This window comes from Melozone crissalis, unplaced genomic scaffold, assembly GCF_028551555.1.
Source record: "Melozone crissalis strain CALT ecotype California unplaced genomic scaffold, PUWL_Pcris_2 ptg000002l_1, whole genome shotgun sequence".
NCBI classification, from domain to species: Eukaryota; Metazoa; Chordata; class Aves; order Passeriformes; family Passerellidae; genus Melozone; species Melozone crissalis.
Window position 1 is genome coordinate 7027113 of NW_026535780.1, and position 144179 is coordinate 7171291.

The 144179-nt window shown below is 44.3% G+C and overlaps 1 protein-coding gene across 1 annotated transcript; it reads left to right on the forward strand.

Annotated features, from left to right (window-relative positions):
• Positions 1–37803: 37803 nt before the first annotated feature.
• Positions 37804–115696, forward strand: ST3GAL1 (ST3 beta-galactoside alpha-2,3-sialyltransferase 1). The gene is made up of 7 exons (XM_054296004.1): positions 37804–37823; positions 90179–90973; positions 100753–100949; positions 104185–104364; positions 109281–109326; positions 111507–111626; positions 113056–115696. The coding sequence occupies exons 2-7, from the start codon at positions 90662–90664 to the stop codon at positions 113227–113229; spliced, it is 1029 nt and encodes a 342-aa protein (XP_054151979.1). The 5' UTR covers positions 37804–37823; positions 90179–90661; the 3' UTR covers positions 113230–115696.
• Positions 115697–144179: the final 28483 nt, after the last annotated feature.

Consider the following 144179-nt stretch of genomic DNA (forward strand, 5'->3'; position numbering starts at 1 on the left):
TCCTCTTTCATACTGCATCATTGTAGTTCAGAAATCCACCTTGCTGTCTGTCTCTCCACAGATATCACCCAACAGAGTAGATCCTATAGAAAAAATGTCAGTCTGGCATTTCAGTCTAGTTGAGGAATCAATTAAAATTTGGATGACAGCTGCAAGTAGCAAAGAGCACTGCTCAAAACTGCACCTGCAAACAAGGCTGAGCTAGAGCATGCCCTAGGAGTTGTGTGGTTCATCTCAGCAAATTTAGGATGCATGAACATATTGCAGAGCAGTAAAGCCTTTAGTCCCAAATGCTACTACCAAGAAAGATGGCAACATAGTAAGGCTACAAAGAAGGAGGGAATTTCAGGATGAAGAATGGAACTACAGTGAGCTACTGCTTTCTTGCTCTTTCCCCCAAGTCAGTTAAAACCAAGCAGAAATGCCTACCTGCACAAACACCCTGGAAATTAGGTTTAGCTTTTCAGCCCACCTCTCTTATTTGCTGGATGTAGTTTCAGACACTGACAATTTCTCAGCCATGTTTGCCCTCTCCATTTGTATAATTATTCAGGCTACTAGGTGCATGTGGTGTAGATGTACCTAGTCTGGCAATTATTAAATACTTAAACATATTCTTTTCACTATTCCTTTTTTTTCTGCAAAGGGATTGACATATGGTACTTCTTGAAATTTAAATTTACAATCAGTTTAGATTCAGATGCTTTAAGATGAAAAATCTTTAATACATTGAAAATTCTGTCTTTCCATCTCTCTACAACTACAGTTATGAGGACTGTTTACTGATGGAAAGTCATCCACATGCATGCTGGAATGTGCAACAATAGAAATTAAATTACATACATCTCAAAATAGGTCATTCAGGAAGTGGCCATTATTTAATTTTAAACAGATAAACATCACTGCCCCACCAAAGGCAAGTCAACAACAACCACATCAAAAATCAAAGTACAATAACAACAAAAAACCCAAACAAATTACTAAAGTTTTGCAGATCCTAAATAGAATTCTTTGTTTCTCTGCCAGTTCAGAGTAGCTGGGTGGCAATAACCAGTGCATCCAGCTTTCTGCAGCCTACAGAACTAGATCCATTTTCTATGTGAGGGCACTGAAGGATACATCAGATTTATAGTGCTTTGAAAGCACACACAGGAGACTTTTAATTACCAAGGCCCCAGAGGAGATATAATTGGTTTCAGAATTTATGTGCAATAAATCCTTCTGCTTGGTTATTTGTTAATAAGTTCTGTTGATAATACTTTGCAGTGCCTTTAGTGCCTCTCCTGTGTCTTGTGGTGATGGAAGTCCAAGTTTTGTGTGTTGGATAGTTGGGGAATCAGTAACCCTGCAAATCTAGGTATGAAAAGGGTAATATCTCATGCTGAGGCCAGAAAATAGTTGTTGGGAGAGTCAGGAAAAGTCCTGCATCTCTGCACATTTCTGCTGTGCCATGGTCTGTACACATGGTGAGGCAAAGGATCAGGTGTTTCTTATTTTGGGAAGGCACTTGAGTAGGCAGTGCTGGAAACATTCACCTGTAGGAGGAATGGCTTGTTTTTCTGATTTGCTAGTATTTCTGCTGCCTAGCAAAGTAGATCTGTAAAACAAGTCCCATTTTTGCACCCCTATATCTGTTCTACCATTTGGTCTGCATTAACTTCTCTGAGCAAGTCCATCTCACGAGCAACAGCTCTCCATGAACTGTGGCAAGGTGAGTCCATCCCACAAGTCTCTTATCACCTTGGTGTCTCCCAGACACTGATGGAGTGTCCAAGCACACCTGTCCCCTCCCAAAGACATTCTGAACCCCAGGAGAACAAACAGTGATGTTCACATGAGCCCCCCAGGTGGGGTGAAGAGCACACAGGTCATTCTATGGCTGCTCTCTCTGTGAGGGTTAGACAGAGCCACAATCACAGAACAAAACCGTAGCAATCACAAGTAATTTCCAGGTGAAGAATGCTGTGCTTCATCACCATCATTACATCAGCAGGGAATCCCCTTGGGGATCAGACGTGAGCAGAACACAATTAGATGACAAGGAAATCCTTTACTCACAAAAGGATTTACTTTAGGGTTGGTTTAAAAAAGAAGGTGCAATGAATTCTAAGGTTACCTTCAAGAATGTTTTCCTGAAAGCTGATTCCACAGAGGTTTTGATTATTGTCAGTTACCAAATCACTTCTTATTTGTAACCTTTTATGTCTATAGTATGCCCTTGCCAAATTTAGACTGGAAGATCACTTATATTTTATAAGAAGATATGACAGGGCAGGCAAAAACTGGATTTTTATGGTCAGTTACAGCCTTTAAACATTGGAAAATAAATGGATGATAAAACCCTACCACTGCACATCTGTCACTGCCACCCAGCCTAGGAAAAGGATCTCACTGCCTTGACATTGTTCCCTGCAGCTCTCTTTCTCCAAACAGCCCTTTGTGCAACAGGAACCATACTCACTGATAAAACAGCAGGAATTTGACTTTTCAGAATCTAATTTATGGCTGCCAGTAGTGCTCTTTAACTAGTGAGTCTTTTGTTTCACTTGTGTTGGAAAGGGAAAAATAATCATCAGCTTCCTGTGCTGCTGGGGACATCTGGGAAAAAGGGAAGGGAAGGGAATCAGCAGAAATTTCATCTTTGCAGAAGGTATATTAGGGAAGTAGTCTCTCCAAACAAAACCTGTGAGACCTTCTTGGGGTATTATGAAGGACATGTCCTCTCTCGTTGCCAGCTGTGTGGGGTCCCTTAGTCTCCTTTGCCCATTCATTTTTAGAGGTGACATATGGCAGCAGTCACAGACTCTCCTTCAGTATCAAATGCTGCTTTTCCTTTGGTCCTAGAGATACATATTTTGAATTTGTTTCCCATATATAACTGAAATGATTGAAATGTCATCTGTCACTGCAGTGTGAATAGGGCTGAAAGACAGCCTTCAATCACCAGTGCCAATGAAGAGGGAAGGAGGAAGTGCAGAAGGCTCCCATTAAAAGACTCTCATACTATTCCTTGTAGTGCAACTTTGCAATACATTTGGAGGTGAGTTGGAGATGAGACAGAAGGGTCCTGACAGGATTTATCTTCAGCCCAGAGAGGAGACAGTCTCAGAGACCTATTTCTGAGCTGGTAACAAGAGAGCCTTGTGGTCATAGGTATGAACATTAGCAGTGGCAAAGGCTCACAAGGGCCTAAGCCAGCTCCAGTGATCACATTGTGCAGCAGCTGTTTGACTTCTTCAAACAAAACCTAAGCCACGTCCAATACTTGGTCAAAAGAGGGCACAGGAAGAAGATAAAATGCATCTCGCTTAAGTAGAATGTAAAGAAAACAAACCCTGAAAGTTTAGTCAAACAGAAAGAAGAGGGTCTTTTTCTGGACAGTTGTCAAATCCTGATCCTCTTTCACATCCACAGCAGCAAAGGAATTGCCAGCTGCTCTGACCTGTGCCCTGAACCACATCAGTGGGCATCACTAAGTGTGTGCCTCCAGCACCTGGACCAAGCTGATCTGCAGGAAGGTGAAGCTTAATCCTCTGTCTAATGAGCTGAGTGCTGTGAAACAGCAGAGTGCTCCATTTCCTTCAGCCATAATCCAATTTCCACATACAGAATAATCCATTTTACCTTCAGACAATAATTTCATCCATCAAGGGTGAAAGAATGAAGCAGATCATCACTCTACTGAATGAAACAACCTGTTGGTCCCTGAAAAAGCCCATGTCCACATGTGGCTCTAGCTGTTGGCTGCTAACAGAGAATGACTCTCTGTCACTGTTGCTGTCCTTTAATGCATGCCTGTATTCCTGCTCCACTGTGATGTCACTGTCACATATTTACCAGACTCCCTTTTAATCTTATTGTCAAGAAAGAAACTTGATCACAACCCCTTAAAGTAGATTCTGGCTCCTCACTCAACAGAGGTCAGGATGTTGTTTTATCTAGTTTTGCTCAAGACAACTGGCAGAATTTTGTTTACATATTGGCTAAGAAGCTCAGAACCCCCCCGGATGTCTGAGGTTAAGGATGGAGTGAGTCAGTGCTCACAACTAACAAGATTATTTTATCCACCTGCCGTTCTCAAGGTGCAGACAATGAGAAGACCAGATTGTTGTGTGTCCTAGAGTTTATCTACTTCTGTGGTAGAGAATTTGTACTGTGCATCAGAGACTGCTTAGAATAAAACTGAGGCACTCCTGCCCTCCTTTTGCAGAACAGGATAAATCACTGGGGTGTGGGGAGTGATCCAGGACTTTCCCCTTCACAGAGTGACAATAGTTTTGCAACTTCAAAGAACTGTCTCCAAGAAGCTTTGCTGCAATTGCTACAGCAATTAAGACATGGACACATTTGTGGGGTGTGCTTAAAGGTGTCCAGCGAGAACTACATCTAGGCTAGATCAGGCATTCCCTCTAGTTATCTGGATGTATACCATGGTTCTGAAATCCATACAATACTTTTCCTTTGTGTTGTGTATAACAACATGAGTGCAAGAAAGTTCACTAAACTTTGATTAAATGGGAGCATAAAACATTAAACTTGGTTTGGGGAGCTTTGGCATGAAAGTCTATCACACAGTTGTTCAGATTCTTGCACCAAGTCTCATCTGTTGATCAGAAAGTCACTGTGTTATTTTAAAACAGTTAATCTATGTCCTTTGAAGGAAGGGAATGACTCATAAGCTTGGTCTGGGCTCTGATGCTACCTACTATGAAATTTTTTATTATTGAAACAACCCATAAGTTCTAGACAGGATGGCTGGAGATATAGACTGAATCATGAACAGATATACAGAGATATGAGCTGCACATATGTACACATACTGGTATTTTTCTTCCATAATGTTCATTAGTTCATTATCAAAGCATGCATTTGCTTAGCAGCAATTCAAAGACCTGCAAGAGCTTTGAAGGAAGCAGGGAAGAGAAGATTTAAGAAACTCCATTGCTGGAGGACATGGAGAGAGCTGGTAACAGTCACCTACTTCTCACAGGAAGGAGCATGAGGAGCATCATCTGAATAATGAACCTATACAGTTTGCATTTTATATTAGTAAAATTACACTGGAGTTGGAGTAACTTAACCCTGTCCTGACCCAGTGTTGGTGTGTATAAGCAGTGTGGCACACCAACTTAAATAAAAAGTGAGAAACTTCCTCCTCACTCCATGTGCCTTTTCCTTTTCATAGAGGAACCTGGTCCACACAAAGTCAGCTGGTCCCAAAGCAGCAGTGGAGGAAACCCTGGCAAGAGTTTCAAGCTGAAGATTAGATTTAATTGAACGACATTTTGATTTGTAAAGATCACACAGATGGAGAAGCCTGATTTAAAGGAAAGCTAAAGGTCATGCACTACTTAGGCAGCAGTGGAATTTGTCCATCCTCCTAACTCTAAAAATAAACTTTTAAGAATGTAATAAAATTGGACTTAGGACTAGAGGCATTTTGTGTGTTTTGAAATGCTTATGTATGAGCCATGTGGGACAGATGTGCCTAATGAAGGGAACAGGGAATTTGCATAGCGATTAAAAACATAGACATGAGCACTGTAAGTCTGCGAGATGGAAACCACATTGCTGTCCCATGTTCACCTGTAAACTGAGAAAATTATTTCAGTGCCGCTGATTTGAGACCTCTCAGCACCAGATCAGCAGCAATGTTTGTAACCTCTGAGCAGTGAGTGCATATGATCCAATCGCTGAGACTGGGAAGAGTTGTATTAATCATCCATTGACTTCAAAGGGCTTAGGAAAAACCCTTTTCAGCTTGTGTATGATTTTTTTTCCCTAATTAAATTCCATGATAGGTAAGATTTGGGATAATGAAGAAACTCAGTCTTCCACCCCCAAAGGATGGTGTACGACCCCACATCAGTTTCAATTAGTGTTACCAGGAAAGGCAAGCCCTTCTGAAAACCTGGCTCAGGAACACTGATTTCTCTGTAATGGATAATGACCATGAAAGGGTGGGAATACAGCTGGAGAGCAGACTCAGAGCATTGCTCAGCTCGTGACTGAGGTGGATGTGCTAAGTCTAGTGAGCCACAAGCCCTGGCAAGTCAAGGCAGAACCCTGAATGAGGAAGCAAAATGTGTGCTTGGTATGCTTTGAAGAAATGTGATTGTTGCTAATTTTAGCTATAGCTGAAAAGGTATATATTGAGCTTTTAGAATCAATAAAACCGGCTTCATGCATCCAAACCATGGAGTCCATGTCTCTATCAATCACCACCATGAAAGAGCTCAGAGCTCACAAAATTAAACCAGCTCTTTTTCCAAACAGAAATATTACCAAATTTCTGCACCTTTTAAGCCATGCATGCATTGAGTGATAGTATGGATATCTCTATTTCTCATGCCTACTAATCTTGCTTGCCTCCTTCTGAGCCCCAAGATGATTACCAAAGGCACCAATGACACAAGATTTGGTGGGAGAGTTGCCTGAGATGCCTACCTCCTTGTAGGTCCTGTAGGTAATGAAAAAGGAGGAGAGCTTAAAGCAATTCTTACTGTCATGGTAAAATACAAAGCAGTCTTCACACACAGTACAAGCCTTCCTTGAAGGTTATCAATCCAATGTGATATTTTGAGAAGACCAGCTGCTACAGAGAAACCTTAGATATATTATATCATCAGAACAGACTTCCACCCTAAGGGAGGCATATTGTTACCAGTTGTTTGAGGAAAGAATAGCTTAATACAAAAATAAATACTCTTAAGGCCTTTTAATATACAAGCATGAAATGAGGCTTCATCCTACAATACTCTGAGTAAACACCAAACCATTTCCATTCCCTGTGCCCTCCAGTGAGAGCTGAGGGCCTCAATTTCCTTGAGGAGCTTAGTGTGCATACAGGGGAAGGTTGCCAGTGTGAGGATGGACATGTGCTCAAAACTGAATTTTGTTTCTCAGAAGCAGAGGGACTTTTGCTATTCAAGTAGGATTTACCCTGATCATGATTTGAAACCCAGAAAGCAAATGCCAGTGAGATAAACTGGCAAGTGCTGCCTTTCAGTGGGACTTGCACACATCACTGTGGGAAGAAGGGTGATATTTTGAGTGGCATAAAACTGCCTACAGGCCTCAAATATACTTCTTTTTCATGGCATTATAATTTGTCTAGAACTATTCAATTCAAGGAGTCACTTCACCATGCATGAGAACAGAGTGGTATAAATCAGGCTGCTTCAGGAGCAAGTCTGATGTGAAGCTATGCTTGAGATCTGGGAAACAGAAAAGATGGCTTCTTAAAGCAATTCCAAATACTTAGAAACTATCCAAAGAAAAAAAAATTACACTGGTGAGTGGGTTTGCTGCATAACCATCTTATTGCAGGTCTTTCTGTAGGGAGCCCAGGCATTCAGTGAAATGTAGATGTACCTGAAAACAACTGGGAAGAAACCTGCAGTAATCCAAGGCAGGGGATCAGCCCAGTGGGTCTTCTCTATGTCCCTGTGAGTCTGAACACACAAAGCTCCCTTTCACTGCATCTGATCTTTGCTCTGAACCTCACAAGGACATCAGTCTGGTGGCAAGCAAGAGATTGGAAGGCTTCCAGATTCAGAAATCATGGTTTTCATCCTGCCAGGAGCCAAACACAGTAAAAGCAGGCCCAAAGAAATTATAGCCAACAGGAAATTCCAATCATCCTTTGGCTATATCTATCAGTTCCTCAGGGTCATAACCCAAACCCTTGTGTGTAAGTAACAACTCTAGCTGTCATCTTCCAAATAATGAGCACAGACAGGATTTATGTGTTTTGATAATTATGGGGACTTGCATTTCACGATAAGCATTTTATAGGCTCTTAGACTTCTAACTAGCAAATTCAGAACTGAATTTAAGTTAATTCAAGACTGAAGGTTCCTTATATGGTCAAATTGGTTTAGGGTCTGTATCTGTCTGATTTTAATACAAATGACTCCCTTTGGATTTTGCTCTCAGTGAGACTTTTAGTGCCAGAATCACAACAGAGTCTAAGGAATTCAGAGGGTGAACTCCTCATTCTGTTCTGTTAAGAGTGTCCCTACAAAGACACAAAAAGGAATTTCCATTTGTAGAATGGAAAATTAAGATGCATTCCTGTATTTGTCACTCATTAGTGCTGCTTTGGGGTGAGAATAGCACCTCACTTGTGCTATGCCAGAGCAAGGTGTGAAGCAATAACCAAAAGAAAGATCTTCTTGTAAAATAGGGTCATTCCATCCCCTTGCTAACAGCTCCCCAAAAATCTCTTCCCTGAGCATATGAGCTGAGCATACTCATTGCTCAGGAGTATTTCCTGCATGCAAGCGCATCAACTGGCAACCTATTTACTTGGGACTGGCCACTCAATCCCCTTTTCCCTCTATTCTCTCACCTTTGTTCCTCTCTACACCAGTCATATCCTTCCCTTTCCCTGTCTTTGGTTTCTCCCCCAGCCTATCCCATACCAGCTCTTGTGGAATCCCCAGCTGCTCCTCCTCCCCATGCTCTCATGTGTTCCATTCCCAGGCAGGATGCCTCTGCCGGCTGTGAGGTGAGCTGGGCAGCTGTTTCCCTTGGGAAGGGTGTTACCTCCTGCCCATGAAGCTGAGGCTCTCCTGGAACAGCCCCTGCCCAGTTTAGAGCCTTGTGTCTCTGATTGGGATGTTGTGGTTCCATGGCTTGTCCTTCTGCCTGTGTGTGTGGAGATGAGCCTTCAGTCACACAACACAATAGAGTTCTTCCAAAATACATCACCTCAGATCAAAGAAGATCCTGAGGACAACCCTCTGGCTCTGCATCTGTAGGTGCAGTTTTTTTGCATGGCTTTGAATAAAGCACTTTCTCAGTCTGTACCATGGGACATAACACACTGGGTGAAGTGGAGGAGGGTGATGATGTTGGGCGCTTTTTTAATGGTTGTGAGAACCTGCCAAAGACTTGGTTGAGAAAGGGTTTAAAGAAGGGAACACAGAGGTCTGTGCTTCATCTGGACTATGTTAGAAACAAAAGGGAAAAGAGAAACACGACTGTTCTGAGAGAAGGATACTTTGTGGGCACTTGGGACATCTGTATCAATTTAAAGAGCACTGGAAAATCTTGGCTGTATGGAAGTGATCTGCGCTCTCTGCATCATGGAATAAGCCTCCTTGGGGACATGGGACAGGAGGAAACCTGAACTCTGGACCTGTGCTACCTTGGGCTATCACACATCCTTCATCCCATACTGCACAACTTCCAATGCCAGCATAGAGGGCTGTAGTCTGTCCATCTCCTTCATCTGGGGCATTAAATGCAGGTATTGATGCATGTTTCTTCTTCTCTCTTGAGGCCAAGGTAAAGCACTACTACACTTGCTGAATTCATCACTTCGTGCAAACTACATTTATATGACAGCAAATCTATAAACTTCCCTGTGTCCATTTACTCTTTTGTTCAGCTGTCAAGAAAAGGCAGCCCATCAGGTCCTTGCCAAAGGGCACAGCAGCTGCATCTTTCTCCTGGCTCAGTAGGATCCTCTGCCCTACATGAAGCCAGACACTAGAGCAGAAACCTCCTTGGAAAAAGAAAAAAAAAAAAGAAAAAAAAAACACCACCAAAAAAACCCAAAGCCCCAGATCTCTGTTCTAATAAATTGAGTTGTTTCCTCTCAGTAGTTAATCTTAACTTTTTGATAATCAGTCTGGTTCCCCTTCATATTTCCTGTTTTCCATAAGCCATAAAGATGCATAAACCAGGAAAATAAAAGGAATAGAAGAGGAAGATAAGAAGTCCCAAGAAGAGGTACCACTATGAGGGAGGGAAAATCTTGGTGTATCTGTGCCTTGTTACCAGTCATGACATGATGAAAAAATATCACTGTGAAAACAGGCTTTGAGTCTAATGTAGTCTTTATAGGGCAATGGAAATAAAAGTTGCCCCAGAAGAGAAATCTCAGATTTCCTGATAGGTTTAGATTGAAAAGAGGTCTGGTACATCTCATATTACTGAAGACACTTCTGTTCCTAGGGGATTCACAATACCCTGGAAGATTTTCTAATTTCTGTAGTTGTTGGTCACTTTGGTCTTTCCATACCACAACAGAGGAAGAATATGGTTTAGTGTTTTAAATTGAGTACAACCAGAAGAAAATAAAGAATATGCTGTTTGTATAACTGAGTTTTGTTAGAAAATGCTGATTTGAAATATCCATGGGAATGTATTCATTGCAGCAATCTTCCATTAAACTCTAAACTTGCATGGTACCTTTGAATTTGGAAGCCATAGGGGGTTCCAAGGCTCTCCCCTCCACTATTAGGTATTAGGGTCTGTAACCAAGTATCAGTTCCCAAGTAGTCCAAAATCCTTAAAAACTTCATCCTGGATTTTGGTACCACTCCCAGTTCTATCATAAAAGTGGAAATCATGGGCACCCCAGGCTGACAAGGGATTTTCAGACCTGCTGTGTTATCTGAGGTGGATGGAGGAATCTGGAAACTAAGAGACAATATTCCAATGGGAAAGATCAGCAGCAAAATCCAATTAGGCTGTAGTTGGTTAACTTGATCATTACCCTAATATTTACATTTTTTATGAGGCATAACATTGCTGGGCTCTGCATTGCTAAGTCCATCCTATGCACAGATTTGAGTTATTTGAAACAGTTAATTTTAATTAGAATTCAGTAAGCATATCTTCACAATTTTTCTAGTACCACTTTAAGGAAGATGCTGGCAGGACAGAAGATGTTTGGTTGTGGATTGAACACCAACAGATGTGACCCAGCAGGCTGATGATCCCTTTTCCCACTCCTTGTTATCTTGCCCGTGTCTCACAGCTCAGCAAAGAAATCCCACATGGATGGAATGAGGCAGAATTTTACTGGTGGCCAAATCTCTTCTTATACAGTGAAGAAGACTCACAGACAGCTTTTTAAAGTCATTTTTTTCAGTGAAAGTTTAGTATCTAAACATCCTGAAAATTAGTCTTAAACTAGTGTGAAAAATGAGCCTTAGTCAACCCAAGTGTTAACTTTGGCTTGCTGCAGCATACAAGGGAATAGTTGTAGGCTCCAGTTTTAAACAAAACAATACAGGAGTCCCCAAACTTTGGCTTTGCTCACAGTGTCCTCTTTACTCCTGGGATTCCCATTCTGCCTACTTTCATGATTAATTTTCCCCACCCACCTCACAGCAGCAGCACTGTCAGGTGTTGGGAGGAAGCACATGGGATGACAGCCCTTGTCACCTGAGACCAAGCAGGAGTGTGGAGGCTCAGTGGGTTGGGACAGTCAGATCCTTCCCTAAAGCCCTTATAATTAATGAAAAAATTTAGAAGCATGCAAGCATGTTTTTGGTATTGTTGTTGTTGTTGATGCTGGTTTTGTTTGGTTGTTTTTTAGAGGTTTTGGTTCTTTGTTCTTCATCTTGGATTTGCCATTTTGGTGACTCATGAGCAGTGCAGAACCCCCATGCTAGGACATCCTATTCTTGCCTTCTTCCATCCCCTCCTTGCAACTGCTCATCACAAAAAGCTCATCTCCACACCCACAGGAGGCACAAGGGATGTGGGGGAGTCCCAGTGCCCCAGGCAGAGGCACAAACACCAGCCAGGGCTGTCCAAAAGGAGCTTTGGCTCCCTAGATTGGCACCCCTGCTGTGGGCAGCACCTCTCTGGGTCTCTTCTTGATTGAGGAGGGTCTCATGCATGGGAACATCATCTTTGGATTGTGCAAGGCTTGTTAAGGGGTGCTGAGAGGGGTAACCAAGGCAGGGAAAAGAAAGCATTGCAAGGATTAGGGAGGAACGAGCATTGGAAAATAGATTGATATGGGATAAAGTGGTTGGTCAAGTGTAAACAGGCTGCTGGACACTACGCTTGCCTGGCCATGCTCTGTGCCTCATGAATGCTATCTGTCCTGTCTTCTCCATTTCCAACCTCATTGAAACCCCCTTTTTCTGTGTAAGAGACTCTCTGCTTGTGTATGCGGACAGCTCCGAGTGGAACAGGACCAGGAGCCATGGGATCCCCATGTCGGTGGTGCAGGGGTCGGAGTCTGTGCTCACCAGGGAAACTGGAGCTGGACCAGCCAGGGAGCAGTGACATGGCCTGGGAGCAAGGGGGTCAGAAAGCCTCTGAGGTAAAGACCAAAGGAGGCTAGAGAGACCAGAGGAGTCCCAGAGAACTTTCTGTATGAGCCATTTGTGATAACAACAGAACTGGGGCTGTGATCCCAGGGACTGGCATCTCCACTGGTGCTTACTGTGATGTCACAGACATCTTTTATGAAAAATCCTTTCTTTAAGATTTTTCCTCCTTAGAAGCTGAGAGGCCTCAGGAACAAAATGTAAACAATGGTTTGCTGCTGCTGTGGAATGCAACAGGTGGATCTGTGATTGGCCCATGTTGGTTGTTTCTAATTAATGGCCAATCACAGTCAGCTGGCTCGGACAGAGAGTCTGAGCCACAAGCCTTTGTCGTCATTCCTTCTTTTTCTATTCTTAGCTAGCCTTCTGATAAAGTCCTTTCTTCTATTCTTTTAGTACAGTTTTAATATAGTATATATCATAAAATAATAAATCAAGCCTTCTGAAACATGGAGTCATATCCTTGTCTTTTCCTTCATCCTAACACCCCTGTGAACACCATCACACTGTGTCATGTGTGCTCTCTGTATGTCTGTAACCTGGCTGTCCAGGATTTATGCATATGTGTAAATATGTGGTGTGTAGGTGAGCCCTGTGTGTGTGTGTGTGTGTGTGTGTGTGTGTGCATGGGAGTGCATGCCCAGGGATGCTGCTGGGACCTGGGGCATGGAGCTGTGCCAGTGAGACATAAACTTTAAGGAATTCAGAGGTTTTAGAGGAGCTAAGATTTTAGTTAGATACAAGCTTTATTGGAGTTAACTAAAATAAATGGGTAGGCCTTGATGAAGTTAAGAGTTAGTAGTTAACTAATAATTGATTGCTTGTCAACATAGTGTTTGGTTAGCTGGGTTTATAATGAAGAATATAGAAACTGATAAACAGCTTTTAGGAACATAAGACAATTGTAGGCCTCCTCTGTTCTGAAACCAATTGAAGACAGAGAGTAGGAGTCCTACCAAGGGTTCATTTGTCAAATTTGCATTGAAAAGGTCAGAACAAGGAAGACTTCATTTACTTCCTCCTTTTTGGACCCCTCTCCATGAAAAGGACCACTGACCCATTTCAAGGAACAAACTGTTCATGCTTAATAGTTTTTGAACTAATTACCTTATGAAGCTGGGAATGGGATGTACCAAAGTTATGAATATGTATTTGTACTTTGGGTATTCAATACTTGTATAGATAAAAGGACTCTGTAAGCACCTGTAAATTGTGGTGTGTATTTGGGAGCTATCCCACAATAAACACACACTTTCTAACTCTAAGCTGTTAGAGAGTCTTTCTCCATCACAGTTGGATATTGGTGCTAGATCAAAATCCATAATTTTTTAATAAATCACCAAACTCTCCTCCCCCTGACTGCTGGAGCCAGCCTCCTCCAGCAGCTGCCACTACCACTGCCTTGACACCTCCAGGCACAGGTGGGAAATGATTTCCAACTCTGTCAGCCCAACATTGCTGCCTTGGCAGAAAAGGCCACGGAAGGCAGGAAAAGGAGAGCACAGCTGTAAACACCAGGATGCAGTAGCAGCTGTATCCATCCTGAGTCTGTCTGATCTGTAGATTCCATAGCCCCTCTTCCCTTTCACTCTCCTCCATTTGCATCTCACCAATCTCCTCTCTTCTGAAGGGAGAATGTGTAATTACTCCTCAAATCTAGCCAATATTTTGCTGCCTCCCTCCTTCCTGCCTTCTCAAACCTAACCTGTGATCAAATCCACCCACCAAAGTCAAATGTCTTTCCAGGGATGAACTTTCACACAATCTTGGGAGCGGTTTTCTAGTTTTTGTGGTTGGTGAGAATAAAAAATTAATGTGTTTTTTTTCCGTGTAGAAGCATCAGTCACGCATTGTGTGTACACTAAATTCACAGGGTCATAGAAATTAGAGACTGGAGAGCCCAGGGGAGAGAACTGCTCCAGCTAAGGAGCTGTGAAAAATTGTACTCTGCATTGCATTAAGGCGAGGAAGGTTTTGAGCATTCCTGAACTGTCATGTCGTCCTTGTTTTCTTGTCACCTTCTTCCTGAAACACAGGTGTGGGCATTGTCTTTCCCAGAGAAAGTAGCTTATTAATTTTAATGAGCAAGGAAGATGTGTGCTGTTGAGGAACAAGCTCAAATTAAAATATTATTATTATGCAATCAAATATGGGCCTTTCACAGTGGCATTTAAAGAGCCATGTCCTTATTTTTAGTGAAAACCTGCACTAAACTGGCTTATGATCCATCAACATCCCTGTCTGAGGATCTGACCCAGGTTAGATTTATTTGATTCTATTCTCAGGCTATTATATACTCTCCTATTATGGATCGAGCCTTAATGCCAATCAAATGGCATTGGAAAACCTCCAAATGGTTTCAGCTGAGTGGGAATGGCCCTGTTCAGACCATGTGCATAAGGTCAGTGTCTGCTCTCAGGTATAAATCCAGCAGAATGTCACTGAAATCAATTGAGATATAGCTGATTTATAGAGATGGCATTGGCAGTAGCAATTGACTGCCTCCAAGAACCTGTCTGTGGCCTCAGCTCAGCCCTGAGCTCTAAGGATGCTCACACAGGTGCTGAAGTCAATGCACTAGAGGACCTGCTGTCTAGTTATCTTCTGACTCTCCTTTGAGCTCTTTTGGTTTAATTTTCTGAAAAAACAGACATTGGGTGCACTGATTCTGGGGTGGAACATCAAGATGTGATTGAAAAATTTTTGCTGTAAATTCATTTTCATATGTTTGCCTATCCCTGTGCAAGCACGAGCAACAGGAAGAAAGTTTCCTCCTCCTGCCACATCAGCTGAGGGGCAGCCAAAACATCCCCAGATTTCTATGTGGAAACCAGGACTTGCCCTGTGCTGCTCCCACCATCCCACATCCTCCTCCAGTCCCTGCAGAGATCCTGGAGATGCCCTCAGAAATTCCCTCTCTTGCATGATGCCTCCTCCAGACTTCCCAGCGTGAGGTGTGACTTTGCTGCTCACCTTGTTCATGTCCTGAACTCACCCCCACTTTGCGGATTTAAAAGTTCAGCAAAAGGGCAGCCCCATGAAAAGATTTAGAGGGTTCCTAAGATACAGCTGCAACAAATCTTTTACTCCCAATTCAAGCAGCAGAGGTCTGGACATAAGAAGAAATGCACAAGGAGGAAGAAAAAACCATTTTCATTAGCAGTGACTTGCTGACGATGTGGTTTCGCTGTCAAAACCTGTGACCTGAATTATCACTGCCTGTGCTGCTGGAGGGTTTATTGGAAAATGGATAGCTTTGCAGGGAAAAGAAATCAGGCTGGTGCACATGACATTTTTCTAAATAAAAGGAAAAAATCCCACTTCTTTACATTGCATAAAAGCAAAGAGGACATGATCAGAATACTCCTGATGATGAATCAGGCTGCAGAGTTCATCTGGTCCATGTGAATCACAGGTCAGGGATGTTCCAAACTACCTTCATGCCCTCTGCAGCCAAAGTCCCCCAAAATGCAGTCTCCAACCTGTAGTTATTTAGATGCTGCTCGAGTTTCCAGTAACCTGGAAAAAAACAACATTCAAAGGAATGTCGTGGCTGAGGGCTGTCCTCACACCCTCTCCCATTTTGTATTAACATCATTCCAGCAGAGTTCTGCAGCTAGCAGAGGTTTAAGGCTTCTGGCAGTCTGGAGCCCTCACTCAGATATGTTCCCAAGTCACTGCCAAAATCAGGGCTGGAGGAACCTCTTGGGCAGCTGTGGGCATGACAGGTGTATCCTGCCCCACCTCTGGATGAATGCACTGCCAGGACAGTGGCTCAGGTATACAATCCTTTTGGTGGTCTGAAGGACAGACTTGTGTAAGCTCCTGGACACACTCAAACACAAAAACAAGACAACACAGGGTGGTCAGCAAGGCCAAGTGCAAGGTCCTGCACGTGAGTCAAGGCAATCCCAAGCACAAACACAGGCTGGGAGAAGCATGGATTGAGAGCAGCCCTGAGGGGAAGGGCTTGGGTGTGTTGATTGTTGGAAAGCTTGGTGACCTGGCAGTGTGCTCTGGCAGCCCAGAAAACCAACTGTGCCCTGTTCTGCATTCCCAGCAGTGTGGGCAGCAGGTCAAGGGAGATGATTTTCTCCTTCTGCTCTGCTCTGGTGAGACCCCACCTGCAGTGTTGCATGCAACTCTGGGTCCCCAGCAGAAGAAGAGTGTGGACTTCTTGGAGGGGATCCTGAGGGTGAAGAGCAGGGGCTGAAGCACCTCTGCTATGGATAAAGGCTGACTAGTTGGGGCTGTTCAGCCTGGATATGAGAAGGCTCTCAAGGGACATTAAAACACCTTCCAGTAATTAAAGGAGGCCTACAAGAGAGCTGGAGAGGAACTTTTTCCATGGATAGATGGAGATAGGACAAGTAGAAATGTCTTTAAATTAAAGTAGGTTAAATTAGATATTATAAAGAAATTCTTCCCTGTGAGGATGGTAAGGCAGTGGAACAAGTTGCCCAGAGAAGTTGTGGATGCCCCATCTCTGGAACCTCTGCCATCTTCAGAATATTTATTATTTATGGCAATACTTCTGCTCATCTTCATTCTTTTCAATGTTGTGGTGGGTTGACTTTGGCTGAACACCAGGTGCCCACTGTATCACTCCTCCTTCTCAGCAGAGGGAAAATAAGATGGAAAATAACTTAGAGGTTGAGATAAGGCAATTTACAAAAGCAAAAGTTTACATGCACTGAAGCAAAGAGAAAAAAAAAATAATTGTATTCTCTACTTCCCACCAGCAAGTGATGTTCAGGCACTTCCCAGGAAGCCAGACTTCTGCATGGGTGGCAGTTTTTCCAGACTGCAAATATTATAAATAACAAAAGCACCCTATTTGTCCTCCTTTTCTTAGCTTTTACATCAGAGCTGATTTTGTATGGTATTGAATATTCCTGTGGTTAATTTGGGTCAACTGGCCTGCTTGTGTCCCTTCCTGGGACACTCCTAGCCCATTGGTGGGAGGATTCTGGGGAGACAGTGCTGATGCTGTGCCAGCTCTGCTCTGCAGAAATCAAACTCTGCTGTGCTACCAACACCTTACCAGCTATCAATGCCCAGCAGAGCACCGTGAGGGCTGCCAGGGGAAAATGAACTCAATCTCAGACAGACCCAATAAAAATGCTTTTCTTCCTTCTGACTCCAGAGTTCCTGGATTAGTCAGATTCTCCTTTTTTATTACAGTTCTGCAAATATGTGACTAAAGGGGAAGTCAACACCCTGCAGATACAGATGATATTAGGCAGAGTGGCCAACAAGCAGAGTGCTTGGCTGCTCCCCTCCCAGCCAGGCTGTCTTTAAGTCAGCTTGGATGAACCAGAACTTTGTACCTGTGTTTGCCCCTGGTGAGTATTTTTTGTTTCATTTTTTAAAGAATAATGGGTGGGGGTTTTTTGGCAACAAAATGAGGATCCTAGCCATAAGTTCTTGCTTTCCACATAAAGAACAATTCATTCCATCTTTATCAGTATGTAAAAGCTCCTAAACAAACATCACCAGTCAGAAGGGGAATACTCAAACCTGCTATTTTTTTCTATAGCAACCTCAGTTTTTGAAAATGTGTACATTTCTGCAGAAGCTTTTTCATACTTCTGGTTGGTCTACATGGTTCAGTGTTGTTCTGTGTAGATATACCCAAGTCATGTTTGAAAACACCACATCAAATACTGAAAGCAGGTTGATCATATTGATGGAATCTTCCAACCAGGCCATCAGCCCTCCTGAAAATCAGGACAAAGAAGCCAGGGAAGCCTGGCTGCCTCATTCAGGACTGTTGCAATTTCTTTGTGTGCTCCTGCACTGCTCTGCATAAATACCCCTTGACTTAAAAGCTTCATTTATTTGCTGAAATTAATGCAACAGCATGCAGTTACTATGGTGATTTGGGCTCCCTGACTATCTCAGGCTAAATCCATACCCATGTGTGAGCTGGTTCTTGCAGTGCCTGAAGTTTGCTGGCTCTGGAGCTCAACCAGACTGGAAGCCAATGTGTAGGAAAGGCTGTTGATCAGGGAATGTGGGTATCACTGACACAGGGACACTGGCTCTGCAGTAGATGTGGACTTTGGGTGTCTCCATGTCCCTGCATGCTCCATGCATGGAGGGGACAAGCACAGATGACCTTTAATCTTCATGAAGAAGGCAATGACACGGTTTGTGTCTCCCAGCCTGGTTGCTCATGTACTCTGCATGATGTTTTCCTTTTGCCAGGCTCCTGCCTTTAGAGACAGGAGATAAGGACAGTTCTGCCTTATTCTCTTGACTGCAAAAGGCAAGACTTGAAAGTAGGTGGAATTCATGCACTGACAAGGTCCTCAAAGTCTCTGAAACACCTTGAATGCTGTGACATCCTCTGTTTCCAGGGCTTCAGGGCATTTCACAGATGCACAGATCTTTCACTGGTCTTCTGCATAAAGGGCTCCATTTGTAATTACTAGAAGCAAGCAGGGAACTTCCAAGAGCTTTAACAATTTCTCTGTGGCTGGGAAAAGGGTGCACTTAATCAAAGCTGTGGTTTGCTGTGAATTACCCACTCAGCTGTGGATGGTGACTGGCTTTACCCTGCAGCTTGTTCGTGTTCCCTGGAGCCTTGGATACCTCTGTGCTGCCATGAGGATTTTATCTTGTTCAACCTTTTCTTCAGGAATAAATCTGTGTCCAGTGGTGTCTCAGTCAGCAGGTTTGTCTGCCTGGTGCAGCTCCCCATGGCACACAGAGTTGTGCTGTAGCATATTCTGGAAAAGAGCAAAGATGCTCAGATGTGCTATAACAAAGGTGGTTTCCCTGCTAGGGTGGCACAGAAATGTTTGCTCTGTTGAGAGATTAAAGAACATCTGCAGAGTTTTCTGCTGGCAGGAATGTGTCACTTCACAGCTGGCTGTTTGCAGAAGCACCCTGTCATTACCCAAGCCCCCTGCCTGCAGCTGTGAGGTGCCCAGGGAAGGAAAGAGAAGTGGGCTCATTGCACAGACTTGCTGGCAGATGACTTACCTGCTGCTTGCAGCACTAATCAGTGTCAGAACAACAGGGACTACCAGGCTGGAAACATATTTATGCGTAGATTTTGCACTGTCTGTAGATGCAGAAATTTTGGTAAAATTAGGAAAAAAAAAGAAAAGGGGGGGGGGGGACGAAGACTCAGGGATAAAGAGAATTTATTTGACTAAGAAGTTGGGAATCTTAAAGCTCCCATTTTCTTAAGTAACTTTAAAAACCACAACTGAGATTCAGGGATGTATTTGAGCTCTTTATCTATGGAGGGTTATATCTTTGGATGTTCTTTCTGTTGCCATTGAGTCTGAAGCTCTTCGGGTGGTCTCCAACACCTGATGCAGAGAGAGGAGGGGCTGTGAGCTGCAGAGATAGTTCTTCTAACCTGTGAGGCTGACAAAATGCTCATCCATGGGTATTGTGAAGAAGGAGAATGTGTGTCTCAAGCTGTTTTGATGCCTTGAGAGGCTGCCTAGAACAGAGGCTAGACAGAGTAAAGGAACAAAGTAGGTATTTATTAAAAAGGCCTTCAAAGGATACATCTTGGGCAGCACAACAGCCCAGCCAAGGCTACACCCAAGGCTACACCCAAGATGGTTGACTGGTCATGAGTTTTCACACTTTTATAAGTTTTGGTCCATTTACATATGGGGTTAATTGTCCAATTACTGCTTCAGGTTATGAGGTACATCCTCACAATTTGCTCTCCTCAATTCTCTGTTGTACTTTTTGGGCCTGAAGCTGCAATGCTGTCCTTGGTTCTCTGGCTGGAAAAGGATTGTTTTGTCTGACAAAACTGTGAAGAGAACTTGCTAACACTTTATATGAAGTTCAGAGTTCTATACTAATACAGTACGGAATCTGCAAAATATGAAAGCTGAAACTTAAGGCATCAGTTTCAAAGGTCTTTCCTGGAGATGGGAGAACCATAAGAAAGTGGAAAGACTGCAAAAAGAGAGGTTTCAACATATCAAGTTCTCTAGCAACATCAAGGCAACAACTTTAGAATAAATTTGCAGATTGTTTTAACCAGTCTACAGCAGCACAGCTATCATGCAACAAGCCCACTGGGACAGGCACTGATGCCTCTGAGCTTTCAGCTCTGTCACTCCTCTGCATTTTGAAGAGAACTGTCTCTCATGAAACCTCCCTTTGCAGAGGACAGAACTGACCCAGCTGGTTAACATGCCATGCTCCCTCACACAGACTTTCCTCTTAGCCTTCCTTGTTTTGCTTTTCTTGCAAGGAAAGAATTATTTTAATGCCATTTAAGCTGAAGGAATCTGGTTGCTGTTGCTGTGGACTGTAATTCTGCTGCCCTTCTGGCACAGCACAGCACAGCCCTTCCCTTGCCTTGGCAGCCAAAGGAAAAGGAGAGGGGAATGAGATCTGGGCAACACTGAGGTGATTATTTTAAAAAGCTCATTGAACAGATCATTTGGCAGTACAGATGTCAGCTGCCATTAAAATGGGAAAGGAATTTGCTTTTTTCTCTAGCACACAGCAATGGGTTTTGCCTCATTGAAATGTACTCCAGGTAACTGCCCCATTCAGGATGTACTTCCAACCCTGCAGTTTGGGAGTTACAGTTCTGTTTGACTCCTTAGCTGAACAAAGACAGTAAACTGTTCCCCAAAATAAATAGGAAGCAGAAGACTTGATCTCAAAGATAAAAAACTTCCTGTGTAACCACTCAATGCCTCTCCCCTTATCTCTGTATGTCCACATTGTCTTTGTGTGATGTGCACAATCACCAACACACTGAGTGGGGTAGGTGTGGTTTTTGTGCTCACTGGCCAGTTCAACTCACCCCACTTCATAGCCATGACAGCCAGCAATTAAATGGAAATGCTCCTTTTTTAAGGTGTAGGAACCAGACTACAGCTAGCAAGAAAAGTGATTAAAAACCAGTTGTAAGGCTTTCCAAGGGTGTGATGCTGGAGAAGCTAAGGCCAGAGTCAGTGAAGGCTTAGATGCTGGCAGGCATTATGTAGGCCATAGGAGAAGTGCTTCATCCCTCCAACCATTTTGTTGCCTCCTCTGGACTTGCTCCAACAGATCAATGTTCTTCCTCTGCTGGGGGCCCCAGAGCTGGAGGCAGTGCTTATGAGTGTGAATATAGGATCCCTAAGTTATTCTTAGGGTAATATAACTTCATTTGTACAGAATTTTAAAAATTTCTCTTCTATCAGAGAATCACAGAACAAGATGTCTAAGATCAAGGTCAGGAGGGTAAATAGTGGCTGTAAGGCCAGCAGGAGCCTTTGTGGTCATCTCTGCTGAACTCCTGCATGAGCCACAGCAGCGTTTCCCACATCAAGCCCAGGGCTCCTGCCTGAGCATGAATCCTTTAGAAGGGCACAGAGCCAGCCTGAACTTAGTCTGGGGTAAAGGTGTCAAGGGATGGATAACACCCCACTGCCCTCAAGGAGGAGATGTCAGAGGAAGAGCTTGGGTTTGGCCTGGAAAAATCTCTCATCCCACTGCTCTCATGTCCCAGCTAGGACTAACACCTTCTAGGCCCAAAAGTTGGCCTGGTTGCTGCCTCAGAGGGCAGAAATTGGGCCTTGAGCTTGTTCAGAAGTTGAGCTGTTAGTTGATGTCTCTTAGGCTCCACACACATCACAAACCCCAGCCCCAAGGAGCCAATCCTCCTGGAGGAGCCTGTTCCAGAGATGGTCTCCATCCCTCAGCACTGTTCCAGAGGCAGTCTCCATCTCCCAGCACTGTTCCAGAGATGGTCTCCATCCCTCAGCACTGTTCCAGAGGCAGTCTCCATCCCTCAGCACTGTTCCAGAGGCGGTCTCCATCCCCCAGCACGGTTCCAGAGGCGGTCTCCATCCCTCAGAACTGTTCCAGAGGCAGTGTCCATCCCTCAGCACTGTTCCAGAGGCAGTCTCCATCCCCCAGCACTGTTCCAGAGGCGGTCTCCATCCCCCAGCACTGTTCCAGAGGCAGTGTCCATCCCTCAGCACTGCAGAGGGGCAGCAGCTCATGGCCCCCTCTCACAACTGCAAGGAGCTGAGTGTTTGTGTGGGTCACTGTCAGCATCAAAGTTGGGACAAAACCTCCTTGGTGCTCACTTTGACCTTCTGGTGAAGCTTTGTTCTCCTTTTTCTGAAAAGCCTCCAAGTCTCACCGGGGTGAGACAGTGTTAAAATCAGCATTCAAAGATGCTTAAGCACTGAGTGAAATTTGAATCAGGACCCACCCTCTGTGCCAAAGGCAGGTTTAGCTGGCAGCACACCTCCCCTCTTTGTGCTGCTCATTCATTGGCCTTGTTGTGATGAACTTTCTCCCTACAAATGTATTTAGATTCAGTTTTCAGACACTGTCTCTCATTGGACACAGTGAACCTGGAGCTGTACATGGAAGTATAAGGCAAGTTGTAACTCCAAAATAACCCACACCTGCATAAGGAATCATGCGAAAAGGTTGGTTAAAGGTGAATTCAAGAGCTCCAAGGCAAAATCTGTTTGGGCTGCAGATGTGTGAGGCACTTGAAACCCTGTGCTTTGTCTGGTTTCTGCTTCTTGACTTCTAACTGAGCATCTGAAGCCTCTCCTTAGATCTTCAACATGCTGTGATCTGCAGGCACAGAACCCTGCCTGCTCCATGGGAACTCCCTGCAGGGCTACCAGTCAGCCTACATGGCTCCCAAATGCACTCAAGAGATCCTCTTTCTGACATTAATGCAAAATTCAAACAGGTGAATCATTCCCAAATCTCCAAATCAATGTGAAAATAGCATTTAATATTGTAATAAATTTTGGAATGTTTTGAGTTGCATTCTGGTTTCTGAACCTTCAGGGCGCATTCAGTAGATGTTCCTAGCAAAATTAGAAATAGTGTATATATAAATTAAAATACAATTTAAATACATTTACATTATATTTAAGTATTACTATATAAACATTTAAGCATATAAATGTTAATATAATTCATCAAAGCTAGAAATATTATTTAGAAATATTATTTTTCTAAATGGTAAGACATTCCCTTGCAAATTTTTTTCCTGTGATAGTGTTAATTTTCTTTATAGCAGCTCATATGGCGCTGCTGTGTTTTGGATTTGTTCTGAAAGCCAATGTTTTTATTGCTGCTGAGCAGAGCTGACACAGAGTGTGGGGCTTTTCTGCTCTTCACCTCACCCCACCACTGAGGAGGCTGGGGGGGAACAAGGAGTTGGGAAGGGACACACAGGGACAGCTGACCCCAACTGGCCCAAGGGATGTTCCAAACCATTTGGGGTCACACTCAGTGTATAAATCTGGGGAAGAAGAAGGAAAAAGGTACATTCAGGCAGGTGTTTGTCTTCCCAGGTAGGCAGATGGATCCCAGATTTCCCAGGGATGGCTGAACACCTGCCTGCCTCAAGTGGGGAATGAATTCCTTTGCTTGGGCATGCAATCTTTTCTTTACCTGTTAAACTGTTTTTAACTCAACCCACGAATGTTCTCACTTTTACCCTTCCCCTTCTCTCCCCTATCCCACATGAGGGGATGAGCTGACTATCAGGGTTAAACCACAACACCCTCAAAAAAGCTATTTCCAGAAATGGGGGATTTCAGTGAAACAGCAACACTTCTGTGCACTGTGTTTGCTCAAATAGTGACAGTGATTTTTCTCCCCTTCAGATTTTGTTAGGGATGAAGCCTTAGCACAGATCAGTTTTAGAATTGCCACACAAATATTGCTTGTTACATCCATAATTTGAATGCTAGGTATTCAGAAATGACAATTCAGCTTTCTAAAACTGAGCACTAAAAAGTAAAAGCTATTTCCAAAAGTCCATGAATAACTTGCTTATGCAATGACATCCCCAAATCCAGTGTCAGAGTTAAACTTTGAATTCCACAGACTTTAACTTGCAGAAACACACTCAGCCTCTGCATATGCTACCTTGGGAGATGAAGATCCATCTGAAAAAGTCTATAAATTTGAAAAATAACTCTCATAAAAACTAATGTGATTTATGTAAGCACATTAAAGGGAAAATACCCTGAACAGTTGGTTTAAGTGCTAGACTTCTTTAACTTAATATTTCCATATGGTTGCATTGTAATTTTAGAAATTTTTTTGTTGCTTCATACTCTTCTTTGTTAAGTTTGAGAAACAAATCAAGGTACTGGCACAAAGAAATTAAACAGCAAAGATGCCTCCAAAGAGTGCTTGATTGTTCCCATGAGAAGCAATGATTCTTTCTACAAATTCCCCTAATCCTCAAGGAAACATCATTCCAATTGTCACAGGGTTGTTTGTATAATTGTCTGTGAACAGACAATCATCAACATTTTCTGATATAAAAAGCAGAAAAATAAGTGAAAAAATGAACAAGCTACATTTATTTTTTTTAAAAAGCAGGATTACATTAGCTAAGTAAAGATTAGTTTCAAAATGCCAGACATGGTTTGAATTCTTAGTGAATTGTTTCATGTTTTTAACACTTTCACATTTATCCCACAAGATTTTCACTTTTGCCTAGACTTTACTACCCCTGCAATGATCCACCACTAAAAATACTCCGTTTATCTGGAGCTCTCAAACTGGCTTCTGTGATGTCTTTTAACTTCAGCTTCCAAAGATCTTGAAAATGATTATTTAAACCAGCACAATGCATTGTGTCAACCTTCTCAAACCAATGCAAGCCCACATTACATTGATTTAACTGAAGTTGATTCCTACCAAGTAAAACTAAATGGATACAAATCACTTTTAGAGCAATGTGGAGCTGCAGGGGAGTGGTGTGATCTCACCTGCACCTCTCAGCTCACTGACTGCAATAGTGTATAGCAAAATTCAACAAGAAAAATCCTTTTTGGGGGGAATTTCTCCTTTGCTGCAATTCATTCTGCCTGTCCCAAAAGAATGTGGTAAGAGCAAGTGATGAGACAAAGTAATAAATGACATAATGAATTTGCTTTCATTATCTGTATCAGACCAATTTACGGGTAAAGAGGAGGTTGATGTTCAGATGACAGAGCAAGTGTCAGCTGAAACTTGGCTCTAGGATGGCCTGAACATCTGTGGGGACACAGAGCTAAGTAAAAATGGCAACACTTGTCCAAAAGTTCATTTTAGACAAGGTTCATTTGTTCATTTTCCTGGAAGTATCTGCAATCAGAGCTAGTAAGTGATTGGGGGGAAGAACACAGGGATGGAGAGAGAATGGGCAAAACAGAGGGGAGAGAGAGACAGATGGGGAAAGGACTCATCTGAACTGCTCCTGCAGCTTGTGGTGGAAGGGCTCCATAAGGAACAGCAGGATTCTCTTGGGAAAACTCCTTAGTCTGAAAGTCTGGAAGATCCCCCTCAGCCCATGCAAGTGGGCAATATATAAACATATCAATCATATTTATCATGTGAGAACATTCCAACCAGCCTTTCTAACACAGAGATAAGATGCTGGGCAGGAGAAAGGCCTTTCATTACACTTCTTTCTTTCAGACACAATAAGCCACAATGGATTGATGGTCAACACCCCAACATTAAACACATTTTGTACAAATTAAGGGGAATCTGCTGAGATACGCAAATGTTTTGGCATTTGTTGTAAAGAGTATGTAATTCTTAGCATGTCTTATTAAAGTGACAGACAAAAAAAAAAAAAAAGCTATCAAGAATGGATTAATTGCTTTCTGCTTTAGAACTTGACAGATGTAAGAATTTATTTAACAATAAAACACCTGGCAGCTGTCTGGCAGGGCTAGAGGCTGTGCCTGGTACAAGTGGACTCAGCTGAATGGCTAATGTTGGAAACCAAGCTGGATGGAAGGAGCTGAAACCTGTGATGCAGCAATGCTTTTTAGTATCAGAAACAGGGGAAATAGTTGATGAACAAAAATATCAAGATCAATAGTTACATAATCTGCTCTTTTTCCAGGGGACCATAATTATTGAGGCATTTTCTCATCTGAGCCATATGCAACTCATTAAAAAGGTACAATCAATAGCAAGCACAGACTGTGGACAGCATAAGTATTGAAATCCAGCTCTATCTCCCTAACCAGCTTTTCAGTGAGCTGCCCCTGTGTGCACCCCCAGCACTGGAGAGTGAGTCCTCTATAGGCAACAACACCAAGCATCTGCTGGAGATCTGCAAAGCCTCATCAGTGTGATGTGCAGAGGAGGATGCCAAGGAAATGATTCAAACCTGGGAAAATGCCTCAGTCCAAAAGTCAGACTCATCTTGCCTGAATGCAGAAGTCTATAATGCAGGCTGGGATAGGAGAGGTAGCCAGCACAGGGTTCCTTGCCTGTTGCTAGAGAGAAATAGGAATGCTGTGAGGGACATTTATCCAGTCTGCTCTAAAGATTCATTCTGGGCTGAGATGAACTTCACTGTGAAAGGGCTCATTGCTCCAAGCTGGCTCCAAGGGGATGGTGACTAGTGCTGTACAGCCATCTGTTGGGTAGAAGGGCACATCTGGCCAGAACATCCATGTGAGAGAACAGAAAAGTTCCATCTCCTTAATTCATCAGAAGCAGATCACAGTGCTAACATATCAAGGAGACCTTCATGTAAAGACAGGTTTGTTTCTAATGGACACTGTTAACAGCAGACAGAAAAGGGATTTAACAGGTGTAGGCTTAGGCAAGATACATGCAAGGAAAATACAAAGTGAATTTGTACAATGAATGAAAGAATCCACTGCTCAGCAGCAGAAAAGGTGACTTCTTGATCTCTGGGAGCCTCCAATGTCTTTATGAAACATCAGAGCTCCAGCTCCACTTAATGTGGGGTAAATTAATAAACCTATTAACCTGAATAAAACTGTGGTGCTCCATAAATCAGACCAGATCAGATTACTTCAGAATGTCTGGCTGGTCCCTGTCTTAAATTTGTTTTAAAACCTGCATACTTTTCTATATCTGACAGTCTTTCCCTCTGTTCTGCAGGGGAAATAAATAAACACATAGAAATACAGTCAGTTCTTTCATCTTTAGAAGAGAGATAATCCTTTTCAAAAATAACTGCATTCTACACAGTCAGGGCAGTGAGCACAAGGATTTCATCTGCAAAGGCAGGAACAATTTTGCAAGCCAAACAGAGTAAGTCACCTGAACTGCTGCCCCCAGAATCAATGGTTCTCCAGTCTTGTACTTACTCCAAGTGGCAAATGTAGGTTAGAGGGGTTGGGTTTGCTCAGCCCCCTCCAGGTGGTACTGGTGTCCATAACCACCTGGTTTCAGAGATAACAAGAAATACTTGCCCTGAGCTCTGCATTGCTGGCTCAGATTAGGTCTCAGAGAATTCAGTAGAACGTGTTCTGTTGCCTCACGTGCACTGCTGCCAGCTCCTCTGACTCCCCTGTGCAGCAGAGCTAGAGCATCACAGGGGCAGCTGGGAGGTGGTGCATGCACTGTGCTATGTCCTCATGTCTTTACCTGTGTTGTTTCATTCTTTGCACGCTTTCCTTGCTGTAAAACAAGAAATAGTTTTGTGGAAGCATGAAGCTACTGTTTTTTATCTAAGGAAGTGTGGGTCTAATGTATTAAGGCAGGTTATTTTCTCAAACAGGAAACCATACAATATATTTGTCAGGAATGCATCAAGTCCCATATGCAAACTTCAGAGAATTTGTTCATCCTTGCATCTTTTTGACTTTTGATATGATGGTTACCAACATAATTTTAATTTACAGCCTTCATTGTACATGATACTCTTTTCTCCTTCATCTGCTATACATCCTCCCTTCCCTGACATTTACTTCCCTATCAATCAACAGCAACAGGATCCCACCTCAGCTTTCCTTTTACAAGGTTGAGCAAATTTCATTCACCCATTTCAGGGCTGCATCCTGCCAGCACCTAAAGTCATCATGTTCATCACAATCTTTCCCCTCCTACACTGGAAGCAAGTAAAGAGCTCTTACCCCAAGGCAGATTGTTTTCTAAATTTCTAAGGGTGAGGTTTACTCAGTTACCTTGCCCTAAAGGACACCTTGACAGCTCCCTCAAATGTGCTGACTGTTTTCCAGCAGTTAATCTCTCAGCCAGGTAACTCCTTCTACACAAATCTTGGAGAGAGTTTCCAATATGAATGTTTCCATGGTTCTGTTCTGTGCTTTATTTGGATACCTTCTCTTCCTGAGTAGTGGGCTTGCCCATTCTCTTGGGTGACCCTGCAGCCTGCCTCATGGAGGTGTGCTGTGCAGCATTTGAGCTACACTGGCCATGAGCCTTGCTTGGGGGCTGTTTCTGCACCCTGGCTGCCGGCACAGCCTTGTATATCACCTGGGCTGCTGCAGCAGTGAAGTGAGCACCTCAACATCAGGAAAATGCCAGTACATCCAATGGGATTGTAGGAGACTGGGAAATGTTCCCATGTATCCTTAGAAAGCTCTTTTGAATCCACTTTCACTAAGCACCAAAGGCTCTGTCTGCACCTCATAGAACCATGGTTTGGTTTGGGCTGGAAGGGACCATAAAGATCATCTAATTCCAACCCACCTGCCATGAGCAGGGAGACCTCTCACTAGTTTAGGTTGCTCAGATCCCTTTCCAGGTTGGACTTGAACATTTCCAGGGATGCGGCATCCACAACTTCTTTGGACAACACATTCCAGTGCCTCACCACCCTCACAGGAAAAAATTATTTATAATACACAATCTAGATCTACTTTGTCATATTTCAAAGCCATTTTCCCTTGTCCTGTCACTACATGACTTTAGAAAATGTCCCTCTCCAGCTCTCTTGTAGCTCCTTGAGGTCCTCAGAGGTGCTGGTAGTTCTCACTGACTTTTGTTATTTGGGCTAAACAACCCCAGCTCTCTCAGCCTGTCTTCATAGGAGTGGTGCTCCAATTCTCTGATCATCTTCAAGAGCTCATTTGGAATTCCAGTAGGTCCACATCCTGTTCATGTTGGGGACCCCAGAGTGGATGCAGTGCCCCAGGTGGGACCTCACCAGAGCAGAGCAGAGCAGAGGGGCAGGATCCCCTCCCTCACCTGCCACCCACGGGGCTTTGGGTGCAGCCCAGGACAGGTTTGGTTCCTGGGCTGCAGCCAGGGCACATTGCTGGGTCATGTTCAGCTTCCCATCCATGAGCACCCCAAGCTCTTCTCCTCAGGACTGCTTTCAGTCTGTTCATCCTGCAGTCTCCTGCAGTCTGTGTTTGTACTTGGGACAGACCATGCTTAGCACACACGGACTCTGCACCACCAGTCTGACTCTACCCTTTGCCCCAAAAAAACCAGCCAATTATCTGGTATCTTTTTTTCTGCTTCACTTAAGTCCAGGTAAACACAATACATTATAATAATCCTTTCCTTTTATTGTCAGCCAATAAACCAGCTGACAAGGAAACAGACAATTATCTGGGTATCTTTTTTTCTGCTTAACTTAAGTCCAGGTAAACACAATATATTATATTAATCTTTTCCTGAGAATCTGGTTTATGGTCTCTCTGATAAATACAGACTTGCATTTTATCCGACTTTGTATTTATTTCCAGATTTTTTTTTCCTTCTAGATTTACTCTAAGAAATCACAGTGTATTCAGCTTAGATTAATTTCTCTCTGGTTTTCTAGATCTTTTTTTTATTTCTTATTTCTTAGATGTAGGCTATACTCTGGATGCAGCACCTCTCTGGTTTACACCAAGACCATTTTCAAGTCTTTGAAATCTTTTGTCCAGATCTTGTATCTAAACATTAAATTCCTTAGTTTACACAACTTCACTCTTCTGCCATCAGGAAAGTGTACTCCAAAGTGACCTGTGATGACAAGATTTTCTCTAAACATTGATTTGTTAATATCAGATCTAAAACAGCATTGCAGCTGACTTGGTGATGCTTTAGTGAAGCATTCTACTAGCTTTTGCACACAGAAGTAATGTGACATAAGTATTTTCTAGGCAACATCTGGGGAATTGATTTATAAACATTTTTAGTTTTTTTTTTCTTTAGCAGCATTTCAGCTGGTCTGTCCTGCACTGAGCTCCAAGCTGTGGGTTAACAGCAGAATTTCAGAATTATCCTTGCACAAGCACTCACCATCCCTCCTTGAAAGGATTCTGCTCATACCATTTATCCCTTCCCAGCCTATCTCAGTACCTGGAATGGACTGAACAGTTATTTTAACCTGTATATCTGGCGAGAAAGCAAAAACACACAAACTTTTCTATCCTACCTGTGTTACTATATTGCTTTTCTACCATTCAAAATAAATGCCTATCCATACTAAATTAAGCTGTGTAACATCTGCCAGGTGTGCCTCAGTGTTTTATTCACAATTTTCCCTGGGGATGAAGTCCACCTGCAATTGCCATTTTGTGTTATTTGTGTTTAAGTGAATACAGAATGTACAGCCCCTGGTATGTGTGTGATGTACTTTGAGGAAAAGAATTTGAGAACTGCACGGTGGCACAGCTCGTGTGCTTCTGTGACATTCAGGAGAGATGAAACTGTTAGCTGGTGCTGATCAGACAAGCACATAAGCCTGACTTTTAAAAGGTTCATCTGTGTTACTATATTTATTTTGTTGGAGCCACAGAAAACTGCGTTCTTGTCAAAATGTGTCTTTAACAGGCTTTGCTTGCCATTCTTCTTGTGGGCTGGAAACTCAAACAGAAGCCTAATAAACACTTCAACATAATCAACAACATTTATTTTCTGGGTCTAATTTCACCTTCTGGTTTATTACTGACTGTCCTGGGGACAAGTGAAATGAAATAAAATTACATTATGCTAATAACTTCCCAATGACTTAATGCACATATTTTCAACTCTGTGCTTGGGAATAGATGGTACTCAAGGCATTGTGAGATCCAGATGGCCAAAGGTAAATTAGGTTTATTTTACTTCTGTGATGTTCTGTAGGTGACATCTGAATTGCCAAGAAGGGTCATTTATATTGGAGAGATTGAATGTGCTACATGTTTAATCTGTGAAACACACAAAGTACACATGGCTGCCTCTCTTTGCCATGGAGTTACTTACCTTTGTCCTCATTTTAGGTGCTTATGCCATTTCTTCCTTCTGCAGTAAAATATTTATGGCAAACTGTTTTTATATTGTTTTAATCTTCCTTTATCCTGACAGAGGTAGAATCACAGAATCATGAAGGTTGGAAAAAACCTCTGGGATCATCAAGCCCAACCTTTGACCCTGCCCACTAAGCCATAGCAGGAGCTGCCATATTAACTTGTTTCTTGAACACTTTCAAAGATGGTGATTCCACCCCTACCTGAGTTATGTTTTTTTTTATTCTATTTTCATATCCCATCAGTGCCTTTAAAAATTTTTATAAGTGTTCATTATTCCTCTCAGGCTTTATGCTGTCCTTATAGCAAAACTTGCATTTATCCAAGAGTACAAAAGTGAAGAAGCATTTCAAAGCACAGAGAGGTTTTTATGTTAGTTTTTGGGAGCTCCAGATTTGCTGAATATTTCTAAAAAAACAGCTTTTGGTGTTTACTGTGTGTTTTTATGTGCTGCAATACTGAAAGGTTTCTCTGACTTTCACAGACATTTATTGAGAGCAGATTGTACCAAATCACAACCTTTACTCATAGCCAATGCTCCCATGTACAGCACTAATGATTCCTGGCAGGTAAAGACACATCTCTGTGCAATGGTTTGGCCTCACAAGAAATCTTCTCTGATGTCACAGCTGTCTCTGATGTGGGCCTGCACCCTGGTCCTGCAAAGCAGAGGCTGACACCACTGACTGTGTGTCAGTACCACTGAGCTCTTGCAACTCCTCACCATTTGAATTCCAAGAGCAAGCAGGGAGGGATGCTGTTTATTGTTTCTTTTCTCTTTGCTCTTAATGCACCTCAGTGCCAGAGCCTGGCTGTGTGAAGTGTGGAGGCTGAGGATGTGATCTAAAAGCCTGCTTTAAGCCTGCACTCTTACCACTTGCTTTTAGAAGACTCTGGAACAGGGAAGGCTGTTACAGTCCTGTGACATCTGTCAGAAGTGTGGGGCATAGTTTGCAAAAAAAAGAACCAACCAAACTAGCAAGAAGACCAAGCCAAACATGATAAAAGCTGTGTGTAACTCATGGCAAAGTCTACAGCCACCAAATAGCCTTATCAAGTTTACTAGCACAGTGTATTAGGTGCTACTATTGCAAGTTAGACAAAATGAGGGCAGTGACTCTTACACAATTGAATACAGAACAGGATGCACCTCTTCAGTGGAGGTAAGGTAGGTATACATATTTCACCTGTCTTATGTACATAGACCATCTGTCTCTTCTGCCAGTCAGAACAAATAAATTGTGCATAGTCCATCCGTGGTCAATCTTCTTAGATTCATATCTGTAAAGTTTGGAAGTATTTATTCTCTTTCACATCTAGTCATACTGATCAACAGGTGTGTTCTGTATGGTGTAAAATAAATACAAATCATTATCCAATATAACTATATAGATTAACACTTTTAAAGGGAACCACCTGTGTGGAGCTTGGTCCTGACCTGGGGGCATAACCAGCAAGGTCAGTAATCACTCCTGCCCTGTTCACTGAGACAAGAACTATCCAAGGGCATTTTGGCCAGAGCAAAAAACAGTCCCACTCAACAGAATGAGTGGGAGAAGCTGGGAATGGGGCATTACTTGGCCACACTCCTGCATCCTCTCCTCTTTCCTCCCACTGGAAGCACAGTGCAATGCTTAGCACATCTTTTAGAGCAAGCCAACCGTTTTTGAACGACAACTTATTTACATAGGCAAGGAGAAATAGCTTCTTGGCAACTGTGTTCATGCCAAATGCTGATTTTCTATTTTAACTTCTAGACACAATGGCAATTGGCTTGTTTGAAAGATGATGGATTATGAACTGAAGGGAGAGCTAATGAGGGGGGAGCAAACCTTAGCCCAAACTTGCACTTCCCCAGTGCACTGCCTCAATTTACAGCTTGGTGAAACACTTGAAATTGGGTTTGGGCCCAAGAAGCTTTTGAAATAACCAAACCAATTTATTTTTAGCTACAAATATGGAGTAACTTTAAAATAGAAATGAAAAGCTGGACAATCCAGGAAAACAAGGCAGAGTGTGGGAACCAGTCAATTAGGTTGAAACCCAGTCTGCCTTTGAGCATCTGCAGGGTAGATGCCTCCTCCCTTTCTTGTTGCAAGCAGCCAGGATGGGACAAGAAATGAAATCCATAAAAGGTTGTTATTTATCAGCAATTAGCTTTGCCTATTAAAACTGTCAAGAATTACTCAGATGGCATTCCTAGCACAATAGTTAACAGGAGGTTGGCAAAAAAAATCCTCCAGCCATCCTTCAAAAAAAAAGCCCCAAAGACAACATGTTTCATGGCTTCTTCTCCAGCACCATCTAGGTCCATCTCTTTTGGAGTCTTAGAGCAAACAAATTGCAGCTCCTCTACCTTGGGATGAGACTTCTTAAGATGGAAGAGCCATAGTTCTGCCCACATTTGTTTTAGCAGAGTGTGTAAGAGGAAAAAAGTTCTGCAAATGCTTCATTTCTCCTCTCTTCTGATCAGTGCTGGTGATAATGGTTTCCTTGTTATGGCTTGTAGACTCCAGCATGCTGCTGTGTTAAAGCATAGGAGGGCTCAAATCTAACTCTTAAATAAAAAAGGTTACAGCACAGCATGTTTGTAAAATATCTACTGACAAGTCAAAAAGTGTTCCACATGGCCTGTAAAACATATGTTTAAAATTATGCATCATAGACCGGCTTTAAATTATTCATTTTTAATTCCTTCAGCCTTGAAGGGCCTTTAAACATTGACTACTGAGAAACAATCCTGCCACTGAGGGAACAGCTATAAAATAAAAAACTGGCTACCTAGAAATATAGAGAAAAATGCTTTACCTGGGCACAGTTTCTGAATTTTAAAATATGAATAAAGGTCTGGATCCCCACTTGGTAAAAGCTGATACAGCTCCTTTGAAGTCTGCACAACTATCCCCCATCAGCAGTTGAAAGCCCTGGCCCAGACTTTAGAATAGATATAGTTCCTCTGCATAAGATGACAAGAAAGATTTGCATGGTTAGTTCAAACTATTTTATATTTTTTTATTCACTGAGCTGTTGAGGAAATACTGTCTGTGAAACAAATCCTGGATTCTTTCCCAAAACCATCTAAATGACAGTTGCTAGTGAAATGCTACAGCATGAGGGGATCAGATCCAGCACGCTGGGCTGGACCCTGCTGTAATTCCCATGGCATTATCAGAGAGCACTTGTTACCTCCACGCTCCTTGGGGTGCATCAGGGAAGTTGAGAGCATCTAAAGGAATTAAGTGAGTGTAACACTGATATTAAAAGGAGAAATAGGCTCCACAGTTGCTGTTTCAGGTGGATTTTGTCTTGTTCTCTGCTCTTGGCTCAGCCAGGTGTTAGCAGAGACCTGTAGATTTTCTCTATGCTCTGCACTTCTCCATGCTACACCTCTGTCACTGTGTCATGCCTCCCTGAGGCATCTCTGGGGCAAACACACTCCTGTTCTGCCTTGCTTTACAGAAAGGAGCCTTTCTGAGCAAACCCAGCCACTGCAGAGCTCTCCTCCATATCTCCTCCTGGCAACTTGTGACCAAGGTAGGTGTGGCTGGAGGGATGGACCATGTCCCCTCCTGTGTGCTCCAGAGAAATGGTGCAGAGATGGGGCTGAAAACACAGAAAAAAAACCAAAACAAAACATCTCTCACTCCCTTTCTTCAGTCACAGAATCATAGAATAGTTTGGTTGGAAGGGAAATTAAAGATCATCCCATCTCAACCCCCCTGCCGTGGTCAGGGATACCTTCCACTATCCCAGGTTGCTCAAAGCCCCATCCAGCCCAGCCTGGAACAGTGCCAGGGATGGGGAATCCACAGCTTCTCTGGGCAGCCTGTGCCAGTGTCAACTTGATTAACTATTAATAATTAGGACATTCTTGGCTGCTGGGTTAAGCTTTCCTTGATCCAACCTAGTGAAGCTCTATATGTTGTATGATGAGAAATCAGCTGTTTTACAAGGTTCATTCTTTTCTTTCTGTTAAACTCATGGACAGACCAGGTGTGGTGCCACAGGCAGTGAAATGCAGAGTGCTCAGACTCTTCTTTCTCACCACTTTCTCACTCCCTCCCTCCTCCCAGAAATGCTTGGCAGAAATCCCCAAACCTGATGCACAACCCTATTACTGGTGAGCTGTTCCCCAGAGATTCTTTTTTGTAAACAGTCCTAGTCACTCACTATTATCGTGAAGCAAATGAAGCACCAAATTCAACCAATTTGCCTGAAAGTAGGAGAGCATCAAGGCAAAAAGGTAACAGAGACACTAACAGATGATCAAATTGGAGCTCCTCATCCCACCTCCAGCAAAGTGTCAAGCAGCTCCTGGGAAAAAGCCCTGAACAGCTATTAATAGACTGTTTCCTCCACACAGTAATTCCTTGTATTGATACATTCCTCATAAAAGAAGACTAATGTACTTTTTTTTTTTTTCAATGCTCATTACTGTAGATTAAATCCCTTCCAAACCCTGTTTATGAAGGATATAACACTATGCTGCTCTTCAGGATGCAGAGGCAGGATTTAGTGATGGGGTGAGTCCCTGGAAGGGCTTGTTTGGGCTTATGCTCCCTGAGAAAGCTCAGGCTGTCACAGGTGCTCTCACTGCATGCAAATGCCTGCACAGCACAGTACATGATGTGACACTGGTCTAAATCCACACTCAGGCTTTTACTAACACAACTCTATGGAAACAAGCTCAGGGGTGATTGATGAATTACAGCTCCTACATAGCACGTTACAGTTTCCCCTGGAAGTACCCGGTGCTGGATTTAATAACCCAACAACGTGGGCAGTTTCGGTAAGTAGATTAATCACCTGTAAACTCATCTGCTTCACAAAGGGAGTTGTGCACTGGTTGTCCAGTGTTACAGAACATGTTTTTCAGAGCTCAGGAATGCATTCTCCCCTCTGATATGTGCTGTGCATGTTCACTGTGCATATTTGCCTGCCTACGGAAGGGTGGAGAAGATCAGAAATCATTTGCTTCTTTGGAGGTGCTATAATCCCCCCACTTCTAGTCATGGCCCCAGTCTTTACACATCTCATGGCTCCAGCCTTTACACATCGACACTAAAAAAGCCAGCATTATGTTGTTAAATAGTTTTAGCAGACACTTTATCACTTCAATGTATCTGCCTGGGGAATTCTTTAATGATGCTGCTTTCTTTTTAATTCTACAGTTTTTTATAGGCACCTTAAAAATGTCCGGTGCTGGACAGAAAGAAGAGGGCTGAAGTACCTCTCCTATGAAAACAGGCTAAGAGTGGGAGATTATTCAGCCCAGAGAAGAGAAGTCATAGGGGAGACCTTATAGCACCTTTCAGTATCTACAGGGGCTGCAAGAAAATTGCAAGTGTTTTTGTTTGTTTGTTTGTTTTCCCTAGGGAATGTAGTGATAGGACAAGGGGGAATGGCTTTAAAATGAAAGAGAGTAGGTTAAATTAGATATTTGGAAGACATTCTTTCCTGTGAGGCTGGTGAGACACAGGACCACCAGGTGCAGATGACCCATCCGTCAGTGTTCAAGTCCAGACTGAATGCAGCTCGGAGCAACCTGGTCTAATACAAGGTGTCCTGTCCATAGTAGGGGGGTCCAAACCAGATTATCTTTAAGGTCCCTTCCAACCTAAACCATTCCATGACTCTGTGAGTATCAACTATGCACTATTTTTATTAGCAATGCCACACAGATTTTCTGCCCTGAGAAGCGCCAAATTTCTTCCCACTTTCCCTGCTGCGATCACCTTTGGGGTCAAGCAGCCCAATTCCAGACACAGCAGTTTGGCGAACACACATACACGGACATTCCTGGAGGGTGACTCTCTAGGGAGGAACCGACGAGAGCCGGATCTCATCCCGAGGGAGCCGGGGCTGAGTCCGGGCTCGGGTTCGCAGCTCTCCGGGCCACAGCCCCGCTCCGGGGGAGGCGATGGAAGGGGAACGGGGGCGAGATGGGGGCAATGATAGGGGCAGTGATGGGGGACAGGGTGGGTGCTTGGGAGTGAGATGGAGTTGATGAGGAGGGTGAGATGGGGGCAATGATGGGGGGTGCCTGGGGAGTGAGATGGGGTTGATGAGGAGGGTGAGATGGGGGCAATGGGGGCAGTGATTGGGGTGGGGGGTGCTTGGGGGGTGAGATTGATGGGGGATGAGATGGGGGCGATGGGGGCAGTGATTGGGGTGGGGTGTGCTTGGAGAGTGAGATTGACGGGGGGATGAGATGGGGGCAGTGATGGGAGGTTGCCTGGGCAGTGAGATGGGGTTGATGAGGGGGGTGAGATGGGGGCGATGGGGGTTGCCTAGGCAGTGAGTTGGGGTTGATGAGGAGGGTGAGATGGGGGCGATGGAGGGTGCTTGGGGAGTGAGATGGGGTTGATGAGAAGGGTGAGCTGGGGGTACTGGGGTGATGACGGGGGATGATGAGGGGGTGGTGGTGGTGGTGGTGGTGGTGGTGGTGGTGGTGGGGGGGGGGGGTCCGCCCCTCCCGGCCCGGCCCCGAGGAGGAGCCGGCGGGGCCCCGCGCCGTCCACGTGGCCGAGGGCGCGCTATATGAGCGGGCAGGAAGCGCCGGGGAGGGAGCGAGGGGAGGGACGGGGTGTTCGGAGCGGCTCGGCCCGGCAGACAGACGGACACACACACACACACCAGACAGCGCGACACACAGACAGCGCGGCGGCAGCAGCAGCCACCACAGCAGCGACCGCCCGCCCGCCCGTCCGTCCGTGCCCCCGGCCATGGGGCTCGGCCGCCCGCCGGCCCCCCTCAGCCCGCCGTGAGTACCGCGGGACCCCGTCCCTCTCTCCCGTCCTTCCTCGCCGCTCACCTGTGAATCCCCGCTGCTGCAGAAGGCGCAGTGGGAGCCTCCCCGCCTCCTGACTCCTCACTCGGCTCTTGAGTTGTTGGGGTTTTTGGAAAAAATTATTTCTGTGCTCTGGGAGGAGGGGCGGCCCCGGCGCTGCTCGCAGCATCCCCTGGCGCTCCGGAGCGGGGAGGCTTCTCCCCATCCTTCCAGCCGGGATTTCCCCGCTGGAGGGAGGCAGAGGGGAGGTGGCGGTGCCGGGGTGGGCTCCGGGGAAAGGGGCCGCCTTCGGGCGATGCTCGGGGGGCGACAGCGCCCCGAACCCCCCTGCAGCTGCCCCACGGAGCGGTGCTGTCCCACGGGGCCGGTCCTGCGCCCCGAACCCCCCTGCAGCTGCCCCACGGAGCGGTGCTGTCCCACGGGGCCGGTCCTGCGCCCCGAACCCCCCTGCAGCTGCCCCACGGAGCGGTGCTGTCCCACCGGGCCGGTCCTGCGCCCCGAACCCCCTGCAGCTGCCCCACAGACCGGTCCTGCCCAGCGCCGCCGCCGGCAGGGAGCAGCGGGAGGGACCGGCCCCGCGCCCCGGCTGTGCTGGGTTATTTCCCTCTCCCCTGGGTTATAGGCTCTGTGCCGGAGGAGCAAAGCCGGTGTTACTCCGTTAGAGGGCAAAAAAGCAGACTCGCTGTCGTAGGTATCCGCTCGCACATTCCTCCTCGCAGAATGAATTTCTAGAGGAGCATAAATAACTACTCTTCGTTTGCTTTTATTGTACTTGGTATATTTATCTCAGCAGCGAACATCTATCCCAGGTCCTTAGTGTGATTGTGTGTAGTCTTGGCACAAATGAAAACAAGCCAGTAAAAAAAAAAAGAGAAAATGCCTTGATGTATATTTACTCATTTGAGGCGCACAATATTTTCCAACTCTTTGTAGCGGTTGGGTTTGTATGTATCCAACATACCGAAATAACTCTTTCATGCAATTGTAAGTCTGAATTATATATTTGTCTGCTGGGCACATATGTTGAAGGAAAAAACCTCCCTAATTATGGATCTTTCAGAGAGATTGGAAGGGTGACAAAGCCCTTGTAATCTTTTGGGTCAATTTTCATAAGCTCCAAAACCTCTCTTTGAAAAGGAAATTAAATTTCAGTGTACAAAAGGGACAGGAGATTCAAGGATATAAAAAAAGAGTCTCTTATTCTGCTTTGATCTTGTCCTCAGGAGTTCATTTACTTTAGTGTTCTTCAGTGACACAAGTTAAAATGAAGAGTTGTCTTTAACTGGAGTCTTCCTGCCTCTTGGCATTTCGGGAGGTACTCAATTAGCAGCACACTTCTCCCGTGTGTTATTTACAGAGCTTCAGCTGGAGGGGTGGCTCTGTGGGAAGCATCTGCTTGGAAACACTTGGCTTGTTACAGCCACAGCATCCTGTGCCACCCATGCCAGCCAGCACCTTCCCCAGGACAGCGTGTTCAGCCCTCCTCAGTTTTTCTGTCCCAGTCCGGAGCCAGAGATGCTCTGCCCACTCTGCTCAGTGCCTCGACAGAGCTGCTCGGGTGTCAGAAGAAGCTGGGGTGGCCCTGGGTTCCCTTTGCTGCTTTCAGCAGAGGCAGGGTGTTATCTGCAGGACACGGCTGTGCTCAAGGTCCTTTCTGGACCTCTCTGGGAACCTGAGAGTTTCTAATCTGCTTGAGCACATGCCCAGCGGGGTGAAGGAGGGAATGGTTGGATGTGAATAAAGAGCATGAATTTGTTTATTAGAGAATAGCATGTGTTTTCTTGATTATCCTGGAAACAGTAATTTGTTTATTAGAGAATAGCATGTGTTTTCTTGATTATCCTGGAAACAGCAAAGCCCCAGCACCCTGCTCATAGAGCCCCAGGTCTGTGGTGAGCTTGGTGTTCTGTTCCTCTGCTGATTTCTCACTTCATTTACTCTGTTTTGGTGCTGCTGTAGAGTAACATTTCTGTGTCAGGAGGTGTCAGTCCTGTTCCTCACCAACGTCCCAGTCTATGGTTCTGCCAAGTCAGCTTTTAAGTTACCACTAAGTTTTTAAACTGCAGTTCTGCTAATACACATTTATTTTACCTTTCTGCTTAGTATTGTGTAGAAGCATTGTCTCTGAAAGTGCAAAACAAGGGAGAAATTGTATTACTTATTCTTTTGGCTCACTCACTTAGTGCACTGTCTGATTCTGCAGGGGAGACAGCGAGCTGCCCTATGTGGATGAATTTGTCACACATCTCTGCCAGAAACAAACTTGAGAACTTTACAGTTTTTCTTCCAAACTTGATTATCCTGCTAATGGTAATGGCCTCTCAATTGAGGAAGGTCGCTTTTCAAACTAAATATAATTTTATGTAAGACTTGGTATGTGCTTATCAATTTTCTTTTTTGTTTATGTAAAACTGGGAGCAGCTTGAGAGGAAATTAAGGTCATGCAGATGGCAGTTCCATCTTCTAGGTTATAAAAGCATCTTTTATGTCAAGTGAGTTGCAAATGCTGCCATTAAATGATAGTAGAAATAAATTTTTACTTGGAACATCTTTTGCACCTATTTTCAAAAGCGTAGTGAAGCACAAACCTGCTTTTAAAAAGCAAAGCAGAGAGAGCAAACTCAGCTCCGCAGCATGTTTCAAGTGCTGATAATCCCACCACCTGGTGGAGCTTTTCATGGCTCTGGCTGAGAGAACTCTGAAAAGGATGCATTTTTTGTCTTGTTTCAACACTGTCACATGTAGTTTCTTCAACTTTTTTCTTTTTCATAGCAGACTTAATCAATTTTCTATTATTCTGTATCATTTATAGTTTGCAGAAGGCTGCATAGGGCTGTTGGTGTCTCATCTGAAGCAGCAGATAGATGAACTGGTGAAGCAGGGGGTAAAGTTTTCACCTACAATACTTCTTAAGTGAAAGAATTATTTTTAATAACCAGCCCCTCTGCCAAGATACTCTGGTGGAACCTTTCAGTGCAAGCTCAGTTAGCTTTGTACTAATTATTTTTACATTTTGATATAAATAATACTATAAAATTTTTATTTACTATAAAATATTTGCTAAACAGCCCATGTTCAATCAAGCTTGTAAGGAGCAGAGAGGCAGATACATTTTGAACTGATCTGACATTCCTGATACAGGTTATTAAAACATGGGGATGAGTTCCAGGAATTAAGGTGAAGTATGGCAGAGATACTTCACCCCCTCTGCTGCAGTCTTGCCTGTCTGTGATGTTTATGGTGTGCCTCCTAACTGACAAATGAAAATCTAACTCACAGGTATGCAAGCTGAAAGTAAACTCTGGGGTTATCTGCCAGCTCACAATTCAGAGGAATTGCTTACAACAGGGAGGGAGCTCCTTGACCCATGCAGACATTTCCTGTGCAGGACATGCAGCCTTGCAGGCAGAATGCTGTTGTGCATGTTTGTGTTGCTCTTTTTGCCACAGCCAGCAGAGCAGGGGAGGCCATGGCTGGCCTAGGGATGTGGCAGCTCCCATCTGCCTCTCTGCTCCTGCAGGAATGGGGGGCCTGGTGGGATGGACAGCTGCCTTTGCAGCCCATCCAGAGCACGTCTGCATCCCTCTCTGGGCCAGCCTGGGATTCACTGCCCAGCAGGCACCTGTATCACCCAGCATGGGTGTGCTCCAGGGAGCTGGGATCTCCTACCAGGCCTCAGGGACCTTGGCTTCTCAGCTGTGGGCTCTCAGTGCTGTGTGAACTGCCCTGGGTTAGCTGTCCTGGTCCTCTGACACCTGGTGTTGTATTTGAGGCTTCAGGAGGGTGGGTTTGATGTCCAAGGTATCTTCAGTGGCACCTGGAATATGTTTGGCAACTCAGTTCACCCTGTGGGAGCTGGTTGCGTTTTCTCGGTGCAGACTTTTCTCTTATTAAATAGACAACCTTATCAACATAAGTGGTCTGTGTTCAGGATGTATGTCTGTTAGTTGTTCAAAGTTGTCACTTCTTGTGACTCCTCTTGTCCTGATAACTGCTCTGGACTGACCTGGCAGTAATTAACAGCAGCTACAGAGGAGCTGCTGTCACCCTTCTGGTCACCTTTCCCACTTTTACCCAACCTCCTCTTCCCACTGGTGCCAAGTGTCCCGTGCTTGGGTTTGTAAGTAGCAGTCACTTTGTGTAAAATGTCCTATAAAACTCTGAAAAGCTCTTTTAAGTCACAACCCCCTGAAGCTGTGAAATAGCTGTGGAATGTGGAAAATGGGGGGCCTGGACAGACAGGGCGCTCTTTAAAAGAAACTCACCCATAGTATTGGTAGAAGCTTGCTCTGAAGCATGAGATAAGATTAGGAATGTCATCAATTGTAGAGACTGTAGTAATTGTTAAAATGCAATTCTGGGGGAAAGGAGGGTGGAAAGCAATTCTTTCCTGGCTTTGTTTGACTTTGAAGTGCTGTGATTAAGTTGCTTCCTCTGGACTGACGTGCACGTCCCTCCTCAGGGAGAGGAAGATTTGTGCCCTGTGTAGGAGATGACCAAACCTGTGAGCAGACAGGAGTTGTGCTATTTCAGGAAACCTGTTAACCTCATCAAGCCACATCTGTTTCTCTGGGCCAATCCCACAGCTGTTTCTGCCAAGCAATTGCAAGGTGTCCTAGAATGCAACAGAGACACAAGACAAGTGATTGAAACCTGCACCTGGTGACAAATGTTTGAAGTGTAGCTGTCTTTCTCCGAGGACATCATCTCAATAGAACTTTTTTGGTTTGTTTTTTTTTTATAGTAACTTTTCAGGTTTTCAGTGCAGGCTCAGCACTCTGTAGCCTTCCATCCCAAAAGATTTGAGGGGAGGACAAGGAGGAATGGGTGACAGGTTAGAGCCCAGAGGGTCCAAGCACAACATTTCCCACCTTGCTGGTGCCTGACAGAGGACTGCTGCTGGCATGGAGGTGACCCCACATCCTCCTGGTGTCCCCAGAACTCTCCTGCAGTGAGCTCCTTAGCCACCCTTTTGGAGGATTGTTCTGCAGAGTAAGAACTGGCACAGTGACACTGAGATATTAAGTCTGATGCAATTTTAAAATGTCTCTGGACTTTATAATTGCTGCTGACATTTTTTCAGGAGCCGTGGAGTTCTGTATTTTTTTTTACTTTTGTTTTTAGAGCTCTGGTACACCAAAACAAAACAAATGTTTTTCTTTTTAAAGGACACTGCATTATTTCTAGAAGCTGGATCTTCAATCAGGGACTTAATCTTACTTATCTGAGATACTTTGTGTGCTGACACATCATAGTGTTGTACCAGCTCGAAAAAGAAATCTAATTCTATCAAATCTGCCAGCTCAGTTAATATGACCCTGCCAGGGAAGCATATAAGGCATCACCTCCAGTTCTTTTAGGAAGGCATCAGATTCCCACTGCCAGCTCAAATTCAAAGCACAGTGCACATGGCCAGGTTTGGATTTAAAAAAAAATAATTCTAAGGTACTTCTTGTGTCTTGGCATGCAAAACCACAGATCACATTGGAAGATGTCGTCTGAATATTTGGGTTGAAACAGCAGTTTGAGTCCTGCAGTCCTTTGGAAATAATCCTGAAGCAGAGACCTGTGTTACTCACCTTGAGACTTCTACAAACTCCTGTGTAAAGAGCATGGTGCAACTTGAATCAGAGCTGACCTGACAGTTTTGGGGGTTTTTTTGACACTCTGGAGTTCATCCAAAGCTGCTAGGATGTGATGAGGACATCCATGCCTGTATCTTAAATTCCTTTGGCCTGATGGGAGGTGGTGATGCCTTCTATGGAACCTGCAGCCTGCATTACTGCAAGACTTTGGCTGTAAATGCTGTTGCTCTGTGCACCTAATCCTTCATTTACTAGAGCTTCTCTTAAATCAGTTTGTGCAAATTATCTTAGATTTTTTTTTTTTTGGTGACAACACTGAGAAAAATACTCATTTACATTGAATTGAAGCAATTTTTGGTTAAGCAAAGGCAGGTCAAAATAATTATGATTTTGAGAAAGTGATGCATTGCTACTTTTAGATACTTTGTCTTAATTCCAGGTCCATTTCAAACCTCTCAGGTAGTCAAAATCACTCATTTTGAAAGAACCAAGTTTGCCTTCAGAGATGTCAGAATGATTCCTCTGAATTTGATGTGACCTGCATTGTCACAGTTTGTCAGCCAATGGTAATACTGATGTTATAGCTGAATCTGGGGTTTTGTTTCTTTTCTCTTTGAAACTATTTTTGAAGTGAAGCTATTATTCTTTGGAAGGTTTACCTTGTTTTTCTCTTCAGGGACAATTCTATATATTTCAAGTAAGAAAAGGATCTCTCCTGTTGCTCAGTCTAGTGCTTATTAGAAGAATTACAGCTCTTCTTTCTTGATCTCTCTTCTCTTTTCAGCTGCTGTATCCTCTGCTTTCCCCCTTCAGTTAAAATCTGCCTTTATGGAGAAGCATTGACTTTATGATCAGGTCTCCTGTGGCTTCGCTCTGCCTGCTAAAACAGATCTGCTGCTCCTCTCAAGCAGCTGGCTTGATTCTAGCCTAAAACTTTAACCTGAGGAGTGAAAATGAACTTCTGCTTGCCCACTGTCAAGTGTTCAGCTTCATCCTTCAGACTCTAATACTGAGGGCTGCCTGATATCTCTAAGGGATCAAGCAGCAGCGCTGGTGAGAGCACAAAGCAGGTAGAAACTAAATTTGCAGGCAGGACGTTGATGCATGCAAGTTATCTTGGAATCGTGGAACATCCTTGCCTGGCAGGGACCCACAGGGATCACTGAACCGGCCCTGTGCAGGACATCCCAAGAATCCCACCCTGTGCCTGAGAATGTGGTCCAAATGCTCCTTGAGCTCTGTGAGGTTGTGTTGCAATCACTGCCCTGGGAAGTCTTTTCCAGTGCCCAGCCACCCTCTGGGGGAGAACCTTGTCCTGGTGTCCAACCTGAACCTCCCCTGGCACAGCTTCAGGCCGTTCCCTTGGCTCCTGTCACTGATCACCTGAGAGATCACTGCCTGCCCCTCCTCTTCCCCGTGTGAGGAAGCTGTAATTCCTCTTGTCCCCCTGAGGAAGCTGTAATTGCAGTGAGCAAACCAAGTGACCTCAGCTGCTCCTCATGGCCACCCCTCAAGGCCCTTCGCTGCTTCACAGCTCTCCTTTGGACACTTCCTAATATTTTTCTATCTTTTTTGTGTTGTATTGCTGTTATGATGTTGTGATGAAGTTCTGTCTTGTGCTCTGGAGGCTGTGCTGTAATGGCAGCACAGAAATAAAAGGGAAAACTGCATTACCCTTTGTAAAATGTCAGGAGTTAAACAGACCCTTGCAAAAACTTCTCTTGCTTAGAAAGGCAATATTGAAATGTAAACTGGCCCTTATAAAATATCATCTGGAAACCAAAATTGTCTTTTCTGGTGCTAAGAGGAAGAAAACAAATTGGGAGGGCAATGTGAGGATCCTTTATAAGTTTGGTAAAAGGCAGCTCCCTTCTCTTGGGCTGCCAGAAATGCCTGTGGTTGGCTTGCTGGTGTAAGTGGGGACTCTGCAGTGGATTTGTGGAGAAGATCTGGGCAGGGCACACAGCTGTGGGGTCAGGATATGGCTTTGCTTCAAGATAGCAGCTATAGGCAGCAAGATGTCAGCTCCACCAAGGTTATTCTGATGTCTGCCATGTGGTGATGTGAAGTGCCCATGGAAGTACCAAGTGTGTGTGAGATCCTGAGAGCTTCTTCAGAGCTTCAGGAGAGTTTTTTCTAGTTTCATCACTCTTTCTCTCCTACCTGAGTAGGTACTGAAATGCTCTTTAATCCTGCTCTTCAGGATTTTTCCCTGCCATGCTTTAACCCCCCAGACAGCAGCTAAACCCCACACAGCCACTCTCTCACATTCCCTGCAATGGGTAAAAGTGAAAAATTCATGCGTTGAGACAAATTTAATATGTAAAGCATAAGCTGCACATGGCCAGCAAAGCAAGCTAAGGAACTCAATCATCACTTCCATGGGCAGGCAGCTGTTCAGCCATCCCCAGGAAAGCAGGGTGATTTTTTTGTTTTATTATCCCACATAATGGTGAATGGGAAGGTAAATTCCATCACACTCAATGTGCCTCCCTTTCTTCTGCTCCCATCTTGCTGTGCTGCCCATGATGCTGTACGCTATGATGTCCTCGGGTCAGCTGTCCTGTCCTCTTTCAGTTCTTTGTGCACCCCCAGCCTCCTCGCTGGTGGGGTGGGCTGAGGAGCAGAAAAGGCCTTGGCTTTGTGTAAGCTCTGCTCAGCAATAATGAAAACGTGCCTGTTTTATCAACAGTGCACCCAGCACAAATCTAAAACACAGCCCCATACCAGCTACTGTGGAGAAAATTAACTATCCCAGCCAAAACCAGCGGAGTCCTTGTGCACATACTTCCTCTCATCCACCCTGTTTCCTCAAATTGTCCTTGCTTGAAGAAAACAGGCTGTTCCTACAGCTTCCACCAACCCCCTTCCCTCCCTGGCTTTGTTCTCTGTGTGCCAGGATCAGAGTGAACCAAGGCAGCAGGAGAGCCAGGGACACTTCAACTTTGTCCTTGAGGACAAGTGTGTGGTGTTGTAGGACACACTTATGGCTGAGAACTTGGAGTGAAGGCCTGCCCCCTCTCAGCTCCCTGTCCTTTCTGGCTGCCAAGGACAGTATTTCAGTTTCCTGGAGGTTCAGTTCAGCCTGTAAAGTGGTTGGAGATTCCAGTAAAGATGTAAACACTGCCCTTTTGACCAACAGCTTGATTTTTGAACTACGAAAGTAAAGGGAAATCCAACCCCCATGGAGAAAAGAGCTTTAGAGGAGGGATTCACTCTCTGCCACTCCATTGAGTGGTGCAGTCATCAAAGATGTGCAAAAGCACAGCTGATGCAATGTAAATCATGTACATTTCTGTTTTGTTTACTACAATGGGGTTATCATCATAGTGCTGCAAGCATTGTGCAGTTTGGTGTCTTATCCATGTGGCTGTTCATGAACTTTTTTTGCTTGCCTGGATCCTAAGACCTTACAGAGAAACATAGTGTCTTTGGCTCACTGTGGCTGTCACAGGAGATTTTCTGTTAAAAAGTAAGCAAAAATAGATATGCAAAAATAAAAACTGCTTCAGACCTGGAGTTAGAGAGAAAAAGCCTGTATTGTGGTAGTAGGATGTGGGAAAGAGCAGCAGCTTCACAGCTTTGTGATAGAACTGTGAGGATGCTGGAGCACAGCTGTCCTGCATCCTGCTGTTAAATCCATATCTCTCCAGTTGAAAGACAAGGATGTTGTGTGGGACAGTGTGTAAAATGCTGTGTACAAGTTCATGTAGATGGTGCCAATGGCTCTTCTCTCATCCCATAGCATTGTGACACCCTTGTATACCCATTGCAGAAGGCCACCAGATTTGTCAGGAGCAATTTGACATAATGCTCACAATTCAGACAGTTAATTGCACCAACAAAAGTTGTGTGTTAATGCTCAGGTAAGGCACTGATTTGTGTTTCTCCAAAAGCTCTGTATCTCTGTTGCAGAGAACACCCAATCCTTCAAACAGAAATTAACTCAAGCAACTGCATAACTGGTTGTGAGGCCAAAGAGCAGAGGAGCAGGAGATGGAAACTGGCTGTTGAAAAAGACAAGGTTATTGAAAAACAAACAGTAAGTGCAGAAGTGGCTAAAAGGCTTGGAAGTAGCAGTGAAACAAAGGAGTTTAGGATAAGCTGCTTCTCCCAAGGCCAAAGTCTCCTGTTGATGCTGAGTTCAGCATTGGCAGAGGGTGTTGCTATGGAATTGTACTTCATTTTGGAGTGTTTTTAATAAATGAAAATGACAGAGGCCTATATTGAAAAGAATCAATAGGTTGGAATTTCCAGTCAGACTCCTTTGGAGGGGAATGTCTCCGTTTCACAGAGCACCGGAAGAGGCTGCTTGTATCTTCCTCTGTTGCCACCTGACCTGCTGCTGCTGCTGTAGGAGAGTGGCTCATTTGCTGAGCTTTGTTCCTGCTGTCTTAGGAGGATGCACACTTTTCCTTTGCCTGTAAGTGGTCTGGATGGAGAATTCTATCATAGAGTCAATTAAGTTGGAAAAGATGTCTAAGATCATCAAGTCCAACCATCAAACTAGCGCCAACATCATGTTCACCATTAAACCATGTCCTCGAGTGCCACATCCACAAGTTTTTGAACAGTTGCAAGGATGGTGACTCTACCACTCCCCTGGGCAACCAGTTCCAATGCTTTACAACCCATTTCATGGGGAAAAAAAAAAAAGTCCCAATGTTAAATTTAACCTGAGGCCATTTCCTCTCATTTTGTCACTCTTTACTTGGGAGAAGAGACCGACCTCCACTTGGCTACAACCTCCTTTCAGGTAGTTGTAGAGAGAGGGAAGGTCTGCCCCCATCCTCCTTTTGTCCAGGTTAAACACCTCCATCTCCCTTAACTGGTCCTCATAGGACTTGTATTCCAGCTCCTTCACCAGCTATCTACAGCTAATACTCTACCAGATTAAGACAGGAGTGCTCAGTGTGGCTACTGTCTCTACTGTTCTTGGAGAAAAGCTTCCCACGCTCCAGTGACAGTAGCCCTTTATCCCTTTGGTTTAAAATACCCAAGTCCTGTCTGGTGACTGTCATCACACTAATTGAGAAACAATCCTAAGAAATTTGCCCCATTTTCAAGTTACTATCTTGGAAAAAGGACAGTTGTCTTGTGGGAACAGGCTGGACCGAGAGTTACATCTTAGTGCAGCAGAGGCAGTCCTTAGATCCTCCTCAGGCAAGCTGTCAGACACACCCAGCTTTTCTTTTTTTGTGTGTGCTTGTGAATTTTTAAAGAAGCATTGCTCAAGATGTCTTTTTTCCTGACTAATCTTACCCCACACAAACTTAGAAGTTCTCTGTAGTGTATAAAATAAACCCACCAGGCACAGCTCCATTTTGGAAAATAGCTTTTCATTAAGGTGTAACTCTCCCCTGCCTTGCTCAGAGCCACTAACCTCACATTTGGCATGTCTCTGAATTTGGAAAATACTATTATGAGTCTGGCTGTTGTCTGCCAGTACAATTTTTTCACCTTTACTGTCTTGCTTGGAAATTTAGTGGCTCTGATATCCAGAAGATAACAGTGAGGATCCTCTTATGGAAGAGACTGGAGCTAAAGCCATACCCCAAGGGAACTGGATGCACTTGCTGTGGGAGTTTCAGGCTTGCTTGGCACAGCAGCGCAGCCTGAGGGTGGGATCACCAGGGTGGCATTTAACCCTTCCCACTCTGGAAGAGACCAGGTGGCTTTACAAGGGTGGAGCTTGGTGCCATTGGGGCTGGTGCTGCCTGCTGTGCTGCTGACCCCCTCCTCATTAAACACTGAGACGTGGCACACTGCCCCCTGTGCCCAAGGGTTAAGGGCAAAACTGGGAGAGATTTGCTTGCTTTGAAAAGTATCTCTTTCACAGTCCTTCATCTCTACAAAGGGAACCCATCCAAATTTGCCATTGCTACTTTTGTATCTGTTCAGACTTCAGTTGACAACTCTAGTTCTTGGAGCTGGAAATTCTGTTATTAGGGCACTGAGATTTTTCTGAATATTAAAAATGCCTTGCTTTTATAGCTGTCAGAACCAATCTTTCAGCTCTCCCCCTCCAGCTGCTGTGCTCTGTTGGGAGCTGATTGCTACTCCTGGGCAGGTGTCAGCATTGTTGTGCCTGGCACCAACAATATTGACTTCCAAGGAAAGGAGGGTGTTTCTGCATCTCAGATCCAGTTCTGTGTTTTGTTTATGATGCTCTCTTGTGCCAGGAAAAAATGCTGCATAACACTTTGCCCTGTGTCCAAGAGAGAGCAGGGCTGTGCTCAGTAACCTTGAGTGTGGATTTGTGAGCTCTGGTGAGCTCATTAGAGCTTGATCTGCTCATTACCTGGGGACTGCTGAAGGCAGCACCAAAATATTTGAGAAGTCAGCAAGGGCAGCATGCTTCCCTCTGAGTGAGCACGGGAATGTTGTTCAGCACATGCATTTGAATTGATTGCTGAAGCTGACATCTGCTTACTGAGGTTTACAAAGCTTGTGGCTTCTCATAAAACACATGGCATTTGTAAGGACAGGCTTGTCAATGAGAGTTCCCTTACTCAAAGCCAACAGGATTCTCCCATCTGTGTAGCAGAGCCCTTTCCTTAGAGCCATCAGTCACCACTGTCTGAAAGTCTAGGTGAAAGTGAGTAAAAACAAAATTTTTGTTCTTGCTCTTCCCTTCCCCAAGGAAATTCTTTCCCTGGTGTGACAGCCCTTCCCAGTCTACTTATAGCTCCTACTGAATTTCAACTTCCTGTCCAAAATTGCTGGGACATGAGATGATTAACAAGAAATGTTCCTGAAAGGACACAGGATAAGGGATCCTTGTCAACAGTACATGGTGAAAGATTCCAAACCTGATGAGTGATCTTTAGGGTGTGCAGCAGGCACCCAGAGAGCGTCTTGGGTATTGAGAGAGTTAAAATTGGTTTGGATTTTTTTCAGGAGGTGCAGAACAAAGCCACAGCACTGGCATTATCATGAAAGATCTCCTTCAGCCTGGCCAGTCCGCTATTTTAGGAGGCATTAAGTGATGTAAACATCATGGCAGAGAGACTGAAACACTTGTTGTGGTTTAACCCCAGCCAGCAACTAAACACCACTCTCCCACTCCCCCACCAGAGACTGGGGGGAGAACTGGAAGGTAAAAGCTGGAAAACTCATGGGCTGTGATAAGGACAGCTTAACAGGAAAAGCAAAAGCCATGCACACAAACAAAATAAGGAAATTATTTCCTGCTTTCCACAGCCAGGCAAGTGTTCAGCATCCCCAGGAGGGCAGGGCCCTGTCACAGGTAATGGTGACTTATGGAGACAGTGGACATCACCCCAAATGTCCCCCGTTCCTCCTTGTCCCCCCCACCTTATACACTGAGCACGATGTCACATGGTCTGGAGTATCCCTCTGGTCACCTGTCCTGGCTGTGTCTCCTCCCAGCTTCCCATGGACTCCCCAAAACACAGGCCCACACCGGCCCAAATCAGCCAGCACTCCACAGCAAATGGAGCAGTGCTTGTGCAGGCCCATGGGTAACTTCATAGTTCCCCATCACTTGTGGGATTTGCGTCTTCATCTAAACAGCATGCAGATTTGTCACTTGGCTTCTCTCACCAGGATTCTCTAGGTGCACACTGAAAACCACTCTGCTAGCAGGGTGCACCTCACCAGGGTGAATGGCAAAAGTTCCATCCTTTTGGTTTAGCTGAACAGAGGTGAACTTTTCTTTAAGGTGGGGAAAAGGTGGTTCCTGAGCTTACCTAAAAATAAACAAGGTCCTGACTGGCATGGTTATATTTTCACTGCTTGACCTATCAAAGGAGACAGTGGCATGGGAAGGACACAAGTAACTTTCAGATGACATTGCATTAGTTTGTAGCAATGCTGGAATTTCTGTTGAGATGCTTCCCAAGGATGTTGCACGCATCCGGCAAAGGCTCTGCTTGTTCTTTCCTTTGATATTTGCCCAGAACCAGAGACAGATGCTGTAAAATGGAGTAATTAAATGTGTTGATTTCTTGTAGAAATGGTTACTGTAGTTCATTTTATAGTGTAGGGGTAAGGGGGATCTTTAAACATATCTTCACTCAGCTTGTGTGATTTGAAGGTGGCCTTTTCTCTCTTTTTTTTAGTGTCAATTAGTGGAAGTTTTTGGGTTGAGGTTTGTTTTTTTCTTTTTAAAGCACAAGGCTTATTTAAGAACATTGTAGACAAAATATTTTGCAATGCCAAAAATCTTCTGCAGTGTGTTCAGAGCAGGACTTTCTTTGCTCTTCAGCTCAGAGTGCTTTAGACAGAATGGGAGAAGGACATGAAAGAGAATTGTGTTGTACTTAGCAGAATTAGAATAAGCCCACAAGCACATGGTTTGTACTTTTTAATTCCAAGAGCCTGAATCTGATCTCACTCCTGCTAATCTCTGAAGGGATTATTCCTGATTTACACCATCCTGAATGAAATCAGAATCTGGCCCTGAAAGCCTGCTGGTACTTCAGACATTGTCTCAAGGCAGCTGACCTGCAAATATGAAAAGGAGACCTGAGTTCCTGTGGGTTAACTGTTTAAATTTGTCAAGCTAAGTCAACTGCAGCTTGTTTAGCAGGGAAATGGCTCTGCAAAACCTCAGGCTAGAACCCATTTACCTCTGTTGGACTAATGGGAGGAAATCAGAGGATCCTCTTTGGTGCAACACAGTGCTCTGCATTTGCATAGCATCTTTCATCTGAGGATATTAAATAACTACTTCAGTGCACTTCTGGAAGCTGTTCAGCCAGACAAATCTCTCTAATGACCTGCCACGACTCTGGTTGCTAGCAGTGAAGCAAAAATAAGTTAGTACATTGAGTCTCTGGTCATGAGTGGCATCTGTAAGAAGAGGTCTGCAACCTAGAACAGTGTGAAACTGTTAGCTGAAAATACTGGGGTTTCTGGAAAAAAGGCTATGTCATACTTAGCTGCTGAGAAGAAAAATTGATTTTTATTAGCACAGGTTCAGTTAGTGTTCACTGAGACAGGTACCAAAAGCAAATGTACAGTTTCAGGGTGGGAAAGCACAGGTTGCCTTTTAGTCATCATGCCAAATTCTTTATGGCCCCAAATGAATATTTTTTTTTTTCATGTTTTGGTTGTCTACGTGCTCATTTTTAAGGCTGTGTTTGCATTGAGATTAAGGGAAAGTTGAACACACCTTTTCATAGGGCTGCTCTAAAGGAAACTGGTATATTATTATACATCTGTGCATATTCTCCAGTGGACATGTCATGTTTATCATTCTGAAAAGCACAGTTATGGTGTGGTGACACATTTGCACAGTGTTTGAACATAATAAATGCAGCCATACAGTGGGAACCACATGGGCCTCATGCAATGGCCCACCTATTTCCTTTTAGATTTTGTTCTTGAATTCTGTTGTCAGCTCAGATTTCTTAGTAGCTGTCTCTTTGCCATGTCCATTGGAGATGCTCCAAGCTTTAGACCAAGTAGTTAGATGAGTGTGGAGGGTGCTGTCTTTATGGACTGTAGGATGCCTACATCCCATCATTCACCCAGCACAATGGAAAAAACACTGAACCTCTGTCACACTGAGCAAAAAGGCTCAGTATAGGAAGATTTTGCTCACCCTGGTTCAGTGATCCCATGCAAACATCTGCTCCTGCTCTGGAGCTGAGCTCCTTTTTCCTTTCCAACCTGAAAGCATGGTTATGGCATTAAATATATTGAACCAAATTTGACATGCACAGTCATTTGTCTGGAAAGTACCATTAATTTTCCTTGCAATAAGTAAGAAAGTCTGCTTCTTCCTCAAAGGTGTATTTAGTTTTGTTGCTAGTCACTCCAAGTTGTTAGCCATGGCTGATGTAAGCCCTGCCTGTCTGTCAGCAGAGTTTGGAGGAGCTAATGACAGTTCCTGGAGGTGAGACTTCATTGATTCAAGCTGAAACAGCTGGTGAGCAATGCTCTGAGGAGTTGGCATTAGAATAGAAAAACCCAGTTGGCTTTGTGTCTATATGAGCAACCCAGAAAACTCTGTAGTGAGATCTCTGCATTTTTCAGTTTTCCATAAAATAGTCATCATCATCTCAGGTCCACATCTCTCCACTTTTCTGTATTTTTGCCTGATATAAGCCAGAGGAAGTGCCATGGAAGCAAATGTGGGATTTACTGGGGGAATGAGAGCTGGTTAATCCCACACTCTTCAGCAAAGCTCTCCCTTCCTTCAATCCTGTCTCTGCAGCAATGTGTGCATCAACCTGGGTCCTCTTCAGTGAAAAAGAGTGATACTGGACCTTCCTTTGGAGCTTTTGCTGTTTGATTGAATCAAATTCTCAAAAAATTCTCTCCATCTATATATCTGCTATAGGGTAAGAGACATTTTTCCCTGTTTGTCTCTGATCTCAGCTGATCCCACAAAGTCTATTGCTACAGCAGATGTAAAGGTGGAGAAATTTTAAAATACACCACAAAGCAGATATAAAATCTGCTGCCTTGCTGAACTGGTTAATGTTGCTTAGCTGACATTTCTGCAGTGTAGGAAAAGCTGCATATTACTGGCCAAGCACTTTGTAATTTTCTGTTATTTCTAAAATGGATGCCAGCAATTGGAAATATTGAGTAATTTTTAATTGAAGGGATATGATCAGTGGGTGATTAGTTTTTGGAGTGCCTTGGATGAATGCTGTGTTGTAGAGAGAAGCCATCTGGAGCAGGGCTGTGGTTTAGCTGCTGCAATGAGTACCCACGGACTGCAGTGCCAAAATGACCAGGTTTATTACATCGATGAGGATCTTGAGTAATTCAATTCATTTTCACAGATCTAAATGAACTAAAATGAGAACATAATTTGGCCTGAAGTTTTAGTTTGATGCTCTCAATTATTAAACCAAGGATCATCGATGCATTTTCTACTATGCTTAAAATAACCCAGCCACAGCAAATCAGGCTCTTGAGTTCCTTCCTCTGCCTGCAGCTTTTACCAGATTTACCATGGGCAGGATTTCACCATGTTTTGCCTGGATGGCCAATGTGACTTCTTGTATTTGCTGCTCCTCTGCATCACAAGCATCACACTCTGCCTGTGACCCTGGGGATAGGCTGGCAGAGAAGAATCTCAGAACCACAGAATGAGTTGTGTTGGAAAGGACCTTTAGAAATCTTCCAGTCCCACGCCCTGCAAGGTGCAGGGACACCTTCCACTAGATCAGAGCCCTGTCTGTGCTGACCTTGAAGGTTTCCAGGTGTGGAGCACCCACCACTGCTCTGGGTTGCAGTAATGCTCTCACTGCTGGGGATTGCTGGGCAGAGACCCCCCCATAAATCTGTGTTAGTCACAAATATTGCAGCTCACACTGCTGCAGGGTACCTGCAGCAGCCCTGGGTGTGTAGCCAGGCTTGTAGCTGCTGGGCTTAATGACTCCAAAATGAAGACTGATTTGTGGTCATACCAAAGTAAATCCTCCCTCTTCCTGAAACTTTCCTTGCACAGTCTTTTTGCTGAAGCCTGATCAGTCATGGTGATGTACAGCCCTGAAACTTGAGTCCCAAGAGCTGCCCTGTATTCAGTGCATCAAGGGGTGTTTGGAGCAGTGAGGGTTACTGGAGGAAGTGGCTGGAAGAAAAAAAAAAACAAACAACCTTTGAGAATGCTTTGATCTGAAATCAAATATCTGCACCAAGGAGGCAGTGTATTTTTAGGAAGAGGGCACAGGCTGCATGTAAGTAGATGCATTCTATTTGATGTGCTGAGATCAAGGTGTTGGAGTCTTTAGCTGCTCATCTGGCCATCTTATCTTGTGTTTTCCCTCTTAATTTTTCCCTTGTGTTTTAAAATTGTTTTTCCCACTTGTTCTGTGAAACATTCTTATGCAAAGCCAAGTCTCCTGCAACTCAAGCAAGCTTGTTTGTAGCACAATAAGAGCAAAGAGGTGTCACAGTCTTGGTTTTGCATAAAAACACGTAATTTATTTCCTTTTTTCCCCCTTCCCAAGCTTGTTATTAAATGATCAGTACTTTAATGAAGCATTTAATGGAGAAAACAAAACAAAGCAACTTCTATATCCTCTAGATTGTTCCCAAAACCCTGAATGAAAAATTATTTAGAGATTAAAACCCTTGCTGTTTCCTGTGTCATTGCAAAGCAGTAATGAGCAGAACTTGAAAAGCTCTTCTCTCTCCTGGTTTGGAGTACCAGCCTCTATCACAGCATCGAACAGCAATGCCAGCACTTTTTCATGGCACCAGCTGATTAAGTTTCATAGCAGATTCTCCCCCCATTTAATGCTGCTAATGACTATGTGAATGAAACTCACAATATAAGCACAAGTTTGAAATCTCAGCTTCAGCATTGGAGCTTAAACAATCTGTACAGGAAGAGGCTGAGAATGTAAGCATCAGTTTAAAATTGTCGAGTTTTCCAGTTTTCTTTGCAATTTCCCCAAAGCCACACAATCCACAGCAGACCCAGGAATAAATTGCAGGATTTGGGTTCTTGCTGTAAGCAGGGACAAGTGGCATGCCCTGAGCACTGGCACATGATGAAAAAGCCAGTGGTCTCTCTCTCAGCAAGAGCTGAGTCACTTGGGTAATTCCTGTTTTAAACAGCAGAACTGGATTCATGCTTCAAGCAGCCTCAGACAGCCAAGGAGGAATAAACTTCAGGTTAAAACCTTGTGTTTTGTGTCATTACCTTCTTCTCCATCCTTTTTGCCCCTCAGTGACAGTGTGTCAGAGGGTAACAATGGGAACGGGAGCTTTGCTGCTTGTGGGAATAATAAAAACCAGCCAGGTCTACAGTGAGAGGTCCCAGTCTACAACAAGAGAAATAGAGCACTTGTCTTGCCTTCTGATGTACAGGAAAGAAAAACAGAGGCAGGCTTAGAGGGAATTTTATCTAAATGGTTTAGGTTTTGCAAATTGCAACCCTGTAGCCTTTAATGTGCAGAATGAGAAGAATGAGTGGCTCATTTGCTGTGAGGACAGTGAGACACTGGAACAGGCTGCCCAGAGAAGCTGTGGATGTCACATTCCTGGAGGAGTTCAAGGCCAGGTTGGATGGGGCTGTGACTAACTCACTCTAATGGAAGGTGTCCCTGCCCATGGCAGTGGTTTGGAACAAGAAGATCTCAAAGATCCCTCCCACCCCAAGCCATTCTGTGATTAATCTTGGTACATAGCAGACATGGTTACAGCAGTGATTGACAGTGTGCTGAGAGTAGATGTCCCTCAGCAGGATTTGCTGTCAGCATGGCAAAGACTGGGACACTGTTGGAGGTGTTATCCAAGTGGGATGCTGTGCCTGCCTGCCAGGAAAGCAGAGGTGAGACCCAGCCACGATGACCCTTGAGCAGAGAAGGGTGCAGGAGGGAATCAGGTGCAGGAGTGAATCAGCCCAGGTGCATCCCATGGGATGGGAGTTTGGAGAGCTGCCAGGCCCTAAGTAACTGCAAAGGTGTGACCCTTTTAAGCAGAAATTCCTTGGTGGAAATCATGGGAAATCCGTGAGGAATTTCTGCTGCTCAGGCAGGTCCATAAGCTGAGGTGCTGTACAGTCTGCAGTGACTCTGGTGACCACTCTGAGATGTTCTTCTCCTACTGTGCTTGTCATGCAGTGATGGAGAGTGGAGGGAGCTGCCACCATGGAACTCCTCCTCTCTGGCAGGATGGAGCCTGTCACTGTTTTATCTCTGTCTCCTCTTGGTCCCAGTGCTGGGAAGGGGGGGTTGAAATGTGGCAATTGTACCCATGCCAGGGAAGGTGGTTTTAGGTTTTCAGGCCTTCCTGAACATTCCAGCTCCAGTACATTTTGTTCCCAGACGTGTCTTTATTCTTCATTTCTGTGGCTTTTCAGGCAAGGCTGCTGAGAGCACTGTCCTCCTGGGTGTCCTGGGTTCATGGTGAGGACAGAAGGGACAAGAGAGAGCTGTCAATTGGAGCCAGTGATCAGAGAAGCCAGGAAAACAAACAGCTAGGAAAAACACCTGCCTTCTGGGACTTATTTCCTTAAGAAGCAAAGTGGAGAGAAAAAACATGTGGGATGACTAATATAAGCAAAAAAACCCATGCTTATGTTTGGTCACAAGCCCTGCCTTTCAGCACTGAAGGTAGGGCTTGGTTTCTCCATCTTGCTCCAGGGCTATGTGGGCACATGTGGCTCTCATGGACAAGACTCCTACTCCTCCTGCCTCTTCTCCTCACTGCTGGCTGACAGAGCCACTGGCAGGATCAGTACTGGGAATAATACCCTGCTGTGACCCCATAATGTAAAAACAATCTTGCAGGAACAAGTCTCAGAGTGAACTGGATCTTCATTTTCTTTTAAGAATACTCCAGTTTCTCTCAATCAGCAGAAGACTGCCCTCCTTATGAAATGAAAAGCAGTGAGTGAATGGAGGACAGGCATGGTACAAGGTTGTCCCAGTTTAGGGCAGTTTGGGAGAAAACCTCCAAAGGGGGCCCCTCCACAAAGCAAACCCACACCACCCCTCCCTCCCACTGGTTTGGGAATGATTCCTCGGAGAGAAGTGGAAAGAACCTGTTTATTTAACAGGCACAGCACCCCCCAGCACACAAAATGAACAATACCAGATGACACCACTCTTTCACTGCTCTGAAAAAGATGACAAATTCAGAAAGTCTCTCTTGGGGGTGGTCGCTCTGTTATCAGTCCCTCCAGTGCTGGGGCAGCTGCTGCAGCCACAGGGTGCAAACTCTCGGTGTTCCCAGGTCCCAGTCCAGAGCAGGCTCGAGTAGGTCCAAGAAAGGGAAAGAAAAACAGTCCAGGGAAGTCCAGACTGCCTACCTAGACTAACCAACAACCAGAAGCAGAAAGCAAGAGCAAAAAGCAAAAGCAGCACTGTGTACTGCCCAGTCTGTGTCCCACCGACTGTGGGAGAGTGAGCAGGCTGATAACAAAACAAAGCTTCACTTTTCAGAGCCAGTCTTGAAGGCACAGAACATAATATCCAACATAAACAGAACACAGGAATGGGGATACAAGCATCATAACGTCACCCTAGGAAAAGGTGAAAACAGCTCATGTTCCTTATGGGACAATGAGAGTTTTCCTGTGCTAGAGCTTCCTTGGAGTGCAGATACTCCAGGGTGCAGATGTTGGGTACATATGACAGAGTACAAGCATCTGCAGAGCGTGTGCTGCTGTCGGACCTGGTAATCTCTCCTCCTTTTATGGGCCACAATGAGAAATAGGTACTTTAACATGTCATTTGTCTCGTTTAGAGGAGGCATTGGAAAAACAGGCCCTGGAGGTGGGACTTCCTCTGTGCTGACAGATAAAGAAGCCTTGATGACTTGCTGGGGCATTGAGGTGCGACGTGGGATCAGCTGGGTCCTGCCCCAGCACAGCTGGAGTGAGATCCTGTTAACCTCTTAGCTGGGGATGCAGGGGCCAGGGGGCAGAGGCTGGGGTGTCTGAAGGGGGGAGCTGATGCTGGGTCTGTGGTTGCCTCCTTCTGTGGAGAACTGGAGCACCAAGGTAGTGCCCATCCAGTAACCTGAGGGGAGACTTTCAGAACCCAAACAGCACTGAGTTATGCACCTTAATGAAAGTCACTGAGGGCCATGCTGCCTTTCTTCTTCTATGTCATTAGAAGAACCCAAATCAACAAAAAATATTTATATGTGTGTGGGTATGTTATCTTCTGAAACATATCCAACATGTAGGTGTTCCTTTTAGACGAAAGTGAAGGAGATTAAGAAGTTTCCTTATGGTCCAAAATGAACAGGATCTGTTCCTCTTTCTGTAGGGGAAAAGAAAGAAAATCACTGGCCTGGTTGACTGTGTCCTGCAGAACCGAGGACCCAAACTCTTTTCCATAAAACCTTAATACATAAAACAAAGTCAAAACCCAAATACTCAGTAGTGCTTAGATCCATGGCCCAGCTGCAAGCAGGTTGGTGCCTTCCTGTTGCCTACACCCCCTGTAAACAGCCATGGATGGGTGGTCCAGACTGACCCCATCCCAAGTGCCCACACATGCGGTGAGTGAACCCTTTTCAAAGTGGTTTTTATCCCCATGAGGAAACAGCTTCCTCAAGTATTTATTACTTTGCCATGTCCCCTGATTTAAAGGATGCTCTGAGCCCTCTGCACAGGGCAAATGTTAGGGTGTTCTTTTTTTTCTCAAATGAAAGAATAGCAACATTAAAGTTCCAGTGGAGTGGTGATGCTTCATCAGAGTCTCGTTGACCCTGACACTTGCACTGTGCTGTAGTTTTGAGCAAGCCAGGAGAGCAGGGTTTCTGATACACCAGGTGCTGTGTCTCATGTTTGGGTTGTATTTTTGCCTCCACAGGGCCTTTCAGAATGTTCTGGTGGCCTTTTGGAACTCCAGCTGCTGGTGATAACCCGAGGATGGAATTTGTCCTGTACAACCATCTGAACAGTTGTAATTTCAGTGGCAATTTCCCTTTGTTCACACAGCTCAAATGCACTTTTCTGATGGTTTGTAGCAGAGGATTCATTAGCTCCTTTTCCAGCAGGGCAGCTCTGCTGTGCATGCAAGTCTGTGTTGATATTATAACACATTTGTTATAATTTGATAGCCCATTGCTCTTACACACGTTCACTGTCATTGCAAAAGTGTGCTTTTTGTTGGCTTTTCTCAGGAAGGGATGAGGGGATGCAGAAGTAAAATTTGTTTAGTAGAGAAACATTATTTCTCTTTTCTATTAACTGCTAAGTATGTAAAAGAATAAAGCCAAAAATACTGGTCAATCATAGAGGAGTAAAAGGAGCAATACTTTGCAAATGCAGCTGAGGGATGTGAAAACACGATTCACTTTCAGAAGATTTTGTTTTGTAATTCTGCATCACACCTCTGGCTCTCAACACTCTGCTGTCTGTCTCTCTGTGTGTTCAAGTCATAATATTCTGTTAATATTATTTGACTCATAATATTATTTGTCACTAGCTGGGCAGCTATAGCCTTAGTTATGATGTGATCTAAAATCCCCTGAGGCACCAAAATACTTGAAGACAAGAAAGGATGTTGCTAAATAGCACATGATATAGGTGGAAAATCTGACCACAGAAAGCCCAGATGTCTGCTAGAGGCACTATTTACTTAATTACCTAATTTTAGATACTTAAGGAAGTGTGTTAAAAAGAAACAAAACAAAACTTTTGAGGTCAAGCAGGACTGTTATGGATGATGCATAGATTTTCAACTGCTTCCAGGAAAAAAAAAAAAAAGGAAAAAAAAATCTACTGTATGCAATTTTAGCATGTTAATTATTTTATTTTATTTTATTTTATTTTATTTTATTTTATTTTATTTTTTCTAACTCTGGAAGCTTTTGCATCAAAAGTTGCATTTCAGGTTGGGGAGTACTAAGTCTGTTTTGGAATGATGCTTTCCTTGTTTGCAAGGTTTTTTCTGAACCTTTTATGAGTATTTGACTTTGCAGAAACCCCCAGATTACCATCCACCCACGTGCAGCTTTGCTCTGAGGTGCCTCTCTGGTGCTCTGAGTGCCCTTTCTCAGTGCCAGAGCTCAGGGAGTCACAACTTCCCAGCACAAAGCACTTGTCCTGTAGTTCTGCTTTTGCTTTGTTGTATTCCAATTTTTTAAACCTTTTTTCCCCCCCTCTGACCTGCTGCTGCTGACCTTGCTGAACCTCTGTCCTGATCTGTATCTTATGCCACCCTGAAATATCATACACAGGAAGCATCTGGCTGTTCCCCTGCTGTATGGGACATTCTTTCAGAGGATTATCTCTGTTTCATTCTGCTTCGTTCTGGCACGAAGCCTGCAGAAGTCATTTGACAGACCTAAGCTCTCTGCAGATCCAGATCATCCATCTCTCAGCACTCCTGAGGCTCCCGTGGTTCTGCCGTGTCCACTTGCTCCGAGCTGCTGCCCTGGGGACGGGGGCATTTGTCAGGTTTGCTTTTTTCCCCTTCTCGTTGCTTTGTCGGTCACGCCCCCTAGAAAAGGAACTGCAGGTTGCTAGGAGGAGGTGAAGCAAAATGTGCTCAACTTTGGGAAGTGAAGTGGGTGATGGAGATGGGGATTTTTAAACATCCACTGGGAATATTCCTGGTGGCGAGGAGGTGGGGAGTGTATTTCTCACAAGCTTCTGGCTTCTGCACTTGCAGTTTTCCCATTGAAGGGAAGTTAGATTTGGTTTTGCAGGTGCAAGAGGAAACAAGTGTCTGTTGCTTCCTTCCGATTTTACACTGGCTTTTTCTTTTTTTAAATAAATTTGGCTCAACTTTGCACAGCCCTGGCAGGTACCCAACCCCTGTCGTGTTTCTTTGTTGAGTCAACAATAAATCCAGCCAGAGGAGAGCAGCTTAATGGTCTGTAGTAATCATCCATCCAAAATCCTGGCTAAAACCTTCATCTCTCCAACCTGTGTAGCTCCTTTCCTCCCAAAGGGGAGCCATTAGTGTGTGTGGTGGGTTGCCAGGGGGTCCTTGTTGTGCTTTGGTGTGTGTTCAAGGCTAGGTTGGATGAGGCTTAGAACAACCTGGTCCAGTGGAAAGTGTCCCTGCTCACAGCAAGGGGCTGGAACTGGGTGATCTTTAAGTGTCCTTCCACCCCAAACCCCTCTGATTGTTTGTCATGAGTAGTGCATAAAATGGCTGGGACCCCTGGAATCCCCACATCCCTGGTGAAGTATGTGCCTAACATGTCCCCTTTTGGAAAACCAGGAGAACCTTCAATGGGGATGTAATACCTTTTCCCAGGCTAAAATATAATCTGCTCAGTTCCAGATAAATGGGTTTCACTTTGATGCTGCAGGTTTTAGTCTTGTGCGTTATTGCTGTGTTGATAAGATTAATGATGTTGTCATGGTCATCTTAATGGTGTTTCACTAAAATGCCTCCTTTTCAGGTTGGGTAGCAATGTGGGAATTTCTCCCTTCATGTTTTAATTTTTTTTTTCTAACTTTCCTATTAGCAGAATAAGCATTGAAGTGTGATTCCCAGTGCTGACACCAGAAGGTCTATTCAAAGAATTCAAAACCTCATGGTTCCTGAGGGCCTACTGAGGGATATTTAATATTTGGGACTGCACCAAGCCCCTCAGAATACAGCTGCAAGGAAGAAAAGCCTCTGAGAGATATACTTATTCATTACTGTGTACAGTCATACATTATAAAGTTTAATGCTTGCTTGCAGACTGGGTGACAGGGACTCCATTTGCTCTGTGTTTGCCTCTTAATCATTGCCATAATTGCTTCTACATCATCTCTAAAAGGCAGATTAAGTCCAAGCACGACAAAACCTCCCATGGTATTGCTGCTGAGATCTGCGCAATAAAAGCAGCACTGGGTTTATTTTAAATCTTTTTTTTTTGAGGCAATGTTCTTATTTACCTATTATCAAACCATGCAGTTACTTAAAGACATTATTCTTCTGCTCAGTGATGAAATAAGCCCCGAAGTCTCACCAGTGAGGTCACCCAGGTACCTGCAGATGAGGTGCCTGAGCTTAGCAGGAATTTTAGGTTTAGTAGCAATTTCAGTGGGTGCAGCTGATGCAGTGCCCTGGAAGCAGCATCCATTACCAAGATGCTTTTGGCTGTGGCAATTTCCAGCCAGGCTGCATGGCATGCTGGTGCTGCTCTCAGCATCATGGAAATCCTCAAGTGACTGATAACTCTGGTTAGCACACGAGCAGAAGCAGGGCAGACATCCTGACAGAGACCAGACAGTGCTGCTTGGTTCACAGCACAGTCCTTACCCTGAACTGCAAGAATTCATTTTCCCTTTCAGGGCCCCTAAGCTTGAGTTTCAAAATGAGAACCATATTTTGAGCTCTTTGTTCCAGCAGAAAATCAGCTCCTCTTTCCTGCTGAAACTCTCTCAGTGCTGCAAAGGTGTAAAAATCAGCCAGGCTCTGGCTCATGCCTTAAATTGAGTGTTTTGTGTTTGCCAGATTGGCTCTTTGGTGGTGCCCCGTGCGGGCTGTGACTGAGCAGGGGAGGTCCCACAGTCCTGTCCCACAGTGCTGGGAGTGCTGCTCCCACTGCCTACAGCTCCTGCAGCTCATTCCATGTGAGATGTCTCTCTTCCAAGGGAGTAAAGCACAGATGCAACTTTCTGCAAAATTACCAACTTTAAGGGAGCACTGATGGCTCCCTGCGAGGTCTCCTCCTCCGCTCCCACTGTGCTGCTGCTTTTCTGAAGGCAAATTAAACAGATCTATTCCAGTCTGACTGAAGCCATTGAGTTACTTAAACAGATTGACCTGACTTGGGCTTATCAATTTCTTTAATGAGGTGTCCTCTGCAACTTCTGCTTGGCTTTTCTCCATCCTTCTCATTAAAAAATTTATTTTAGAATCTCTTTGTTCCTGGTAGAGTCATTGCCAAATAGTTGCCTGCATAGATGGCTGACCCTTAGCCCCTAATAATGCTTTAATTTTCATTTTTAAATCTAGCAAAGGCACTGGGAAATCACCTTGCTTAAAAATGTAGGATTTGGAAAGTGTTTTAACTCTTAAGTGAGGAGCAGCAGTGAAGAGGGTACTTCTTCCCTCCTGGCTCCATGGAAATAACCCTGCATTACAAAAAGAGTTCCAAGATTAAAATGCTGGTTTTTGTAGTCTGGATGAGATGTCTTTTTATGGTCAGCTTTTAAAATAACAACAGTGACAGATTCCACCCAGGCTGGAGGGATAACAACTTCCCATTGAAACTTCTTTTTGAAATTGAATCTTCAGGATCAAATGGTGGATATCTGAAAGGTTTATCCAAATTGTAGGGGGGAAAAAATCATTGTTGATGTATAGAAAAACTGGTGTACTTCTTTGGGATGAGTGTGCATCAAAACCAGTTGGATTAATCCAGATTTACTCTGATAAAATTGTACTCTGTCCTTGAGCATCTCTCCCTGGGCATGTCTTTCTTGATTTTCTTTCTTGATGCTCATGATCCTTCCCCTAAAGCTGTTGAATTGGCTGATGTTAGGAGATTGTTCTGGTCTTTTTTCTTGAGCCATTAAGATCATTTATGTATTGTACATCAGTCCAGGCCAGATCCTCCACATGTGCATGGAGTCACACCTGTTTGAAGGCCTTCCTCAGGCTACAAGGAGAATGCCTGTTTTGTACTCCTGCTCCTTCAGCTGAACCTTCACCCAAAAGTACCTCCCAAGTTCTTCCTCCTCTCCAAAAAACTAACCACCAGTGCTGGTTGTCTTCTTTCAAGTCATAGATTATTAATCCTTCAAGTGTAAGCCTGAGCACAGCCCTCAGAGGTGGGAAGGGAGGATGTTCTTCAGTCTTCCTCTCAACAAAATGGCTTTCTGCAAAAGCCCATCTCATCCATGTGTGTTGGGCACAACATGTTCAGTGTGGGAGCTCTGAGGAAGCACAGGCATTTCTATCCCAGAAATGAATGATTTTTGGGTGCCTGTTGTATGCAGCCATGAGGTACAAGGAAAATGCCCACTCTGTAAAGGTGCAGGGACATCACACCAGGTTCTCTGAGATCATTACCACTACTACTGCTTTGGTTTTGTTTCTTTTATGACAAAGTCTCTGTAGAGTTTAGGTGCCAGTGTGGGAAGAGGGCTACTGACCAGGAGGGCTTAAAGGCACAAGTTTGCAGTCAGGCATCCTCTTGTTGTCTCTCTTGACTCTTTCTCTGAGCAGAGTCCAGAGTTCCATCTGAGCTGACCAGGTTTAGCAGGAGCTGGTTTTACCTTCATGTTCTCCGTGTTCTGTCTATACTCAGGGAGGGGGCAGGTTCCCAACTCCACTGAAGTGTTTTGTTCTTTCATCCTGGTAGAAATAAATCCAATTTCATGCAAAGTTGCTGCAGAAGAAGAGCCTTCTGCTGCGTCAAATAAACCCCCTCTGCTCCAGTCCCTCCTGCTTCAGACACCCAGCCTTGCTGCTGACAGTGTTTCCATCTCAAATGCACACTTAGAAGAGCAGGGCAGGGAAACACAAGATATAACTTGCAAAATGGATACCTCCTATGTAGAAATACATCTCATTCCCAGACAGAGAGGAGCAGGAGTGTGTGGCTGTGGGCCTGGACCTGAATGGGATGCAGGGCAGTGGGGACAGCCCTGTGGCATTAGTGGGGACACTGTTTGGGATCCCTGCAGGGTTCTCCAGCCTCCTGGCTGCAGAGCTCAGGCACAGGGCTTATTATTACTGACTGCTGTTGGATTTTTATAAAACTCACTCAGCAGAGCATTGGTATCTGAACTATTTAAGGGAATGGGGAATGATCCTGTGGTTACAAAGTTAGGTGTGTGTTTGTGTCTTGCTGAGCTGGTGTTAATGTGGAGAAAATAAACATGTGTTTCCTGGCTTGAATCTGGGACCAGCGTGTTCAACCTGATTAAATTTAGGATGTTTCAGTTCTGAGTGCCTGACTTAAGATACTTCAACACACAAGTTAATAAGAAAAGAAAAAGGAAAAAAAAAGAAAAAAAAAGAGCACCCACCAGAAGAGCAGAGCCTTAATGGCACTGAACCATACACAGCACTCATTTCCAGAGGGCTTCATTTCCAAGCAGCTGGATAATGAATGTAAAGGTGTCCATGTATATTGGCAGACAGTATTGTTGAGCTGTGTTCAGGCTGACCACAGATAGACCCCTTCTGACTGAAATAATCAGGTAGCACAATGCATGGAAGCCACAAAAGTTTGGAGAAGGTGGTTTTTGTGTCCTGTGTGTGCCCAGTGGGCCTGATCCTGCATTCCTGTGCTGGTTCTGGTCATTAAAATCAAAGAGGTTTTTGACTGACTAAGGAGTTCAGACTGTATTGCTGTGGATTTTTGTTCCTGCCATTCATTTTCCTTTGATTATCAGTACAATGCTTTATTTTTGCACAGTGTAATATTTTATTAAAGGCACATTTGTAGCTAATAACATTTATGAAGAGGCAGCTTTGACTGAAACTGCATCTGAATGTCACTTGAATAATGAATGGGAAGACCATATATCCATTAAAATTTGAACAATGATAACTGTATGTGTGTTAGAGCCCCCTTTTTGATGGATATGGCCAGCAGCCATTAAAATACAGTGACAATTCTTGTTCACAGTCCCGCAGTGGCTGATAATAACACTCTTGATAAGAATTTGCAGCTCAAGACACCAATTTTACAAAAGGGATTTATTGCAGCTAACAGCATCTCTGAAGATTAAAATGTAACCATAATTCAGTTCTACTTTTATATTATTATTTTTTAAGTCTTATTTTTTTTAAGTCTCATTTTTTAAGTATGTAAAGAAAGGATTTTACTTCCCCATCACTCTCTGGAGTTGGTTTCCTGCTGGCCCTTATTAAAACTTACTCACTTTTTGAATATAAAATGTTAGCCAATATCCCCACTGGTTTAAAAGAAAAAAAACCAAAACTTTTCATCCTATTTTTAACACAGGGGGTTTGTAGAATTTAGAAATAGATGTGGCCTACTGGGTCATCTAGTCAATTTTCTACAGCCCTCCATTATTTCTTGCAAGCCTTCATGTTTCTGGGCTTTTTAATGTTTATGGATGCATTGCTGCTGCAGCTGTTCTCCAGCTCAGGGATGTGTGGATGTCACTGGACTCTAACAGGGAGACTCACATGGCACTTTGAAGTTGGAGGAAAATAAGGAAAAATCTTCTTAATAGAATCTATCCCAGAGAGTGACTTTGCTTAGCTTACAGTTAATATGAGGTGCTTCAAAAAATGTATTAACTGCAGAGTCTTGTAACTGTTTTCTTGGAGCTACAAAGCTGATGCAAGAGGCAGTGTAGTACAGTGGCTGAGATGACTGACAGATTTATATTCTGCTTTTTGACCTTCAAAAAGTCCCTTAATGGAGCTTTTCCTTTTCCCCCTCATCCCTTCTGCAGAGCAGGGGTTTATCTGAGCAGAAAGTGCTTACTAAGCACCAGCTGAACACCTACTGTGCCAGGACCCTCAGCTTTATCTCTCAAGCCTGGTCAAATGCAAAATAATAAGTTGGTCTTCTGAAGAAATAGGTTCTTGAAAGAATCATGTAGGCTTGGGTTTTCAACTGGCACAAAAAACTGGATTTCTTAAGGATTTGGCAAGCTGAGTTTAGCTTTTCTCCTATAATTATGGATGTAGTTTGTTGATTTTGCTGATTTTTTACTCCCATTCCTATGTTAGGTCTGATCTGGCAGCAGGAGCTGGAAAGCTCACATCCTTGTGCATTAAACAGGATGCAGTGCCTAATTATTATCTTGATTAAATTTGGTGATTAAGTGGTGTGTAATAGTGTGTAAGCTCAGACATCCCAAGATACTGCTCAAAGCCATGGTGACTGATCATCTGGTCAGGGTTGGGGTGGCACTGCTTTGATTAAATCTTACTTTGAGGAGAAGTTGGTTCCCATCTCTGCAAGCACTTAAAGCTCTGTGGAATTTTGCTGCATTTCTCTTTGCTGAGCAATATGTGAAAGTACATCAAGTGCAAGTCTAGATAAGTAATAAATGTCAAGAAAGTATCTTCAGAAGGATGTATTTATAAAATATATTAATGGCTCCTTGTTTAATTTAAGACAGAAAAATACCACATTCCTGATAAATTTTTGAAGTACAAAAATCCATGAGAAAATAAATATATGCCAGCATCATAACTTCCTCTTGATGACTAAAGCTGTGGCATTTTTAAAGCCAGGGATGAAGCAATTTTAAGCATGATTCAGTTGAAATCTCTGCTTTTCTCTGTCCTCTTGGAATAAACCACCCATGCATTTTAAATTTTGCTCCTTTCGTATGCCATGGGATATTGATAAAAAATGATAATAATTAAAAAAAGCAATGCCCCTTATAGCAAAGAAAAGGCAGTCTGGTACTCAGATGTTTTGCAAGCTTGGTGCAGCTTGGACTGAAAACTGGAATATCACCCAGTAATAAGTTTGTGGAGATGAAATCCGCTTGGATAAAAAGTACAGAGCTATGCAGCTTGACAGGCTGAGTCCTAAAGGGCAGCAGCCTTGGATCCAATAGTCTCTCTCATTTTTGAATAATTGCTGTGCAACACAGAATCAAACATTTATTGCTGAGTACAGGTGCATTTGCTCTCCCTGGTGACCCTCTATAAGCAAATGTGCAGGACGATTTCATCACCAGGACTGCAATTCACACAAACTGTTTGCTTTAGAGAATTAAATAAACCCAGACAAAGGACAGTCAATACTGTTGTTTTACCTTCTTGCATTTAAATGCTGCCTCCTGGATGGTTCAATAGCAACCTGGAAGACACAGGGGTTCTGTGGAATGATTCATGTGAAGAAATTTACCTTTGAGGAAAAGCCACAAGAGCACCAAAATCAAGGGGTTACTTTGCTGTAGACAAATTCAGAGTTTCACCTTCATCTGAGCAGGCTGCTGTGATTGATGACTGGTGGGAATTTGGTTGACTGGAGAAATCTTGGCTAAACAATTTGTTTCCAAACTGGAATGGCCAAGCAGTGGCAAAGCATTCATTCTGCTGCCAATGCAGCATTTGAAGAGTGAAACCATATTTGTGGCTGTGGTTGAAAGAGCTTCTAGGAGACATTTGAACCCATGCCATGAATTTTTGAGCTAGGAGCATTTTTCAGGGCAAGGGAAAATGATATCTCAGAGCAGCCCTTGCCTGGGAAGGGGCTGTGATCAGTCTTGCCTTTGGGCAAAGCCTTCCCTGAGACCAGTATCTCCTCAGTGCAATTAAAAATAAAGGAAATAAAGGCATCTGGTGCCTGGCTTGTAGTGATGACAGCACATTGCATGACTGTGGAGGGACTTTAGTAGCCATTTAAAGTGCCAACTAATGCCTTATTGGTTTTTCTACTGTATGTGTGCAGTGTTGACTATCCCTTGCTAGGACCAAATTCGACTAAGCAGAGTTGGAAAGGTAAATGCCTTTGGTCTTCTCCTTTTTATCAGCTTTGTGACCACAGCAGGGCTAAGGCATCCCAGGTCTTTGTTGTCTTCAGAAACCCCTGAGAACTCCATTCAGAGATACAGATTCCACACACCACCCTGGACTCTCACACCTTGTAATTCTGGTGTTCTCTCCCCCAGTTCTGAGCTTTGTACAGTGAAAAGGCAAAGGAAAAGAGGAGCTCTATAAAACATATATTGGATGTGACTGATAGCACCTCATGGAAGCAAGAGTAAATACTGAAATGCTGATTTATCTTTCCAAGACCAGCACCTGGGCTTTTTATGAGACTTGGACTGAGGAATATAAACACTGGGTGACAGCCACAGTAGGGCTGACTGTTCAGGCTGTGCCTCCAGTCTGTCCAGTTATTCAGAGCCAGCACGGAGCAGTGCAGAGGAGCCATCAGAACACTGCAGAAGTCCTCAGCTGTTGCAGATCTGTTTGTGGGGCAGGGATGAGATCTCCTAGGGCTCAGTCCCAGCCAGGGTGTTGTGGAGTGTTCATCCTCTGCAGGGTTCAGGATCAATCCTTCAGCCCCATGGAGCACAAACATCACAGGCATGGGATGAAAGCCATCATGGGCCATTTTCTGTGTCTAACCCTGGGTTTGGAGCAGCAGGTTTTGTCCTGAGCAAAGATAGGTGGAAGGAGATGTGTCTTCTCAGCACTCTTGAGAGTGATCTGGCAGAATAGTCTTTATCAAAATTTTCTTTGTAATCATTTTTGAGATAAATAAACAAACTGCAGGCATCACACACAGCCAAATGAAATGGAAGCTATGGCAAAGCTGACCAAGGGAACTTTCTCCTTCAAAAACTCTTGTAATGGATGACCCAGACTTTGAAGACAAAATATTTGGCAAGTGAGCTCAAACTGAAGAAATTCTCTTATTCACTTAAAAGCTTGTGCTTCTTGGCAACACAGTAATGTGCTGTTGGGACAGGTAGAAAGGGCTGCTTTCCAAAAATAAGCAGATCTTATGCAACAAGCTTAGTTATATTAATAAGTGAAAAACAGATGTACTATTCATTATCTGCTTCCAAATCCAAGTAGACAGTAATCCTGATGATTACTGATTATTTTTTTATTCTTACACAGAGAAATGTTTGAGGAAAGGCAGAACTCAGTCTTTAACATTCTTTTGATTCCACATTGGAGCTTGGTAATTGATGAAAGATGTTCCATGTGTTACTTGAAACTTTTCTGTTGGCTTTGTGATCTGAACTAGGTCTGACAAGTTACATCAAGAGTCCTTCACAGGACACTCCCTCTAGCAAGAACAATCCCTTCTTGCAGGATCTGCTTCTGGAGTTCTCATTGAAGTGAGTGGACTTGATGTGGATGGACAGCATTTGTCTCTATTCTGTTATTTTGGGGGGTTTTGTCCTGATTCTGTTGAATATAGAAGCTGTCCTGCTTGTAATGTCCACTGTTATAAATAGGAGCAATACTAAAATTCATCCTTAATTGTTTTTAAAAAGAGATTTTGGATAAAACAGCTGGTGGAAATCATTTGAAAGACTCAGCTGGCTTTGCATGAAGTTGGAGCAGGCTCTAAATACACTGACAAGTCCAGCAGTGAAAAAAAATCTCTGTTGTCAGCTGATGTTTCTCCTTCCTCTGCACTCTGGTCTGTTCTTACTGGCTCTCCTTAGGCTCTGAATTTCGTCTCTAAATTGGGAGCCCAGTAAATGAGAATGCAAGTCTGTTGGGTTTGCATGGCAGGGTTTTGGCAGCGGGGGAACTACAGGGGTGGCTTCTGTGAGAAGCTTCTGGAAGCTTCCCCCATGTCCAGCTGAGCCAATGCCAACTGGCTCCAAAATGGACCAGGTCCATCTGCAACGCTGGTAGTGCCTCTGGGATAATGTGCATCAGAAGAGGGAAAAGTTCTTCTGAGCAGCAGCCAGAGGAGGGAGGAGGGAGGGAGTGTGAGAGAGCAGCAGCTCTGCACACCCTGAGGTCCCTGGGTCCTGAAGGATGCACCTCTGGAGGGATCCCACACTGGGGTAGCTCCTGCAGCCCATGGAAGGACTCACACTGGAGGAGTCTGTGGGGATTTGGCTCCCTGAGGAGGAAGGAGCAGCAGAGACAATGTGAGCTGACCACAGCCCACATTCCCTGTCTCACACTGGAGGAGCCTGTGGAGGTTTGTTTCCCTGAGGAGGAAGGAGCAGCAGAGACAATGTGAGCTGACCACAGCCCACATTCCCTGTCTCACACTGGAGGGGTCTGTGGAGGTTTGTTTCCCTGAGGAGGAAGGAGCAGCAGAGACAATGTGAACTGAGCACAGCTCACATTCCCTGTCTCCCTGTGCTGCTGGTGGGGTAATAGGAAGAGAAATCAGGAGTGAAGTTGAGTCTCAGAATAAGGGAGGAATAGGGGGAAGATGTTTTAAGATTTGGTTTTATCTCTCATTGTCCTGTTCTGACTGACAAGTTGAGTCTTCTGCCTGTGATGGTAACTGGTGAGTGATCTCTCCCTGTCCTTATCTCAGTTTTTCACTATATTTTTCTCCCCTGCCCAGCTTAGGCAGTGACAGAGGGGCCTTGGTGGGCACCTGGCATCCAGCCAGGGTCGACCCAGCACAGTGAGGCTCCCCACATTTCCAGTGTCAGGAGTGAGTCTCTGTGCTGTGACCACTCAGGGGAAGAATTTAACTCCAAAATTACAAGTGTGCACTGAAAGCTGAGATGGGCTCAGAGATAGGCTGGAACTGCACATCCTTGCTCTTATTCTGGATGCTCATGGGGAATGACTCAAGAGCTTGAACACCTCCATTTACCTGCCCCCTCATCACAAGGATACTTACATTACCCTCTGCAGGAGCACTGCTCTCTGCATAAGGGACCTGCTGTTCATATCACACTGAGATATCACCCAGATTCATGTTTTAGTAACCTCAGTGGCCTGAAAGGGGTTGTGCAAATGTGAATAGCTGCATGAGGCTTCTCTGACCCAGAGAAAGGCAGTATGTGAAATTTGGGCTTGTATGCCTACATGGACATCCATAGCTAGAAGAAAACAAATAAGAAAGGAGTTGTTAATAAATGCCTGTGTGACACTCAGAAATGCTCTTGAGGAGGGTGCCTGACATAGCATGGAGTCTCCTAGATGCAGTGGAGGCAGCAGATGAGTGTGGCGGCTGTGCCAGGCAGAGCAGCTCCTGCTGCCAGGGCCCAGCAAGGAGCCCTGTGGCTCCTTTGTAGGCATCACCATGGCCATGGAATCACAGCCAGGGAACCAGCTGGAAGCTCTCTGCCTGCAGCTTTCTTTATCCCATAAAGAGTTCCAAATGCTGCTCCCTGCTCCTTTCTTTTTAACAGATGACATTGAAGGGCTTTCACCTTTTTCCCCCCAGTTTTTTTTAAGGTTCTCCCTGCTTCATCATGTGATGGGTGACACCCCTGACACCTGATCACTGACTTCTGCACCAGCAAGATTTTCATGGAATCACAGAGGCATAAGATTGGAAAAGACCTCCAAGATTATCAGGGCCAGATGTCTTTTTGCTTGTCTAGAAACCAATCTGTGGCAGGGCTACCCACAGCCCCCTCCTCCCCCTGCAGGCACCAGTTCCTCACCCACCCCTGGAGGTGCTCCATTCTTCCAGAGGCACCAGGGATGGGGCACATCCTGACCCTGGGAGCTGCCTCCCTGCCCAGCTGCCCTTGCCAAGCAGTGCTGCAGCCTGGGCTCAGTTCCTGAAGCAAGGAGCAGCTGAAGCAGCTCCGTGTTCCCCTCTCCAGGGACCGGCTGCTCTCACCTGGCGCCTCGCAGCTAATCACAGTGACAGCAGCCATTGTTTATTTCCCTCCATCCTTGTCTTCCGTGTTTTATGGAAAATTAGAGCAGGCAGGCAAGCCATCCATCAGCGTATAAATGCTGTGGAGTCTTTTGGCTTTGTGCTAAATAATTGTGCATTTTATTGCTATTTACACATTTATTTTCTGAGGCAATAAAATACAAACTGCAGTCCTCAAGACTTTATATTTTGCATCTGTATCGCAGCAGACACACAGGCAGCATGCAACCTGCTGCCATAAATTCACTTTCTTATTTTAGTAGGTCTAACATTTATTTATAATTAATGTCAGAGACCTTACACAGGAATGCCAATTATTGATTTTTTTTTCTTTTTTTAAGAAAAAGAAATTACTTTTTTTCTTATTACTGCCATAGCAGCACAATCAAATTGCAGAGGCTAATCTTGTTCACAACAGTGGAAGAAAAGGCTCTTAAAAACTGAGTTGGTGGTAAAGTTATAAAAAGCATCATGCAGCCCCTTAACTCTGGAGTTTGTATATATGGAAATTATTGTGTGGGGGGCAGGGGACAGTAATTCACATTAGCTGCTCTGGTGGTGTCAGTGTGGGAATAGGAAAGATCTCCAGCAGGAGTCATTGTAACCAGTGCAAAATGGGAGCCTTTGCAAGTGGCAAGGGGGCTCTGGGGGCACCCCCAGGGTCTCAGGGGGACCCCCAGGGACTCAGGGAGACCCCATTGCTGTGATGAAGGAGTGGCTGCTGTGCCTGCAGGTTTGCACTGCCAGCAGTGCAGGATCAGCCCTTCCCATGCAATGGTTGTCCATGGAACTCAGCTCCACTTGCCACAGTCACATGCACAGGGATGTGAGTTGGACCAAAGAAGCCTTGAAATACATTTTTATGGCTTGAATCCCCCATTACCTGCTTGGTACTAAGAGATCTAGCCATGCATTTGTAAACTAAATGGCCCTTATCAGTAGCCTTTGCAAAGCTGGTGCCTCTCCTTCAGTCGGGCTGTGCCAGGAAATCTGCTGAGGGAGGCATCAGGCTTGGCAAAGAGTGATGGGAGCAGCAGCCACCTCCATCCTAAACTAATTTTTACCCCTGGCAGGGATGGCTGCCTAACAAGTGTCCAGAGGCTGAAACACAGCCCTAGAAAAGCTGCAGGTTGGAGAGGTGAAGGGGCTGCAGAGGGCAAAGTAAGGAGTCTTCTGCTGCACCAGCTTCCCATTCCTGATGATTTACTGTCAAAATGCTGAGCAGCTCTGGGAGAGGGAAGAAGTGGAGTTAGGAGCAGAGTTGAGAGCCAGGGATGGATGTTACATTTCTACCTCAAGCTCTGGAATGGTGAGAATAAGAGGGATGCCTGCAGGCTCACTCAGCTTTTCCACATCTGCAAAGCAGAGCTGGCACCAGCAGGTCTTGTGTGTGGTGGTATTTGGAGGGGTTACCAAAAAAAGGGGTTGTTGTGGGGGTTGAATAACCTGCTTGTTTTGAGCCACCTTGCCCTCCAAGGGGTTCTGCTCCCACAGCAAGTGAACCTGAGTGGGTCAGGAAATAAAACCAGAGGTGATCAGTCCATTCTGTGACACCTTCCCAAAGAGCTCCATAAACAGTAAGGGAGCCTGTGTCAGCTGGGAGGGGTGTGATCTCTGCATGACTGTAGCCAGAAATGCTGCCAGAGCAAAGCTGATGTTGCTGAACTGTGAGATTCAGTCTGAGGAGCAGCAAACCAATCTGAAGGATTCTGCTCTGCCTGCCTGGGGGCACTGAGTGGCAAAAGTTGTGGAAAACAGTGAGGTGTGGGCTCTCAATGTCTCTGGAAACTCATACCCCAAACATTTCATGTGGAGTACCACAAATGGAAGCAGGGAGTGCTTTGGCTGTTACTTGTTTGTCATTGCACAGCCACAAATGCCACCTGAATTCTGTCACTTCAATTCTGGCTTTTTTTTTTTTTTAGCACTATTAGGTTTTTTCTTTCTTTGCTTGCTCATCAGGAAGATAGCTCTATTTTCATTTCCTAATTAGCTTGGTATTTCTTCACTCATTCAAAGATGTCTGGCCAAATTAAATTAACGTGCAGCACTTGTCAAGCCAAAGGCTTTGCACACCAGGGCTAGACAGCCTGGGGACAGGAGAAATGAGCTCTCACAGAGCTGGATTGTGTGGGCTTGGGGCAGGTATCACCCACAGGAGCCTCACCTGCACACCTCACACAGGGGGATGTTGCTGACAGGCATCTGGGCATGGAGGAGCTTTATTCCTGCTCCCCCTATTGCTGGGGAGCCTGGCTACCAAATGTGCAGCTCATCTCCATGGGTTTTGTAAAGTTGTTTCTGAAAGCAAACCCTGTTTTTATTTTGCTTGTGTTGAACAAGTTGAGCTGTGAATCATGTTTCACCCCATGGATGCTATTGCAGACCCAGCCCTAATTTTTTGAGAAGGCACCAAACACATCCAAGGGCTTGTAGGAATGGGACAAGAGGTAATGGTTTTAAACTGAAAGTGTTTAGATTCAGACTAAGGAAGCTATAAGGAGGAAATGTTTGTGAGGAGGGTGGTGAAACACTGGCACAGGTTGTTGAGAGAGGTTGTGGATGTTCCATCCCTGGAAGCATTCAAGGCTGGGTTGGATGGGACTCTGAGGCAGCTGAACTTGTTGAAGATGTCCCTGCTCATTGCAGTGCAGTTGGATGATCTTTAAAGGTCCTTTGGAACCCAAACCATTCCATGATTCCAATAAAAGCTGTGGGGAGGGAGAGGGGTCATGTGTCTCTCATTTTTTATCCTTTGCCATAGAAGAAGGGTTTTACTGAGTGGGAGGTTGGTGTGGTTCACACCAGCAGAAGTTTGGACATCCCTGTGTGCCTGCTGTCCCCCTTGCAGGCAGCAGCATGACCCACATAGGGGTTAATTCCACAGTAAGCCCTGTCAGCAGGTCAGTAAACCTGCTCCCACCCCTTCCTGCTCCTGCTAATCCAGGCAAATCCTCTTTCCCTCTACCTTCTCCCGTTTCTTCCATCACCTTGAAGTAAAAAGGTGAGCATGAAGGAAAGGAAGGAAGGTTATGGAAACACACTTTAGCCATTTTGGTAGGTGCATGAGAGCAAAATGAGCCTCCCTGGAGTGCAGCCTGGCCCCTGCTGTCTCTGTGGGCTCTGTGCAGGTGTCTGTGTGCACTCTGCCCCCTCCACCTGCTCCTGTCCCAGGACTGCCTGGACCATGGCATCTCAGGACTCCCCCAGCACAGAGTTATGTCCTGTAAATAAGGCTGAGCTTATTTCCCAGGCTGCCTGTGTCTAAAATCAGGGACTTTTCCTTCTGGGTTCATTTAGTCAGGAGAAAAGGAGGCTGAGGGGAGACTTTCTCTCTGATAACCTGGTGGGGATCAGTCTCCTCACCCAAGTAACAAGAGATAGAATGAGAAAGAACAGCCTCACACTGTGCCAGGGCATGTTTACAGGTGTGTTTAGATTGGATATTAAGAAATAATTTTTTACCACAAAAGCTGTCAAGCATTGGAACAGGCTGCCCAGAGAAGTAAGGAAATCACCATCCCTGAAAATATTCAAACAACATGGATGTGGCACCTGGGGACATGGTTTAGTGATTTGATGGTGCTGGGTCAACTGTTGGACTCTGATCTCAGTGGTCTTTTCCAGCCTGAGTGATTCTGAGATTCTCGCCCTCTGCACTACTGTGCAAGCCAGGGTGCAGCTTCAGCTCATAGACTCTGCAGAGGATGGTGCTCTGAGGTGATCCCAAAAAGCTGGTTTTTATTCAGGACTGACAGGATGGCAGCACAGTTTTTCATCTGCAGGCTGGGCTTCTTTCAGTTTCTTCTTTCAGTCCGTTAAGACTGATAAATAAGAGTTTGGGGAAACACATTTTTTGCTGCTGTCTTACAATCTGGTAGTGATAACAAATCAAGAGAGGCAAGAGAACTTCCTGTACTGGTTGTTTGTGGAGAAGGAGTTAAAAAGTCCTCTATTAGTTATGTGTGACTGGTTGGTACTGCTTTGCATGGGAGGAAACCTCTCAGCACTTCACCCAGCTGAGCCTCCCACGAGTCTATGAACAAATGTCCAGGATTGAAGCCAAACTGTCTCAGTTTCTGGTGTCAGCCAGGAGCTGCGCCTCTCCAAGGGGCTCCAAGGCTTGTCCTTGGCTGCAGTTCTGGATGGTAGCTCCATGAGCAGAAATGACTGCAGATATTTGTAAAACTCAGAAAGAAAGATCACTTTGCCTCCGTGTGCTGGGTGCAGTCACTGTGAGCCTCACTGCCCTTCCTCGCTTCTCTGTCCTCACTGAGGAGATGAGAGATGCACCCGATCTGCCGTGCACATCAACCAGGGCAGGGGCAATGAAATTCAGGAGCCATAAATACAGGAGGCTGCAAAATGAGAACAATTTCCATAGCTGCAAGTTTGGAAACACGCTGGCATCAGTGATGCTGGGAACTGGAAACTTGGAAACTTCATCTTTCACACAAAGATCCAGCAATCCACCATGGGACAGCAACCCCTGCTATCCATTCTCTTCTCCTGAGGATGGAAACTCCCCAGCAACAGCAATTACCAAGTACTGGATCATCCCCCTGTAGCTGAGTGTGACAACACTTCTGGGGCTGGGAAGTCACATCTCATTTGAGAGGAAATTGAAAACAATGGTGCCCTTCAGCTGATGCATCTCCTTCATAAGTCATAGGTCAGTTCTCCTCTGGGAATGTCTAAGTTCTGTGTGGAATGACTTTCCTTTGAATGCTGTCATTATTTTTCAGCATTCACTTTTCATTTTTGAGCAAGAAAGGCGTGGTATAAAAAGAGTAAAACTCATATTATCCTGTTTAAAACCAAACCAAGCAGAAGAGTGCATTTCCCAGAGTTTCTTGGTATATACTTCTTTGCAAATCTTAGAGAGATTTTAATTAAAGGTTTCTTTTCCCTTTCCTTCATAAAGGCAAAACACAAATAAAAATCTTGTAGCTGCCACTTTTAAAGCAAGCTTTTGGACACAAATTGGTGGCTCATTTAAGAGAAAACCCAAAATCCCAGGGCTCTGCTGCCTGTGGTCACAGGAGACTGTTAGTTTTTAACAATATGCCCATTAAAACTTTCCAGGAGCTTCATTTCTACAGCAAGTGGTGACATTTTCATAAACTCCATTTTTAAAGTTACCATGAAATTTTTCATTGGAGTGAGAGCAGGATCCCACATTCATTGCAATAGTTACATGCACAAAACCTTGCACTCCCAAAGGAAAACTTCCCTGTCCCACTGCAAATGGAGGGATGGTTTAGGAGGGGAAGGATATTGCAGTGAGTGTGGGATCCTGTTCTCAGTGTTTGAATGGAAGGTGTGATCTCAAACTCAAGGGCAGAATTTAGATTTTGATGTTGCCCTGGTGTGGGTTTTGTGCTGACAAAGGGCTCTGACATTCATGGTCACTTCAGGCCAGTGACACTGAGGCTAAAGCTGAGGTTTCTGACCAGCCCATGTAGGACTGGTGTTTGTCTTTTGTTGATGCACAAGAGGAAGTTCTTGGTTTTCTAATGTGTCACTGACTGTAAAGTATTACTAGGAAAAAGTCAGCAGCTGAGGCTTCCCCACCCTGAAGGAAAGGAGCCCTAAGGACAGAGATGTCTCTGCCACTCTTTGTTATAGCTAAAAGGATAAATTCAGGCTGATGTTTCCACAGCATCTGGCCTGCTACAGCTTCATTTCTAGGTAGAATGCTGGTAGCACTGCAGAGAGCAAGACCAAAGCAATACTGAATTGGTCACCTCTCTCTTGTGCTAAAATTTCTCCTTTTACAAAATCAGTGATACCATTTCAGAATTGAAAAATTAAGTTCTAAATTAATTGAAGCTCCCTCTGCTAATTATTTCTGTATGGCTAAGTGATACTTTGAATTTCTCTTTGAATGAGGAAGCCCTTAAATATTCAGTGTTGCTGGTTACCTTAGCAGACTCCCTGTTTATGTTTTAGCCATCCAAGTAACACAAGTGGAAAAGATGCCACAGTTGTGTGCATGTCTGTGTGTATTTCTCCAACATTCAATTATCAGCATCCAAAACCTCAGTATTACCATTTTTAATGCAGTTCAGGATGCCCAGCTGAGTGCTGTATGTGCAACTCTGATATATGCAAATCCATTTTGCATGCAGCTCTTGACATATTTTCATATTCAGGATTATGGGAAGCTTTTTGTGTGCCACTTTGATGTATGCTAATCTTTGTTTCTCTAAAAACACTTTAAAAAAGTCCAGACAAATAGACAATATTTCTTCTTCACTGAAACCCTGTGTTTTTTCTGTACCCAGGCTCCCATATAGTTCAGAGCAAAGCTTTCACCAGTGGTGTGCTGAAGGGCCATATCCCTGTGCCCTGCTCTGGGCAGCTCCTTGTGTCCATCAGGGATCAGAGACAACCTGAAATCTGGCAGCCCTCTGGATGAAAGGCAGCCTGAATCACTCATTTCTTCCTTGACTGTCACCTCTGTTGTAGGTGCAGAGCAAAAGCTGGAATGGGAACCTCACACACAGAGGCTGGTGGCAAGAGCACACAGTGCAGCTGGATCCAGATAGGTCAAGTACACCTATTAGGGACATAAATGATCAATCAATTAAAGTGGTTGCCTAATGGCTTTGTAATTCTGCCCTGTAACACAGGATGTGAGTTATCAAATGTGTTACTTATATCTCTAACATATTTCATTGTATTATTTATGGACTTATTGTAAACTTTCTGTGGCTGCCAGACTTATCATAGTGTGTACAGCAAGACAAAAAACTTGGAAGTATTATTTTGTTCTTGCAAGGTTTGCAGTGGATGCCAGGTCCAGACTATGCACAGATGCTAAAACACCTCTGAATTTAATTGTGGGTAGTTTGACACCTTTGTAGCACCATAAAGACTAAATGTAAATCCCAGGTTAATGAATGAGAAAATCCCTGTGGTGTCATTAAATCTTGCCCAGCGCAGCTCAGTGTGCCCAATGAATAAATGTTTAATGCAGTGCTGTGTCAGATGGAGCCATCGATTGGGAGAGAAACGCTCTGGGTGTAACAGGATCCCATCAGCTGAGCTCCACTCACAGCCCCACAGTGCCAGCAGCTGCTGGGCATTGCTGCAGGGCAGGAATCCCAGCAGGGAGAGTCAGAGGTGCTCACATGGGCACAGAAACATTTCTCCTAGATTTTCCTGGAGTTGTGGGATTATTGACAATATCATCAATGTTATCATCATTACCATCTAATCTTTCTTGGCATTCAGAATTGTAATGCTATGACATCCCCTGCAGTGCATGAATCACTTTCTTAATATCAAGAATTAATGTTTCTCACAACACATTCTCTAAAGTCACAAACAACTGTATTTATAGCCACATCCATTTCCCTGCAGCTTTAGCCAAGGAGCAGGTTGGTGAATATTTTTGAGCTGGATCCTTACAGATGATGTAGCAAAACACCTGTGATTGGGTTCAATTTTGTGCTGGGATTGCATGGCCAGGTTTTGGTAGTGGGAGTGGGGTTGGGGCTACAGGGTTGGCTTCTGTGAGAAGCTGCCAGAAGCTGCCCTCATGTCCAGCATGGGCACCCAGACAGGGTCAACCCACTGCACACCCTTAGTTCAGATTATTCTACAGTCTGAAATGATCCTATAGCCTCACCTGTAATCCTATAAAATTAAAACAATGCAGCTCCAGGATTCACTTTTCAGTAGTTTTAGTTTGCATCTGTTTCTACTACTGCTGCTGTTGTTAATTAGTCACTGTGTACTTGAATTACATGGAAGTAGTTTTCTTACTGTCTTTGGTGAAATTGTAAGACTTTAAAAACAATCCATAGTAGTCCCAACATAAAGTTAAAAGTAAAAAGAGGAGGTGATTTTATTTTCCTTTCTCAAACGAGTAAAAGGAGTGCTGTGTATTTGGACAGTGATTGTGGTGGTGTTTTTGTTTTATTTTGAATTTCAAAATGTTTTGCTTTCCTTTAATTACCAAAAGTTACACATTTTCCAGAAAAAAAAAAAAAACTTTTGTAAAATGAAAAGCTGATTTCTTCATTTAAAATGTCAAAGATCCTTCTTTTTGAAAATTTCTTAATACAGCAAATCAACATGAAAAATAGATTTAATTTTGACAAACTGATTTGAAACAAGACAGAAATAGAAATAAATTGTGCTTAAGAAACTCCTTACTAGCTCCAGTTCTAGACTTGTCATATCACGAAGCACTTAAAAATTCTTCTAGGTGCAAACACACATAGGTGCCCTGGAAATCCCTTTGATAACTCGTCTTTTCCAAGCAGAGAGTAGCAGGGCTTTGATCACAGCCTACAAATCACTGAGTGGCATGGGAGGGATGGGGAAGCACCTGGGCAGTCTGTCCACCATGGACTTTGCTATCAAAGTTTGTCAATAGGAATCAAACAGCAATTTTTATGTGTCCAGTTGTCTGCTTGGATGTTTTTAAAGAACTCTTTGAAGTAGAGCAATTCACAGACATAGAGTGAATAAATTTGAGTGAGTGAGTGAATTTTAGTTTAGGATTTTCACCACAGAGTTATTATTTTCATTGTCCCACCTTTGGACTCTTGGCATGCAGCCCAAAAAAATCCCATCCCAACCCATGGTGAATATTGGCCACAGAAAAGTTCTCATCCAGCAGGTTAAATCTATGTGTCTGTCCAGCATTGCAAACTACAGGATAAGGAAGGAAAAAGAGTATTTTTAAGAACTTATAACAATAAATTTGCTATTTTAAACATCAATGTGTCTGTGGGAAAGGGGATTTGGAATATATAAAAGAAAATGAAGTAGCCCCAGGGAAGCAGAGGTGCCATTTTCTGATTAATGGAGTGTGTGCAAAGAGGTAGAGCTTTTCCAAAATCACTTTCTAGCAAGAACAGGGGCTGTGGAAGACATTATGACCAGCAGTTTATTTTTCCACTGTTGTTTTTCAACACATCCCTGGTTGACCTGGCAGACTCCAACCTCTTGGCCATAAATGTCACTGCTCACAACTTGGCTGGACAGTTCTGTCATTCCAGTGCTTCTATTTTGTGCTGAAAATACTTGAACAGAGGATTGAGCCAGAGGAATGGACCATAAACAGGTCAGCAGTGGAGCTGCCTGTTAGGTTTGGATTCATCCCTGGCCTCTCCCAGTTTGTCTCATGGTTGTTTCCTGGTGTGAGGATGAGGCTGAGTGCTCCCTTGGCACGGGAATGACCTGGAAAACTTAAGACCGAGCTCCCACTGGCAAACTGTGGTGCATTACCAGTGTGCTTTTCTTCACTGAGCCTGGCATGATACCAAGCCTGGCTGCAGTAACAAAAGGCCCTTATATCAACAGTGACTTACTCACATTATGGTTCCCAGTGGAAATAAATTGATCAGGAGTTTATCTCCATGGCCTCATACATTCATGTGTTTCTGGGTGATAAGTGATAGCCAGGAGAATGCCATCCTTGCAGAGCTGGTGCCTCCAGTGGAGGGAGCTGGGCTCTCCCACCCTTTCCCTTCGCCACAAACCCTCCTTGCACCTCCTCCCTCGAGGCTGGAAGTCAGGTGCTGTGTGAAGAGATGGTGGTAGGGGACATGATGTTTATCAAATAGGAGGAAATGGATCATCAGCATTTTTTATTCTTAGAGTCACAGATTCACAGGATCATAGAATTGGAGTTTGGGTTGGAAAGGGCCCTTAAAGATCATCTAGTCCAACAGGGCTCCTCTGCCAAGGGCAGGGACAGCTTCAACTTGATCATTTTCTTCAGAGTCCCATCCAACCTGGTCTCCCACACTTTTGGGGATGGGCATCTGGCACCCTTCTGGGAAACCTGTTCCAGTGTTTCACCACTCTCGCTGTAAAATATTCTACCTTGTATCTAGTATAAATCTTCCATCTTTTAGTTTAAAATAATTTTGCCTTATCACTACAGGCTCTACTAGAGTCTCTCCCTACCTTTCTTAAGCCCCCTTTAAGCACTGGGAAACTGCTCTGAGATTTCCCCAGAGGCTTCTCTTTTCCAGGTTGGACTAACCCAGATGTCTCAGCCTGTTCTTGATAGTAGATGTCTTTCTCCTCAGATCTGCTCTCAGTCTTTTCATCCTGTATTGATACCTGGGGTTGCCCTTGTTGAACCTCATGAAGGAGATTTTGGAGCCAAATAATCTTTCATGGCATTTGCAGTCCCATTCAAAACAAAATTTCCTACTTGGCCTTGAAGTCATGAGTACACAATGTAGCCCATGGAGGACAGCACAATTAATCCTGGGTATTACCAGGGTGATTTCTCCAGCCTTTGCAGGAGTGAACTCTTGGAATGCAAGGGAGGAGGATGTGGTGGAGGAAGAAATGTCTTCACGTGGTGGGAGGTGGCAGGGATGCCAGTTCTCCACACCCAAGGATAAGAGCAGACTCGTGACCTTTCAAAGCCAGATCCTCCAGCTCTCTCTTCAAACACTGCGAGGGAGTTTTCATTTCCAGACCACTCAACAAAAAGTCTGATGAAGTATGCCAAGATAAATACTTACTTTAAGGCAGCAGAATGAAAATTCCCCACCCAAGTTTCTTTTGATCCCATACATATCTAGCACAAAGAGGTGCCTGCTTACCCTGACCCCACAGAGCTGTTGTGCAGGATGGGCTGTGTCAGAGAGATAGGGAGATTTCCTTTGGACCTGGCCAGCCCCAGCCTGCTGCCAAACTGCCCACTGATAAGGCACAAGTGGGTAATGATTTTTTTTCAGCACACTGGCACCTAAAATGCTGTTCAGGTTACGCTCCATAAACCATCTCCAGTTTTTCTATTTCTTCTATTCACTGTGATGGATGAAACACTGCCTTCACATTCAAGAAGCACAGAGGAGCTGCTGCATTCAAATTTTTCTGAAACTACTTTTTCTCATGGCTTAAATGCTCCTGAATGCTTTTGTTTTCCAGGCAAAAGTTGCTTGGAGTGGACATTTTAATAAATCTGAGAGCAATATACCAACTACCTTGTCCGATTTCAATGCTGCCATGCCATTTGACTGTGGCAAGCAAACAGATTTATGCCTCTCAGCATGGTCAGTGATGGGGCAGAGGAGTAACAGATCGTTTTCTCCCTGATTAAATGACAGGAGAGACTTGGGTCTGCCTTTCTGTCTGTGAGCACCCAGGAGAGCAGCACACAGGCCATCTCTGTGAGGATGTAATGATGGCCAGGAGAAGAGAGCCAGTGAGCTCTGGGAGACAAAACACAGTCTGATTTTAATTAATCATAGAATGGTTTGTGTTGGGGGGAGATTTAGAGATTTTCTGTTTTCAACCCCCCTCTGCTATGGGCAGGGACACCTTCCACTAGAGCAGGCTGCCCAGGACCCCAGTCAGACTGGCCTTGAACACTGCCAGGGATGAGGAATTATATGGAATCCATAATGTAATGGAGGGATGGAGGGATGGAAGGAAGGAAGGAAGGAAGGAAGGAAGGAAGGAAGGAAGGAAGGAAGGAAGGAAGGAAGGAAGGAAGGAAGGAAGGAAGGAAGGAAGAAAAGGGATGTTGCACCTTGTGCTTTTCCAAAATTGTGTCACGTGGTGGCTTTTGGTGCCCCATAAGGGCAGGGCTCAGCTTTGCCTGCCAGAGCATGAGACAGGCTGGAGTGGCAGAGGCTGTGCTGGGGCACAGGCAGCACCCCCTCATGTCTCCATGAGGCCTTCAGAGCTTGGTGGGACTGACCTGCTGGGGCTGAGGACGTGGAGCAGAGGTCTGACAGGGTCCCAACATCATCTGGTTAAGATCCAGGCTCACTCCCTGTGCTCAGCTCTGAGTGCCTGCCAGGCTGTCCTGTAATTCCCATTCTGTCTCACAGAGCAAGAGCTCAGAGGTCTCTGGTGAGGTGTCAGACCAAGGAAATGTTCCTTTCTAAATGTCGGCCAGCTCTGGGCAGGGGAGGCAGGCAGTGATGAGCCTGGGCAGGGCAGACAAGCCTGTAGTTTGGAGTGAAACAGTTCCCTCCATTTTTTCCCTCCAGGCCTAGCACAGACCTGGGGTGTGAATTTATGAATGTTTTTCCAGGGATGTGCTTTTTGTTGTCCTAAAACGAGATCTTTCATGGCTGCTCTGGGCCCTTGTGGGTTCAGGAAGGCAAGATTTAACCTCCCAGGCCAGGGCTTTGAGACCAAGGGTAGTTGCTCACAAGAAGTGTGGACAGGAAAAAAGTCCTCAAATGGCAGGAAGGATGCTTAGGGACATACTGTAGTGTTGTCAAATTTATAACATTATAGCTGTCAGTGGCTTAGCCGAGAAACTACCTAATCTCTGTAGGCTTTACAGGGCAGGAATCTGAGCTGTGTTTCTGTGAATGGGCACTTGCAGTTCTGCTGCTGAGGCCTTTCTAGCACAGCAATCCTCTTGAAGCCAAAATTGCAGCAAGTCTTGAACTTACTCCTTCAAGTGTAGAGTTTCCAGCTAAAAAATAGTGTGGGATGTCCAGAGGTTGTGTGATGGCCACCATCAGTCATGAGAGAGCTGCAGCAGGTCACACTGTCCATTTCCAGATTCCAGCAGGGCAGGAGAATATGTGAGGTTTGAGTCTAAAGGATTTTGGGACCTCTGAGCAGTTCAAGCCCTGCACAGAGCACTGGCAGTGTCTCTGTGCTGGGATGCTGCTGTTCCCTGCTGCTGCCTTTGTGCTGCTCTGCCTGACACAGTGTCTGGAAAGTGCTGGCAACTAAACTAGAGAGTGCATTTCACACCAGGGCCTTACTGTGAGTGACAGACAGAAAAACTGGATCCTGAACCACCAGCATCTAACACAGGCTGACAAAGATCTCCTCAATGTGGTGCTGGTACAAAGCTTTTCTTTGCTGGGAAAGTGGGCATCAAAAAGGGCCAAACACCAATTTACTGGTGCATTTACAGTGTGGGGGGATGAGTGGTAGTAGTATGGTGATTTTTTTCTTTATTTTTTTTAATTATTATTTTCTTCATGCATTTTGTCTAAGACCCACCCATTAAAAGAAATTTTTAAAAATTAACCATTACAGAATGGTTATTATTAACCATTAACATTAATATTGTGTGGCTGACCACACAGGTGTTGTGTAATGCCCTAATGCCCTTCCCCTGCACCCCATGAGCTGTTCAATGCCCAAGGCAGCAGCTTATCTCAGTCCCAAAGGCAGAGCTGACTCACCTGGGTGCGTTTCATGCCTGAGGCTGAGGCTGTGGCTGTGCTGGGTGTCCCTTCTTGGAGTCCTTGTGTCAGGTTCCCACCTGTCCCTGTGCCCCCAGGCCCCTTTGGGCCTGGTTCAGTTGATGCTCCTGGGCTGGGCCTGGAGCATTATTTAGGTTCCCCTTTTCTTTCTGTGCTCCTTTGTGGGTGCGCAGATGAGTTTTGTCAAAGAACCTGACAAGTGCAGTGAGAATACAATGCATTTGTAGGTGGATTTGTATAAAATAGTATTTCCTTAAGGTGTTAAGAATTGCTTTGTATTAGTCCATTGAACCGATGAACCGATGGGGTTTTATCTTTGTTGACAGGTTCACAGGGGACCAGGGACATTCTTCAAATTGTGAGTTTACAATGCAAATTGTGAGTTTACAATGCAAATAAAGTCTGTCTTGGAGGAGGGGAAGAAACCAAAAAAAAAACAAAACAAAACAAAAAACCAAAAAAAAAACAAACAAAAAAAAGAAAAATAAAAAAAAAGGTCTTCTGGTCTTCTTTCTGAAAACTTGAGAAGACAATGACAATCACAATTGATTGATTCTGGTGTCATTTACAGTGTTAAATGTAGACAGAAGATTGAGCTCAACTCTCACAACCATTTAATCACCCTGGACCCACTTCTACACTCAGGACAGAATTTGGAGGAACTTGTCTCTTCTTCTGACCTTGCCTCTCTGCTCTCCGAGGGACATGACCCTTTGCATTTTCCCTGCCCTGCCCATCACTGGGTATTATCAGCATAAATAAACTGCCCTGGGGTGCACAGAGGTGCCTCACATGGGGACAGTGATATGGTTAAAAGAGGAGGGAGTGGGAAGGTAGCAGGCAAAATCCAGCCCAGAAATAAAACCTTAAGCACCCAATCACTTAAGGTGGCTTAAGCTGCTGTGTGCCTGGGCTGAGCTGGATCTCTGAGCACAGGCACAGCTGCAGGCAGGCAGGGCTGAGCTCTTTTATCTCTCAGGGAGCTGTAGCTGGGAGAGGGCTGGGCACTCAATCTCCCTGCCTTAAGTGCCAGAAGTTGTTTCTGGATCTGAGGCCAAAACAGCCTGTTCACAGATGTGCTAATGCTGAGGTCATGCCAGGGATGGTGATAAGGACTGTGGCTGGTATCATGCTACTTGTGATGGCTTAATTTAACTATCACAAGTAGTATCCAAAAGTGAAACATTCCCAGCAGCTGGAGTTGGCATCCCTGCATGCTTTCCCACACCAGTCTCTGACCTTGCACTTTCCACTATCTTGGTGAATCCTGTGGAAACACTTTTGCAAAGATTTATGCATCTTGTGTGAGCAGAGGGAGGGAGACACACACAGGGATAGGCTGAGAAGATGTTGTGGAGAGTAAAAGTAATGATATCTGGGTTGGATCTTCCAGGTGTTTCAAGAAAAAAAAAAGCTCCAAGTGATACTGAACTCAAAAAAAAATGTTTTACATTCATTTCAGTTATCCTTTTCCTCATTTCAGTTATCCTTTTCCTCACACCCTAAATCAAATGTATAGTCCCTGGAGCCTTTCTGTCAGCATATGCATATATATATATGTGTGTGTGTGTGTGTGTTTGTGTGTGTATATATTTTTATATATATTTCTATCATAAGTATCTATAGGAAGCATGAACATCCAGAGGAAACTGTAAGTAGTAAATTAAAACAGAGTATCCAGTGTTCATATCCACAAGGAAAAAGGGCCTTGGGAACTTTATTTTCTTACTTTCTCATTGTATGCTAAAAAAACACAGGATGATTAGGAATTTGAAGACATTGTAGCCCATTGTGTAAACACTGGCTTGGGTTTCTTCCTCTTGGAGTTATAAATATAAATTTAACCTTAGCTCAGTTGCAATAAATAAATAAATACATCTGGCCAAATGGGTGCTTGTTTTGGAGGCCAGGACTGTTTCATCAACTCTACTGCATTTTACAGGTTTTTCCAAGGCAGGCTGGATAATCCCTGTCCCTTCTCCTCTCCAAGCCCCAGAGCAGAGCTGGAGCTGTGTTTGCAGATGCTGATTTGGCCCAGCACTGACAGCAGTGGGGGCTGACCTGCCAGCGTTACAGCTCTTGAATTATCCACTCCATAAATGGAAAATCAATTTGCTTCTGGGATTGGACATGTTTTCGGGGCTGTTAGAGACTGTGTTTTTGTTTAGACTCACAACCACATGCAGGCTGCAAAGCAAATGTGTGTGGGGCTGTTCTGCAGCACAGAAAGGAGCTGGTGTGGATGGGGCTGGACACTGGGGCTGCTCTCTGAGCTCCCTTTCTCACTCTCCAAGGCACAGTGTCCCCATCACATCTCTAAAGTTTCAGGGATTCCTGAATTTTAGCTGAGAATACTTCAGAAGATTTCTGGTTAGTGTAAAAACTTCCCTCTCTAACATTAAAGTGAATGCAGGACGGCTCCCTGATGTACTGGTGCAAGAGCCCAAGCAGATGGGGTTAATACAGCCCTTTGTTATCCTGCCTGACCCACTTGTCAGCCCTTGAGCTCCTATAAATGCACGTGGAGGGGCCAGACTTAAAATAAATCCGAGGCATTTGGCAAACAGCAGCCAATTGAAGGGCACATGCTGCCCATCACGGGCTGGGGAGGAGAAGCCTGGGGCAAAGGCTTAAAAACGAGCTCTGAGGTTCCTGTTCTCAGAACTGGCTGTGTGGGACTCTGTAAATATTTACACAGCACCTCTAAAATCCAAGCTGTTTCCAAGGTGGTGGTGAAGTGGTTTGGCCTGGGGCAGCTCCTGGCAGATGCCCAGGAGAGGAGGCAGCAGGAAAGCTGGGGATGCTGCAGCTGCACTTCCCTCCTGTCTGGGTAAACAGGAGGCAGTGAGGGGGGTCCTGCCTCAATGCGTGCACAGAATGGGTTAAAATAGGGAGGTTTCATGGTAACAGTTGTAGTTTTGCTGGCTCTTTGCTGGGCTGAAGCCTGCAGCTGAGCAGTGAATGAGGCTTCTCTCCCTGGGCTTTCATTTGTTCATAAGTTGCACATATTCTGACATGGTTGCGTCTGTGATTTTTTTCCTACCCTTTAAAAAAAACAAAACAACAAAACAAAGAGTGTTATTTAAGCAATGGCACTTTTGGGACTTTTTGTAAACAGCTGAAGTTTTATAAACAACGTGTTTTTCTTCCCACAAAACAATGCCTGTCCCACAATGGCATTCCCACATAACACTGTGGGATGAAGGGATTCATTTTATGACTTTTAAAAACTTGTTTAAATCACTGCTGCCAGGAGGGGAAGGGAGAGCAGCTCTGGGTCCCTCTGTACCTCCAAAGCAGATCCATGCCTCTCTGCCTAGGCTGGGGTCAAGCTGCTGTCACCTACCTTTCCTTGACAGAAAAAAGAGCAGTTTTCCATGTGAAACAAAGGCCATTTATACTTTGATTTTCCCAGTTTGTCCCAGGACATATGAGCTGTTTTTTCTTGGCTTTCTCTAATCTCAAATCCAACCCCATTCCGTAAGAAATTAAGCTGGCTGGGGAAAGAAGGAGAAAATAACTGATTCATCTTCCTCCCCATCCTGCTCCTCCTCCCTTGCTGGGTGCTTGCTGCTCAGCTGCTGAGTTTTGAATACTTTGCTGCATATCTTGTGGCTATCAAGGTCAGCCTGAAGGAGGGAGGGGACTCATTGTCATTCAAATAGCTACAAACTGTAACACAAATAAGGCCAGAGCAGAGCCAGGAGGCTGATTCAATACAGAGACTCTGTCCACAGGTCGATGCTCTGCCCTTTCCAAAATTTCACCCTCACGCTCCTCAGTGTGCAAATACCAGAGCTGAGCTTGAAACCAGGGCTCTGTTTCAAGGGCTCTGACCGGATCAGAAGTTCTGGGATGGGGAGGGGAAAGCAGAGAAATCAGGTTCGGAGGAATGAAAAAAGAAAAAATCTGACCATTTTTCTTTCTTTTTTTGTCTGTGTGTCTCTAGGTTGCAAACTTCTCTCCATGGCTTGAATGGGCATTGGAGCATGTCTCTCTGATGGAATGTACAACCCCAGATGATCCAATTCTTCAGGAATTAAATTCCAAGAAAAAGAATACAATCCTGTCTACAATTTGCTTGTTTTAATGTATGGCTTGCTCTCACACACAAAACCTGAGTTTTAATTTCTGTATGCAGAAAGACAAGGGTCTGCCTTCAGTAAACCCTCACCAGGAGAGGTTTAGCCACAGGACACAGAGAGGTGGAAGGAGCTTGGAAGCTCTGTGAGAAGGTGAAACGAAATACCCAGCCTGTCCTTTTTTAAGCCCATGTGGGGAAGATGAAGCTTCTCCCTTGTGGCTGGAAGTAGTGGAGTCCATCAGTTCAGCCTGGGGCTGGGGTGGTGACTGGCAGGGACCTGCTGCAGCTTTTCCTTTTTGCCTTAAGTTGGACACTGTGCTGCTCTCAGCCAGAACCCCAGGGGCAAAGATGGTTGTGGTGAGGAGGAGGAATGTGAAAGTGTTCACCTTCGCCTTCCTGCTGATCACAGTGACATCCTTCCTGCTCAACTACACTCACCAGGTGACCTCCACCACCTGGGACCCCCGACATCTCGTGGTGCAGTTCTCAGAGCACGTCCAGAAGCTCTTCAAGTATCCCAGGAGACCCTGCAGCTGCCACACGTGCATCTCCGAGCTGGGACATTCCCTCTGGTTCGACCAGAGATTCAACTCAACTATGCAACCTTTCCTGACCTCACACAATGCCTTGATCCCAGAAGACAGCTACAGGTGGTGGCTGGTAAGTGGGGGTGTGGGTACAGCCCAGGCTTTGGGGGGCACTGGTGGTGTCAGGCTTCCAGGGGTGCCAAGCACACAGAAAAAGATGTTTTCTGCCCAAGGCATTTGCTGTCTCAGCTGACAAGGCAGAGGTGGAAGGAGAGGGTGTTTGTGCTGCTGTTCAGCTCAGAGGGGCTTGGAGTGCACATTCACTTGCCACAAGCTAGAGAAGTTCCTGACAGAGTTAGGTGGTGGATCCAGAATTTGCAAATGTCAACTCTGTCATTTTCTCCCTTCTCTTCCAAAGACCAGGCTTTGTAACCCCTGTTTCTGCTTCACATGGGCTTTTTGCCATTCATCAAGGTGGATAATCAAACTAATTGTGAAGTGTGTGATTCCCCCAGGGGCTCTCCCTACCATAAGATAGGTAAATAATTAGCAGGATTAAATGGGAAATTATTTATTCCATGCCTATTAGAACATTCTCTGTTGTGGCTGATGGTGTAAAACAGATCCAGAAAGCTCATGGGTGGCTGTGGGTCACTGGGAAGGAACAGCCCCAGGTGGATCCTTGAGCAGGGTGGTTCAGCTACCCTGATCCAAGCATCATGAAAGCGAGCGGATGTCTTGTTCATAAAGCACAGAAGGGAAAAAGATGCATCCTGTTGTTTTGCTTAACAAAAGCCCCTTTTATGTTCTCTTGAAACAAGACATCAGTTGTTTGATTTACTCCTGGCTGTGCTGCTGAGGTGCTGCTGCAACAGCCCCGGTGAAATCACAGTTTCTTTGCAGCTCTTTTCCCCCTCTTCTGGGAAAATAGTCCCCTGTGCCTTTCTTTGAACCCACAGCAGCCTGCAGCTTGGTGTTCTGCAGCAAGCACAACCCTTGTTGTGGAACTCTGGGCTTCCAGGCCTTCCCTGGCATCCTGAGGGGGCCTCTCCAACAGGCACCCGCTATTGCAGTGGGGACATTTGGGTTTGGAGGGGATGTCAGGTGCTGTGGGAATGAGGCTGTGTCAGATTTATAACTTCTCACTCCACTGGCTGTTGCATTTAGTGCTGAAAAATAAACCCCACTGAACTCTGCCACCTTTAATTGTTGTGTAAATGATATCATTGCTTTATGATGAGGCCCTCCTTTTTGCAGTGAGTCTCAAGTACTCCAGGTGCTGTATCTTTTCACTGCCCTTGGCTTTGATTTCCCATTGATTGTGGTTTTCCTTGCAGCTTCCAGCCACTTTTCCTTCTGGTCCCCATGTTTACTGTCTGGGCTTTGCTGGGGCATTGTGCAGGGAAGGTGGCAAGCTCAGGTCCTTGTCCTTGCCCTGGCTTGAGGTTTCACCAGGGAACTGGGCTGATGTGACCTCTGACAGTTTTCAAAGGAGTGGACATAGCCCGGATTGAGCTCAGTAATGGGAGGATGAGGTTACTCATGGCACCATGAGCAAAGCCACTCTGCATTCTGCACTCAGAACTCACTGATTGAAGCATGAGGTTTGACTGCATTCTCTCTTAGGAAAAAAAATTAAAAGAAGAAAAAGCTTGGGACTCAGTACAGAAGTCTGAATATGTGGTGCTCCTTCTTGTAGTAAAACAGGGGAAAAAAAGAAGCAGTGCTTCCTCAAATCACAGAATCAGTGAGGTTGGAAAAGACCTCTGAGATCATCGAGTCCAACCTGTGCCTGAACACCCCCTTGCCAACCAGACCAGGGTACCAAGAGCCACATCCAGTCTTTCCTTAAACACCTCCAGGGATGGTGACTTCACTGTCACAGACATCTTTTATGAAAAATCCTGTCCTTAGGATTTTTCCTCCTGAGAATCTGAGAGGCCTCAGGAACAAAATGTAAATAATGGTTATCTGCTGCTGTGGAATGCAACAGGTGCATCTGTGATTGGTCTCATGTGGTTGTTCCTAATTAATCGCCAATCACAGTCATCTGGCTTGGGCTCTGTCTGAGCCACAAGCCTTTATCATTCTTTCCTATTCTATTCTCAGCTAGCCTTCTGATGAAATCCTTTCTTCTATTCTTTTAGTATAGTTTTAATATAATATATATCATAAAATAATAAATCAAGCCTTCTGAAACATGGAGTCAGATCCTCGTCTCTTCCCTCAACCTGAGACCCCTGTGAACACTGTCACACTCCACCACCTCCCTGGGCAGCCCATCCAATGTCTGATCACCCCTTCTGTGAGGAAATTCCTTCTGATGTCCAACTTAAACCTTCCAACCATAGTTTTAGACTGTGTCCTCTTGTCCTGTTGCCAGTTCCCTGGGAGAAGATACTGACCCACCTGGCCACAACTTCCTTTCAGGTGGTTGTAGAGAGTGACAAGGTCACTCCTGAGCCTCCTTTTCTCCAGGCTGAGCACCCCCAGCTCCCTCAGCTTCAGTCTCCTGATAGGACTTGTGCTCCAGACCCTTCCCCAGCTTTGTTGCCTTTCCTGGACTTGCTCCAGCACCTCAATGTCCTTCTTGGAGTGAGTGGCCCAGAACTGGACTCAGCACTCCAGGTGTGCCCTCACCAGTGTATTAAAAGTTCAGCTCAACTTGAAACAGATTTTTTAAGAGAAAGTTTGTTTCTTTTTCAGCAAAATGAAGAAAGCAGATTTTTCAGAACAGCCAAAAGTCTCCACTCCCCATCCCTAACAAAAGCTGCTCATTAATTTTCAGGGCTGTCTAACCATCTTTTAGTGTTTTCATTCTTTTATTATTCAGATCATGTTCAAAGGGAATACACCACTTCAGAATACAAAATCAAAGCAATTTTTTTTGAGATGGTAAAAATAAATCTTCTAAGATTCCTAGACTTTTTCAAACTTCAACCTGGATGTGTGAAATATTCTCCTGTCCCCCGTAACTGCATTTTGTGTTGGAAGTTTTTACTCCCTGAAAGTTTTTGCCCTAATGTGTAGTAGATGAAGAAAGTGCCCTGGCTCCTCTGAAAGATGGTTTTGGGTAAACCCCAGACATGATGTGGCCTCACCTCCTCATTGCAGCTGATTCCTTATGTACATGTTGCTTTGGGTAAGCTTTTCCAAGAGTGTGTCATTTCTTCAGTAAATAATTCCCAGGTGCATCCTGAGGGCAACTCCCTTTTTGCTGCTCATTTTTAGGCTCATCTTCAAAACAACTCTGAGATTTTGGCCAGTCTTTAAGAAAACGTTGCTCATGGTCATGTTTCACTCTTGTGTGCTCTGCCAGCTCAGTAATTAGTGACTTTTTGCTATATTTCTACATAAAAAGGAGGTTTGAGGAAACCTGAGATTGCTCCAACTTCTTTTTGCGGTGGGGGGGGATGACTGTGTGTTCACTCTCAGGAGCTGATTTCAGACAGTGGGGTGGTTTTGTTCAGCTGTAATTTTGTTGAGCTGGGGCTCTGAGATGCACTGGAGCTCTTTATTGCATGGCTGTGACTTCCCTGCCATGGGGAGGCCCGTGTGATGTGCTGCCCTAAAAGCAGGCACAGCCCTTGCCTGTGCCCCAAACTCTGCTCTCCCTCCCCCTTAACCCTGTGCTGCAGATGTGAGTAAGTCCTGCTCATCCCAATAGTCCTGCAGCATTAGATCCCTCCAGTCCTAGGACAGTGAGGAGGATTTCAGAGTTAATGACCAGTATTGGAGACAAAGAGACATTTGGGACCAAAGAATGGGGTGGTTTCCCTTGCTTACAGCCCTTCCCATGGCTGCCAGGTGGCTTCATGTTTTATTTGGAGAATATATAGTTTGAACGCTTTCAGCCTGGTAGGATGTGACCTTTAGAAGGAAATATTCCTGCTTGCTCTGAATAAAAGTGTTTGTGTATACTGGATTTGGTGCTGCCCCTTTGCAGGTGGGAAGGAGCAGGGGGAGAAGATCAGTGCCACCATCCCTGCAGTGGCTCAACCTGCTGCATGGGGCAGGGCTGCTCCAGAGAAGGCCCCTGAAAATGTTCCTGGCTTTCCTTTGTTCATGGAAACACGGGGGATGTTGTCAGGATTGTTCCCTGCTTCCCATTTGCTTAAATACCCACAGCTGATAAACTGGCCCTTCATTATCAGGTAGCAAACGATGGCCCAGATTCTCCCGCATACACCCCTGCAGCTGCTCTGTGCTTTTTGTGACTCAAAGTTGGATTGGAATCCCCTTCTCTCAGGGAGGATCTGGGCATTAATAACACTTCAGGCTGTGAACATTTCGTTAGAAATCTCTCCCTCCCTCCCTTTTCTCCCTCTCACCCTTCCTGTCTCCTGCCTCCTCCCTCTCTCTCTCTCCTCTGCCTTCTCTCCTCTGATGCTCAGAGACTGTGAGAGTGTTTTTGCAAGGTGGCACCTGGTGTTACATGGTACATTCCTTTCTGTTTATGTTTTCTTTCTCACCTCCCTGAACTGGTTCACCTGCAAGCTTTCCATTGTTTTACCATGACACAAATGTTGTGGATGTTCTCACTAAATTTCTCATTAAATTTCACTAAATGTTCTCACTAAATCTCCTCACCCATACATAAGGAAACATGGCAAGAATTACATGCATTACAAAGCACAGCATTTATTTATAGTTTTCTTGTTTTGTTCTAAGGGCTGGATACATTTTTCTTGGTGGTCAGAAAGTATAAAAATAGGAGATCAGAACCTGCTGTTCTAAGCCCAAATGTTGAGGTTGATGGATTGAAGTTGTGATAAGTGAATTTAGGCTCAGAGTTTCCTGGCAATCTTCTCTGTAGCACATTGTTCATAAACTATCAAGTTATAAGAACTTTTATCTCGAGTCTTCCAATGTTTCAGGGTTTTGCATTTTCTTTGGAAGAAAGCTCAGATCTTGGGGCCATGTTATTAGTGTATCAAAAAGAAAATATTAGTTTAAACTCATTATATTTGTGGAAAAAATGTAACATATGGCTTAAAAATTTGCTTTCAGTTGGTGAACAAAGGGTCATCCCCACCCAACACGTGCTGGGGAAGTTGGGGCAGCTGCTCTGATTTTTAAGGCAGCAGCAGAGCTGCTTGGCACCTGAGTCATGCATTTTGAATGCTCTCTGAGGAAAATGTGTCCAAATACTTTGATCACCAGAAGTTTCCTTTGAATCTGGGATGCTGTCTGTGACACTTGGAAAGCAATACAGAGGGCTCAGCACTTTGAAGGCAGCTACCAGATCACTGCAGAAGGGGGTACCAAATCCCAAATCCAGGCCAGGCTCCAGGCTCTGGTCCCAGTGCCTGGCCCAGCCCCACCTGCAGTTGAGCTGCCTGGTTGTGACATTTAGAGCAGCTTTGGACATATGGGAAGAACCTGACCCTGGGCCACCTCTCACCCTCAGTGGCAGCCCCAACATAAGTCCAGCTGGGCTGGAGCTGCTCCTCCTATGGTGAGGACAGATGGATGTGGAGGTGGTCCAAGCTCACAGGTCTCTCTCAGCACAAGGGTCCGAGTAGTGTAGGGGTGACCCATACCAACCATGGAAGTCAGAAATTGTAAAACTCAGCATATCATTGTGTGATATTTACAGAATACATGCATGTATATATTTATATTTGAGAATGTCAATTTTTTGACTACACAGATCAATAAACAAAGTCCAAACTCTTGGCAGTTCCTTTCTTCTTCCCCTTCAACTCTTAGATGAGATACATAGTAATTGAAGGACATTAAATATAACAAGAATAAAGCCATATTTTTCAGACCAAAGAGACATCTTTAAAATTGATGATTTCCTTTTAGGCTCTCCTTGAGTCTGTAGAACAGAGATTACCTGGATTTGCCCCACCTGACTCTTGCTAGGATTAATCTTGCTGCTGGACAGTGTTGCATGAGTGTTAATGCCTCCAAACTGCAGCAGTGAGACCATTAGTAGCTGGGCAAAAGAGATTCTCGTTCTCATTTGCTCTTTATCTTTGAAAAGCAGTTTAAAAAAATTAGAAAATCCACAAACCCCAGTATTGCTACCCCAGCTTGCCCCAGGCTGCCTGGCTGTGTTTTGGCAGGAAGATACCTGGAACACCTTTCTTGTAAAGACTGAGAGAATTGGGGTTGTTGAATCTGACAAAGAGAAGGCTCTGGGGAAACTTTATGGCCAGCTTTTAATATCCAAAGATATTGAGAGGAGATATTGAAAAAATAAAGATATTGAAAGGAGAGCTGGACAGGGACTTTTCACAAGGGCATGTACTGATAGCACAAGAAGGAATGGTTTTAACTTGGAAGAAGACAGGTTTAAGTTTAGTTATTAGGAAGAAATTCTTTCCTTTGAGGGTGGTGAGGCACTGGCACAGGTTGCCCAAAGAAGTGGATGCCCCATTCCTGGTGGTTTTCAAGGCCAGGTTGAATGGGGCTTGGAGCAGCCTGGTCTGGTGGGACCTGTCCCTGCCCAAGGTACAGATATTGGAATGAGATGATCTTTAAGGCCTCTTCTATCCCAAACCATTCTGAGATCCATGGCTGTAGCTGTGTCCTCACCACTCCAAGCCATTATCTCTGAGCAGCCTTGGCTGAATTCACACTCTCCCTTTGCACCCCCTTAGCCAAGTTTTGGGTATTGCTGCTCGGTAGTGCTGTCAGTGTGCTGGTAGTGAGAGCCCAGAGAAACCTCCTGAGAAGTTTAAAAAAGCAGCAAATCCCTTGTTATCCTCAGTGGGAGAGTGCACAGTGATGAGGAGGGAACAGCAGGCTCTTCCTTGGAGGGCCATTCATGGGTGAATAAAGGGAGTGCATGAACTTTGAGGGTTCTTTTCTTTTTTCTTCCCTTTTTTCTTTTCTTTTTTTTTATTTTTTTTGCTTGCTTTTTTAAAATGAGAAGACGCAAAACCAGCTAGTTCACTTCTGTGTGTGAAATGGGGAGTTTCTAAGGCTGAGAAATGATTAAGGAAAATTCTCAATTTGGACTCCCAAATACAGTTTATAACAACCTAAGGTGGAGAGTTGACTCTCAAGTGATGCACAAATATCTTATGAAGGGAAGCTGGACTTTTGAGTGATATTTTAAATGGGGCACAAGATGGGTTAAGATGCTTTATGATTTTGGACAAAAAGTTAAATTGCTTCTTTAGACACACATATTACTTGCAGAGACTTCTGAGAAAAGCAGCTACTTCACTCAGGACACAGGGGTCAAGTATTTCAGTGTAGTTAAGGCCACCTGTAGCAGGTATATCCATACTCATGTCCCTGTCACACATCCACAGCACCTGGAGGGAGAATGCTGTCCTAGCAGAGCCACATGGCACTGCTGTGGCTCTGCTCTGCACAGCGTGGACAGACTTTCACTCTGTGATTTTGCTGATTTCCTTATGGGAAAGGCCAGACCTGGTGGAAGTTTGATAAGGAGGAGAAAAAAAAAAAAAAAGAAAAGACAACAATACTTAAAAATAATAGGACACAAATTCGGTGTGGGAAAATAAACTATAATTGGCTTGCAATTGTAATGCTATGAAAATGGTCTTTTTTCAATAAGCCAAGCAAACATTGTGCAATAAGGAACTGGCTGCATGTTAAGAACATTTATAAGCTGAATATGCCTTGGAGTTAAATCAGCTTTGTTGCTTCCTCTTCTCTGTTTTGCTGAAACGTCAAAGAGTAACCACTGTTGATAGAAGATTAGGCCTGAAACGTGTATTTCAAACAGATAATCATTGAGAAATCAAAACAGAGCACTTGAAATGAGTTAAGGACATATGTCTCATTGTATGGATGCTCAGCACACACTGCAATAAGGTCATCACCGTATTTGAGGTCACTGAGGGAATTTCTAGCATTAGTAATGGTCTTTCCCATGGAATTTATGTACAACAGGGGGATTGTAGGACAGTGGTGTCCTGCTTTCAGGTTGGTGTTGGTTCCCATGTTTCAGCTTGGGTGCAGTAGAGTTACTCTGGACAGAAGCATAAAAGAGTGGTGGATACCTGAGCTGTGTAAATGGAGGTGCCTACCCAGGATGTTTCTTACTATCCTAATGCAGCAAAAATGCATCACTACTCCAGGTCTTTCCCTTTTCTGATGCTGTTAATCTGGACGAAAAGAAAATGTGACTTAAAAAGGGCACTCAGGTACTTGGAATTTTCTGGAAATTGCCTTCCTGTTCTTGAATTTTCTCAGGCAAAATCAGTTCAAGAATAAGTTTTTGGTGGGTTTCCTTTTCATTTCTTAAGGACACTTAAGAGCTCATCTTTACAGAGAAGGAGAGCGTATATGGTATTTGTAAATGTGTGTTCAAATGACTCAAAATAAGTGCCTTTTTCAAAAAAGATCATATTTTACTACATTATACACCTGTACTGGACTCTGTGACATCTCTGAAGTCTCAAATTATTTTGAAGGCTACAAGTTTTCTAACACTGTTTTTCTCATATTCACAGTAAGACAAGGTTAGATTCTATTCATTAGGAACACGCAAGAGTTTAGATATGTGGCCATGTGTTTGTTGGATCACACAGAAATTTAGATGACCTTTTTTATTTATATAATTGAGCCTTGCACTGAATGGTGACATACAGAGTCATAATTACAGTGCTCATCTGGTCATCCTAATTACTTTGCATCCTAATCACCTTGTGCAGTCCATATACATGTATATGGATTAGGGAGGATTAGTGGGAAGGTTAAGTCTGTGTGTGCATTTCTTTGTCTTCTTTGTTCCAAGTTCTCAATGTCATCCTCCAGCTCTGAGCTCCAGAGACCTGTTGTTTGTTTCAGTGCAAATAAGGTCCTGCAAAAAGCACAGAATTTAAACAAAAATTACAGTGCTGCACCTGTTTGTATCTGTGTGAGAGAGGGACAGAGCAGGACAAATTAACAGTTCCTGGTGCAGTCAAGGGAAACACATTGGTAACTAAAGCCAGGTTAGCCCAGGCCATTCCTGGAGTTGTGGGAAAATGTGTTTCTCTTCTCTCCCTCCCTGTATTTCCATGCCCTGGGCTGGCAGAGCAGGACAGAGCCTTTTTGGCCTTGTGCTGGAGCCGTTCTCCTTTTGTGAGCTGGGAAGGAAGTGGCACCAGAGGGTGAGCAATGCTGTGTGTGAGCATGCCAGCACTGCCAGCCTCTTCAGTAAATTTCAGAGAGCTGAGCCCCACAAGGGGAGTGTCTGACCATCACCTGCTCTGCACCTGCCTGTGCCTTCCCAATCCAGCCATTGTTTCCACCATGCACCACAGAGCTGCTACAGAACAGTTCCCCTCCCTGGCAACAGACACAATGACCAAATCCGGGTGGTTTTCTTCATCCTGGAGTTTTTTTAGATGATTATACATCTCCAGCCCTCAGGGCTAGCTCTAGTAGTTTCCTATTGCATGAGCAGCTGGTTCCTCCACAGTTCACTTCCCATCTCCCTCTCCCACTCCTGGCATATGCCAAAATTTGTGGCAGGGACATAGGCCGCTTCTGTCTTCCATCAGCTCCCCTGAGGCTTTTCTGTCATTTATAGGAGAGTTAAAAGAAATCTTACACATAAATAAATAAAAGAAATCTTACACATATCCTAACAGAAAATACCTGACCCAGAGTGGTTTTAGGCTTATAGAACACCAGAGGAACATTTATTCTGCTAAGGCCAGCCTCAGGGAAAATACTTGATCTGTTCTGTCATGGCTAGAGAGAGGAAGTGTGGGAATCTGATGAGGAGGAGGAGGAGAAAAAGGAAGCCAAGTTTGAAAAGTTAAGGAGTTTTCCACTTGATTTTTTTCCCACTTTAGCACCCAACACAAAGCCTTGCAGAAGGCAGTATCTGTGGGTAGCTGCAGGATTCCTCTTTGAGGAGACGTTCCAAGCCATCTCTATCTCACAGAAAAGCTGCCTGCGTTGGTAACCTGGAGTGCTTTTTCTCCCCAACAGAAGCTGCAGGGAGAGAAAGCTCCAAAGAGCCTGAATGCCACCCTGGCAGAGCTGTTTGGGGTGATCCCTGGGGACGGGGACCCTCTGCAGGAGCGCGGCTCCAACTCCTGCCGGCGCTGTGCCGTCGTGGGCAACTCGGGCAACCTGCGGCAGTCCCAGTACGGCCACGACATCGACTCCCACGACTTCGTGCTCAGGTGAGAGGGAACACTCAGCCACAGCTGCCTTTGCTGGCTCAAATTCACTGCTAATAGCAGGGACAAGTGATTTCAGGATCTGTCCAGTGAAACCTGGTACTTAAGTCAAGTCTGTGTTTCAGGGGCATCAACTCTGTGTTGGAGGTATCACCTCGTGTTTTAACTTGGATGAAAAAACATTAATAGGTATTGATGGTGTAGCTTGTTCTGCACAGTCCATAATTGCCTGTGTTAAAAAATATAGGAGAAAAAAAGATTTGCACTTATGAGTAAGAGTTACTTCTGCAGCCAGTGCTCATGAGTGATCTTTCAGACATTTAGCTGACTGTATTAGATTTGACTTTCTTGCACTACTTCATTCTTAAGCAGTGGCAGGGTGGGGAAGCCAAAGACTCTTTTCAGTGGACAGGAGTCACCTATTTGGGTGCAGATTTGTAAAGAATGGCATTTTTTTCTTCCTTTTGAGGCAGCAAGGTTGGCTACATTGTTCCACTGAAAGGCAAGCAGGAGCTAGGTAAGCAGAGCTTATCAGCCAGAGGGCAGCCAAAATACCTGGACTAAGTTCATCTCCAATGTGTCATCTGCAATTGGGATATACTCCAATTACAAGGCCAGCTCACCCAATTTTTTTCACTTAAAACAAACTCAGGAGGATTTTTTTCTTTCACACCACAGCTGCCAGCACAGAATAATTTGGAGAGCAGTAAAGGGCAGGAAAGGAGAGATTGCTCTTGAAATGCCACGTGTGGGAATATTCTCTCAAAAGCAACAAAAGCCTTAGTAGGAAGCTGTGCACTGAAGTCAAGAACAAATCAACATAAGGTCAACACTGTTTGAACTGTTAAGCCACCTTGGCTTCTAATGTGGTTTGAGCATGGCATAGAGTCTTCAGGTGACACCTACATCTTCAAAAATCACATCAGGAGTTGCTTCCTGCAGTTGCATGTCTTGCTCCCTGCCAAAAGCACCTCCCCAATGACAGAGGCACCAACCTGGTCTTCAGATTCATGAAGGGAAAGGGAGTGGCCTCAACATATTTCCTACAGGTTGTAAATGTGGGACAGCTGCAAATGTGGGAAGCTGTGGTGCATTTATGCTTAACTCTGTGTCCTTCCATATGGAGACAGCCCCATTCCTGTGTGGACTTTCTTAAATTGCCTGTCTTAACATTTCCAGACCCCTGCAGAAAAGACCTTGCTGGTAAAGCTGGTAGTAATAACTAAAGAGTAACACAATCAGGTGCATGTTTCTGCTCTGAGGCCTTGTCCATCCCATAGGCAGCCATCCCTGGCAAAGGCAAAATTCTGGATCTTAGTGAACCTTGCAGTCTCAGATCTATGTTTCAGTAATCTTAAGCCAGATCTGAGAGGATTGCACAAGGTTTTAGGATTCACCATGAGTGAGAAGAGAAGCTGACCCCTCTATGCATTAAACACAAAATCTTTGACCTGAAATTCACTTCCACACGCTCTGGTAATACAGCCAAGTGCAGGGGAGAGCCAAAGAGTCTGAGGGGGCACCTTTCCTTCCAGACAGCCCCCTTTTATTGGTGTAACTATCTGCTTTCCAACAGAAGGAAGTTCCTGCTTGGTCCTTCCTGCTGAGCTCTACCTTTTGCTGTATGGCACCAACAGCCCCACCATGGTGGCAGGAAAGGTCAATGGACCCAAGGGCAGGCTGTAAGACAACCAACATGTCACCCTTGGTTTTGTCTTGATGGAAAGAAAGACCCATATTTGATACCTTTGACTGACTAATCTCAGGGCAAAACACAGAAAGTCCTGTGCTTTTCCAGGGTTTCTACACAGTATGGTGTGGATCTCTGGCAGGGAAGGCAGTAAAAGGGAACTCAGTAACAAATCCATGAGCTGGCAGGATATTCTAACTACACTAATAACTCCCTTGAAGGGAGTTAGAAGAAACTTAAGTAATTCACCTGGGGGAGAGCTGCAATAACACAGCCTGGCATAGACTTGATAAACAGATTTTGCCTCTCCTGTTATCATTAACCAGGGCAGCATGTTGTCTGGCAATGTATGATGCTCCTCATTACCTCGTCAGCTACATCCCTCCTTGTCCTCCCTGTGCTTCTGCCAGGAGCTGAGATAATGTTTTTGCAGGGAAAAAAAGCATTTTGCTCAGAGACAGCTGAGGGGTTTCTCCATGGTTTTGCACAGCACCATGGATTCGTACAAGTTGCTTCAGGGATCTCTAATGTACACTGTGCTGCACCACAGAAATATGCAAATCTCTGCCACTGAGCAGCTAAAGCATCAGGGAGAGAATTGCTGATGTGTTCCCAGATTGGCTTTCAGAAGTGAACACAGGCATAGAGGCATTCCTGCAGTCCTGAGTCCAGAAATCCTCTCTCTGTTCCCTGTATGGGCCACTCATGTAAGAGTCAGTGATCCTTGTGGGTCCCTTCCAACTCAGAAAATCCTGATTTGGGGAATCTGTGATACATCCAGCATAAGGTAGGGCAGCCCTGTTTGGCCAACACATCTTAACTGAGCCCTGGAGGTCCTGGGCAGATTTCCAGATCTCCATGCACTGACCCCAGGGTTCCCTAAAGCACCCCATGTGTGCAGAGCGACCATGAGTATCTGTTGGAGTACCACAAAGTAAAAGTAAGGTTTGAGTAGATGAAAGGTCAGCAACAGCTCCTGTATTTGTCAGTGTCTTTGTGTCTATTTGGCACTGACTTTTGTGCCTTTTTGTGGGAGAACCATAAGGAATATTTGCTGCTTCTCATCACTCATAGCATAGTTTATTACCTTGACCCTAAGACATTCAAATACACCTGGATGGATAAGGGCGAAATGGAACTGTAGGAAGTCAAGCTGATGTACTTCAGGGCAATGTTTTTCTCACCAGCTGGAGGATGCAGCTTTAGGATGAAGTGAGATGTGTCCTCCTGGACTCACCACTCTTTTGATGACTGCAAATGGAACACAGGAATGTGCTCAGAGATACACTTGGTACACTCCTGTTCAGGCCAAGGAATTCCACACTAAAGCTGAGCTTTCATTTACTGTTCAGTCACATGGGTTATGATCATTCCAGCTTGTCTGAGGACCCCTACACCTCTCAGGGCTGTCTGAAAACCCTGCATATAGCATTCCTTTTAGCCATGGGAGCATATTCCTGACCTCAAGCAAATGACTTGGTGAAAACTCACATGTTCTTGCGCTTACCTAATTCCTTTTCTGTCTCAATTGTTATTTTTGGGCTGCAGAATGAACCGTGCCCCCACTGCTGGCTACGAATCAGATGTTGGGAGCAAGACCACTCACCACTTTGTTTATCCTGAGAGCTACAGAGAGCTGGCAGCAAATGTGAGCATGATCCTGATCCCCTTCAAAACCCTGGATCTGCGCTGGGTCGTCACTGCTCTCACCACTGGCACCATCAACTTGTGAGTAAGGGCAGGCACAGGGGGTGGGAGCTCCATGTTTCATGCTGCTCTAGGAGATGGTAGCCTGTGTGGGGCAAATCCCTGCTTCTGGTAAGGCCTAGGGGTGCTTTACAGACCCTCTCAATTCAGAGTTCAGCCCTAAACACTTGATTTCTAGGAAAAGATTAATGTTATGATTGCTGTTGAGGCAAGGATCGAGATCCAGTCCCTTACATCCCCAGAGGTCTCTGAGAAATGAAAAGAGGAGTTTTTCCTGGTGGAGGTGACCAGTTTGGTCAGAAGGCTTGTGAGCTTTGGGTTTCAGTGCCTCATTTTGGGCTTTTCTGCTCATGCTTCCTCCTCTCTGGGTCCCATGGGATGGAGAGAGAGAAACAGCAAGCATCTCTCACAGCGGCTTGTGAGAATTTTTAGGGAGTTGTAAAGATGTAACAACTTGTTAAGTACAAACAATCTGCAAATGGTGTTTTTCTACTTCGTCTTTCTGTTCTTCTCAAAGACAGTGTGTGAAGATGTTTCTGTTAGTTAGCCAATCAAATAAAACCTATCATATCACTATAAAAACTGCATGGTTCTCTTGAATAAAGCCTTCTTTGCTCTTTCTACAATACTACCTCCTGCCTGTTCCTGTGTTATTCTTAGCACAAGAATAACACCTTGGAGTCAGTACACTTGCAGAAGAGGATGAGGAGGCAGAGGGGGCTCTGCAGGCTGCTGACCTGAGGCAGGGAGAGCAGATGCAGACTGCAGTATTTGTTGTCCCGTCCAGAGGATGAGCTCCCCTGGACAGGCTGGTCAGGAATTTGGTCTGGCTTTCCTGGTGGAATGTGACTGAGAATTGTGCAGAGGAAACAATGTTTTATGTGTCACCTCCACGTCTTAGCCTTAAATTCAAGATTTCTACTTGGCAATAATGTGGCACACTGGAATTTATTCCCCAGTTCTTTTCTGAGTGCTGTCAGAAGTAAAGGTTGTCTCCTGCTAGATTTATGGCAGCACCAGAATTAGAAATGTGATCAAAATGCATGTTTCTTCTGGAAGCCTGCTAGCAGATTCGTTTCCTCCCTCTAAGCTGGCTTTTCCTAATCCAGAGAATGAAATACGTGACATTTGTGCTGTGTGTGAGGTTATCTGCTGGATGTGAAACCACAGCCCTGTGGGGTTGCTTGGTGACACTCTGCTACACACAGGCAGCAAGAGCAGATCAGATTGCTTTACTCCGGAGGGAAATAGTTCAAGACATTTAAACTTTTTTTCCCAGTTTCAAAGTCTCAGATATTTAAACTTGGAAAAGTGTGTCTTGGGCTTGCTGACGGGGCATAAGAACCACTTCACAATTTTAAGACTCTTTGATGGAAAAACAAATGAAGATTTATTTCTTCTCTTCATTTCTTTTTCTCTCTTTGTAGATACATTTTAGATTCTTTTCATTTATTATTAAGATTCCCTTAACTTGTAAAAAATCTGTGTTAGCTTCCTTTTACCTTTTTTATCAGCAGCACGTAATACATACAATCACAAACTGGCTTGAAAAAAATCCACTTTCAAGACACACTCACAACTTGGAAAAATCAGTACACTTAGAAAAGTGTACCACTCACTACAAGTCACTGGGGTGCTGAAGCCTGTCCAGAGAAGGGTCATGGGGCTTGGGGAAGGGTCTGCAGGACAAGGAGCAGCTGAGGGAGCTGGGGGTGCTCAGCTTGGACAAAAGGATGCTCAGGGGGGTCCTTACCATTCTCTACAGCTCCCTGACATGAGCTGTAGCCAGGTGGGGATTAGTCTCTTCTCTCAAATAACAAGAGACAGGACAAGAGGAAATGCCTCAAGTTTCACCAGGGAAGGTTTAGATTGAATATCAAAACCAATTTCTTCACCAGAAGTGTTGCCCAGCACTGGAGCATGGGAGTGGTGGTGTCACGGTCCCTGAAAGAATTTAAAACATGTACAGGTGTGGCTCTTAGGGACATGGTTTAGTGATGACTTGGCAGTGGTGGGTTAGCTTTTGGGCTCAATGATCTTAGAGGTCTTTCCACCTAAATGATTCTATTGTTCTATAATTTACATGGGCACATGTTTTTCAGGCAGGTCCACTGCCTGTCCCTGCCCCAGGGGAAAGCTCTTGGTGCTTCTGAGCTCTGAGCCCTGCACTGATTTCAAGTGAGCCCTTAGCCTATTAGGCAGATATAACTGACCACAATGCACTCACAGCACAGGAAAGTGAAAACACCTTTGCTTAATAAATTACAGGATATATCATATATTTATAATTAGATTGTACATATGGGCTTGGTAAGCATCTGGTGTAAATTAGTGTGCAATTATTTCACCACATGAAAGAAATACCACTATTTTAAGATGTTTGCCATACTCAGAACAGAGAAATTGCATAATTAATAAGCTGGAATAATAAAAGCAGAAAATCATAAGCATACAAATCATAGCAATGTACATAGCATAATTTTTGCCTTGTAGAATTAACCTACAAGTATGCATTAAACACACAGTGTCAGATAATGGGTATAAGGAAATTGTTGAGTGCACATTTTTAAAGGGGAGAAAGCATGAAATAAAAATAAAACACATTTGAAAGTCAGTATTTTAGAAAGGAAGAAGTACTTATCTGCTTACCCTGGTCTGCTTGGGCATTTTTCCACATGCACAGCCTGCACAGTGTCAGCTGAGTTTAGGCTAACAAGAACCCAAGTGCACTCATAGCTAAAAAAGATAAGCATCCTCTATTGGTTAGACTTTTACACAGTCTTTAATTTTCTGTATGAAAGAATTTCCTAAAACTCACAACCTGTGAGTTAAATATATTCTTCTCTTAGTATTACCATAATTCTTGCAATTTTTTATGATTCAAAACAAAAGCCAAACTTCAGATTGCCTTAATATTAGCTTCAATTGACAGCTGAGTGATTCTCTCAGACACTCTCAGTCCCATTTGACTGATGTATTTCCATCTAAAAACATCTCTCTAAGGCTAAGCATTGTTCCAGAAAAGACTAAGAAATGCCTTTTCTGGGATAGGAAAGTTTTTTCAGGCCCTCAGGAGCCATATATTTACCCTGGTTGCCTTCACTTGCAAATCTTTTGGGAATCTGTATGGTGAAAAAACTCCACTTTGTTTGGCAAAGACAGTGACAGTATTCCCTAAAATGTTACACATCTTGGGTCAAGGGCTCAGTAAATGTTTTGGGCAATGAAATGAATGTTTTATACAGGGACAATGACAGATTCCACTGGAGCCCTGCAAGGTGTTTCATGGAAGATGTTTCCCAGGTGATGTTCCACTGCCTGGAACCTCCATCACAGGTGTCACTGTCCCACTCCTGTTTGGTGCCTCCTGGGTCGCTCATTCCCTGGCTGCCCTGCAGCCCAGGCTTTACATGAGCATCAGAGCAGACATCTTAACCAGTGTGCAATATTTTCTGTGTCATTTTATGAAATTGTGCAGTCACATGACAGCAGGACTTGGGTATTCTAAAAACAATGAAGTAGATCTTGGTTAAAATGACTAATATGTCGTCTGACAAAAGCTCCAGCAGTCTCCTGGTCAGATCAGAGATGTCCACAAGTACTGTCATGACACTACATACTCATCTCTTTGGTATTCTGCTGTATCTATCCATGACATACAGCCCTCTTGTTCCTTCCACATCACCTTTTTAGAAAATATTTACTGTTTGTTTATATGATACTAAGTAGATTCTACCAGCAAAGAAGCCATTTTTGTCTTGCTGAGCACAAAAAGGGCATGGGATCACCAAGACTGTGTTTACTGATTTGCTGATCAAGGTCAGGCATGGGCTGCAGCTGCAAGGGAATATTTGCCGAGACCAGATTGAGAAGTCTGCATGAGTGTCCCTTTCCCCACCAGCATCACCTCCCAGGAGCATTGGAACCACCATCTCCTCTCTCACTGCCTCAGCCCTGAGCACAGGAGAGCATTGCCAGGTCACCACTGTTTGGGTAGATTTAGACTAAGTTTTAAAAGTGATGATGTTCCGTGGTTCAAAGAAAATAAACCTTGATGACAGGAACCTTGTCACCAAAACCCAAGTGAAAACATTGAGACTGAGCTAATGGAAGGTTATTTGATGATTTACCCCAACCTATCTAAAAGGTATGCAGGATATATTTTGGGATATACTCCAATTACAAGGCAAGCTCACCCGAATTTTTTCACTTGAAACAAACTCAGGATGTTTTTTTTCTTCCAGCACTCGTGATGAGCTGTGCAATGCCAGCGCACACTGTGCATGAGATGTGGGGAATAAACTTTTTTTTCATTTTCAAGACATGACTCATGATTTCAGCCGAGTCATAAGGTGTAACTTGGAAGTTTGATGCTGGAAACTGCAGGAAACCTTCAGCATCACCCTGGGGAGGAGGGAAAGAGCTCTCTGAGAGGGGCTGCGTGCTGGAATGCCTGAGTTCCATATAACCACAGAACTGGTGAACTCTGAAAATCATGTGGTCGCTCCGAGTGTTAGGAGAGGAAAAGTCTCCCCCTGGTGGGAGAAGGTTTTTCTGCCATGAAATTAAGTGGAAAGTCCTTCCCATCATCAAAGACTGTAACAATAATGATCCAAGAATTAGAAGTCTTGAGCTCCACATAGTATTGACTCTACAGTATATTCTCAACTAAATCTTCTGTGTCCTACTGTCGATAATTAACTTGAATAGTTAAGAATGGAATAGTTTCCTATAAAATTGCTTCAGTGACAGCTCAAGTTTTTTCCTGCTGTGTTACTTAATTGCAGCCTCATTTTACAACAACTTCTTGAATTTACTACTTTAGAATAATTTGAATTTATCACTGTATGTGAAGAATATTCTTTCTTTGGAATTACATGAAAATACTAATAAGTTGGGCTTTTATTTATCATGGTGCTTTCTTTTTTCTTTAACAGCACATATGTTCCAGTTCCAAGGAAAATCAAAGTCAAAAAAGAAAAGGTGAGCAGTGCTGGTTTGTGGGTTTGTTCTGCTAATTTATTTGTAGGTCTTTTGCCTGTTTGGGAGACTGCAAGAATCCAAGCAAGCCCTTGACATTCATAAAAAGTTGCAAAATACAGACACTTTAAAAGGCTCAGCTAAGCTAAAGATTTGGCTCCTGTGTGCCATTTAGGCCATAGATCAACCACTAAATAACTGTGGTTGGAAAGAAATTGCTTTTGTGGCTATGCCATTGCACGAGCTCTGTTCTGAAGGCTGCGTCACTTCCTCTGGTTCTGCTCAGGAACATTCAAAGTGCAGCATTGTCCTGCACAGTAACTGCTCTGGTCCTACCCATTGCAGCCATTTGTATGTAATGATACTGAGGAGAGATGTCAGAGGTTTTCTGAAATAATTTTAATTTCTGAACACCAAGGGTGTTCCTGATCCCAGGTCCTTGTAATAAGGAGCTAAGTGAACTCTGAACAAATAAAGCTGTGTGTTTCCAGGTCAGTGGAGAATTCCTGGTGCTAGGCTCTTAGCCCACAGCTGCAGTAATTACCTGCACCCAATTAAACAAGCTTGGAGGCTGAGCTCAGGCCAAGCCCAGCAAGGTTTTGCTCCAGGTGTGTTCCAGCTCCCACAGGCAATGCTCGAGCACAGTTTGCATGAGAGCACAGACAGGGACAGGCTGGGGGCAGGATTTGCCATGGGGTTAATTCCCATGGAGGAACTTCAGCCCCTGTGAAAAGACTTCTGCTGTTGTAGCTGCATGGTTTGAGGCTTTAACCCAGGCTGTCTCTTCCTATAACCAGCAAGAACCTCTGGCTTCCAGAGAAACAAATGTCTCTCAACCTTTGGACAGACTGATTTTCCAAAGAAGTACAGGTGTCTAATCCATCAAGGGTTGTTAAAGCCTGACATTAGTTCCAGATCATTAAAATTACAAATTAAGGCACACACCTTTCATTCAAGAGGCCAGGTTTTGCCAAAGCCTTCAGGTGAGACCCTGAGCTAGTATCAGTTTATTTTCCTTTCCTTCAAACCATGGACCTCTAGGGTGCAATAAATAATCCCTTAGCTCATCCTGACCTGTTGTGGGGTACATGATAACCTCTGCAAGACCCCTGTGAGAAGCACCAGGGCAGGTTGTTAAACTCACAGCACAGCTGAGGGGCAGAGCCCAGGGTGCAGTGATATGCAGCAGCTTCCTGAGCATGAGAGGAGAAGCCTGTGTTTCTTCCCACACTGTGCAATGCAAAACAGCCTGTGAGAAGAGATTACACACGGATGCAATAGCAGCAATTAACCTCTGACTCTCTAAAAGGAAAAGCCTTGCAGCTAACCACATAGCACTGAAATGCTGTCACTCTAATTACAAACACAGCGTGGAGGGAAAAGTCTCTGCCTCATTCAGGGGAGGGTGTTCAAACCAAGGGCTCCTACCAGTCCTTGGATTTACTGTACTCTCAGGTCTTATCTTAAGTGCTCTGTCTCTGGGAGATGACCTTTGTGAGATAAACAAATGCATTTTATGTCTTGTAAGAAAAGAACATACAGCATAGAAAATGGCATGTTTGAAAAACAGGATAAAAGAAGCATACACGACCTGATAGGCTTCCTAAGGTCCTTGGTTTCCTTAGCTCTGTACTTGTAGAGATACCAAGACATGGCTGGCACATTGTGCAGAAGAGGCAGTTGTTCTTATGTTCCCAACTCAAACTGATGGGAGCTGATGATCTTAGGGGTCTTTCCTGACCTGAATTAATCCATGGTTCTGTGAAATGTGTCCTGGCATCTCATGTTTGCCTTGTTCAGGACTCCAGCTCCCCAGAGCTCACCTGCAGGGTGCTGCAAGGAGAGCTGAATGGCTAATGCCTAATTTCCATCTCAGTTGTGCTGTTTCATTCCCATTAGTTTCAGTAGGAATCTCCAGGATTTACATTACTGTAAGCAGGAGGGATATCAAGACCAAGGAAGGGCTGTTGATATGTAATTGCACATGGGAAATATTCTTGAATGCACTTAATATGGGACTTATTTTGCCTTTTATTTGCCTTCAAGGAATAACTATTATTATTAGTTATTATATAACTAATATACCCTGTCCCCTACCCCAGTGTCCTTTAGGAATGACGTGCTACCATTGTTTTTTTCCCAGGGTATGTTATTAATGAGTCTTTCTCTCCAATTTTGCCTAGATCCTGGTTTATAATCCAGCTTTTATGAAATACATCTATGAAAACTGGCTGGAGCATCATGGGAGATACCCCTCCACAGGCCTTCTGTCTTTGATGTTTGCTCTCCATGTATGCGATGAGGTAAAGTCTGTCTGTGTGTGGATATATGGATAAAAATCAGGACATTTCACACTGGAGAGCCAGGAACAACCCCTGGCCACTCACTCAGCCTTTGTTTCCCCCTCTCCACCTTCTCTTCAGACATGTGCAGACTCCTCAGAAGCATGCAGACATGCTCCAGTGCCAGTGATGGATTTTTTTAATGTCAGCAAATCATAGAGTTTGCTATGTACTCCAGGAGAATATAATTAAACATAAACAGAGATTCCAGCTGGTATCAAAAGACATCTAAACATGAATGGTGTCTGTGCCCATCTTGCTAGTGAAAGTTTGAATTATGTTTTGTCTCCTATTTTCAAACTCAGGCTTGTGGGTTTATAATGTAGGTTGCAGTAAGTGCCTTTGCTCCAGCACTCACTTGGGGAAATTCCCTGGTTTGAGTGATGTGAGGTGCTCCAAGGTGACTGGAGACTCAGCTAGTTAGAGTAAGGCCAGGTCAGCTCTACAAAATCCTGCAAGTATGGGCTTGTCAGCATGGGGCATCAAAATCACTTTGCTGGCAAAATCCCTGTCCTGGACACACATCTGCTGCTGAGAGTTTTGGTTCCCCAGACCTGTTGTACTTGGAGAGGTGATGGAAATACTCCTAAAGATATTGGAAGAAACTCTATCATAGTCACAGCAGATTGGCTGGAGCCTGTTTTCTGGTGAGCAGGCAATGAACAGGGCACTGACATTACCCAAAACAACTCAAAAATAGCTCATATTTGAATGGACCTGGGTGTGGTTGATTTAGGGAGCTGCTTTGGGGCTATGACCCATTCTAATTCAGTCAGACATTTCACCACTCTCAGTTTAAATAAATCAGTGGTGATGTTTGGATTGTTACCATCAGAGGAGACAGACACAGCCATCAGCAAATGAGCCTTTGAGAGAGGAGAGGCTGTAGCTGGGCACACATGCAAAGAACATAAAATCCATCTTTCTCTGAAGTAACTGCAAATATCATATAGTCAAGCATATAAATGTGGTCACCTGGGTCATTATTTGGAAGACCAGGACCAAACAAATTTTTTTTTCAGTTTTTGTGGCTTAAATCAGCTGAAGAGAGATTCCCATCCCAAGCCACTGATCTCCTGAGGTCAGCGATGCTTAAGGGATAGGAATGCATTTTCTTATTGCTAAAGAAGAATTAATGGATAGAAATCTCCTTTTCCCTCTGAGCTGAGGTCTGGTGGTGTCTCAGCATAGCTTAGGATGTCACATGCCCTGGGTAGGCCTTGGGCTGTTTCTCTGTGGTCCTGTCATGCAGCAGGAGAGCTCGGGACGCCACTGAGCACCTCAGGTGCTGCTGCCTGTAAATACACTGAGAAGAAAGAGTTTCTTCAGCACTTCAGATGTAAAGCAATTGCTTTCCAGTCCATAACTCTAGTTCTCCCTTCCCTCCTAGGTGAATGTGTATGGCTTTGGAGCAGACAGCAAAGGACACTGGCACCATTACTGGGAGAACAACACTTCAGGTGGAGCTTTCCGGAAGACCGGCGTCCACGATGGGGATTTTGAGTTCAATATAACTTTGACTCTTGCCTCCATTGAAAAAATAAAATTCTTCAAGGGCAGATGACCCTGGCCATAGGGACAAGTGGGGGCTGCAATTTCCAGCATGCAGCAGAACAAAGCTCAGTGCAGATGATCTGGGCACCAGCCAGGTTTCAGTGGGTCTGCATTGGTGGGTTTGGAGCATCTCACGCCGCAGGGACGAGGCCAAGGCTTCCAAGCTGCACATGATTCCCCATCCTGGGATAGCTGGGAGCTGCCAATCAGCTGGAATAAATTAATCTCTACTTAGGCACTATGGCTCAATTCTTGAATTACTGATGAAAGATCTGCCTGTTGCAATTAGAGGAAGCCTGAGCACAGGAACTGCTGTCTGTGTGTCTGTTCTCTCCTCGAGCAAGGCAGCAGATCCTTGAAGAAGAGTGAAAATGACTTCTGGGACCTGAAATCTGCTAAGGCAGCTGTGAACATCATAGTAAGGATTACCTCAAAAAAAGGAATTCACTTCTGCTGTTGATCTTCTTTTCGAACCACCTCTTCTCTGTTCTCTTATTACTTCTGTTTTCATGCTGTATTAAGGAAAAACATGATGAAGTTGCCTGGAGGAGTAAATATTTCAACCATTGCCTCATTTTGCATTGATAGTGTCTAGAAAATATTAATCAAATCATCTCATGTATTATTTAATATTGCTTCCTACACAGCCATAATGATGGAGAAAATAATACTGAAAACTCCAGGAGAAAAAATGGCCTTTTTAGCCACTTGTTTGTCTCATTTGGTTATATGTAATTTTTGGGGTTTTTGGGGGTATTTTGGTGGAAAATACTCTGGATTTTTTTTTAATTATTTTTTTATTTAATCAGTTTAAAATTGGAAAGTGGACTTTCTTCAAGTCATTTATATGTGCCTTTTATAATTGTGCAACAAATATGATTTTTTTTTAATATGACAAGCCCTAAATTCAACATTTTTATAAAAGGGGGAAAAATTAACCAAAGTTTAGCTTCTGTCTGGTGTGCTTTTGTAGTCAAAACCAATAATAACAACTCCTATATTGTATTTGAACAAACACAAACAAGACAATTTTTGAAGGTAGCTTTTACCTTTTTTATGGGAAAATATTCAAAAGTCACAAGGAAAAATTTCTTCTTAATTTTTTTTTGCAAGTTTAAAAATGCAGTATCTCTTTACAAGGTCTCTATCCAAAATGGAAAAAAAAATCATTGTTTGGAATATTAACTAGTTATACACTGGGAATCTTTTGCTCTGTAGCAGCACCTACAAAGACACAATCTGTCCAAGCTGATCTTAGAGCATGAGACAGATTTCAAAATCATGTACATCTCTGGAGAAATGAGTATATTGATGTCAGTACCTCCAGGCAGTGAAATGAGGGAAGTTACAGTGGGGGTTTTATACTCACAGATTTTTGCTGGAATCAATGCATTAAAGCTTCAAGGACAGATAAAGTGTAAATCCAGCTTCAGTCAGTGAAGAATAGAAAACTGTGGTCTTTTCTTCTCCATATGATGAAAATAGGACTTATGGATTATGGATCCACTTTCAGCCTTGGTGAAACCAGAGGAGTTCTTGCCACAGACTTCAAAGGACTTTTGATCAGGCTTGGGAAAAAATGGCATATTTAATTTTTAATGTATCACATTGGTTGGAATTTCTGGCAGAAGAAACCATCATCTAAACGTCCTCTCTTCTATGCACCAGTTGTGGCAGAATGTCCAAGCAGATGAGTTTCTGAGCCAGTGAAAGCCCTTCAACAGTGAAGAGCTTCCTCCAAGATTTATCCCCTTGTCTTTCTGCACCAGTTGGTATCAGTGAGGTGCCCTCCAAGGCAGCAGCACATGGCACAGTGGCATGGGCACAGTGGCATGGGCGCTGGAATTTTGGGCCAAAGCACCCCTCACCAACATGAATTGCTTTGCCCACGTGAGTATTACTGGACTTGTGGCTCATAAAGAGCCAAGAATGCCAAATGTCTGTGTGGGAACTGAGCTCCCTCAGCTCGTGTGACCCTTCATTGCAGCAATATGGAAAGGGCAGGATTTTCAAATCCTCAAATCCTCATGATGAGACCTGTTCACAATCCTCATGTCAAGAAGCCATTTCCCAGCATGAGCTGACCTGGGTGTCACAGGCACAGCAGATTTGATGGGCTCACTGTTTCCTACAAGTCCTTTGTGAAAGAATGAAGCATTACTGCCTGAACCATGTTTGTTTGCTTTAAGGATTCCAGCTTGTTTAGATTGCTGTTAATCAATGTGGCTCTTGTGAGATGCTGCAGTAATACAAACAAAGCAAGTTTAAGTGGTAAAAGACTACGTGTAAAATGCCAGTCATAGCTCCACAGTGTGACTGGATTTTGGAGCTTCAAGTACTTTTCTTTATTCCTCATGGACAAATATTAGTAATTCAGAAACATTGACTGCTCTTTCAGTCATTTTTAGAAAGACTTGAAAGAAAACTCATGGTGGTTAAATCCCCTTGATGTTTTGTTGGTTTTTTTTGTTTGGTTCTTCTTTGTTTTTTATCACAGGGGTCAATTTGGAATCAAAAACAGTGGAAAAAGAAGCCAGCTGCATTCTAGCCTGTGTTGTTTGAAAGTTTCCTTTTTCTGTTCTAATAAAATTTCCATTTCCCCCTGAACATTCTGCCTCTGACAGCACATATAAAACCTCATGGCTCATACATGCAGCTAGATTTAGTGTCTTCATCATGGAACAAGCTGCAATTCCCATTTAATTTTGTTGCCAACAGCAAGCAGTAACTGTGTACCAGTGATGTCCATTTTTCAGAGTGTAGGAAGAGCAGAGTGGATCTCTCCAGGTGTAGGATGAGGAATAGTCTGTGCCATCATGTTTCTATTCCAGGGGAACTTTTTCCAGAGTCCTTTAGGCAGCTGACTGTTGTGTTAGAGTCTTGTCTCAGTTTCTCCACAATTTTGCTGCTCTTTCAATTGCCTTCAGAATCAGGAGATACCAACAGGTGATGCTGAGGGAAGAATTAATTCCTACTGGCCTTGTTGAAGACTGTTTTCTTGCTACAAACTTCTTGGGTTTATTTAGTTTAAAAGAACTAAGGAAAACATTTAACAACATGTCAAGGCTTCAAATTCTTGGACTGTATTTGCTACCACTGCAAAATCTCTGAAGCACTCCTTGAGTGTGTGTTGTGTTTTTTACCAAAGCCAAATCTCTTGAGCACTTTTTTCCTCCCATGTCCCGGTTTTCTTTGTACTTTTCTCTGACTACACAATCAATTATGATTTTTTTCTCTAATGGTGGGAATCTCACACAATCATTTGTTGACATTTTATTTATTTAATTTTTCAGTATGATATGAATCAAAATAAATTTTTTATTCTAATCAAGTCAAAGTGTTTCTGTGCACACTTCTTTTTCCTCCAGTATTTTCATTAACTCCTAGAACCTCCTCTGCCACATAACAGTGTAATGAAGCTTATTCCACTTCCTCACACCCATCTAGTCACACTCAATAATCTTAGAGGTCTTTTCCAGCCTTTATGATTCTGTGATCCCTTGGGTGACATTGGCGTGTTTCAGGCTGCTTGTGCTCATCACACTGCTCCCATGGCCTCCCTGGAGAAAAGAAATTGAGCTTAATGTGCATGTGGTCTGCTGATGGATCTATGCTCTGTTTAGGGCATAAATAAGGGAAGATAATGCAGACTCAGAAATCAGTGACTTGAGAAGAAATTCAGCTTGTGTGAGCTGGCTGAGATCTGAGGACCCACCCCAGGTCCCTGTTTTCAGGGTCACACAGGCACTGCAGTCATGGCTGGCTGAGCTATCCATGAAGAACCCCTCCAGGAGATGGATCCCCATGGTCAGGTGTCCCCTCAGCAGGTCACACCCACATCTGCATGACCATGGCATGTGCAAACACCACCTTGGCTGTTTCTCATCAACTGCTCCCTTTCCTTTTCATTGTTTAAGGGTCTGAGCAGGGTAGATGGTCTGGTAGGGATGCAGGGTGCCCTTCGAAATGGAACCATCCTGGTGGAAGGAGCTCAGGGAGCCACCAGAGCTCAGCTCAGGGAGCTGCTGTTCAGACACAGGCAGGGTGAGCTGGTCACAGTAGGAGCTGCTGTCTAGTGTGGCCTCCAGAGGATCAGGTTCTCTTGACACTTTGCTTTTCAGTCCAGGCTCTAGACATGCTCCATCAGTGGGATATTAACGGATACAGCCCAGCCAGAATCACACTTGTTGAAAATAGGTGGGAAGTAGAGACACACAGGCCTGAGGAGCTGTTCCATCACTTGAGGTGCGGAGGAGATGCAAAGCGTTTGCTCCTCTGTATCCTCAGCAAAGCAAAACAACACCAAGGAACAGCTCTCTTGGAACTCATTTTGTATTTTGCTTCACGTCCACTCACAAAAGGTGCAATGCAATGCAGCTTCCAGATCTGAAATTATTTTGTCAGGAAAGTAATTTGCATAAAATTACAGTCTGGAAACCGCTTGAGACAAGTAAGACATGCAGCAACAACAGCAGACAGATGGACCAGCCACAGGACTTGGACAGAGGACTTTGCTTATACCATCAAATGAAGAACAAAAGGACTCACAGGGGATCTGTATGGCTTCAGTCCATGGCATGGGTTCCTTTGATGGCTCACAGTCAGAATAGCAATTAAACCCAATGAATGAAAAGGCAAAGGAGTCCCTTGCCACCCTTAAAAATCTGATTTCCCTTGTCTTTTCTATAGAATTGGAGGGAGTTGATCTCATTACATTTATTGTCTCCAGGCAATATGAAATAAAATAGGGTTCACACAGTGAAAAGGTCTTCATGGTCAGGTACTTGTATGCAGAGGCAAATCTCTGTGTTTTCAGTTAAATTTTCTCCTGTAGGAAATTTACTGTGTTGGTCTGCCCCTTAGTTTGTAGTTTCTAAGGTAACATTTGGCTGGCAGAATATAAATATATCCTTGTGGGAGTTTGTCTGTCCCCATGACATTAACACTCCTATTAAGGCAGGCCTTTTTCCACAATAGTTTCCACCTAATCAGAGACTCCAGAGTTACACAGGCACTGCCAGCTGGGCTCCCTGTCCACCCAGATCCCTGAGGAAAGCCTCCTAAGCTGTGCCACCAACACTGCATCCTGCAGCACCCCTAGGGATGCCCCAAATTGAGTGTTACATCAAGGAGCCCCTCATGGCCTTTTCTCCCCATGTGCATTTTTGTGCTCCTCTCCTTGCTTGAGCTGCCACCCCCAGGGAAGCTGCACATTGCTCCCCCAAACCCACCCCAAACCCACACTCTGGGGCTGGGCTGTGAATGGACTGGCCATGCTTGAGCTGTTCTATAAAGTGGTTTTTTCCGTGGTTTTTTGGGTTTACAGCTACATCCCATGGTCAGCCTGTGCAAAGACCAGAGTGGGTTTCACATGGTCCAAAATAGCAGATTTCATAGCATCAGTCACAAAACCAATCACAGAATCATTGTGTCCTGGGGTGGCTTTATGATGCTGAATTGTACCCCCATTCATCCCCAGAAATAAGTTTTGTGCCTTTAAAACCAGATCCAAGAGAGAAGTGGGGGATAAAGAAAAGTGAAATTTTTTTGCTGCTGTATTCAAAAACATGGAGATGGTTGGATAGAATGGTTGGGTTGGAAGGGACCTTCAAGATCATCCAGTTCCAGCCCTGCTGCCATGGGCAGGGACACCTTCCACTAGACCAGGCTGCTCTGAGATCCATCCAACCTGGGCTTGAACACTTCCAGGGATGGGGCAGCCACAGCTTCTCTGGGCAGCCTGTGCCTCACCACCCTCACTGTAAATAATTTCTTAATGACATCTAATCTAAATCTCTGCTCTGTTAATTTAAAACTGTTCCCCCTTGTCCCAGCACTATTTCAGCTCCTCTTTCTCCTTTAAATGTGGAAGGACTCAGGTATCAGAGGGTGGGTGAGTGTGAGCAGGTTCCCCAAGATGCTGATGGGCACAGAGCTCCTGCTGAAGAGGTAAAATCACAGAAAAAAGGTGTGGGAGAAACTGATGACTGATGGTTCTTCACTGGGGACACCAAGAGTTGGCTGCAGGGAGAAATTCTGCAAGCTGACAGGCCCTATCATCTGAGGGTTTGATTTGAATAGGTAAGTAAGGAAATAGAAATAAACAGGTTTAAAGGGGAAGACAGGATATATAAAAATAAAGCAAATGGATCTTTTGGAGAACCTGGTGATGAAAAGTAGATCGTAAATAGTTTTACCCATTTGTTTGGTTCATCAGAGTAGTTGGGCCAGGAGTGAATTAGGCTGGTGATGCTTTTGGGCACAAATGTGATTTGACCCTGGCCAGCAGCCAGGCACCCACACAGCCCCTCAGTCACTCACTCACTCACTCCCCACAGCCACCAACCCAAAGCACAGCACTGTATGGGTGTAGGAATAAAGCTAACTCCATTCCAGGCAGACTAAAATAAACTAGATACTGGAGGAATCTTGTCGATTCCAGGGGATCTCTGGAAGTCTGCAAACATGTATTGACAACAACACCTGAAATAAATCTAGGTCAAATTTACACCTAACTACCTCAGTTGCTGGATGCTTCTCATTACCCATCCATCCCAGAGATATCCCACTGTAATCAGGTGAGATTAATACTCACCATTAATACTCACCACTAGCAGTAAAGACAGGAAGGTAGCTGAAAAAACTACAAGCTGCTTCAGGAGGAATGCACCTGGGGCATTGGTGGCTCTTCACTTCTTGTTACTTGTAGGGGCTGGAATAACATTTTAGACCAAAAGCCTGGGGCAGTGAGAAATCTCTGTTATGTGGCTGTGGGAATGGTGTTTGTTCCTTCCCTGAAGGTGGGTACCATTCCACCTCTCTGTGGTGGCTTCCTGTGGGCCAAGGGAATGTCACTGCTTGTCACCAGTTGCAGGTTTTGCAACATGGCTTTGCAGCTTAGCAGAGAGATGCAGCAGATGCACAAAAATGAAGCCAGAACAGTGTTTTTTATTTCCTATAATAAGCAAACGAATGGGAAACATCAGCATGCACACAGATTAATGGGCCTTTGAGCAGTGAGATGTGATTAAGTCATTTTAGTCAGCGCAGGGGATCTCAGCACCTCATTAGCTCTTTCATTAATGGTTACAACTAATATCTGATTAGTGTCTGTTTGCCAGTAATGAGTTCTCCTTCCTAATGGAGACAGAGTTTGCCACTGTGTGACAGAGAAAGGAAGAGGGAAGGAGCTGGCTAATCACTGTGCTGAGGGGCACTTTGCCATCATGGTCTGACCCAGCTGTCCCCCTTGCTGGCCCTGCCACCCTGGCACAGGCAAACCTGCCCTGTGCCAAGTGCACCCAGCCAGGCAAAGGGAGAATCCCCAGTTCTGGCTCCCTAAATCAGTCCAAGCTGAGTCAGAAGTGGGACAGCCTTGGAGGGACTGACCCCCTGCCCTAAGGGGTACCAGGGGCAATGAGGGACAGCAGATGCACAGTGGTGGGAGAAGAAACACTGGACAGAGACAGGGAGCAGCAGCTGCTCTCACACGCAGCATTCAGCGCACCCATTTGTTTTCTAATAGATTTTTCTAACAGACTTTAATCATTTCCCCACTAGAGCGTGCTCTTTTCCCGTTCCCATGAGTTATCCCTGGCTTCTGGAGCAGTGTCACATCACAGGCTCAGAGTGTGTTCCCTCCTGACATTTCTATCTCCACAGCTGTAAGGCTTGGGATTTATTTGCTGGATCTATGAATTTTGGCCTCTGGGTGATAACTAAATGCAAGAGCCCACAGGCCATGAGGGAGAACAAGACGGGAGAAGTTCTGCAAGGCTTCACACCCTAAGGGTTTCTATCAGTGCTGCTTTCTGTGCAGTTTTGCTTTCTGTTTGAAGGGGGACAGCACTCCCAGATATGTTGTGGATTTTTATTTTTACTGACCCTGTAGAAATGCTCATCATTGAGGAAAAAAAAAGAAATAAAAAAATTCTTCCCCTGTAACCTAATTTCCTGATAAGACCACATATTTGGGAGTCCTGGCTATGTTGTAGTGATGCAAAACTTTTATTTGGGGATGTAAAAGGCTTTAGTTATAGCAGACAAAATGTCCTTTGTGGACCATAAAGGCAACTCAGTTATTTCTAGAAGGACTTTTATGTTATGCTACCAATCCCATCAGCTTGTGTAGTTTTGGATTTATTTGTTCTCAGCTGTGGTACCAAATGTTAAATGAGGCACAGATATATTGTAAAAAACAATCAATGCTGCAAATTAATTATCTGGGTTCAATGAAAACAGAAGGTCTCTCTGGCTGCTGGCTGCCAGCAGTGTGTGAGCTCTTTGCCCAGTGCTTTCTTCATGATAATGGGAAGCACAGGAAGGCTCATCCACCAGCTCTAGACACCCTTCCAGGAACAGCCAACTATTCATTCCTGTGGCTACATCAGCACTGCTCAGCGTTAATTTTCTGGAGCTGGTCTCACCCACAGTGCTGAGGACGAGTTCTCTCCAGCTGACTCACCATGTCTGTTCTGATCAGCACCTAACCCTGCATCTCCTGTAGCCCCAAGGACTGTCCCTGTACTAAAATAATGTCATTCCTTAAACTCATGTATGTAAATAAAAGTGTATGAGATAATGTAGGAGCATTGCAGCAGCAGCATCAGGGTGGGATTCCTGTGAGGTGAAGCTGAACGTTTCCACTGTGTCCCCAGAGGTGGCAGGAAGGGAATGCTGGACATTGCAAAGGGTGACCTGGCAGCTGGCACTTAAGAGGCATGTTCTGGGATGTGTTCCTACATGTAGATATATAAACATAATAAAAGTAGGATGCAGTAAGATAGGTCATATCCCATTCTTGTGGCCAAGGGCATGGAGTATGACTGCACATCTAAACCTCACTGTCTTAAAAATACTGGATGGCTTCATCTCTGCTGTCTTTGGGAACAGTTCTTGGCTGATGCTGTGTCCCAGGCACAGTCTGTGGGGGATGAATAGCCATGAGCTCAAACAGGAAACACACTATGGACTAAATAACATTGATGAGATCAGGTCCTGGTTAGTCCCTAGCCTGAACGTGTGCCCTGAGCCTTCTTTTCTACTATATAAAAAAGGCCAGGTATAAAAAGGCCAAGAAATGCTGCGTGGCTTTGATGCCTTGCCCTTCTGTGAAGGGGAGGTGAAGGTGGCTGAGACATGTCCATTTCTGTAGATCAAATGGAGAGAGGCAACAATGGCCTCACATTGCAGCTTGGGAGGTTCAGGCTGGGCCTTTCTCACCAGGAGGGTGAGAAGGAAACAGGTCAGCCAGGAGAAGAAATGGGACCTCTGTCCCTGGAGAACATCAGGGCATGGCTGGATGAAGGCATGGCTGGTCCCATACAGAACTGTGGATTCCCTCTTGGGTCAGACACCTCCCAAGAGTCCTTTCAGCTGTGGTTTCTAGGAATTAAAAACACTGATTGAACAGTGTTTTTCTGTTGATGTGCAATTCTGGGGTTACAGGGTTATGGCAATGGGCTACTCCAGGAGGGGAATGGCTCTGGTGAACCAGCTGATCTTGCAGGGTTTGGAATAAAAGACGGAAAAAATCCTTTAAACTCATCAGGATAGAGTCTCTGTCATCCAGGTTATTTTGGGAGAGGCTCGGGAAGGATAGAGAGATTCCTGTGCTTACAGCAACAAATGTTGGCCTCACAACTGGCACAGAACAACTTTAATTCTTTGTGTTTCAAATACTCAACTTCCTTTGATAATGGTGCCCTTCAGACCCTCCACTCCTGTGCAGTCCTGCAGCACAGCAATTCTTGGCCACGTTCTCATGGATGTAGATCATCTCCCCCAGAGGTCAAACCTCCATCAATTTACACCAGGCAGCATGATTTTCCATTAGCCCCAGAAAAAACAAAAGAGAATTTTAAAAATTACCAATTTTGTAATCACCTGTACCCTCTCCTTGAATTTAACTTTCTGGATCTGGATTTATGGGAATGCCACATGGTATTTATAGATAGGCCATACTTGGTATCCATTCCATTCAACTCTTTCAGCATGTCTTTTGTCAAACCTCTGCCTGGAGCTCAGCACAGGAAGATCTGGGCCTTGACCAGACAGTTTTGATCTGCTCAGCAGCCGAGAAAAAGAAAGCCTGGCAAAACTTGTCTGTCAGTCAAATGTTTTCCTGTACCTCAACAGGTTCCTAGAAATCCTATCACTTAATGGCATCAGCAGGGCCACAGGTTGTCACCAAAGTGACAGTGACATGGGGAGTCCTTGTTGCTGCAGCAAAAGTGTTCAGTGTCTTCACAATGGTGTCTGTCCTCACTACCAGATGTACAAACATAGAAAAAAAAAGATTCCTATCCCCAAGATACACAGGCTATGTAAATATTTAATGTAGCTACTGTGCTACAAAGAATAATCAAGAAATTGAATTAATGACTGTATAATTTTCAAAATTATCTTAAACCTTATTTTTACAAAGTGGGTTGTATAGAAATATACATATATTTACACAACAAAAATCTAGCTTTCCTTGGAGCCTAACTTTTAATTTTTTTAACATGTTGTCCAAATCTTTTTTTCTCACCTTCAAATTTTTAGGAGCTGTGAAGTAATCTTGAAAGTCAGAGAAAAGACTAAAAAGCATCTGTATTTACAATGTAGCAATAGGTTCTGGAACAAAGTGAAAATTTTCCTTGGAAAAAATTCATAACTTTAAGTTATTATTTAATAAGTTATTAAATCCCATTCTGTTTTTAAAGAACCCTCATCTGTGGAGGGAGAGTACAGCATGGCTGCTTTAAGCATGAGGTTAACAGGTTTCATCTACATAAATTTATTCCACAGGTCAATTATTACCATTATCCAGACCACTATTTTAAAATTTACCCTGACTGGACTTGTCATGCTCACAGTTATAAACTCCTGGACCTGATGAGCAGCATCCATCCCTGAGGAATCTCTCACCCCCCAACACCAGCCCTGCTGCTGGGCATTCACCCCAAGCACTCCACTGACATCAGCCCAAAGCTGCCTGGGCACCGAGGTTGGTCTGACCCCATTGTGGCCTGAATCCAGTTTAGGACAGGGCACAGAGGCTGCTGAAGCCACCAGGAGATCTTTCCATTGTTTTTAGGGGGTTTGGATGAGAACTGCAGGTGATGTCCATGTCCCAAACATTTAGCGCAGTTCTCATCCACCCAGCTGGCTGCAATCAGATCCATGTTCCAGGTGCTGCCTCCTGGGAACGGCCCCCAAAACCAGGGCAGCAAGTGAGCAAACAACCAAGCAGAAAGGACAGCTGTGGGACAGGGTTTCAGTCTGTGTTTTATTGATCACTGTGGGCCCAGCCTGAGTCAGCTCAAAGCCAGATCCCACCAGAGCACTCTGCAGCAGAGGAAATGCCTCTCTGCCAGGGGCAGGCTGAGCCAGCCCCATGTTCCTTGCCACCTCCTCACTGTTCCTGCCCACTGCCAAGCAGGTGCTGGCCACCCACTGTTAGCTTTGACTCAGAGTGGGTTTGGCACTGCTCCTGTACCAGCAAGAGAGATGGCAATCAAAGCCCATGAATGTTTTCTTTTCCACTCGGTGGTTGGACTGGAACAATGGAAAGTGTTTTATGCTGGAAAAGAGCTGTACAAAGAAAATGATGCCACGAATGCAGTCCCTACCAAAATGGGGATGGGCAAGGGAAGGGAGTTCACAGCACACAGATCAGTAAAGTTACTTGTTCTGATTAAAAGCTCAACTGAGTTGTGGTTCCTGATACTGTGGAAAGGACAGAAATGTCATTTCATGGCTCATTCATTTCCTGTGGAAAGAACTAATTCTCTTGGAAAACTGTAAGCTCATTTCATAGCACAGTTGTCTGTGGAACGACATTCCTGGTCCAGGGAATGGAGAGAGAAAGGCCAAGTGCCCCTATTCTACCCAGCCCCATTAAGTCCAGGCTGACACCAGCCTGCCATCAGGAGGGGTCAGGTCCATCAGCCCTTCCCGTACATTTTCTTCCCCGTCATCACCGGCACAATCAGTTCAGAGAGGAGCAGGCAGCAAGCCCATTGGGGGTCCTGCTGTCAGCCCTGCCTGATTTTGGGTTACTTCTGACCTTGGTGAGACAGGAGTAGTGAGCTGACAGCTCCTGCTCCGTTCCTCATGCCCTGGTCCATGCAGTAGCCTCAGGAAAGGCTCTGGCTCATCAGTTTGTTATTGATCCACATCACAGCAGTTGTAATTGCAGGGATGGGAATAACAATTAAAGCAGTGGAAACAGTGTAGGCTGTGGGGGTTTCCAGAGGAGGAACATCTCCCATGCAGGAATGGGCAGAGGTGCTCCAGAGACTGCATGGTCAGGAGCAGAACACTCGGTCTCTGGTTCCCACTTTGCAAGCCTGGATGGAAGCCAGCCCATGTTCCTCTACCCAGACCTGATCACTTGTGCATCCACCTCATTTCTCCTGGCCTGAGGACAAGCTGGCCACTGGAACTCTTGAGGGTTGTTCAAAATCCTGGAAGGCAGAACTGAACATCTCTGGTGGGCACACAACATTTGGACAAGGGGAGCCCACTTGTGCAGGACATACAGAACTTTCCACTACCTTGAGATGATCTGCATAGTCCATGTGTCCTGCTGCTCTGTGCTGGATAAGAGAGCTCAGCATCCTAAGATCCTCCCTTTTAAGGAATAATTAAGCAGATTTTAAGCCAGAACAGTTTCACAGAACAAGAACAGACTAGGATCTCAACTGTTTAGAGCTAACAAAGCAGGATTTAACACAGTAGGCTTACTAAACAAAAAAAAAAGAAATTGTTTTACAGAAGCTGGTAGAGCCCCAGCCCCATTGACACTTTTTTTTCCCCTTCCCATCCAAGCTACAGCTTGTGTAAGAGAGCAAGACTGCACTGGTGTAACTGTGGGAAGAAAAGGAGAGAGGTAAAAAGAAGAAGTGAGACCAGTCACAGTCATCTTTTATGGAAAATCCTTTCCTTAGGATTTTTTCTCCTGAGAAGCTGAGAGGCCTCAGGAACAAAATGTAAACAATGCTTATCTGCTGCTGTGGAATGCAACAGGTGGATCTGTGATTGGCCCATGGTGGTTGTTTCTAATTAATGGCCAATCACAGTCAGCTGCCTCAGACTCTCTGTCCGAGCCACAAGTCTTTGTCATCATTCTTGCTTTTCTATTCTTAGCTAGCCTTCTGATGAAATCCTTTCTTCTATGCTTTTAGTATAGTTTTAATATAATATATATCATAAAATAATAAATCAAGCCTTCTGAAACATGGAGTCAGATCCTCATCTCTTCCCTCATCCTCAGACCCCTGTGAACACGGTCACAGAGCCCTGTCCCTTCCAGCAGCCAGGAGATGCCAGACTGGCTCTCCCATTTGGTGTCACCAGGAAGGGGCTGTGCAGATGCACAACGACATCACAATGGCAAACAGCAGCAGCCCCTGCTCGTGGGGAGGAGCCCACATCTCCTTTTATTTTCTCCCCTGGTAAACCCATACTGATGTATGAGCTGCTCTGGAGGGACTGTCCCACACAGCTATAGGAACCAGCAATAACCAATAAACACAATTAACAGATTGCATCATCCTGCTTCTGGCAGAGAAACCTCCCCAGTTCTTTATGATCTTTTACAGGAGGGTAAACAAGGACATGTGACATGTCCGGCTTCATTTATTGTGTCTCTGTCTGCATTTCAGTCCTGAGCCCAGTCCCTTCTCTGCTGGCAGCTAATGAAATCCCAAAGTGGGCTTGTTCTGATTTTTCCCACCCCTCCCATTGCTCCCATTTCTGCTTTCTGAGATGTTCTGAAAATAATTCTGTTAGCAGAAAAATAAACAGAACATTACTCTTGATGGCATTCAATTGTATTTTCTCTTTCCCTGATGTCAGGCCCTGGCAGAGGGGGGTAAAGAGGAACTCAGGGCCATCAGAAAAGCTTTTCTGGCACAGAGAAGGAACCTGCACACTGCCAAACCCTTTGCTATTGTTCAGTGTGCACCCTGCTGTTTGTTTGGGACCTGGAAAAGAGAGCCTTACTGTGAAATTTAAAGGGAAAAATATTAAAGCTGAGCATTGCAAAGGCAGGTCAAGCAGCAGAATGAGCTGGTCCAGCAAATGGGCATTTTTGCCTTCTGTGACATCTAATGGTGAGAAACAACAGTTTGGATTTTTTAATGGCTATTGTTTTTGGCTTATAGATGAAGAGTTTTAAAAGAGACTGAGCAGAAGAGAGAACACAAATCAGACTTGTATCTGTTCAGACTCCATTCACAGGGCATCCTTTATCCCTGCTCTGCCCTCCCTGCTCTGGCATTCACTTTCAGCCTGATGGGCCCCTGCCCATCCAGCAAGCCTGTGTCCATCTCTGCTGATGGTGCTTCTGTTTATTTCTCCAATTTACAGCCTCAGAGTGAGGCAGGGATTGGGGTGTCACAGGATCTTCGCCAGAGCTACTTAAGCACAAGCTGTGTTAGTTAAAAATGCAAATATTAAATTTTGGAAGCACTTCCTCTGCACCACACGGCAAAGCTGCCCCTCTTGAGGGACTCACATCTCCAGGAGTGCCCTCCCATCCCTGCAGGACCTCGGGATGCTCTGTCAGGCAGCAGAAGGGAGAGGCAGCAGCTGAGGAGGCTGAGCTGAGCCCTTCCTCCAGATGGCAAACAGGGTGTGCTCAGTGACACCGGTGACAGGCTGCAGGGACAAGTGACAACATCGACACTGACAGCAGGGAGAGACACTGCCTGAGGCAGCACTCCACACTGAATGCAGCTGGCTGGGGGCAGGAGGGAAAACAAGGTGCTTCAGGTGGAAGAAGGCTGAAGGTGGAAGAAGGCCGAACAAGATGCTTCAGGTGGAAGAAAGCATCTGAAATCACCTTTTTTTTTTCCTCACAGATGAGCATCAGGTTGGTCTCCATCCTGCCAGGTGTGTTGCTCTGCTTTCACTGTGATTGCTCCTGAAAAGGATGAGATTCCACTTTCCAGCTCAGAGCATAAGCCTGGCCAGAGTCACAGAGCAAAGCTGGCCCAGCATCCCTCCTGCAGGGACATCCTGGAGCAGCTGCCTGAGGATGTGCACACACAGCAAGGCAATGATTCCTTCTATTCTCTCCCAACTTCTGGCAGCTGACACCCCAAAGAAGAGGTTACACTTCAATCCACCCTGTTCTACACGGATTTTTTGGCTGTTTCACACACTTTTGACACACTTTCAACACTGCAGGTGTTGAAAGGGATCTGAACCCTTCCCATCAAGAGAGGGCAGTGCTGTCCTCGCTCACAGCCAGGCACACCTGTGCCAAGGAGAGATAAAGTGCATTATAAATTATTGCACTGGCACAACTCTGTGTTTTGGTCTCCCAGCAAGCCAGCTGAAGGGCTCTGGGGGTTGCAAAAGCCAGGAGTTAATCAGTAACTCAGATGTTTACCACCTGCATGTTTAACTATTTTTTTCCTCCCTTGCAATACCTGCTGGTTTGGGTTATGTTGCTTTCTTTAATGAGTAACTACTGGGAAAGGGATTAAATACACCTGTTCTCTCAACATATTATGAGTTTTGATGGTGACCATTTTGACTGTATGCAGCTGTATCCCACAGCCATTGACACATAGAAGGAATAATTTGAGTGCTTCTAGCAAAAAAAATAAAATTAAGAAAAAAATTTTTAAAAAAATTCAGCTCCTTCAGTACACACCATGCCTAATCTGGCAATTTCTCAGTCCTGTGCTGTTCTGCAGGCATCTCCATGCACACCCCAGTATGACTTTACACCTTATATGCTGTCTCAGCATCTTCTGTTGTTCTTTCCTTTCCACCTGCTCACTCAGAACCACAGAAACATTTGGAGAAATTAAATCTCTGGAAGTTTTGTGTCCTATGAATCTTCCCTCTGCTCTCTGCCAGTGCTTGCTGGGAGAGGAGCAAGGAGGTGAACAAGTTTTTGCTGTACAGTGAATTTTGGATTAGGTGCTTTATGGCTTTGCCATTGCTGCCTGTGCAGATCAGGGAAGCCAAGAGCTCTGCTGCGGCAATGTGCTCCATGGGCACTGCACTGCTAAACCAGCTGAGCATGAAGGGGTTTCACATCTGTGAAAGTACAGAAAGGTAGCACTGAGCATTTATATGCACTTTTAAGGCAATTTTTCCTCTACAAAGGACGAGCTGATCTCTCTGTGCCCCTTTCCCACTCCATCACTCTGATTGCTTCTTGCCTTGCATTTCCCCCCAGGTCTTCAGTGTTTAGTTGTTTCTCTCTCTCTCTTTTTTCAAAATACAGCTTTGAAAGCAGCTGTTTATAAAGTTCATGGTGTCAAAGCTTTGTTCATAATCCACTCTTCTCACTACTGATAATAACCTGCAATAATCCAAGTTCAACTCCTCTTTGCCCACCAGAATTGCTGCAGCTCCTCCCCTTAACTCACCTCCAGCTCCAGGTGGGGCTCTGTCCCAGAGCTTCTGCTCTCCCACACAGCCTCCAGCAGGGAAACAGGCTGTGAACATGGGAGAAACAGGGCCTGAGCTCACTCACAATAAAGCTGGGGGCATATAATTAAATATGGGGCATATAATTAAATGAAGGCACAGTGCTTCTGCAGTGCGCACTCCTGGTGATGTTGACAGAGCCTGAAAGCTCACAGCTGGATGCCAACAGCCCAGGCAGCTTTTAAAGCAGTGGTACTGAGAAAGGAAGGATTGATGAACATATTCTTCCTGTAAACTGGAAAAGTCTAACTGCAGAAAGCCAGAAACAACAAATCCAGAACTGTTCAGGGCAAATTTCATGGCTCCTTTTGAGAAGAAACTCTCTTGACCTGGCAATGATGTTACTTGCTTCCTAGCATTGATTCTGAAACCCCCTTTTCTCTTTCCAGCCTTCATTAAACACTAATTAAAGCCACCTATTGCAAAAACAGCCCTAGGTTCATAGTACTATTTATTAAGCTGCCTTAAAAGCCCCAGCTCCCTAGAGAGATAAGAGGGAACAATATTTTTGTGTAACCAATTTTTTATTAACTCTTTAATAAGTTATATGCAGTGAGATGAAAGAGGCAAAAGGAGTAAGCAAGAGGTAGAGATCTCAGCAAAAAAAAAGGATCAGTAATTTTCCATTTTCCTTTTGCTGGAGGTGGAGTTGTGGTTTGGTCACAAAGAACAGAACAACACAGAGCAAGCAGAGATCCATGCTCTGCAGCATGAAGAGAAATCAGCCTCTACAGAACATGCCAAGAGAACCTGTGACCACAGTGAGAGGCTAATAGTGCTGCATAGATTGGTTTTCCATAGCAGGTCTCTAGTTGAGCACTAAAATTCCAAACAAAGTCATTGGTCAGGCTGAAGAGCTTTGGTTTTATAAAACACAAGCTTCTCATGAAAATCAGAGTCATCCCTATATACAAAGCATTTTTCCATTTTCCATAAGGCTCCAGACGATCAAGAGAGTCAGCCTTCTACAGTGCAAGGTAGAGTACTTTACAGTGTAAGTTACTGTATTTCCTGCCCAGGCATTGTCCAGGTGTCAGATGCAGTATGGGACCTCAAAGTGTTAAACCTTAAAATCTTTGCTGCCCCCATTTCACATAGTTACCTACAAATCTGAATTTATGGTGCTGAGACACAACAGTGAGTGCATACACATTTATCTCAAGTGCAGTATTTCACATGGCATTGAGAGCCCTCCAGGGCTTCCTCACACAGCTCAAATGTGTTTGCCAATTACAAACCCAGGGGGAACCTCTCTGAGCTGAGACATCCAGGCTTGAATTGCTCACAGGCTGAACACCATATTGCCCTATGCAGTGATTGTTAGCAAAGTAGTAAGCTTTTACATTTCTACCTACATTCAGTTCCTGCTTGCACAACCAATTTCTCTTTTCTGCTCAGTTGGTGATGTATCCTCATCTCTGGTGGGTGCCTTCGGCCAAGTGCCTGCAGGTGAGAGGAGCACCCAGGGGCTGCAGGCTGGACTGGAGGTACCAAAGGGCTGGGTGGCTGCAGGAGATAAGGGGAAAGACAGAAAATTCCCATAGCTGCCCAATAATTTACGACTAAGTTTTCCACAGCAGATGTCTGCCAGTTCCTGGCTTCTTTTTATGCCTCTGTCAAGGTCGGGACTTAAGTGCTCGAGACAGTATTTTGTGTTTGGGTTCAAATTATTTTTATTTCTTATCTATATTACAATCTCTCAAGTGGTGAGTTCTACTGCATTCTACTAACAAGCTACTATCTATCTAACTATCTTTCTCTTCAAGGTCTTTTAAGATAAACTGTCCAATTAAGAAATTACACCAAAATTATTTTTACTTTTAACCCAATAACCAATCATTCATTCCTCGCAATGCAGACTTTTCTGTCCAATTACAAAATACCATCCAAACCCATGAAGAAGAAGGTGAAGAAGAAGGACCAGACACCACCCTAAAACCTCCATCTTAACTTTATAGATATTACTATATTGTAAAACCTTAAACTTTAAGTTTACCACCATGTGATATCACACACTTCTATTCAAACTACCCACCCATAATCCCAGTGCTATCATTCCATTTTAGAAGCCTTCTCCATGACCCCAGGTCAAATGCAGTGTTCTCTTGAGGGTCTGTGCCTTTAGCACAGAAAGTTTAAAATTCTCAGCATCCAGGGCTCCAACAGATGTCCTTACACTGTAACCTCTTCTGAAATCTTCTGATACAGAGTGTTCATTGCAGAGCCAGGTGTTATAGGCACCTACCCCCTGTGAATCAGGAAAGGCAATTTTCTCTGTTTGGAAAGCTGTTCTGCAGTTTGCCTTGCCTCAGGACAGATACTCTTTCTATCTGCATTGCAAGAGGAGGCCTTATCTTTCAGAAGTGTATCAATATCTTCCCATGGAAACAAATCACACCCAGACCTGCAGCCAACGGATATGAGCAGAAGCATTTTCATGACTGCAGACCTTAATTCTCAAAAAAAACCAAACTAAGGGAAAAGGGAGGATGAAAAACAATAGCTCATCAGAGGCAATGGCATGCTCAGAGCACACACAGGTCAAAACATGCCAGGCAGCACTGTTCTTCTTTTAGCACTGAGCTCAGGAACATCACATGGAAGGTGAATGTCCCAGGAAAAGGTATCACTCGCTCCTCTGAGACGTGAGGGACGTGCTTGCAGGGATGTGATTTAGAGAATTAGTTGCTGATTCACCACTGGGATTTTTGTCTGAGTTAAAATTTTACTTTACTTTCCCAACACTCCACAACCCAGCCTGGAACTCACCAAACCTAGCAAGGCTTATAACCTGCTAAACTTCAACTTTGTCTGCAGTTTTCTCCTTGCTTCCTCTCCTGTGCTACTAATCATTGCTTTATTTCTGGAAAGTGGAAGCCAGACATGGGGAAAAGTGACCAACCAAGCAATAATATTCCAGTTCTGACCAATACCAGACACAGAACTTCCTGTGTGCTTACATGTGCAAGGATTTGGAGTCCAAGAGCAGGAGACTGGAGGTGACTGCTCCTTTTAAGCACCTTGCAGGTATTTCTCAGTCTAGATTTTTTTTCCTCTCCCCTAGATGAGACACTCAAAAGATCCAAGGCATCACCAAGATTTAGTTTTATTTAAGCCAAAGTGGAATCTCAGTGGAAATTCAGAATCAGTTTTGCCTTGGACTCTGGGCACACCTGGAAAGGCCAAACAGATTTTTAGCATCTGTACCTACACAACTCCTGTGCCTGGGCAGGAGCTCTCAGACTGCCCTGCACCTTCAGTGTAGCTTTCCCCACCATTGCCCTGCTGGGAGGTGCACAAGAGGGTTTGCAACACACAAACACACCCAGGCACACACAACAGCTCACAGCAGTTTCACAGGAGGCTTCTGAGTTCATTATTTCTCTTCAGGTGTCAGTAAAACCAAAAACTAAGAACCAAAGGATGAAAATTTGGAGTCTTCAGATCATGTCCTCCATGAGAGCTCTCCATATTCTCAGATGCCTTTCACCTTGTCTGATACTCTTCTTGATAAAACAATGTCTGTCTCTTCCCACCACTGCTAAGGGGTTTCCATGAATCTTGGCAGCCTTTTCTGTTTTAAAACACCCTGTATTTCCCTGAGCTTGTGTGGGAAACATTTCAGCCTCCAAAATAGCTTCCAGCACTCAAGGAGAGGAAGGAAAAGAGGTGAACTTCACCCTGCCTTGTGTCTGTGGGAAGAATGAAGTCATCAGATTTGATGACTCACCTTGCTCCTCTATGCAAGGTGAGACATTGTTTTGTCATCAAGGGTGTCTACAATGAAAAATCTTGATTTACACATCAGCTTCCTCATTCCAGAGCCATGCCTGTGTTCTGTGTGGTGCTCATGTGCTGATACTCAAACAGCACAGCATGCCCCATCTCAGAGCTAAAAGGTTAGGAGAGTCAGGATTATTCAAGATATAAACTCTTTATAAGTAATTTCTGAAAATCCTGTCCTTGAAGTCTGCAGGCCCAGGGTCAGGAGAGAAAAAAACCATCAGTCTAAGAATATGATAAAGAAGAACAGAGGTGATGACCTTAAGGAAATGAGTGTGGATCAGGATATAATCTCTTAGTCACACACAGATTGTACAGATGCCAAGAGTATCACCCTTCACACACAGACACACACACACAGACTCCTTTTTACTGCCATTTATAGTAGCAAAAAACCCAACCAACAAAACAAAAACAAACAAATAAAAAACAAACAAAAACCCCAAAAGCAAACCAAACCAAACAAACCCAAACAAACAAACCCCCACCTTGTATTTAATGGTCTGAGCACTCCTGGTCGAAGTTAAGATTGGACCTGCCCAGGATTTGAATGGGAAATCCCTGCTGTGGGTTCACAGCAAAGAATGAGAGTTGATCACTTGGTAGAAAAACAGTAGAGCAAAACTGAAATGTTCTCTTTGGTCCCATCTTCACAGAACAGCAAAAAGAAGATAATGGTGATGTAAACCCCCTGCAAACTGTGCTTCCTGACAGGACATCACCAGGAGGAGGGACTTGCAGCAGGGAGACTGAGAATGGCAGAGGAGTGAAGGATTTTTGAAGATCTTGAGGAATTTTTACAAACTCTAGATTTGATCTTAGGATTTTAGGATCTGGGATTTGGATGGATCAGCGGTGATGCCCTGTATGAAGAAAATACTCTTTTGACTTCTCCAAGGTTTGAGTATGCTCCATCCCCAAACAAATCATAATGAAATTATTGACATTCCAGACATGGATCATGAAGATGTGTCTGTTCTCCCATGCCCAGCTGTATGTTTTTGTGTGCTGAAAGGAAAACAGACATCCCCCAGATGAAACTCACGTTGTCACCACTTGTCCTGCACTAAAAATCTTTTTTACTGAAAAGCAGAGATCTTGTGTGAGTTGGGATGGGACCAGATTGGCTGAGTGACTGTGGATGTTAATGCCATTGAAAAATGTCAATATAAAGCAGAATAGCAGGAAGTGGAGTTCTGGCTGAAACTTAAGCTTTCCCTTTGCTCTAAAAGTGCTCAAACACATAATGGAAGCACCAACTTGAAGAACTGCTAAACTCAGGAAAGCCCAGGATGAATCATATCAATTCAGATATTGGCATAAAACTTTTCTTTCAGCAACTGGTTTCTGAGGACATCATCAGTCATTAAGTGTTTTCCTTCCTTTTGTTTCTTCAAAGGGCTGCAGGGCTGAGCTCAGGCAAACCCTGGCCAGACAAACCCCGCCAAAGCTGTGACCGGCAGCTGAGCTGGAAACTGGGTCAGGAACATCACTGTTACACTGCAGTGTGATTTCTTTAAAATATGCAGGTGGTTCCAGGGTAAATTATGCTTGAAAATGTTTGCTAGAGAGGAAAACACTTAGCCAGGTTCTGGAGAGCATTGCTCTGTGTCAGCACTGCCAACACTGTTTCTGGATCCAGATTTTCCCTAGACAGCTGCAGTCTCAATGCCTCCCAGCTCCTCACAAAGTACTTTACTCCTGCCCTGTCCTCTAAAACATCATTCCAAAAGGAGAAAGCCTGGAAAATCTTTCAGAGAATATCTAGCTGAGGTGTCTTCAATGTATTCCCTGTTCCTCTGCCATGCACTTGAGAAATGCACCCTTAATCTGTGGCAGAAATCAGGAAATATTGGGATGCAAAGTTCTACACAGGTAGACTGTGGTCCTTTAAAGAACCTGTGATTATAGAGGAGCAGATGCTTCAGGGAATTATCATGTGAATTCACAGCATGCACAATGTCATAAAAAATGCTGTTTACTGTGTTTATGTCATTTTTGTGAAAATAAAACATGCAGCAAATGGGCTAGGACAGCACTATTCAAATATTTCAGAAATGCAAAGCTTCCCCAGTGGTAGTTGTTAGAAGTCTGATCTTTCTGTAATGTAAATACTCTCTGGGAGGATAGGTGATATAAAATATGGCCCCAAGTCTCAGTTTGCACTGAGAGTCCAATCTAGGATTAATTACTGTGCACCTGTACATTGAATTTCAGTGACAGACAGAGAAATGTTTAACCTCCAGTGTAAGGCAAGCTGCAAGTTACCTGCACTAGATGTTATCTAGTAAATAAACCTAGCCTGCAGCAGGCTTTCTCACAGGTTTTCTGGCAGCCATCCTATTTTCATCTCTCCTAAGAGCTCCACACAAAGAAATTGAAAAGTCAAATGAGGAGAAGCAGAAATCCTCTTTCCCCACCCTCTTTGCAGGTTTGCCTCCCATCCAGGCTCCTGGAAGTCCCCTCTCTAGTTTCAGGTTGTTAATTGCTGCCCTGGGATGTGCAGGATGTCTCTGCTTCAGCCCGTGCATCTGAAGAACGAGTCAGAGCTCTTCAGTTTTTGGTCTTGAAGTTGTTTATTAATTCTTATCTATAAAATTTTATTTCTGCCCAGCTGAGATCTGCTCAGCACAGCAGCCACAGGCACTCTGACCGCCCCCGAGGTGGTGTTGTCTTTTTATACTACTAACTACATATATCATATTTACAATTACTTTCCAATACCTATCACCTGTGTTAGACAGTGCACTTCTACTCTAAACCAATCCCAAAGTGCCAACATCGCTGCAGAAAATGGAGAACAAGAAGAAGAAGAAGAAAGGCTGGACACGCCCAAGTTTCTCCATCTTGTCCCCATAACCCCCATACCAAAAATCCTAAAATCTACATTTTCACCATGCGACAATTTTATTATTATACCATTTAAACTTCTGTGACTTTCAGGTCCTCATACAAAGATGGTCATTTGCTCCAGGGTCAAAATCAAATCCCCAGGTGTTTTGGGCTGCATGCCAGGGTCTCTGAGCCCCCTGGCAGGGTCCTCAGCAGCTCTGGGCACCCAGAGGGATGCACTGAGCTCCAACAGTCCCCCAGGGCTCAGCCCTGCTCTGCACCAGCAGGAGGATCCCCCCACTGCCTCTGCCATGGAGCCTCTGCTGTGCCCAGCTGGGACAGAACAATTCACTCCTGTGGACACCCTGCAGTGCACTGAAAGTGATTCCGGGATACAAAATCCCATGGGTTTTTTCATCCCTGACAAAACTCCAGCAAACTTCAAGAGCATTCAGCTCCCTGCAGTGAGGCAAGAATGCAATACCTTACCCAGATTTTTGTGAAATATGTAGCACAAAGGTAAATCCCTAGAAGACATTTCAGAACTTCCTTTCAGGTGTTTAATTTTCTATCAGACCTTACAGGATTTATTTGCCAAGAGCAAGTCTTTTCAATTCAGTATAATGCTCTCTTCAGGCTCCAGCTCCTTGGCCTCCTACCCAGGGAACTCTGTCTCACCATTTTTCCCATTGAAAGTAGGTTGTGCCTCACCTGCTGAGGGCTGGGCTGTTCCCTGCAGGATCCCAAGTGCATTCCTGAAATAGTTGTTGGGTGGAAACTTATCCTGGGGTCCATCCTGCTTGAATATGAAAAGGATTCCAGTGTTATCTGGAAGATTTTCTGCAAGGTGCTGTGTTCTGTGCTCTCCTCTCTTACCTTATCTGGGATTTCCTGCTCTTTAGAGCAGCCAGGAGGATGCTGGTGGTGCTGTATAACCACAGCAATGCCTCTCTCCTCTGGGTTCTCCCCATGGATCCCACTGCAATGGCATGTGTCCACCGGCACACACTTCTGTTCCAGCCACAAGTCCACACAGGGCTTTTTAAGTCCAGTTCCATCCTCATGAAGACATGACATTAAATACCAATTATTGATAATAAATAATAGATTTGTATTTTTAATGTATTTATTTATTATTAATTATTCTTTTATTTTTGTGTATAGGACAAATACTATTTCTGGGTGTTGGTGGGACAGGTGTGTGTGTGTGTGTGGGTGTGTGTGGGTGTGTGTGTGTGAGTGTGCATGTGTGGGAATTCTGCATATACCCTGCACCTGCAGCACACCTCAGGAACTGTGTGGTTGTGGTTACAGACTGCTGGTAATCTGATAAATCTTCATCTTTCGTGGGAAGATGAAGATGCAAATAAACTCACAATGTATCCTAGGAAAGGGTGATTAAAGAATTCATCATTTGAGACAGAAGTGCCAAGGGAAAAAACCCCACCTAGTCAACACCTCAAGTGGAAAAATCTGTCCCTTTTCCAGTGAAAAAATCAGAATTCCAAGTTATAAATGGCCTTTACTTTCATAATTTAGAGTTGCTTGGTGGAGCTGGGGTTGCTTTGTGCAACACCTGGGCAGGAAGAAGTCTTCAGCTGGTATGTTTGCTTCCCACATTGTTTTTATTTATTTTTCTTTTTAAGCTCTAAATTACACCCGAAAAATCAAGTGGCAGAGGTGTTCTTTAAAACACAAAGCATCCTGTGCCTTTGTGGGAAACAAGTGGCAAACAAGGCAGAGAAGAGCAGCTCTCTGTGACTCAGTGCTGATCCATCCATCTGCCAGCAGTGCAAGTGATAAATCCTCATTTGCAGCAGTACAAAACCTGAAAGATGGCTGTGGCTGCAGCTTTGCTGCTCCAGATTTGGGGATGTTTTTAAGAGGCAATCAAACAATCCCTCTAGTTAGTAAAACTTGTGACTTGCCTTCTCCCACTCACAGACCCCAGAGCCAGCAGAGGCTATAATGATGTCCATTGTTTTGGTTACAAGTAAAGTGGGGGAAGTAATACTTCCCTTTAACCAAGGCAGTCTGAGGCAGCACTTTAAAGAATGCTGAATCCTGTTACAGGACATTTCAGCTTCTGAGAAATGCAGAGCAAGGTCTCCACAAATGCCTATCTGCTCCCAACAGGCCTCTCAGTAAAGGTCACTGGGCAGACTGAGCAGCTGTCTGAGGTTTCAAAACACTGCTGTCCTTCAGGAAAGGTTACCTTTGGCCAGGCCCTGACAGGTAGGACAGGACAGTGCAGCCTTTGGAGGCAGCTCTGCCCCAGCTCAGGGTAATTGCAGCTGAGCAATTTGCTTGGGTGAGTGATGCAGGTTTGCAGCTACAGGCTGGGATTTGTTTGTGTGGAACGGGGACAGTGACTGATGTGAACCCGGCTTCTGCTCACACTGGAGTCCATCTGACCTTGTTTCCTCTCTCATCCCTTCCCAGCTTGGGTGCCAGGTCCAAGCTGCTGCAGCAGCAGCTGAGCTGTGACAGTTCTATGGGGAAAGGTTTATTTTTTGCCATTTTGTTCATTCCTCTCTGGGTTGCAGTTGCACAGCCCTGAGTGTTTCACTGTTGAAGGACATGCTCCCTGCAGTAAGCTGGGTGGTTTCTAGTATGGCCACTACTAAAACATAAAAAGAGAGATAAAGACATGTTTCAAAAAGTGACAAAGGCACAGAAAGGCAGATGCACACAAATAGCTGGGCAGTTAACACATATTTCTGGATAAGTGTTATCTGCAGTCAGAATTTCATGTTTACATTTTGAACTCTCATAAATGTCTCCTGAGCAGAAAGCAAAGTACAATAAAGCAGTACTTCATTTCAGCATGGTATTGACCAAGCTTTAGCACAGTCCCAGACAAATCCCACTGAGTGTGCCAAGAGCTGCCTTAGCACAGTCATCTATTCCAAATGATAACAAGAATTTAATCAGTAACTGATATTCAGGGGGTTTTCAGCAGACATAAATCAACTCTGATCTTTGCTGAAGCATGTGACTGCTCTGAATAAACACATGCAGAAAGTGAGTCCAAGTGTGCTAGTAAACAGTGCCTCCAGAACAGTAGCAGGGCAGTGGTTTATCTCCTGCTTGGTATCAAGGTGGCAGCTCTCATTTTGGAGGTGTGCAAGGTGAAGCCAGCAGACACTGATCCCAGAAGGAGTAGGCTTAAGTCTGAAGTTTGCACTGTGTTCTTCATGGGTTCTTCAGTGATCTCAGGATCTCAGTGATCTCCCATTCCTTTGGCACAGTCCCTTTGAGCTGTGGCTACAAACACACATCTTGTGAAAGAAAAGGTTTCCTCCCTTAGGTACATGAGGGTACATTTAGGGTCCATCACACCTGCTGATTCCATCTCTGATGAAGGCTTGTTTTCCTTGTATTGTTTCTACAGCTGATGACTCTTTCCATGATGCTATTTCAAGCTGTGGTCACTGTAAACACTGTAAACATTCAATCCCTCAATTTTCATCATCATACAGTGAAAAGGGCACCAGGCTGGGGTCAGAGAGGCACGGGGAGCTGCTGGAAGAGCCCTCTCTTCACAGTGAGAGTTTCTGAGCTCTAGCAGTATGAAGATAACTGACACCAAATAAAAAAGTGTTAGTTTTACAAAAACTAAAACTAAAAAGAACATTAAATATGTGACATTTTCTCCCCCCGCACCAAAGTAAATGCATGTCCATAATGCTAAAATAATTTCTGCATTTCTTTACCTTACATTAAAAAACTAGGCAAGGTGTTATGTAAAGCACTTGTTGCATAAACTCCACTGATTCACCATCTTGGTGAACATCACATTCCCAAGTACCAGCTTCCAACACCAGAAAGCCTGGTAAATTGAATAATTTACAGCTGTACCTTGCTACAGCATTCAAAACATCTCTTGCATAACTGAATCTTTTGATGGCACCTTTACCTTGGAAAAGAAAACAGATGCATCCATATAATCTGTTGAGAAGGTTTAACATGTTGCTACTGGCTTTACCAGGCAAATTTGGAGAAATGGAGAATGTGTTCTGTGACATTGATGGGGAAGAAGATACTGCTCAGAGGTGATCCTATTCCTACCAGAGGTGATCAAAGAGCAGTCAGAGAAGGAGTGCAGATCTGTGCTTGCTTTTCAATCCCACCACCCTGCCCAAAATAATCTGTCTCCTGCACTTTCTTTGAAGTTTGGAGCTGTAGATATTCTTCTGTTCCAGCTTCTCCAGACCTTTTCATTTATTTTTTCTCATAAAGCAGAAGCAGGAGAACACATAAGCACCTTTCTCATGTGCTGCATACTTTCCAGCTATGCAGATGGTGCATCTCTCACAGGACTGCCCTATCCTGAACCACAGACCCATATGGATGGAAGAGGGTCAGCTCTCAGGTTGCTGGGAGAAAATATCTGCATGATCAAGGCTGGTTTCCAAACCTTTATCTCACAGCTAATACTTTTGGCCTTGAAAGGTCACTGGGAATGGCTCTGACATGGCCTTGAGGGCTGAGGCAGGAACTTCCCACCTGCTCTCCTGTAGGAGTGCAGCCACTTCTCACTGTTATCTTGAATGAGCATTGCCCAGCCCTTAGCACTGCACATTATCTGGCAATATTGGGCAAATCTTGCTCAATTCAAGCACTCAGTTTGAGATTCTGAGAGTGGGAGCCCCCCATCAGCACCGAGGTCATTATTGAAGCTATTTAAACACTCCCCACTCCCCTCCCTCCTCCTCCTCCTCCCTCTGCCCACTTCTCCACACTCCAAACCAAACACTTTCACCTTCTGTGCTAAATTAAGATAATATGCAGAAAATCTAGGACATTATCCTCAGGATTAAGTAGCATCAGCAGAGCACATTCACACGTTGCTGCTGTGCTCATGTCAGGGGCACATTTATGCTCAGCAGGCACTGAATGTTCCCAGCTATTCCCTGTGCAGGGAAGGTAGGCAGCATACCAAAGCCATGCATTTAGAGGCTGTGGAACAGTTTAACTACAGATATATTAAGGAATTTGCCTCAGGAATGTAAACAGATCCAGAAGGTTTTGTGTGCCAAGGCAATTAATTTTAAGAGTTCCTTTGCATGCACACACATGAGTATGCACACGTAGCTGCTACACCCTTCTGCCTGTACCATGCATAAATATGCAACAAAAGCAACTTTTCTGAGGCACTAATAATAGTAAATGTTCCTGCCACAGAGATAAAAACCTCATACTTCTTTGGGGTAAAGTTGGAGGTCATTCACTGGTCACACAAGGAGTTGTCCATTCATGATGCAACATTAAAGGATGACTTGGGCTTAGTTGCAGTGCATAGAGAGTGTACATAAAATACATCTTTGAGAAGGTGAATGTGGTTAAATAAATTTACTGGAACAAAGAACAGCTTGCCCTCAGAAAAGAAAAATCAAATTTAATCTTGTCAGGCATTTATTGGAGCCTTGGGTCACCTTAATCCTTCAGTGCAAATTGTTTACTCCCTGTGTTTTTATGCAGTTCTCAGATACTCAAATGAAATGTTTTTACATGCCCTGGTCAGTCAATTCTAGGCTTAATCACTGCCATACTCTCCTTTTAGGCATGAACTGCTTCACTCAAAACACTGCACCTAAAATTTTTCATGACCCTTTGGCACAAAGGTACCAAGCCATTAATCAGGACTTCAGCTTGGATGTTCAATAATGCTCAGTCACCACCCAATTAATCAATGTCCTGATCAGCTCCTGCACATGGCTCCCCTGTCCTTGCAATCATGGACCTGCTCCTCACATTGACTCAGTTTTGAAACTCTGTTCGCCTCTAACTCAGTTCCTGAGGGTCCTGCTCTGTTTTTTGTGCCGCTAGAATCATCATCCTGGAAAGATCAGGCCCCTCTCAAAACCGAAGTGTGGGCGCTTCTTTTTAAAAGTGAGCTTATCCCTCTCCACATCTCTCTGAAAGGAGGTTGTAGTGAGATGGGGGTCAGGTTCTTCTCACAGGTAACAAGTGACATTTTCTGACACAAATGATTCTATCCTTTTATGATCCTCAACACAAATTTTCTTCAGTCTAAGTGTTTAGGATATAAGAGCCCTTCAAACATTATTAGGTCAAGGAATTAAAATTTCAGAATATTTTCTATGAGGCTTCTCTGTTGAACAAAGGGTCAAAATATTTGCAGTTCATGTGCACCTTTCATTTTAATATGACCATTTGGATTCTCACTATATATGAATTTTCCTGAGATTTTTGCTTGCTTGTTTATTTATTTGGAGGTTTTTTTGGCCTGTGGACTTGGGAATTCAGTGTTTAGTATACTTTAAATGAAACTAAATAAATATTAAAACAAAATGCACTTAAGCAATTAATTCTATTGTCAAAAAAACCTAATAACAATTGTTTGGAGATTGTTCCCAAAACATTACACATCACAAATTACCAAACTGCTATTCTTCCTTGTTCAAATTTGTTCACCTCATTAAAAGTCTTAAGAAAATTCTTCTTTATAACTTCAGATAAGATATAGAATTTAGTCTAATATAGACTAAATAATAAGGCCTAATAATAGGTCTTAGTCTGATTTTATCCAAATAGAAGTTTAATTTCTTTTCTCTTTTTTTAACTTTTGTTGAGTTTACAGATACAGTTGGGTGATTTTTTAATACAGGCAGCATCTAATAAAACCCTCATCTGAAGCATCCATACAAATACCATAGAATGGGAGTGGGAGGAGAAGGGAATTCTGTGCTCCCTGCAAAAGGGAGAGACATAAAAATACTTCTGAAGGACTCTGAACAGCCTAATTGCACTCACCATGGCCATGGTAGGAGGTTTCCCTGACAGATCCTTCCAGGAGAGCTGCACCAGGCTTTGTCGGCCCTTCCCACAGGGCTCTGTGTGACACTGTCCCCACAGGGCTCTGTCAGCCCTTCCCACAGGGCTCTGTGTGACACTGTCCCCACAGGGCTCTGTGTGACACTGCCCCCACAGGGCTCAGGAGCACACCATGGGTTGGTGGCAGCTGATGCTGCACCTCCAGCACCTCCACAGCACCCAGATGGATCCACACCATCCCCTGCTCAGCACACAGAGCTCACCACTGATTGCTGAGTGCAGGGAACTGCAGCTACACCTGAAACAAGCTGGGGCTTTTTGAGAGTGAGGTTAGGCTTTATGGGGGACAAAAAAAATCCACACACCTCCTTGATGCATGACAAGCAGCCCAGCTGCTGGCAGCCTCACTGAAATCCCTCAGATTGTTTTTTCTGGCAGTAGCAATAGAGGCACAAACAAATATTGGTGTAATCACTGGGGCTTTCCTTTATTTTTTTTTATTTTAGTAAAGAGAGGCTTCATTGCTTTGTGAGATACTTGGAACTTACGACTAAATGAATCCCGATTTTTAATTAGTTCTGGGGTCATGCCCAGCAGTCCCAGCCACTGCCCTGAGATCTGGCAGTCCCAGTAGTGACAAAAAAGCTGAAGGATGGAACATTTGGCTGGCACAGTGCAGATCTTCCCCAGGACATGCAGAGTGGGATGTGATGGCTCCACTCAGTTCTCACCCTGTGGAACACTTGGCCTTTTTAAGCAAGGGCAAGGAAAGGCTTTCTACAAACCTCTAATAAGCTCTTATAAGCTAGATGTGAGGTCTCTGGTCTCATAAAAGGGGCTCAGATTATCTCTTCTAGTTTCAAGGATGGGATTGTTTAATTTTGTCCACCTAAACTTGTGATAGGTAATGCAAAGTGAGCTTGTACTCTCCCTCTGTAACCAGTGGAGAAAATAAGCACATGGGAGGACAATCCTTAGACATTTCCTCTGAGGATGGGAGGGATGATCTTGCATAGGTGCTTCTGCATTGCCTACAAATCATTGCTGTGCCTTTTAGTAGAGAAGAATTCCACTTTCAAATCACACTAGGACAAAAAAAGAGAG

Excerpts from the sequence above, each read along its gene's own strand:
- ST3GAL1 (XM_054296004.1), top strand. The coding sequence starts at position 90,662 with ATGGTTGTGGTGAGGAGGAGGAATGTGAAAGTGTTCACCTTCGCCTTC. Across the intron at positions 109,327-111,506 it reads TCAAAGTCAAAAAAGAAAAG|ATCCTGGTTTATAATCCAGC; the intron begins GTGAGCAGTGCT and ends AATTTTGCCTAG. Across the intron at positions 111,627-113,055 it reads CTCTCCATGTATGCGATGAG|GTGAATGTGTATGGCTTTGG; the intron begins GTAAAGTCTGTC and ends CTTCCCTCCTAG.